General features: G+C 37.9%; 5 protein-coding genes and 1 long non-coding RNA gene across 6 annotated transcripts; 2 read left to right on the top strand and 4 right to left on the bottom strand.

Moving 5' to 3' along the window:
* Window positions 1–21,513: 21,513 nt before the first annotated feature.
* On the bottom strand, window positions 21,514–48,790 carry LOC140139259 (voltage-gated purine nucleotide uniporter SLC17A9-like). Its single transcript, XM_072161040.1, has 9 exons — window positions 48,379–48,790; window positions 44,086–44,212; window positions 42,316–42,535; window positions 41,978–42,077; window positions 40,997–41,132; window positions 34,993–35,142; window positions 27,073–27,195; window positions 24,515–24,686; window positions 21,514–23,287 (listed from the first exon to the last, which is right to left on the bottom strand). The coding sequence occupies exons 1-9, from the start codon at window positions 48,618–48,620 to the stop codon at window positions 23,118–23,120; spliced, it is 1,440 nt and encodes a 479-aa protein (XP_072017141.1). The 5' UTR covers window positions 48,621–48,790; the 3' UTR covers window positions 21,514–23,117.
* A 67-nt stretch (window positions 48,791–48,857) lies between these two features.
* LOC140138860 (cytochrome c oxidase subunit 6C-2-like) lies at window positions 48,858–59,697 on the top strand. The gene is made up of 4 exons (XM_072160639.1): window positions 48,858–49,007; window positions 52,725–52,860; window positions 54,429–54,585; window positions 57,854–59,697. The coding sequence occupies exons 1-4, from the start codon at window positions 49,005–49,007 to the stop codon at window positions 57,855–57,857; spliced, it is 300 nt and encodes a 99-aa protein (XP_072016740.1). The 5' UTR covers window positions 48,858–49,004; the 3' UTR covers window positions 57,858–59,697.
* Window positions 59,698–61,127: 1,430 nt separating this feature from the next.
* LOC140138859 (uncharacterized) lies at window positions 61,128–70,288 on the bottom strand. Its single transcript, XM_072160638.1, has 4 exons — window positions 68,723–70,288; window positions 65,333–66,321; window positions 64,319–64,407; window positions 61,128–63,147 (listed from the first exon to the last, which is right to left on the bottom strand). Exons 1-4 carry the CDS (start codon window positions 69,155–69,157, stop codon window positions 62,864–62,866), a joined length of 1,797 nt encoding a protein of 598 aa, XP_072016739.1. The 5' UTR covers window positions 69,158–70,288; the 3' UTR covers window positions 61,128–62,863.
* An 11,478-nt stretch (window positions 70,289–81,766) lies between these two features.
* Window positions 81,767–100,965, bottom strand: LOC140138861 (uncharacterized). Its single transcript, XM_072160640.1, has 4 exons — window positions 99,738–100,965; window positions 84,770–85,809; window positions 84,145–84,209; window positions 81,767–83,915 (listed from the first exon to the last, which is right to left on the bottom strand). Exons 1-4 carry the CDS (start codon window positions 100,854–100,856, stop codon window positions 83,626–83,628), a joined length of 2,514 nt encoding a protein of 837 aa, XP_072016741.1. The 5' UTR covers window positions 100,857–100,965; the 3' UTR covers window positions 81,767–83,625.
* LOC140139531 (uncharacterized) lies at window positions 87,865–92,037 on the top strand. The gene is made up of 4 exons (XR_011857155.1): window positions 87,865–88,106; window positions 89,621–89,752; window positions 90,560–90,687; window positions 91,680–92,037. It is a non-coding gene; the product is annotated as an uncharacterized lncRNA (long non-coding RNA).
* An 18,460-nt stretch (window positions 100,966–119,425) lies between the features above and the next one.
* LOC140138862 (uncharacterized) lies at window positions 119,426–130,238 on the bottom strand. Its single transcript, XM_072160641.1, has 5 exons — window positions 129,007–130,238; window positions 127,559–128,610; window positions 124,857–125,113; window positions 123,927–124,175; window positions 119,426–122,406 (listed from the first exon to the last, which is right to left on the bottom strand). The coding sequence occupies exons 1-5, from the start codon at window positions 130,006–130,008 to the stop codon at window positions 122,111–122,113; spliced, it is 2,856 nt and encodes a 951-aa protein (XP_072016742.1). The 5' UTR covers window positions 130,009–130,238; the 3' UTR covers window positions 119,426–122,110.
* Window positions 130,239–136,167: the final 5,929 nt, after the last annotated feature.

Genomic DNA, 136,167 nt, shown 5'->3' on the forward strand with positions numbered 1-136,167 from the left:
GCTGTGTATCGTCGGCGTACATGTGAACTTGTAATCCATGATTGCGGGCGATGTTCGCTATTGGAGACGAGTAAATGGTGAAGAATTGAGGTCCTAATACAGATCCTTGGGGGACACCGAAAAGGAGTGGAATGAATGATGACAAACAACCATTGATGTTGACAGCCTGCAATCTGTCGGTCAAATAAGAACGGATCCATTCAAGTGCACTACCTCTAATACCAAAAGAGGAGAGACGCGACAGAAGGACACCATGGTCTATGGTGTCGAAGGCAGCAGATAGATCAAGTAATACCAAAAATACACCACGTTTTTTATCCAAATTACATAATATGTCATTTTGAACACGAAGTAATGCTGTTTCAGTTCCGTGATGTTTTCTATACGCTGATTGGAAGCGCTCATATAGGTTGTTCACAGTAAGATGATCAGCTATACGAGATGAAACAACTTTTTCAATTATTTTTGAGATGAAAGCCAAGTTTGATACCGGCCGGTAATTTTTCAAGATTTCAGAGTCAAGCGATGGCTTTTTAAGAAGAGGTGTGACGAGGGCAGTTTTGAAACAAGATGTTTTAAGAAGCTTTAATAGTCCTAATTTAGAACTGGGTATTAACAATGAGCATTATCTGACATTTTTTATAAATTTGATTAAAGCTTTCAGTTGTGATGTACGATAATGGCTTAAAAGGTGATCTAGTTGGTAATTTTTCGCGAAATCCTCTTGGACTCAGATTGTCTCTGTAATAGGTGTCTTCATCTGACCCGGGCATCTGACCTTCAATTTAAAATAAAATGTAAGTTTTGAATTGATGTGAAGCTCTCATGTCAAGCAAGTAGCGATTGAGAACGACCCTGCATTTAATCAAAGAGAGACAGAACAATGCTGTTCTGAATAGCTCCAGTTCACTGCATGCCGGCCCGTATGCCGTACCGTTACGCGTCTTTTATGTAGGCTAACCATACTTATAATGTAGAGCACGGTGGCTCAGTGGTTACGGCCTTGGACTCATAATAGAGAGATTGCGATGTTCCAAACGCAGCACCTGGAACGTACGTTTTTACGTACGTTAATACGGTGTTAAATATTGCTAGTCTCGGTTCCAAACTGGATTGTGCTCATTCGTCACGAAGGAGAACAAGTCAGCTGGAATAAAGACTATAATATTTGATCTAATCTAATCTAGGTCGATAGAGGGCATAGTGATTGAAAAATTAACAGTAAGCTGAGTCTCTGCCTAATTCAAACACTCAGGCCGCTTTTGATTTTGACTTAACATGCTGATTAAACTTAATTGTTTTTTTGTGCTCCCCAAATATTATAGTTGCCCCAAAACATATATTTTGGTAGATTAAAGATCACTACCTCCATACATCATGACTTTACTTTCAAAATGAGACCTTTTCGTCCTGAAAATTGGGCGCGTTGCATGGACTTAGACACAAGGTAAAATCAGCATATTTCAACGTATATAGCATCTGCGTTTTATTCTACGTTGGAATCCAAAATGGGAAATCGCAATGTCATTTTTTTTTTTTTTTTTATCACACACATTTCAATGGGCAATCTCTGCGTATGAATATTGCGTTTAAATTTAGTCCATTTTTAACACATCGCTGTACCTTTATTATAATGATTTGTTACAAACAAAAAGGATCATAATAATAATTAGACTTTCCTTCGTATGTTCATTATCTTTGACTATCTTTAACATATTGTGAAATGGACAAATTTTGTGCATTTTCAACGATGCATCTACGTCGATTTCGCACGTGGAATATCTTCAAAAATAGCTAAGGGCTGTGCAATAATTATGAGTTGCCCGGGGGTAAAATTTCAAACGGCTCGCCAAAATCGGTTGCCCCCCTCTCGGCCTGCCAAAATCGCTTGCCCCCCTCTCGGCCCGCCAAAAATTCTTTGCCCCCCCCTTGCGCATGTCAAATTTTGGGATCCCAATTTACAAACCTTAAATGGTCTATATACCTGTTGCGAGCGCAGCGAGCAGGAAAATTTGCATATTTAAGCGTTTCCGTACTGTTTTCCTAAGCCTTTTAGAGCGTTTTATTAAAAAGGCGCCCCATTCATTATGTGTGCCAAAATCGCTTGCCCCCCCTCTCAGCTTGCCAAAATTGCTTGCCCCTCTTTTGGCTCGCCAAAATTTCTTGCCCCCCAATTTTACCCTCCCCCCAGGGCTCATAATTATTGCACAGCCCCTAAATACGTGGAGAGTGGTTTTGAATAGATCAACGTACGTTTGGAAATCGCAATGTCTCTAATCTGAGAGCTTGCTCGACGTGCGTGGGTTCGATTCCCCGTCCCACCACCGTGTTGCGCCCTTGGGCAAGGCGCTTTGTCTCGCTTGCCTCACCCCACCCAGGTGCAATGGGAAGCTGTTAGGGGTAGTCACAGTCGTTGTACTGATGGACCCTGCGCCACTTGTAGGCTGCAAACGTGGTTCCGACATATTCTAATCGGCCTCAACTCAACACAAAAGTTGGTAACCATGAGAGTTACCAAATAGCGCGGAAAAGGGGTAATTTTTTTTAGCGAGGACCGCGAAATTGCACTGTGCGCGAAATTGGACTGTGAAATTAGCAAAATAGGGGGTATTTAATTTGCACTGTCCGCGAAATTAGGATAAAAGGGGTACTTGGGAAAATTCGGTAATTTTATGTCAATATTTATTGTCATTGAAAAGTGTGTTTGTTTGAAAATCTAGTCATTGAAAAACACACAGAAAACGGGGTTGTTTTTGGTCAAGTTTTGTCCTTGCTTTCATTTTGCATGAAAAAAGGGGGTAAATTTGATGAAAATTCATTGCAAAGGGGGTCTTTGAAAGATTTGATAACTCTCGTCTTTGAGAGATTTAATAACTTTCATGATTACCAACTTTTGTGTTGAGTTGGGGGCCGGGAAGTCGTGTGGTACTAGCGAGTTTAATATATTTGTAGGCCTATATGTGAATGTGGAGGTTCAGGGTGTTGGTGTGTGGGGTGGGCCCCGGCCGGTGGGTGTGCGGGTGGTGTGTGTTTATCCGCCTGTCTCTTGAGCTGCCTGATTGCCGATTTGCCAGTAAACACACAAATGTTTTTAAATCGTTTATAACGTGCTTTTGGTTAACACGTTTTAGTATAGCATTTAAATGTCAAGTTATATTATGCCTTTAGGTAATGAAAACGTTAAAAAAACAAAACAAAAAACAACAACAAAACAAAAAAACCTATTAAATAATAGCTAATAATGTCGTCAAAATGATATTAGTATGCAAAATATTTTGTCAACACTTAGAAAACATTATATATGCCTATGTTAATCTGTTTTCCCCCAGTCAAAAATGTTTTTAGTGTTATTAAAACGTCTTACGCCCTAACGTTTGTAAAACATTGTGTACCCAGCAAACACAAAAACGTTTTAAAAACATTTTAAATCAGTTATATTTTGGCTTTTGGTTTAGGTAAAAACGTTTAATAACATTAAAATGTCGGGTTATATAAAGGTCATGATAACGTTTTAAAACGTTTTGTATGAAAACACACTATATACAGCAATATTTTTAAATGTTTTCAAAAAATGTTATTGTAAACTATTTTTGCAAACATTTTTGCCAAATATTGTGTCAATACTTAAATAACATTATGTTAATATATTTGAACCCAGCAAACACAGAAATGTTTTTAAAATATTTTTTCAAAACCTTTTAATAACATTTAAATGTCGGGTTATATAAAGGTCATGAAAACGTTTTAAAACGTTATTGAAAATATTTTGGGCAAACATTTTTCGCAAAATATTTTTTCAACTCCAAAATAACATTCTGTTTAGAATGTTTTGTATCAAGTTTTCAAGAATGTTTTTGGAATGTTATTAAAACGTTTTTATACCCTTTATATAACCCGACAATCAAACGTTTTCTGTAAAACATTTTTGTTTGCTGAGAAGTAGATTATCAAAAAATGTTTTTTAAGGTTATGAAAACGTTTAATACTCTTAATACGGTATACCCTTTATATAACCCGACATTTAAACGTTTTGTGACAACCTTTTATAACCTTTTGCAAATGATGTCGAAAACGTTTTGTGTTTGCTGGGTACCGACCCGGGTGTACCGAATACAGACCTATGTATAGCCTATACTATGCGATGGGCCTATATCTTACCTCCATAGTTGGGGCGTAAACGCTTGTCGTAATTTTCGAGAAGTTCTTCTAGTAATTTAGTGTAATTGTGTGAACAAGGCGGTTCCGCATGTTGTCTGTAATTACAAGAAAATGCACATTAAAAAAGATAATAAAATGCGTAAAAGAGTTAGACTTTTAAATCAACAATGGCGATGGGTCAGACCCCTCTCCCTATTAAGCCCGTCTCACTTCTCCCCCTCCCCAATAAAATACTGGTGCTGCAAAAGCTTCCAAATAGTCAACAATACTCATCTTTCATTATACCACAAGATTGGGTCCGAAGAATTGGACATCTTCATGCACTATTCAAATTTGACAAGTATGACTATTCCGACGGTCATTTTTTTTCGAACGGTCTTTATTCAGACAGTTCTTTAAAAAAAAAAATCCGAATGGTTGTTTCTTCAAAAATATCATTCAGAAGGGTTATAGTTTTTGGAGTGATAACCCGTATACCATTTTCGGACTAATAAATATACATTTCGAAGTAATGACCATCAAGCCTATAATAGATCTCATACCTCGTCGAAATGCCTTTCGGAGTAACGAACTTTTGGGAAAATAATCTTTCGGAGTGGCCGACATTTTCGGAGAAAAGACCATTCGGAGCAAAAAAATCGTTCGCAACTATATAAAACACTTACGGAAATCGGCCTGTTCGCACGTTTTATCTGTCTGGAAATCATCACTTATTGTGCAATGTTATGTAAGCTTGTATATTTGTAATTTGCAATTATTTTAGACTTGAATTTTACAGGAAATTCGTACTGATGTTTCTTCCTTTCTGCTTGTTTATTGGTGGGCAATGTCAAGAAATAAAGAAAAGGAAGAAAGGAATAAATAAATAAATAAATAAATAAATAAATAAATAAATAAATAAATAAATAAATAAATAAATAAATAAATAAATAAATAAATAAATAAATAAATAAATAAATAAATAAATAAATAAATAAATATATAAATAAATAAATAAATGGAGAAATAAATAAATGAATAAATAATAATAATAATAATAATAATAATAATTATAATAATAATAAATAAATAAATAAATAAATAAATACAGAAATATATAGAACGAAATATAGAACGAAAGAAGGAAGTATAGAACATAGAACAAAAGAAAGAAATATATAACGAAAGAAAGAAAGAAAGAAAGAAAAAAAGAAAGAAAGAAAGAAAGAAAGAAAGAAAGAAGGAAGAAAAAAAAACCAGAACGAAATTCCGAAATTTGTAAAGGGAGTGTTTTTGTAGGCCTATTGCTTAAAACAGTATGAAACGCGTTAATGAAACTATCATACTCACTCAAATGGCGCGAAAGCTGATTGAGAGTTTGGTACGTCTGGTTCCTCCAGCGATGGCGGAGCTGGTAGCGATCTACCCAGAACTAATGTAAAGGAACATGCCAAAATCAAAGTGGCTGCGACGATTCCGTTCCAAAAGTTAGCCATATACAAATCACATGTTATAAATATTATTCCTAACTAGTGCAATTCAATTGGTATTATCACCCTTAGGATGTCTCCACAACTAAAATCAATGTTAAGTATGACTCAACGCAGCGAGCGAAAGTGTGATCCGTGCACCACTTTCGTCAAATCATAAGAGACTAGTCTGTCTATCTGGTTGTTGCTGGGTAAAGCAGAAAGACCTTTTCATAGTCGATTTATAGTGAACGATATATCAGTCGCTGGCGCATGGCGATAGTGACAAATTAGCCAATCAGTCGTGAGAATACGATAGGACTTTTCTGCAAATGAGCAAAACAAAATATCGGTGAATTGGGCACCCTTAAATTGCGGCTGTATGTTGTTATTCTGAAATCCGTTGAATTTTGACGGAATATACCCGTGAATTAACCGTATCCAGATATAATGTGCCTCAATTGAAATGTTGCAGGGTTCCATAAAGAACTATAGGTTTTCCCCCATCATCTATCATAGCTTATCATGAACGTTGCAGTATTAAAATACTGGGGCCTAAATTTGGCTCACGGTCAGGTAGACTTTCTGTCAAAATGCCGATTTTTGGCACAGGACACCGCGCCGGTAATGCCGCTATTTCGGCAAATGCCGAAATAAGGCAACCGTTTCCTAAAATGCCGATATTTCGGCACTCTGGCATGAAATACAAGACTTAATATTATCTGGCGTGCTTTTGATGCACTAAACAGGGCTTGAATAAACTAAAGGTAAACAGTCGCTTCTCGATAGCGTATAAACCAAACCTTATCTCCATTGCGTTTGAGTCAGATGGTTCGATACACATTGCCTAATATGAACTTTAAACTTTGTTCTACTGAAGTCCAGCATTTTATTGTTTTGAGACACACGTGGGGACACACATGCATTATCGCTTTTAAGTGTTAAGGGTCCTCGCATTATCTTCTTCATTAGTCTAATCATAAAGCCTGTTTGGTTAATGTCGCATATCAATAAAATAAATTGTTGTCTTGTCTTTTAGGATCAAAACAAATACAGCATCTCGGACTGACCAACTGACCCCTGTAAACATGGTAAATGACCAAGTAAAACTAAAAGCGTTTCTGGTTGACCATGGCTTCATATAGCCTGGTAGCGTGTGATAACATCACAGTGATTGTCAAAACTCTGTAACTCCTATAATAGGCGTAGATCCGGGGTGGGGGATAAATCCCCCTCAATATTTTGCAAGGGGGATGTGGTATATGGTTTTTGACCAAATTAACCTCATATTTGCTCATTTTAGCCCCAAAAGGGCAAATTTTCGCGCGCTTTGCGCGCATTTATTCCACTTTTGCACCATATTTTATTACCTACAAAATAGCAAAATTTTCCGAGAGCTTCGCGCGCATTTGTACCATAAACTTAACCTGCCGCCAAAAAGAGCTGGGTTCACTATACTTCAAAACATTTTTCATACCCCATCCCCCCAATGTCAAAAAGAAATCTACGCCACTGTTTAATTCCACGTAAAAATCTTTTCTGTCAAGTTCATCGTAAATCCATCATAGTAGAATTCCGCCAATTAGTTAGGCCCATGGAAATCTTGAATTATTTGGAGACCCGTAGGCCTACATAGACCTATAATACACTTTGACTTTGACGAAGTAGGTCTACTCTGAAATGATCGAGCTTCGCCCGCAGAGGGTAGTGGGTGCGCACGAGGATTTGCTAGTTTTCTTTTTGTGAGGTCTCTCTGAGATACATGTATGTTGTTACTTGGGTTTTAACTTTAAGTTATATTAGCAGGGTATGGAAAATAAATGGCAAGGAGGTGTGCGCTGGGAGAGGCTTTGGACAACCATTCAACGTTCAATGTCAGCCGATTCAAAGACGTGTGTACCAGCACGTGCGTTTAGGACCGAGCAAACATTGGGCCTATGTAGACCTTAAACATTGTTACATATTAAGCAGGGCCTACGCTAAACAACCAAGTCATTTCGGTCAAATGCTCACGCATGTACTGTAGGCCTATAAAGCAATTAATGTGCGGCGTGAGCGGAAAGGCTGATGGGCCCATAATAGAGCCACGCATCGTAGAAGTTTTGTCGCGTTACTTGCGTTCGTTTGCAAGTCCCCGTAAAAGACAACATGTTCCGAAATTGAACAGTATTGCCTCCCCCGGGATTAAACATACCAGACTTAGAGATAAGATATTTAATGTTGCTGTCTGGATTGCAACATTATCTTCCAACGAACTTTTAAAACAATTAACATTGGCAAACATTAATTATCTGTCAAATCAAATAGGCAAATGAAGGTAACAAAACAATTATTTTATTTGACAGCGTCCACTGCACTGTAACTAAATAGTCAAAATATTAATGATCAAAACAATTTAACAATAGTTATAACTGATCAAATAAGTAGGCCCATTCAGTGATTTGCTCATCCGGACGATCATAAAAATCATCAAAATTCAGATTTTGGTACCTTTGTCATTGTCATAGATGTGCTAATATGTGACGTGTCATGTCAAAAGCCGGGTCAAAAGGAGACACTTATGGGCAGGATCGTAAATGGAGAAATAGCCAAAAATCTGCCCGGGGTGATTTTTTCACAATTTGGGTTTGTTGCGAATTTGTGATGTTATTAATGTTAAAAATATTGTCTGATAGTTTCAAACCGGAATATAACTGGCATCTTTTATTTTTTGAGACATTTTCAAGGTAATTCCTATTCTCAACATGGTCAATAATATTTTTAAAGGCCGATATCTCAATTTCCAAGTTTATGATACCATAACTTACGAACTCAATATCTTCGCTTAGGAATGTCCGATTTCATTGGGGAAAACGGCGTTGTGGAGCAAAATATCTCTTTATTTAAGGGGGTACTACACCCCTGGCCAATTTTGTGCCTATTTTTGCATTTTTCTCAAAAATTATAGCGCATTGGTGACAGGCAAGATATGTATATTATAGGGGCAAAGACTACAACTACTGCACTGAAAATTCAGCAACTCAAGGCAAGCAGTTATTGATTTATTGATCAAATATTGGTTTTCCCTCATTTTTGACTGTAACTCCACAACTATTGTCTGTGCTGAAATAAAATTTCCAGTGCAGTAGTTGTAGTCCTTGCCCCTATAATATACATATCTTACTTGTCATCAATGCGCTATAATTTTTGAGAAAAATGCAAAAATAGGCACAAAATTGGGCAGGGGTGTAGTACCCCTTAAGATATGTAAAACCTCAAAATTGATAACCTGCCCAAAAGTGTCTCCTTTTGACATGACACGTCACAAATAGCCGTGTATTTAAGAGAAAATAAGGCATTACATGTAATCTGTAATTTATATACTGTCAGTATATAAATTAGCTACATGTATTTGAATGGGGCTTCAACTTCGTCAATAGGCCTACTGATGTTTCCTTTGTTTTGTTTTGTTTTTGGCAAATTGTTCATTTCAAAAATATCAAATGACAATTTATGACTTATCCTTCACTTTTCAGCAATTTATAAACAATTTTAATTTTTTACACTTGCGCTGGGATCACTGAATGTGGCTTTAAAGTCCGGGTTCTAAGTGTCATCGTTCGAAGAGTCATCGTTCGAATAAATAAATCATTACAGGGCCTATGCCTAGCGTTTTGTTTATACAAGTCTCAATATTTTTTTAAACAATATCAATAACATGTTATTAGGCCTACTTGTATGCAGACAATTATCATATTCATCATCCCCATATGCTTCCAAATCAAATTGAGTTTAAGGGGGTACTACACCCATTGCATTTTTTGTTTGTTTTGCATTTTGTGAAGAAATGAGAAAAAAATCGGACAAAGTGGTACCGGTACGCAAAATGAAGGGGCAAATCCCCGGGGCAAATCTTCTCGTTCTATGGGTGGCATCGGTATCAATGTAGCTACATTTGTAAGTAGAAGCCAAAAAGTGGTAGCAAAATGCAAAAAAAAAAATGCAATGGGCGTAGTATCCCCTTAAGATGCCAAGTATGGTATTATTGGCCCAAATGGAAGGGTTAGAAGAATGGACTAAAACAGTACTTTATCATTTTCAAAACCCTAACAAACCATATATTTTTGGAAAGCTAAGATATAAAGCTAATCAAAAAGGTAACATTTGATGACCTTTGACCTTGAATATGCTAATTAGCTCAATTGTCCCCAAAACGAGGGAAAAACAAGACTTTTAATCCAGTTCATTCAAAATCTATCTCCTCCTACATCTTTTGAGGTATAGAATTCTACCTATCTAAATATTTAGTATAAACCTTCCTTATTTTGAGAAAATCAACATTTTAGTTAAAAATGCATAATTTTGCATAATTAAATAATTAGAATAGGAAATATTACATTTTTAAGTATTGCTCTAGAAGTAACTTTAATTTTAGAAAGTATCTACAAAAATAAAAACTTTCAAATGAGTACATATCCCATTTCAAGAAATTCAAGTAATTTTGTAAATTTTTAAAAATCACTGGGTGAAAAACAATAGAAAACAAAAGAAATTCATTTCTTATGTATTATATTGTTTTTCTCACGGAATTTGTATCACATTTGAAACAAAATTGATGATAACTTCTGAACCAAACATGCTAATTGAATGGGGTAAAAACCAATTTAGAGAGCAGGAAATTCTCCTTTTATTAAGGGATAATCTCAAATTTGATGAGAAAAAACAATAATACCATACTTGGCACCTTAAGCATAACTGCTGACGCAATACATGTTTTCATGAGCACACAAACACACACTTTTTTTTATAACTTTCCTTCCATGGTATACATACTACAATACTTGAAAAGGTGATTTTAAAGCCTCCCCCATTTTCGACGGGCTTGGAGGAAAACAGAATGGATCAAAATGTGGAATCACACTTTATAATAATTAATATGTCTTCGCTGATAATACGGTCCCCCTGTTGTAACACAAAGTGGACAAGGAATTAGTACAGAATAACGAAATATTTATCAGGACTTTAAAGGTAAATCCCGATTAATATTATCATGGACAAAGTTCGTATGTCCTTTTGCCAGTTAACGCAGTCGGGTATGCAGCACAATCAGGCAAGGACGCGCCCTTGCCCTGCTTTAATTAAGGCAAAAAACCTCTTGTATTGCGGAGGAAAATCAGGCATCGACACCAAAGTGATGGCAATTTTAATTTTAATAAAATTCCCTTTAAAAGGAAAGCCAGCCTCAATGTAGAAGAGGTCTTGTAATTAGTTTTGGTCAATGTGAAAGGCATTTTTAAGATCACGCTTACATCTACATGACAGTCCACCAAACCATCAACGATGAGGACATGCACACTGAAACAGCAGCAAACATTAATTCCTAATCTCATGTCAACTCTTTTAATTCATTACTCCAAATTGTTCTGGTCTGTTTTGTTGTTGTTGTTGTTGTTGATTTTTTTTTGTCTTTTCAGCTTTTTACCCACAATATCTCAATTTCCAATTTTGTAATACCAGAACTTACGAACTCAATATCTTCGCTTAGGAATGTCCGATTTCACTGCTTTCGATATACCACTTCACAAATACACTGCCGGTTTGAGTTAACTTACATGCACATTTTATTTTAAAATAACTTAAGGGCTGGGGTATGAACGTTTGGACAGTATTTATTTTGGGACATTAGAGCACATCAGACATATCGAATTGCATTCTGAATACGAAGAATGTCATTCTGATATCAAATAATTTTGGTTTTTGAAATTCGCAATTTAATACACATTTTATGGCAAATCATTAAAATTGATATTTTTGATATTTAACAGTACTCGAAGTAAACTTTATAAATCTGATGATTTATACTTAACGTGTATGTAGGTGGGATGAAATGCCGACGATCAATTGAAAATTTTGACCTTTCGTATTGAAGATATGGATTTTTTTCCCAAAACACCAAAAAAAATTAGGTCTTTTTGGGAAAAAAATCTATATCTTCAATATGAAAGGTCAAAATTTTCAATTGACCGTCGGCTTTTCCTCCCTGCTACATACACTTTAAGAATATATCATTAGATTTATATAATTTACTTCGAGGACTGTTATATATCAAAAACTTGAAAAATATCAAATTTGTATAATTTGTCATAAAATTTGTATTATATTGTGATTTTCAAAAATGAAAATTATTTGATATCAGAAAGACATGCTTCGTATTCAGAATGCAATTCGATAGGTCTGAGGTGCTCTCATGTCCCACAAAAATACTGTCGAAACGCAATAAACGCTCATTTTAGATCCCTTAATTAATTCGCAATTTCCAATTTTGTAATACCAGAACTTACGAACTCAATATCTTCGCTTAGGAATGTCCGATTTCACTGCTTTCGATATACCACTTCACAAATACACTGCCGGTTTGAGTTAACTTACATGCACATTTTATTTTAAAATAACTTAATTAATTCGCAATGTGTAGTTTAAGCCTACTATATTATAATAGATAGTGGCCAGCACATTTATAAAGGACTGGTTACTCACTACAATCTTCACTCTTAAACTGTGTTTTTCTGAATGTGCTGATCATGTTGATTGCTAGTCGGAAACTCCTGCGAAGCTATGGACATGGCATCTTACATACTCCATTCTATAACAGTCTGCCTAGTGCCTTGTGTGTTTTCTCTTCAATCATTTTGTTGAATGTAATTTTATGAATCAAATAGTTATGTGTCATTTTATTTATAATAAAGAAGTTATTAAATTAATAAAGTATACAATTTATTTATCTATAAGTGCATGTCAAATGGGGTACATTGTTCAATACTATAGGCCTACATGCATAAATTATGCCCATATTATAGCTAGGCCCTAAAAACTTTATTTTGCATCGGATTTTTCCCGTTGAAAAGACAAAACTGATGTTTATGATAGCAACCATTTCATCAATAACATTTTGAGTCATTTTTATCCATAAAACGACACAGGATATGATAGATAACTACTTTCACATCAATATGGTCCATATGATCACAGATTGTTGAGAATCTGGGATATGATCCGGGGATATGATGAAGATTTTGATTCTATAGATCTGTTATCAACATGATATCACGCTGTTCAGTGGTCAAGGAGTAAGGACCCCGGTCAAGGACACTGATATGACATCATAGGTGATGTCAGATTTTCTTCTGCTGACCATATGATGCTATATATTAACTATTATTGTTACATTTAGGCCTATACCTAGAACTTTTAAAGTCATAATTAGTTCAAACATAACTTTGGTAATACTCAATCGTTTTCGTTCGTTGAAACGGCAAAACATACTTACTTTTCCTTACAAATCGAATTAAAATATTTAAAAAAAAATTCAACCACAAAAAGTTTTAAACAAAAGTCATTCCAATACCAATAAAAATTAATCTCTTGAGCAAACTGACCCCATCCCAGAAATAGGTACCAGCCCGATGGGCTGGCGAAAAGGCAATAAAATGCCTCTTTTTCAAAACCAAAATTGATGGATTCTTGTTCCCTGAGACGACATTGGGCTGGCTTCGCACCTGCATCCACCCTAAGGGGCTGATGTACTATGTGGTACCACGGCCTTGGGAGGGGGTCCATCGGGGGGGGGGGGGGCTTTTGAAAATGTCTGTAAGAAATCATTTTCGCCCCTGTCAGCTTGTCACAGCCACCTCCCCCTCTCGACGTGTTCAAAAACTTGCCGTCCTTTGCCCTTTTGCCAATACTATAATTATGCAGTTGTTTAGAACGCAAATTTCAAACCGTTATGATGTACTTTTCTGCAAGCACGGTGCGCAGGAATCTTGTAACAGATGTCCCAGAGTTGTGCCAAAATGTGCTCTCCTCCTTTATCCCAGGGTTAAAATTGTGCTCATTACTGTTACAGGACAATTGTTTGAAGGGTAATATAATTAGTCTGAAACCCAATAACTTGGTTATAAACCCTAATCGTTACCCTAAAATAACCCTAAACCTAACTCCAATTCTAATCGTACCTCTTAACTTAACCTTATAGCCTAACCCTAATCAAAAAAAAAATGCCCTAAACCCAACTTTAACCATTTTCAGACTTAATAATAACCCTTCGGACCAATGGGTTGTTCCCATCATTACAATGTCTGAAAGTCAACTCTCAAGATAATGTTATATTCAATATTTAGAATAAGTATAAAATACCTACTGTAACACTTACCCTAACTCATAATAACCCTATCAAAGTATTGATTAATAAACAGACTTGTGAATCTTTAAAATTGGGCACAACTCAAGTTAATGCTATGCCGTAAAACTTCGTCTACAAGCATATAGTGTTTTTATGATGAAAGCTTCATTAAGGGGGTACTACACCCCGGGTCAATTTTGTGCCTATTTTTGCATTTTTCTCAAACATTATAGTGCATTGGTGACAAGTAAGATATGTATATTATAGGGGCAAGGACTACAACTACTGCACTGAAAATTTAGCCTTGATTCAAGGCTTCTGCCTTTTTCCTCTTCTTTCTTCCTTTTTAAAAAATTACTTTACTTTTGCTCGAAATTGAACATGAAACATTACCTAATTGCTCATAGATCAATGTTTTTTCTGAAGTTTTTCCATGTCATTCTTGGATGTCATTCTATCCATGCATTGAGCATGCTGGTTTTGGCCACAGAGGGGCCTGAGGGTTCATGTGTCTGACCATAGTCTGACCAGGCAGGGTTTCACTTCCCTGATCTAACCTAGGAACCCATGCTGGCTGCTTAATACAATAGCATCAAGCCCAAGAGACATGGTATTCTCACACTAAGGACATTCCCTTCAGTTTTAGCAGATTGGCAGAGGCATGGCTGGATGATGTTCTATGTATGTTGTGTGGCCATGGTTTTAAATAGGTCTATATACCAATGGATATAAATGAACAATTGATAGAAAAAATGCATCCGTCTTTAGAAAGCCTGAGGACTTGGACCAAGTTTATGAAAATTTAGCCTTGATTCAAGGCTTCTGCCTTTTTCCTCTTCTTTCTTCCTTTTTTAAAAATTACTTTACTTTTGCTCGAAATTGAACATGAAACATTACCTAATTGCTCATAGATCAATGTTTTTCTGAAGTTTTTCCATGTCATTCTTGGATGTCATTCTATCCATGCATTGAGCATGCTGGTTTTGGCCACTAGAGGGGCCTGAGGGTTCATGTGTCTGACCATAGTCTGACCAGGCAGGGTTTCACTTCCCTGATCTAACCTAGCAACCCATGCTGGCTGCTTAATACAATAGCATCAAGCACACTGTATACAAGAGACATGGTATTCTCACACTAAGGACATTCCCTTCAGTTTTAGCACACTCTTGGCAGAGGCATGGCTGGATGATGTTCTATGTATGTTGTGTGGCCATGGTTTTAAATATAGGTCTATATACCAATGGATATAAATGAACAATTGATAGAAAAAATGCATCCGTCTTTAGAAAGCCTGAGGACTTGGAGCAAGTCTATGAAAATTCAGCAACTCAAGGCAAGTAGTTATTAATTTATTGATCAAATATTGGTTTTCCCTCATTTGTGACTGTAACTCCACAACTGTTGTCTGTGCTGAAATAAAATTTCCAGTGCAGTAGTTGTAGGCCTTGCCCCTATAATATACATATTTTACTTGTCACCAATGCGCTATAATTTTTGAGAAAAATGCAAAAATAGGCACAAAATTGGTCAGGGGTGTAGTACCCCCTTATACACAAAACAGACCTAAATATGACAATACAACAGGTTGGTCTTCCAATAGTACTTATTAATTTTGTATTTTGCTTATATCAGTAATATTATTTGCTCAAACTATATAATGTTATCCTTTTGATGATGAATTAATTTTGCTTTCATCAAAAGCATTCTATATGCTTATAGACGAGGTTTTACGGTCTATTAAGGGGTGGGGTATGAACGTTTGGACAGTATTTATTTTGGGACATTAGAGCACATCAGACATATCGAATTGCATTCTGAATACGAAGAATGTCATTCTGATATCAAATAATTTTGATTTTTTGAAATTCGCAATTTAATACACATTTTATGGCAAATCATTAAAATTGATATTTTTGATATTTAACAGTACTTGAAGTAAACTTTATAAATCTGATGATTTATACTTAAAGTGTATGTAGCTGGGATGAAAAGCCGACGATCAATTGAAAATTTTGTCCTTTCAGATTGAAGATATGGATTTTTTCCCCAAAACACCAAAAAAAATTAAGTCTTTTTGGGAAAAAAATCCATATCTTCAATATGAAAGGTCAAAATTGTCAATTGACCGTCGGCTTTTCCTCCCTGCTACATACACTTTAAGAATATATCATTAGATTTAAATAATTTACTTGAGGACTGTTATATATCAAAATTTGAAAAATATCAAATTTTTATAATTTGTCATAAAATTTGTATTATATTGTGGTTTTCAAAAAATGAAAATTATTTGATATCAGAAAGACATGCTTTGTATTCAGAATGCAATTCGATAGGTCTGAGATGTTCTCATGTCCCACAAAAAATACTGTTGAAACGCAATAAACGCTCATTTTAGATCCCTTAAGTATGCCCTAAAAAGGTTTGTGAGCTGTCCTGTATGAAGAACCTCAACTGGTTCTACAAAGAACTCAAAAGGGTTATGGAAAGGCCAGAAAGAAGTTAAGAACCATTGCAGACATAAACAAGATTCTGTGAAGGCTAGAAAGCATAGCTTGCGGCTCTTTCAATTTTCAAGAACCCATTAGGTGGAGGCACTGTATTTAACATTAGCTTTGGACATTAATTATTTTCTTTATTTTCCAGCCGACTTACCAGGTGAAAAATAAAGAAAATAATTAAATATCCAAAGCTAACGCTAAATATGGTGCCCCGCCTGTTTTCTCCTGAGGATTCTATATATTCGCTGGCGTAGTGCACATTAGAATATGAACGTTGCTAGGTCAACTGGCTCACGCTTTCTTTGTTACGTACCACTGACCGAAATTATAACAACACAAAGCCTATGGCATATCATAATTAACAGGTGTATGAGCCCAGGCTCGAACCAGTAACCAATGGTTACTAATGTACACTATGGCAGCAAATTATACAGGACAGCGAACCTCATTTGATAAAAGTGAGAGTTTACACTTTATCCCTTTAATCTTTCTGTAATAACCATTACAATTAAAGAAATATTCAGCAACATTACAACAACATCATGAACAGTTATCAATAGTTCTGGGTTTCCCAATATAAACCACAATTTATTTTCTCACTAAAAAATAACTGAATACAAGGCACAGAATTTATATAATAAGGATAAAATTATTGAATTGTTCAAATTTTGCATAAAGCATAAATATATTTCAGGCTTATAATGCAAAAAATACAGGAAGCATAAATGTTCAATACATTTTGATTGGGAAGATTTCATGATCTGGGATAAGGGAAAAACAACAAAAGGACAAGAAAAATATTAAAAGAGTCATTGACATTTACAATGATAATAAAAACTATAAAGACATCAATTTATAGCACACTTCAGATGTGACTGCATGAACAGCAGAACCCATTGTTTGGAAATGGAGTCATATGACATATTTTTTAGTTGTTATTGCTTTGTCTAAAACAACAATGACCACTGATTTACCCCAAGAAGCAAAAATTCTACAAAATTTTTTCATTACATGTACACCAATCAAATTACTTTTCCATACTGAAATGCAATATTTCGTATGTTAGTCCTCATCATTTTTGCCCCACCCCCCCCCCACCCCGGACAAAAATTGGCCATGCCACTAAATTATATTAAATTTCATTCATTTTGCCCCATCCCAACTGGAGCAGACTTGGACAAGCCAATGATGGACGACCATGTAGCTATATACACTGGCTCATGACAATTCATGTTCTATATGACAGAGGATCAATTATATCTGCTTGCAGGTTACAAAGGGCCAAGCACATTTCAAAGATCTCTGTTTGAGGACCAATTACACCTTGATTTGCTATTACTGAGATCTGATAAGCTGAACAAAGTATACCTGAAGTACAAGTATGTCACATCACAGGGTTACATCTACTTTTTGATGATTTCGTCTAGATCAGCAAATGATTGATTATATCTTTGACATGACGAATAAAACAGTTTTAACTGTTAAAAAGCTTAAAAGCTTGAATCTTTGTAATAATGCTACTCACAAATGCATGCATAATAATGTTCCAAATTCTTTGCCATAACAGCATGCCTTACACCTAACAAGTTCTTCAGTAATGCATTACCATTTTTGGTTTTAATTTATGGCACTTTTTCATGATCTTACATTGATCATACAAACATACAATATACTGACAAACACCTATATACAATAACCATGCAACTATAACAACACAAACAAGGTTTAATTTTGTACCATTTCAACAATTATCACCACTATTTTGAAACATTTGTATGGATTTTTAAAAATATAAATATACAGCCAATTTGGGATTTTCCTTCATAAGTAAACACAAGATTAGCCTATTGTCAAGTCTTCTGTGAGGGATTAGACAGCTTTATTCTGTTAGCTGTATAATCCCTGTCTTGATACTAGGCTAACTATGAGTATGCATGCATGAAGGTAATAATCAAATTTGAAACAAATTCAGGTTTTTAATGACAATTTTTGATTTTGATTCAAAATCTGGTCAAATGTTAATTTTGTACTTTTTGTTTGTTTCCTTGTTTTAAAATTCTTGTACATGTATTACCCATACAAATGTCATGCTTACTCAGCCTCATTATATTATGTACATTGTCCTCAGTTTGCTTGAATGAGCTATTCCAGTTGTCCTTACACCCCATGGCAGGCATGACTTTAATCACCCACATGTGGGGTGTTGATTTTCAAATGGAATCACACATTCAGTAATCCCATTTAAAATTCACACTCCCTGTGTGGGAGATTAAGGTCATGTTTCCATTGTCTCGGTCCCAGCCAGTTTGTTTGTTTTAAACGGTCACTTGTGTTCCTCCGTCATTAAACAAACCGTCTGGCGACAACCCCAAAATCGCTGATTGGTTAATGAATTTCCAAACAAAACTGTTTTCAATTGGCTATAGGACGTGACTTGTGTAAGTGACACCAAACATCTTAGGCCCCTCACTATTTGTAGATACCGCAAACGCAAAATATACGCTAGCTTAGCAGCCACTGAGGCGCCAATCGTCTGATATCGCCTTTCATGTCAGCGAATCACAGCACATACTCACGTATGTTGTGTGGATTTATGTAACCGCATAGCTGTCACTCAACCGCTGCAAACGTTGACGCCCATCACTGATTGACAGCCAATTCTCAATCGGAACATTTTCTTATGACGATGATTGGCCAATCAGAAAAGATGTACTATGAGGTTTTTGCCAGACGATTTGTTTAGTGAGGAAGGAGCACAAATCGGCTGGGACCGAGAATAATGTTTCCATAGTGTCTTGGATTTCAACTGGTATAGCCCAAATGAGTCACATTTTTATATCAATTACGGTACTTCTTTAGATTTTTATTTACTCTAAAATCTCTAAAAGACCTGCTAGACAACAAAGTCTCAGTACTCTGCTACCTTTCCTGTAAGATTATGACTATCTTTTTTATCAAAATTAGTATGGATAATAAGAAAATAGAAAACAGTTGTTTAAGTACTAAAGTGCAGCATAACCATAAGTCTGATTGCACGCTTGAAGTACACACAAAACACATAAGGAATGTATATATCTGAGCTCACCAAAGAGCTTATCTGCAAAGAGTACTGACTCAAAATTGGCCTGTATGTAATGCTATGGTAAATCCACCATAGAGATTATACCCAAAGAGTACTGACTCAAAATTGGCCTGTGTGTAATGCTATGGTAAATCCACCATAGAGATTATACCCAAAGAGTACTGACTTAAAATTGCCCAGTGTGTAATGCTATGGTAAATCCACCATAGAGATTATACCCAAAGAGTACTGACTCAAAATTGCCCTGTATGTAATGCTATGGTAAATTCACCATAGAGATTATACCCAAAGAGTACGGACTCAAAATTGGCCTGTGTGTAATGCTATGGTAAATCCACCATAGAGATTATACCCAAAGAGTACCGACTCAAAATTACCCTGTGTGTAATGCTATGGTAAATCCACCATAGAGATTATACCCAAAGAGTACTGACTCAAAATTGCCAAGTGCGTAACGCTATGGTAAATCCACCATAGAGATTATACTCAAAGAGTACAGACTCAAAATTGCCCAGTGTGTAATGCTATGGTAAATCCACCATAGAGATTATACCCAAAGAGTACCGACTCAAAATTACCCTGTGTGTAATGCTATGGTAAATCCACCATAGAGATTATACCCAAAGAGTACTGACTCAAAATTGCCCTGTGTGTAATGCTATGGTAAATCCACCATAGAGATTATACCCAAAGAGTACTGACTCAAAATTGGCCAGTGTGTAATGCTATGGTAAATTCACCATAGAGATTATACCCAAAGAGTACTGACTCAAAATTGGCCAGTGTGTAATGCTATGGTAAATCCACCATAGAGATTATACCCAAAGAGTACCAACTCAAATTGGCCTGTGTGTAATGCTATGGTAAATCCACCATAGAGATTATACCCAAAGAGTACCGACTCAAAATTGGCCTGTGTGAAATGCTATGGTAAATCCATCATAGAGATTATACCCAAAGTACCAACTCAAAATTACCATATGTAACACTATGGTAAATTCACCATTTTGGTTTGTCACTCATGGAAGGCAATATAGTGCATGTACAAACGCTAATTTGCATCTTTAAGCTTCAGCGCTACAAAGGTTTGCACACAATCTTGGTACAACGCATTACAAGCAGAATGCAAACAACAACACACTCTGAATCAAAGTTTGCAGGGCGCAGTGTGAAATTATCCAGATATCCAGATACTATTTGCCCTCCATTTCCACTGGATAAAATTTGTAATAGATTTCACCAAAGTTGCAATCAACTTAATTTGTATTATAAGTGTAAACAGGTAGTCGTAAACAGGTAGTCACAATACAAAAGCCATAATTCCAATGATGACTTGGGTCACCATTCATTTGAAGTGAAGTCAACATTGTCATTAATAAATACAACTTTTTTGCTAATGTTGAATTTGTGTTTATTTAGTAAGCCATGGATGTTGCACTCCTGGCTATCACCAGGCAAATGAATTCGGTATCAAATTCATTGTAAATGCCCACCACTGTAATTCATTTATGTTATCCTTGCACGTCATTCAAAACACAACTTAAATCGATAACGACTTTTGCCCAATGTAAATGCGGTATTAGATAGGGCAACGTATGACAAGATATTTGAATACATGATAAATTTAAAGCCATAATGTACGATCTTATAATATGATATTGGTTAATCTTTTTCAAACCTGATTTTAGGCATATTTGTAATGTTTAAACATGTCCCAACTTGCACCTAAATGGACTCAGCCAAATTTGTTGTGTTTGTAGGTCAACAAAGCAATGTTTGACAAAGTCCTCCTGTAGAACTGCATGCTAAACAGCCAAAATAACCAGTAGGGTTTCTTTCACTTTACTTTGTTATTTCAGCTCAAAATGGACAGACACCCTTCCCAAAACTTATTACTAGTATTATTTCAACTTTTTGAGTATAGAATAACAAATTTAAAATTGGAAGGAAATCGTACATTATGGCTTTAATCCTGACCAGTTCAACTTAAAGGAGTATTTCGTGATCCTAGCATCTTCTTTTTATGTCATTTTTCAGTAGATATCCACGAAAAAAGCGTATTCCCAAAATTTCAGTTGATTCCGATTTTGCGTTTCCGAGTTATGCATGATTATGTGTATTACACTGCTCCATAGACAATGTGTTGTAATTTCCTCCTGGTGCACCAGAATGAAATTCAAATTTCACGATATCTTTGCTAAACGAATTAATCTGCAAGAAATTTTTTGTACATAAACATTATGTAGCCAGAGGTTTACAGTGATATAAAAATCTCAACTTTTTTTGAGAAAAGTGGGGGACGAGGCTGTGGATCACGAAATGCCCTTTTAAATTAACATGGCTTTACAGAATACATCAATGTATGAACTGTTCTGACTTTCCAAGATAGTATATGAAAATCTAAACCAATTTGATTCATGATTTCAAAATAGCTCTCTCTACTACTCTTGTACAACATATAATATCAAATATCAAATGGCAAGAGATGAGGTAAACTGAAGGTCGGAAAACATTCATAATATTGCAAAAAGTTATTATCACTTCACTTTACATTCAGACATTCAAAATAATTGTTCTTAGACACAAAACACTTCACAGAACAATATATGATATAAGAGGATCCATTGAATATGCAAAGAACTGGAATTCTTTGCAGATTCTCTTGCAAAGGCTCAAATTTTACAACCAGACACCTGGGCAAGTGATATTTGTGTTACAACTTGCCTTCAAACATCAAAGGCATCTTTAACATTAGATACCTGCAACAGCTAGACAAGTATTAAACAGCTGTGTTACAAGTAATATGAAAGGCACCTTTAACCTTTATGTATGCCAAGAGTTCTATACAGCTTATTATTACATTTTGCTGTGCATTTCAGCTGTACTTTCAAAGTATTTCAGGTAACAGCTACAGCAGCATGCAAACCACAGGCATGCATGAGGAGCCTATGGGGCTTAATACCCAGGTTTATGCAAAAAAATCGAAAATTCAGCCTCTTATTTTCACATTTTAGCCACTCTGGTGAGCAAACACACAGACCACTATGGGTTGAAGGTTTCTGGCCACACCCCTGCAGACATATCAGAGACAATGAGCTCATCTTCTCTCATCATATTGTACATATGTGGCTCAATTAATGCAATGGTGGAACTGGAATCTTGTTGTAAATATCTGACCGTCCACCACAAATGTAGGCATTTTCAATTTTTGAGATATGAACAAATTCTACTCAAAATAAGCTTTACAATGATATACAACATGTCCCTGTTGTAAAATCAGTAAAAGAGTTGAGAAATCCTTAGTTTTCTATTGTTTTTTCAGAAGTTTTACGAACCATATTTCAAAACAAGCTCTGCCAACATTTCAACTCATTTGTGGTGGATGGTCAGTCACCCTGCTACGATAATTGCCTATCTCATTTTTTGTATGTGACTTTTAGTGACTTTGGTCTGTGACTTACAGCAAAATCTTCAGATAAACAGCTGAGTTAGGCATAAATTCTGTTGTTAAAATTCCTAACTCGCCATTTGTCACCTGTACAAATTGCCTAACTCACCCCAAAATCTTGTTTATGATTGGTCAGTGTCAATGGCATTATTACAGCAGGTGCACATGCTAATAGAGACATGATTTAGGCAAAAAGCTCAATTCGGTGAAAAACTTAAGTTATCATAGCAGGGTGACGATATGTCTGTTCCATTTTAACTTAATAAGGTTTAAGCTACAGTTGTAGCAAGCCAAGCCTACAATCTACAGGCATGTACATTCACAATCATAATATTGGTTTTCCTGATCCAAAAAGCACAAATACTATCCATCCAAATGCTAACACAGTTGATGTTGAACAGAACACAGTAGCCCAGCTCTCAGTAAGATGTAGTATGTACCCTGTGATATAGGATCCAATGAAGCCTTGAAGTGCACCCACTGTATTTAGTATACCTGAAAAGAACAAGAAATAAACACCAACATTCAAACATGTAAATGCTAATGGTGCTACTTTAGAATTTGTTATACACCCTCTGATTATTTTTGAGAATCATGCATACTGACAGAATAAAGCACAGCTCATAGATGACATACCATATTGACCTTTTCGGTAAATCCCATACCGTTAACGTTCGCCTAATGGCGCCATGGGCTCCCTTGACATAACTGAATTTTTAGATACAAACCTAAAAGTGCCCTCCCATAAAAATCCCACCAGCAAATAAGGGCACATATCCTTAATTCTTGTTGGGATTTTTAGAGGGAATAGCTCTCTATTTGTTCATGAAATTTACCCCAAGGCAAAGGAGCCCAGGGCGCCATTAGGCGAACGTTTACGGTAGTTCCTTGCGGATAGACCCGAGATGTCATCATTTGACGTCACGCCGATGTGCACATCGTTTAGCGAAAATCGTCACTGCGCATTGCACATCGGCGTGACATCAAATGGCGACATCTCAGGTCTAACCGCAAGGAATTATGGGATTTACCGAAAAGGTAATTGTAAAACCTAGCCATGCAAATTCTCCAGTCATAAGGAAAAATAGAAAGAAAGGAAGAAAATGCAAAAGAAAGGAATGAGAAGAGGAAAAAAAGGAGACAAAAGAGAAGGAAAATGAACAGAGAAAGAAAAAGGCAAGAAAGAAAGTGGAAAGAAATGGTAGGAAAGAATGAAAAATACCCGGCCCCCCAACTCAACACAAAAGTTGGCAACCATGAGAGTTACCAAATCTTTCAAACACCCCCTTTTGCAATGATTTTTCATCAAATTTACCCCCTTTTTCATACAAAATTGAGGATAAAATTGGCCCAAAAACAACACCTTTTTTGTGGTTTTCAATGACTAGAATTTCCAATACCCATTTTAAATGACTAGAATTTCAAACACCCCTTTTTCAATGACACTAAATATTGCCAAAAAATTATTAGATTTTCTCAAGTACCCCTTTTTTTTCTTTTTTTCTCGGACAGTGCAAATTAAATACCCTCTATTTTGCTGATTTCACAGTCAAATCTCATGGACAGTCCAACTTAAATACCCCTATTTTGCCAATGTCGCGGTCCTTGCTACTGGTAAAAAAATTACCCCTTTTCCGTGCTTTTTGGTAACTCTCATGGTTGCCAACTTTTGTGTTGAGTTGGGGGGGCCGGGGAAAAACAAAGGCAAAAATTTGAACTTACCATAAACAGCTCCTGCCTGATTGGGCGCTATATCTTGTATATTAACTGGCAAAGCACCATTACTAAATGCTGACCAGCCTATAGCGCTAACCATAAGGAATAGAGCCGTACTGTAAGTGGATGTAAGGCTAACGGCTACTAAGGAAGTCACCATTCCAGAGGCACATATAGTCTGCAAAAGAGAAAATATGCAAAATCAGTGAATTGCTTTTAGTTCTCTTAATTTATTTTGCAATTTTATTACCAATTGTTACTCCATATACATGTAAAGAGTAAGGCTGTTGTCATGTAGGCCCATGTACACTCATGATGTAGGGCCAGTGCTGAGTACACTCATTTTCAAGATTTGCTTTGTATTAGTGAACATCACGCTACCTCAATTCATCAAACCCAAAACAAAGACCAGGAAGAGGGCAGCACCAACTGAGATACCACCATCAGCAGGCCAACCTTATATTTATAGATCACATGCACTTTGTTGGCAGGGACAGCAGCTACTGCTTATAATGACAGTCAACTATCAAGTATCAAGATGTGTATAAATCAATGGGGCCTGCTTTGATAATCATTAATTGACGGAGGTGAAAAGTAACCGTTTTTGAACATGTACCTTCCATTGGCTTCAGTTTTATATACCTTGGTGATTTCTGCATCATTTTCCAGCACTGATAAGTCTCAAACTAAAAGAGTATCCTTGTGCACATTTTGGGTACATTGAATTTGGAAATATACTGTACTCCCACTTTATGCCATGTTCAAAAAACTGGTACTTTATTTATTATGCTGACTGTATAGAAACCCTTGACAACACAGCAGCCTATCATCGCTGTAATGACAATAAACCCACAGTCACCCTATTTTCAAAATTGAAGTGACAAAACCTTGTATAGACAAATCTCATTTCATGCATTCCTACACCTCAATGGCAGCCATAGCTGGGTCCCAGTCGGATATTTTCCACCTAAAATATGAAATGATGCTCCTTGGCGGGGATTTTAATCCGCATTTCATCACCCGTGTTACAAATAGACAATAGAATGATGAAAGTTTACAAAACAATACAACATAACATCGATTTTTAAGTGGCTTTAATCCACCCAATTGGGCAGTCACAACACCGGTTTGGTGCGCCGGGACCCAGTCATGGCCGACTAAATTCTAACCAATAGTAACCATCACTTGGCTTGTGAGATTCGTCAATAAGATAAGATACAAAGCTATACAATACATAGTTATGAGGTTTTGTCATTACACATTCCAGCCAATAGCAAAAGGAATGTTATAATGTCAAAAGATAAAAAAAAAAAAGGAATGTTATTAAAAGTACTGTGCAAAAACCTTGGATCTCCAAAAATCAAAAACATGAAACTCCATTTTGATGTCTTTCTTTGTGTTTGGAGTTATCATAGTCATGATTGTAGCAAAGCACATGCAAAATATCATTTCTTGACAAAGGAAGGCAGTCATTGGTGCTAAAATGTCAAGACAGCAATGGTTTTATTCCTCCTGAACATTTCACTGTAAATAAAATAAATTGAAGAGTAGAATTGCAAAACTGCTTAGGGACCATTGAGTTTTTGATGTTTAAAAGTTATAGTGCTGATAAAATACACATTTTGGTGCTTGTTTGACTTTCATACCACCTTCCGTTCCTGAGATATCGTAAATTTTCCCTTTCGGAAATCTTCGGGAATTTCCGGAAATTCAGACTTATAACGGCTATAAAATCTCCGAAAATTAATGTTGTTTTACTTTTTTTGATGTTTTACGATAGCATACAATGGTCTTTAACTTTCAAAACGAAAATTAACTGTTTTTGAGTCACCATATTTGAAAAAAATTATTTTGATTAACAAAAGATGTTTCTTCGGAAATACTAAAAAAATGGCCGAAAATGGCATTTTGACGAATTTAATTAAAAAATCATAATTAAAGAAGTAAATGAGATATTTTAATTTTTCTTTTTGATTTTGAAAGCATTAATCAAGATACATAATACCATACCAACAGATGGACTCAACTCTGATTTTAAAGATGTTTTTTAGAAATAGGGTAAATGAGTTTCATTGCAAAACTGCTTACATCCATAAAAGGCATGATATAAAAGTAATAATAAAATAAATGAGAAGGCAAAAAATTTGTACCAAACTTATTCTTTCAGTTTCTTTCTATCAACACTTTGTTCAAAACCAAAATGAATCAAATCGAACAAGTAATTATTGCACGGTTAAAAAAATGTGTTTTTCTCAAAAAGTCAAAAATGGATGCAAGCAGTTTTGCAATTCAACTCTTCTGTACAAGGTTTTGTCATCGCAGAAGCTTATGTCAAATTCACTCCTTAACCCCATGAGAACTACCTGCCGATTGGCCAAAAAGAAGTTTTCATTATTGATTAGACTAATCAGCAACACTGTTAGAATTATTGGGGTGAATTATTTGCAAAGCTCCAATGTGATTGGTGATTAAAGTGACGATATCACATAATTGACCAATCAGAGGCAATGTTAGATCGGCAGGTAGTGCTCAGGGGGTTAATTAACACAATATATCATACTTACATAAACAATCTTTCTAGCTACACCAGTTTCATATCCTCTATCTGTAAGTTTGCCTGCCAGGATTCCTGAAGCTATACTAGTGGGAATTTGTACTAACCATGGCAGAACATTGAATACCCAACCCTGCAGGTAAAAAGCAATATGTTGTCACATTTTAGTGGATCCAATACATTATAACAATGAATAAAACAAGAATAAGTTTTCCTCTTTAGTTTTTTAAGCCTGTGATTTTTATGAAATTTACCATTTCTCAAACTTTTTGCAATTTTGCCCAAATTGGTACATTTGAAAATGTCTCACAAATCCTGCCCAGCTGTTTTCTTTGGTATGTTAAAGATGAGACTTGAAACATACCTGGAAGCTAAGGCACTAGTGTAGAATTTATGCAAACATAAGCAATGATTTCATTGATGTTGGCATTATCAAAAACCATAGAATTATGTTTTGCCTATTATGTGCCAGAGAAGTATAATAGTTGCAACCTCAATTCTCTGCAGCCTATGATATTTAGCACCTTTGTCTCCCCCCCCCCCAAAAAAAAACAACCCAGCCCAAAACACTTAAAAATATTATCACCGAAGTATGCAAAAGTGTCATAATGGTGGAAATCTACCATTATTAGATTAGATTGTCATATATCATCCAAGTTTGTATGGTTCATTACATCTAGGTGAAAATAATGGCATTGACCACAGTATAATAAGGAAAATGATCAGTTCTCAAAACAAACAAACATACTAATTAGACACATAAACACACTAAAACATGCAGTTATGATGAATCTTTCTTCCCATTAGTCATTCGCATGATTTTCCATATTTGATACAGCAAAAAAATAACACCATACATACAGCTGTTGATTGGGCTCCACAGTGTCCCTGGTGCTTTTACATGTGTCTGGAAGGTTTATTGAACAAAACAATAATCGTGCAATACAAAATAATAGAATAAGTCTGGCAAAACCTCAATGAAAACAAAGATAAAACTCAAATTAATCCCCCTGTGATATGAATTACATTGGTAAAATGTGCACTTTTTGATTCTGATGGTAAAAAGTTCAGTATATATATGAGACACCTTTGTAAAGTTAAGAAGTCTATAGAGGCTGTAATTAGGCCAAATAAGGTAATGCAATGGACTATTCCATTTAAAATCCACACTACCCCTGTGGAAGATTTTGGAAGTATCTTCCACAGGGGGAGTATGACTTTCAAATGGAATTAGCACATTTCTATTTGAAACTTGCCATTCTGTGGAAGAATCATGTTGAATCTTTCACAGAGGAGACCTGTATGAAATTCAAATGGAACTGCCTATGTGCCATTCCATTTGAAATTCATACTCCCCCTGTAGAGGATATTTCCAAAATCTTCCACAGGGGTAGTGTGGATTTTAAATGGAATAGCCCAATGTTGGAGCATGATAAAATGAATGAGTTCTTGTATGTAATGCCCTCCACCGACGAGTCAAAATCACGAAAATCAAGGCCCGTTTTTTTAAAAATAATTAAAAAAAAAAAATATATATAATTTTTTTAAAGAAAAAGAAACACAATTTCTACAATGTAGGCATCATAGAACTGAAAAGACACCCTTCATACAGCTCTACGATAGGCATGGAATGTGTGCCTGATCGGCCGTCATGAATATGCGAGAATTCTCAGCATATCAAGCACAGGGACTTTGTCTGTTGGTGCGCTGTCTATAGTTTATTTGTCTATGGAAAACACATAACTTCAGCTGGCTAAAAATGATTTGGGCAACACACTCACCAATTGTTAGTAAATACGTACACCTTATTAATGACACAGAGGTTCATCCAGACAGCCATGCTGTTTATTACTAGTCAAAGTTCTTCATATCAAGACCAATATTGATAGGGATATATGAGGGTGTCTATATTTAAGTAATATGCAGGTGATAATGATAATTTAAGAGGGGGGGGGGGTTAAATTGTAAGTTTGATTTGACTGCGCTCATATTTGGGAGACATCAACCTGAGGAGGAGGGAAACATCCAAACATGTTAAGGTCATAGGTCATCTATGGGTTAACATGAACTATTGCTTTGATAAAGTTTGCAATTATTGCCCCTATCAAGTAAAACAAGTAGAAAAAGGTTGTTGGGATCTGAAATGCCACTGGAAACTACTTGAGAATGGATTGGGAGCAGAAATATCACCCGCAAATTGGTGCTAATGGTTAAATACCACTAATTATGTATTACACGGGTTTCAATGGGGAAAATGCCTAATTTCGGGTGGAATTTTCTCATATTCAGAACTCTCACAGTTCAATGCCACCAATATCAGGTGAAACTATATGATTTAGATGCCAAATGATCAAAAATTCAACATAGGTTGACCTGAGACTTTTCTTGTTTTAACGCACTGAACCGTAAACACCTTAAAATGACAGTGCGCCCTCGAAGCTGAAAGTTACAATATGATAAGGCGACTATTTACTAAAAACCGAAGCTGTGCGTATGAATTTTGGTACTATTACATCAAAAATGTCATATAATGAGAGAAAATGTACCATTTTGAAGCATCAAACTCTAAAAAGTACTTTTTGGCTATATAACTTGATCAATTTCAGCGATTTTAATGCAGTCTTTTCAATGCCATGAAAACAAATAGTTCCTCATCGTATTTCAATGTATCGCCCAGGCCTATTAGTGGTCTTTAACCTAATTGAGCATGAAAGGTAAACATTTTAAATGTTTAGCACAACAGAGAATTATTGGTCATCAAGAGCACATACCTGGGTCACAAAAGTCAATGGGAGATAAATGTATTCTTTCTCAACGTGGCAAGATTTCACACAAATTTAAGCCTGCACAGCATATTTATAATATATCATAATTGGCATTCCATGCTACATGTACAAGGCTCCACAACAGATGAAAAGTGACTTTCACATAATAATAGAGGCCCTGCATGAAATTATCGATTGGCTCCAAACAAAGGATTTGAGCCGGCGTCCTTCACCGTAGTTATGGCGGAGTGCAGTCCATTCAATCAAATGTTGTCATCAACCTATTTAATCGTAGTGCAGGGTTATGTGTGTGAGACGAACTGTCACGGTAGATTGCAATCATGCTTTTGTTGAATGCATTTGAGTAGTCTGCCATATTTACGGGATGATACGTCACATGCAAGGCCTCTATACACTTTGCGTATTTGTTTGAAGCATGCACCAAAACAGCAACTAGGATCACCTAGGTGCCATCAACAAAGAGATTAATAGACAAACAGAGCTCATCAAACTCCTCCAAGTTTGTGTGAATGAAGCCCACGGATATATATGTTTTGCAGAGTCCTCACATGTACGCGCGCTCCATCAAACGTGCGCAAAGGACCTTGTGGAAAATAATACGCAATGGTCAGTTGGTAGTATGCTAAATTTGTAAAAGGAATTAGGCAAAACATTATTACCGACTGATTGTTTCACCATGCATGTGGCAAAATTTGATTTCAACTCCTTGCTTGCTTGCGACCTCCGATCTGTTTGGAATGCTCTTTGTCAATTTCGAGCACTGTGCACTGCCCATGCAAACCATCTAATGCTCATACTGAAAGACACCAATTATTTTGGTCACCCTGTGAGGCAATCCAATATGGCACATTGCCATAGTTGGAAAAACAAAACAAAAAACACACAAGCTATAAGGTGATAAATAAATGTTAGTGGAAAATTGAGCAGACAGCCAATTATTATATTTTTGTTGTGTTGACATGCACAGACACACCATACTTGTGTTACCTTGTGACCTGGAAAGACTTCAGTGAAAAAAGTTGGAAGCCAGTTAAGAAGCGTCAAGTTGTAATAGCCATTGCATACGTAGGCTACAAATAAACCCCTGGGAAGAAAATCATTATTGGATGTATAGAGTTGACAAATGTATTAAAAAAGCAACATTATTAACTGTGTTTCTATTAAAATGCTGCGTTAATTGCTGCAGATGAATGCTACAATCATAAAACCCTGCAAAGAGCAAAAAATATTGTTATGCAGATGATAGCAGATGACATGTAATGTAAAAGTTGAAAATTCAGCAGACAGCCAATTAATGTTTTTGGTCATCTCGTGCAAAGAGCGTTGCACATATACACTATTGTTACCTTGTGACTGGGATAGACTTACAGCAAAAAGTTGGAAGCTAGTTAAGAAGCATATAACGTAATAGCAATTGCACCTGTAGGCTATAAACAAACCCTGCAAAATATTTTGATCGCATGTAGAGAATCAGTAAATTTAGTCATTAGACTTTGATCAGCTCGTAATCGGCGGGCCTTATAACAGCGCGGATTAATATCAAAATATTTTATTTTGAGAATTGTCTTGTGACATCTTGTCAGAAGCATCACACATTATCAACTGAAGTCCTGTACTTATTCTACTTTCTGTAACACACAAAATAAAGGCCAGACAGGTCAACTAACAGCATTCTTGACGTGGGTCTACTTTTTGGTGTAGTGGCAAAAGCCTAACATTTCCCGCCTATTAAGAGCTGATCAAACTATAGACTACTAAAAGCAACCTTATTAACAATGTGTCTATTAAAATGCCATGTTATACTACCTGCTGTAGATGATTGCTACAAACATAAAACCCTGCAAAGAGCAAAGAAATATGGTTATGGAGATGACAGCAGACGATATGTAATGTTAGTTGAAATATCAGCAGACAGCCAATTTCAGTTGGTTTTTCTTTTTTTTGGGGGGGGGGGTCTTCACATGCAAAGAACTTTGCACATGCACTATTGTTACCTTGTGACCTGGATATACATCCATGAAAAAAGTTGGAAGCCAGTTAAGAAGCATCAAAACGTAATAGAAGTTGCACCCGTAGGCTATAAATAAACCCCTGCAAAAAAAATTATCGCATGTAGAGAGTGGGTAAATATATTCATTAGAAAAAGCAACCTTATTACCTTGCGTCTATTAAAATGTTGTTTTATAATACTTGCTGCAGATGATTGCTACAAACATAAAACCCTGCAAAGAGCAAAGAAATATGTTATGGAGATGACAGAAAACGATGTAATGTTAGTTGAAATATCACCAGACAGCCAATTATTTGTGTTTTTAGATAAAGCACTTTGCACATACGTTACTGTTACCTTGTGACCAGGATGGACTTCCATGAAAAAAGTCAAAAGCCTTTAAAAAGCATCAAACAGTAATAGCCATTGCACCCATATGCTATGTCAAGTGAATGCCTGCAATGAAAATTGTTATTGAATGTAGAGAGTCAGTAAATAGACTACTAAATGCCACCTTCATATGTTTGTGTCTATTAAAACTACTACAAACATAAAACCTTGCCAGTTAAAAGAAATATTATTATGCAGATGTCATGTAATGTTAGTTAACAATTCACCAGACAGTCAATTATTGGTGTTTTTAATTCCCATGCCAAGAACTTTGAACAGATGCTACTGTTACCTTGTAACCGGGATATACTTCCATGAAAAAAGTCGGGAACCAGTTTAAGGAGCATCAAATTGTAATAGACCTTGCACCCATAGGCTATAAACAAACCTCTGCAAAGAAAATTGTTATTGGATGTAGAGAGTAGGTAAATATATTAATAATACTACAAGCTACCTTATTAATTAACCTTGTGTTATTTAAAATGCTGTATATGTATTATAATAATTGCTGTAAACATAAAACCACAGAACTTTGCACATATTGTTACCTTGTGACCTGGATAGACTTTAGTGAAAAAAGTTGGAAGCCAGTTAAGAAGCGTCAAATTGTAATAGCTATTGCAACCGTAGGCTGTAAACAAACCCCTGCAAAAAAAATTGTTTCGAATGTAGAGTGGGTAAACATATTCTGAATTAGACTACTGACGGTAACCTTAATAACCTTATGTCTATCAAAATGTTTGTAAAAATGACTGCTGTCGACCAGTGTGCTACAAACATAAAACCCTGTAGAAGTGATGCAAAGATAATTGGTTAAGAATGTGACATATAATTTGCCGATCGCACGGTCACCTCAAAACGAGTGTGTGATGTGTGTGTACGCCTGTCAAACGCATGATTTAATTACCGTGTATACATTGCAAAAGCCTTCTGGTGCGTTGCTAGAAAAGCGTGAGAAACAAAAATGCACATTTTTCGCATGCGTTTGCAAGGAGAACATCGTTTTGGTAGGAAGATCAAAAATGGCGGATCCGTGCAAAGGGCGAATACTGCTTAATATACACATGCATGAGATATGCAGTATCTATCAATAAACAACATATCAGGTACTGCCTTCTACCTTGGGAGGCATGTGTTTTTGACCCAGTCTGCTTCAAAAGTAAAAATACAGAGATGAGTTGACCTGTGATGTCACCTGTTATCTGCTAAGACCAACAGAAGCAGTACACAGCAATACAGCATCATCATCCCTATATCTTTGTATCAAAAATTGATGTGATAATAGTGCTAATCACTAGGTCTTCAACAGCTACGCATTGTGATTTTGTTCGAGAAGCACATCACCTGAAAGATATGAGATACCACTAGTGTTTCCATTCATTAGCTGAAATGACACATTTTTACACAATGACACGATCTGCGCATGCTCATTACCCTATTTGACGTTTCCAACACAAGAAAATTTAATTTGTTGTCAGTTTTTTGTTTTCAATTAACTCACTGGAATTCCAATTAAATAAAACTAAAATACGCAATTCCACCGAAAGGTTTTTAAATTGACCGATAATAATGTGATGTATTCAACTGTTTGAGAATGTAATCATATCAAAAGAATCTACCCCAGCTTACACCATCAGTCTATTTTCATTACAACTAGGAACAAATCAATTTTATCTCAATTATGAAAGATAGGAATGTGATCTTATTGTCCCTGAGTTTACACACACCATAACCAATGACCTTTATTAAAATTTGATAAAGTATCTCCAGACTACATCCACAGTGCATAGGCGTGCACGCATCGTGTCAAGTTAATAGCGAGACATCAACATACACCACTGAGCAAAGTTGAATCCATTTCTTGCATGATTTCTATATTATATTTGTTCACTTTATAAAATATCAAATCAGAGAATAAAATTTTTACTTCATTTACTGTATAAAACATATACTCAGTACACCTATATTTATAGCGTTATAGACCCCTTTCCTTCCTTTAGAATCACGCAAACAATGAACAAGCTGACATGTTTTTGACCGTCTAAATTGCCAAAAGTATGTGCATTACGGCCCACAAATATTGTTCAAATTCACTACTTTCATTTTATTTCCGACCAAATGCGTTTCTAGTTTTGATGAGCACGACAGTCAAAGTTTATGGTATTGAAATAAAAACTTTGGTTTATTAATGGTATAAATCTAAATTTCTTGATTGAAAACAGTCAAAAATCTAGTTTTTAGTGTACAAAATATGCCGTATAAAAAACATTGTATCTCGCTTATTATTAGGTCGATTTGATTGGGATTTTTTGCCCATTTTTTTAAAATTATTTATTTGACTCTAAAATAAAATTTAGAACACAAACTAGCCTTGTAGTCTTATTACCTAACAGAACAACCTGTATTTTGTATCAATCCCGAGTCGGATGACATCATCATTAGATGGACGCGACTAGTTGGCGAACTAGCGTTGCATGATGGGTAATTTCTGTTGTTTACATGCTTCAGTGAACAGGAAAAAGACTGCACACACAGTGTCAACGGCGATCGGCCCTCGTGTGGTGGGATTAAAAAAGTTATCCTGTTTTGCCAAATGAAATAAATAATAATCCATTTAGCAAGAAAAGTCAAATTTTAATATTTGACCAATTTTTGGACACAAGGGCCCAAAACATGCATTTACAAATACCGTAATAAACAAAATGAATACTGTATTTTATTTGGGAAGGTAGATATTGTTAAAATGGTTTGCAAACTTAAGTACCTTGTGGCCTGGAAAGCATTCTGTGAAAAATGTCGGCAACCAATTAAATAACACCAAAAACACGTACGAGTGGAGCAGGTAGGCTAGCAGCAGTCCCCTGTAACACAATGCCATGGTTAATCCTGTGAGCACTACCTGCCGATCTAACTGATTGGTCAATTACATGATATCTTCACTTTAATCACCAATCAGAATGGAGCTTTGTAAACAATTCACCCCAATTTTTTTGCATGGTGAAATTATTCTGACAATGTTGCTGATTGGGCCAATTGATAATGAAAATTTCTTTTTGGCCAATCGGCAGGTAGTTCTCATGGGGTAAAATCATTGTAACACTTGACGGGATTAGTTTTCTGCATATGGATTCAGTACATAGACTGCATGAACATGTGACATCATTACAATGAACCTCACCATTAAGGTCCGTTTATACTACACCGCAATTGCAGTGCGATGTTGTGCGTTGCCAATATATTGATTATTGTTTGCCACAACTCAACGCAACTCATCGTATTTCCAAGTTAAAATGTATTCAACTTTATTACGATACCGCAATGCTGTACTCTGTGGCATCGCATCGCATCGCAATTGCGGCGTAGCATGCACGGACCTTTAAGCTTTATATTTTGCAGAATTGTCTGTCAGACCGGAGTACCATATGCTTACTCTCTCCTCGTGGGTGTTGACTCACCCGACTGCAGACGACAAGTTTCAATTTTTTTTTTAATTCAATAATTTTAGAATTGTAAATTTTCATGACCATATTTGGAATCATCATGAAAAATTGGTTCAGTGTTTTTTGAGATAGCTCTTGATATTTTGAGAAATATCTGAAAACTTGGACTTTTATGTTGAAGCCTATGACCAGCATGCAGAGTATTAATACTGCGATGGTTTATCACATCTGGCTATACGTGTTACATAAAATTATAATGAAGCCACGCAACATGTTCATGTACCATATCCATGTACGAAATACTAATTGTGTTAAATGTTAAGGAATGGATCTTGTTTTGGATTGAGAGTTCACAATTTGCTCAAAAAAATGACGTATACTGTATAACAGCTAATTATTTTCGTGGGGTTAATTTTTCATGATTGGGACTGTTCACAACAGTTTTGTGGTTTCATCTATTCACAGTTTCAAACAGCTCCATATTGAAGCTCATACTGAAGCCCATGAGTTACAAATATTTTTTGCTGGGTTTTAAATTCATGGTGGCCTGTTTAACCACGAAATGAACAAAAATTAAACCCCCTCAAAATGTCCTATTATATATTACATGCAACTCAAAACTAATGAATAGTTTTGTAGTTACTTATAACTTTAATTTCATGTGAAGTTTTTGTAAACTAAACCAAAAGACTAACTGACAATAATAAAGTTTGAGCATATTGCACTAACTGTAACAAAACAGTCCATTCATTATCTCTGTATTCAAGAACACATCAGGAAAAACCTCCACAAAATAGGCAGGAAGATAGTTGAGTATCATAACCAGCAGGCACCAGCGAAGTGAGCTGTAGCTAAAGCCCTGAAAATAAGACAAGTTTGTAATAAATAAATTGGGTGAACTTATAGAAGAACCTTAAAGGCATTACGAAATGGGGTCATGGTAGGAGCGTCCGAAACCAATAGTTCACGCGGCCCTGGATAACCAACCAATCCTGCCACCACCAAGCGCAACTTATCATCTAGCAGCTTTCCATCATGCCCAGAATCGCCAAAGGAAGTCCAAGCAGACTTTTTCTAAGGCCTGCTTTGACAGTTAATTCAACGATTCTGCTCGTCACTGCGTCAGCTATTGGCTTGGGCGCATTTGACCCTGCACTTGGACACGCTAAGAAGAAGAAGAGTGTCCCAGAAAAAGCCTCCGTAAAATAGGTACAAAGCCAGTTGATTAAAACATATAAATATAACACGCCACAGTAGTGAGCAGTAGCAAAAAGTATAAGACAAGTTTAAAAGTGACAGAAATTTGAAATCAATAAATTGGTCAAACATTAATATAGAAAAACTTTAAAAAGTCAACATTGTGTCAAAGAACAACCTCCCTACCAGGTAGGAAGAAAGTTGTATAATGTATGACCATAATAGGCTAGAGTTGAACTGTTGTCAAAGCCCTAAAAATGAGAAAAGTAAAAAACAAATGAAAAAAGGAATGGTGGTCCCAAAGACATCCACAGATATAGGTACTGCAGTTAAGTGTACTGTAATCAGCTCTCTAAAATGAGTGAAGTTTGAGGGGTAAAGAAGAAGTGTGTCATGATTATAACAAACATAAAAGTAAGCTTTTCCCTGAAACATGCAGAAATTATGATCTCAAACATGAACCAGAGTTCAAATGCTTGCCATTTGCTACACGTACAAACACTTACAATTTTGACATTAGGGGCATACAAAATTGCAATAGCATAAAGCTATCTTATGTTTTAACATAACTTTCAAATTTTCACTTCAGAACAAATTAAAAAAATTAGTATCATATAAGAACCTTGAGTGTGCTAAATGAAATATGTTTGTAAATGTAAGCAAAATACAACCAACCCCAACAGCTGAATACAAGAAGGTTGCAAGTGCTTTGTTATTATTATGCAGTTACAACCATCTTACATCCAGAACAACGGCATAGTGTGGCCATTGCCGAGTAGAGTGACCCACTTGAAAAGTTGCATACAAGAAGGTTGTAAATGCATTGTTATTATCATGCAGTTACAACCATCTTACATTGCAAATAATGATGACTTGGTGTGGCCATTCCCAAATATAGGTATTTATACCCGCATGCGAAGCATGGACGGGTATATTGTTATCCTGTGGTTTCTTCTCCTTCTTCTTCTCCTCCTTCTCCATCAAACACATCATTCTGTCAAGGCTAGCGCTAAAACTACAAAGGCCCTGGGGCCCATATGTGGTACACTTATGGGCCCTACCCATCAGAAGTGCCTTTTGCCCATCTTGGCCCCAGAGGTCAAGGTCACGGGCCCCAGGGGCCCAAATGTGAAAATACAAAGCACGCCGTTTCTCATCAAATGAAGCAGCCTCAGGGCCCTGAGTTGGTATACTGATAGCCCTTGGGGCACTCTATATTTACAAATATACAAGAGCCCCATATGTTATATATTATGGGCCCCAGGGGCCCAAATGTTAAAATATGGTGCAACAGATTGACAAGCCTAGCTCTATAAGTATAAGATGACTAGGGCTCATATGTGGCATATGTATGGGAACTAAGTTGTAGATGTGCCTTTTGCCCATTTTGGCCCCATATGTATAAGGCTAGGGGCCCCAGGGGCCTAAATGTTAAAACAAAGGGCCGGCCGTTTCTCAGCAAATAAAGTAGCTACAGGGTTCAGATTTGGTACATAGATAGGTCTTTAGTATTATATTGTCATATGTATATATACCAACCAAATGTCTCATAATATGGGCCCCAGGGCCCCAAAAGCTAAAACATAGGGCAGGCCGTTACTCAGTAAATAAAGCAGCTACAATGCCCAGCTTGAGTTTTCTGATAGTACTTGAGAATTATACTTCAACATATGTACATGAGCCCCATAAGTCAAATATTATGGGCCCCAGGGCCCCAAATGTTAAAACAAAGGGCCGGCCGTTTCTTATCAAATAAAGCAGCTTCAGGGTTCAGAGTTTGTACACAGATTGCACCTGAGAATTATGTAGTTATATGTACATATGAGCCCCATATGTCACATAATATGGGTCCAGGGCCCAAAACGCTAAAACAGGGCCGGCAGTAAATAAAGCAGCTACATTATTGGAAATACCAGCGGAAGCGTTAAGGCTGTTCCAGTTAAATTACATACCCATTGGCTGTTCCATTTAATTTACATACTCCCTCTGAAATGTCCCCCAAAAGGCTGTTCCGTTTAAATTACATACTCCCTCTGAAATGGCTGTTCCATTTAATTTACATACTCCCTCTGGAATAGTTTCCCCTGAATCGTATTGCATAGCCTCACTGTGAGTAAGAGAGACTGACAACAGCAACCTATGGAGAGTAAGAGAGACGACTCCCCTGGGTGGGGACTTTTACAATTTCTTTATTTTAAGTGCTACGACAGTGCAACCTACATTCAATTAAAGCTTGTGACTTGGACTTTCACTTTTACACGTTTTCTGCCCGATTGGCGACTTTTTACAATTGAATATATGAATACAAAAACCACCTAAGTCCATACTTTGGCCAAATTGAGTTAAGCATGGGAAATTGTTGCTATACATAGGCCTGTCATATGCATGAAAGAACAACTCAAATTCATTCTCTGTGTCTATTGGGCATGTGAAAAATAGCATGTATGAAAGAATCACCCAATTCCATGATTTGAGTCTTGTAACACATTGATTGAAATCCAGTATGTATAAAAGTCCACTTGTAACACATTCATTGCTAGAGAATGACTTTTGAACAAAAATGGGTTTAATAAAGGAAAGTGTGTGGTTTATATTACATGGCAGAATGCTTATCAACATTATACATACCTGTGTGCTTTATTTTGTATTATCTTACTAGTGGTAATCTCATTCTAACATTGTTGTCTTTGTATATGATTCAAAAACCACCTAAGTCCAAAATTTAAAATGAACCCCACGAAGTCCCTGAAATGCTAATCGTCATACCTAATACAGGTTAATCCACTCATTTGCACGTAAAACTTACCATATTGACCAGGTAAATCTAACTGAAGGAATTAAAATGATACACGGGTTTTTCTCTCAAAATAACTTCGCATGGACTTAGGTGGCTTTTGTATTCATGTATTCAATTTCTTTATTTTACGTCCTCAGCAAATAAGGACTTTAAGTTTGGGTACACCGATAACATGCGGGTATAGCCGTATTTGTGTACAAATATATAGCCTTCTAGTTCAAGTAATTCTTGGCCAAGTTGGAACACGCGGCATGCTTGTAGCCTCACAATAAACAACGGGTGTATAACACGGTCCAGAAGACTGTTCTACATGTACGCTATAATAGATGATCCACCATGGCCAAGAATTACTTAAATTAACTGTAGAGTACAGTAACCCACTTCTTGCATACAAGAAGGTTCTATGCATGTTGAAAAATTTCATGCAATTGCAACCTTACATTGAAAATAATGACCGTCCTAGTGTGGTCGTTCCTAACTATAGCTCATCCTTAAAGGTGTGTGCCCCAAATGACAGCCTCATCCCCACACTTTACACCACTAAAATGCAGATTTTGATATCAGACCAGCTGGTATTTACGACCCAGTGAAATTTTAGGCCTGAAATGTGTTTTGCTTAGGCGATTTGAACAAATAACACGGTAGTTTGGTGGTTACCATCCAGAAGTTGTGTACTGTTCTATGGGTCACTGTGATACACATTATCTGTTTCTAGCATCTAAACTGCTGGAGCAATGTATCTCATAAGTTGGAATGAGAATGTTTGGGTGATGGGCCCAATGAGAGGTTGCAAACATGATGAATTACAATTGGAACACTCACCTTTAATTGATCAACTTGCCCATTAGCCGGAATTGTACCAGTTACATTAAACCCCATGGGCACTACTGACAGAGCCCCTGATTGGTTAATTACATGATACTATCATCTGAGGAACCAATCAAAATTGAGCTTTTAGGTATCTAAGCAATTTTAAGCTTAAACCCCTTCACTCCAATTCACAATGCTTTCTGATATTCTCAATACATGATACAGTCCGCTTTGTAACTAATCAAAATAGTTCTTAGAGCTTGAAAATTTGGCCAGTAGTGCCAATGGGGTTAATACCAACAGTCAAGTGCGGGGGAAGGTGTCAATCTCAAGGTCTGGTGCATAACCAGCTGCAGGTACTTACACATGTTACTTACCAAAATGGGACTTTATTACAAAGTTGGCAAACTGGAAACTTCTTCTTCACCTGCACAACATCATCATCTTGATCACCATCCATATCTTTTAATGATGATGATGAGGAGGATGCTATAAGTTTCTCATTCACTTCACTGGTATTTTTAATTCTCTGTGTTCTTCTGCTGACTATTCAGTAGACATACTGCCCACATGAAGGCAATTGCACCAAAGACATAGAAGAGGGTACTCCAGTGGAACTCGCCGAGTAGTATGGAGCCGATGCCACCACTAAATACAGAGCTAGATCAAAATAGACATGTAAGATATTAAACCTCTAGTTGTTGAGATTAGAGAAATTGTTTTAGTTTGTCCTAACGGTTGAGTGTTAATATGTTTACTACATCTGTTGAGAGTGGTATTTTTTGCTTTATTTTATATCTTATGTTCCTCATATTATAATATCATTCTGCTGCACCTCAACTTTGGAACTCTCATCTGATCTTTGTCACTCCACACCTCCACACCCATTGGACATTTTATAAAAGAACTCAAGACTTTCTTCATTATTGCTTACCATATACTGTAAAGATTCGCCTAATGGTGCACTTGGGCTCCTTTGCCTTGAGGGAAATATCATGTGCAAATAGGGAGCTCCCTCCTCTGAAATCCCAACAAGAATTAAGGTTCCATGCCCTCATTTGCTGGAGGGAATTTTACAGGAGGGCACTTTTAGATTGTGCCCTTTTAGGTTGTGCCTAAAATTCCACTTATGTCAAGGGAGCCCATAGCGCCATTAGGCGAACCTTTATGGTATGCTTATCTATAAGATATAAGATCTAGTAAGTAAAATAAAATAGATGGACCACTTTTAACAAATTGCAGGGACATTCAGATAGCCATCAATCCCAAACTACACTATTCCGCACACGCGTCAGTTTTGTTGCACTTGTAGTTGTAGAATGTGATGGCTTGACAAGACTTGAAATGAGACTAGTGAGTGAGTGGAAGGGAGATGAAGAGAAAACCTTACCCTACAGAACTAGCTGTAAAACTTATGGTGAGTACTAGTGCTTTCTGTGATGGCTTGACAAGACTTGATATAAGACTAGTGAGTGAGTGGAAGGGAGATGAAGAGAAAACCTTACCCTACAGAACTAGCTGTAAAGCTTATGGTGAGTACTAGTGCTTTCTGCGATGGCTTGACACGGCTTGATATAAGACTAGTGAGTGACGGGAAGTGAACACCTAACGATAGAGAAATGTGCAAAGAAACAACAGAGTCATGTAATTAACAGCAAATTATACACTCTTAGTTTTTCTTACACTTTGTTTAAATCGTGTCTTTATCTAGTTCCCCCACATCAAGTTGGTATACCTGGCTCGAATCTTTCTAGTTGAATATATGTCAATGGAGGCGCATGATCAGTGCTTTTCATATGTCCTCATGATTAGGTCTACGTCAGATTAAACCCCTGGTACATACCTTGAGTAAGCCCCATCAGAAACCTGAGCAATGCCATCATATACACGGTAGCTGCCTTAGACTGGTACACATATGCTGCATAGGGTGTTATCATACATATACTACTCCAAACAAAAGCTGCCCTATAGAGGACCTGATCCCCTCCGATTCTGTCGCTGATATGACCTCCCATGATTTGGAAGACGGGGTAACCCCAGAAGAAGCACCCTAATACAAGGCCCTGGAAAAAAATATGATGATTAGAAGAAAATGAAGACATGCATTACATTTTATTAAAAGGGGCCCCAAATTGTTTGAAACTGAAAGACCTGTATGGTTGATTTGAATAAGGGGTCTTAATGCGAATATCAAAGGTAAAATATGGATGACACTGATGCATACATGTACAGCAGCAGGCTTTTGAAAATTGCAACTTTAATTCAATATATGATTGGATCCACTTTGTTAAACGAAGGTTTTGAAAAAGCCTAAACAAGGGCTGACAGGGCTTGTCCATTTTATAAATTATCTGTAAAAGACACATACATGTGCGTGCTACACATTGAAAATACAAAGTTCATTGAAGTTTCAATTTTGTTATCTGCCCACATTTGAATAAACCTATTGGATATGACTGTTTATATGGTTTTAAGAAGCTCAGGGTTGTAGCTAAATTTTTGTTTTAAATGATTTTCTCATAATAAAAATTCCTTTAAAAAAAGGAATGGGGCGCTCAATGGGAGCTTTGATGTGATGTGCTGAAATCCGGAGTGGGGGGGGGGGGGCACTCCCACTTTGGAGGTGGCGTATGTAGGGCTGTTAAGGCGGCCCTTTTCACCATCGCTGTCACTCAAAGACCCCATTACCAGCACATGCTGTCACCCAAAGACCCCATATTTTTCCTTTAGATCTGTCACCCAAAGACTAGACCCTTACATTTCCATCTGAATAGCAACAAGTTGTCTATCACTGATTTTGCTAATTCTTTTGAAATAACAAAGCCATTTGAAGCCATTTAGAACTAGAAATTCAATTTTTGAGGCTTCTTTTGGCTCTCACCCAAAGACCCCATTAAAAAAAGTCATATTCTCACCCAATGCCCCCCCCCCAATTTAGATCCAAACGGTCCCTCTCTCACCCAATGACCCCATATTTTGTACATTTTGCTCTCACCGAATGCCAAAAATCATGCTCTCACCCTTGCAATTGCCCCATATTTAGTAAGCATAGTAAGCAAAGAAAGTTTAGGAATTTATGTAAAGCATATTTATTGCAGTGAGATAGGTGTAAAATTATTGTACTGCACGGGATGAAAGAGGGTTGGTTTCAAATAAAAAGGAATATTTAAGATCTTACCATTTCAGTTACTAAATTGTTAGGAAATCATGTTGTGAAGGGTTGTTGGAGCAGAATTATTTTATTTCGAATATAGGTTTGCATATATTAAATTCTTAACTTGTTTTTCAAGTGGGCATATTATGATATAACAGTAATACCTGACAATATTGCATGACTGGTTATTGATTTTTTTTTAAAAGCGCAGTGGAAAGTCGCCACGGATAAGATTTAATGGAAAGTCGCCGCGGATATCAGGTTTTAAGAGCATTTGAACTTGTTTAACATGTTTAAGCGCCACAAAAGTCAAGGTGTATTGGGTGTTTTTATTAACCCACACCCAATAATTTTGTATTTCAAACAAAGATGACAAGCCTATACGCACAGGATTTTAAGGCCAATAATCCATGAAGTGTCACTGGAATTGGAAAAGATATACTGGGTACTAGTACTAACCATATCAGTTTTATCCCAGCCAAATTCATCTGCCACAGTCACAGCACACAGTGGTAGGATGGTCCTTGTTGCATAGGCCATGGTAGTACCAACAAATAGTAGTGCTATCCATTGCTTCTGCTCGTCACTGAAAGTATTCATTAAAATGCATGTTTGAATTTTGATGTTCAAATTGTAAGCAATCGGGAAATCTTGAGGAGAGGATCAGACTACACACACAATTACACAGAAATTATACAGTACAACAGAGCTTTGGTCTGGTTGACTGGTTAACAATATTGTTACCCCAGTACATCAGGCCTTGTCTTTTGAGGTGAGTGAGAGTGATCACTCACCATCACACGCCTAAAATGAAGCTGAGGAGAGCTTTTTATCACTCGCCTACATTTGGTGTAATAATAATACAAGTGATTAAAATTATTTGCCTACAGCTCACCTGACAAGTTTTGGGGAGAGTGATTTGTCACTCGCAAGCAATTTTCAAAAGACAAGGCCTGAGTACGGTACATCAAAATACAGAGCATAGGCAATCAAAAACATTTTCCAAGTATTACACATATATGGTCACTCCATGCCAAATCAACCAATGCTCAAACTTCATGGAAGATCTCTTTCTTCAAATTTATGCTCAACAGTCTGACAATTTATATTTCTCCCCTGCAACAATAACATACCATTGACACCTTTTAAATAATGGCTTGGACCCACAGTTTGCTTCACAGAATGAAATCCTAAAAACACTGCCCCTTCCAGTTGACCTTTAATCCCACATCTATGAATTCTGACAAACTTGAAACTTACACCATGAATCCTTAAACAATTGTTCTACATCTGTACCAACTACCAATCACATCATCCAGCAGAAATGTCAAATTGTTTATTACGTCACCGGTTTTTAAATCCACTGTCATCAAATTAATCAAATACGGTACTGTAAACTACTTTTTTATGAAAAGAAGAAATTTGATACTACATGTAAATAGCTTAGTTTCAATGATGCTTACAGATCAAGTCACCTTGATGGTAGGCCTATATTTCCTATCATTTTGCAACACTTTTGAAAAATATTTCCAAGACCCTGCGTGGCCCAGTATTAAAACTGCATACAAATTTAACTTGATTGGTCATCCAAGCCAGTTCACCTGAGTGACCACATGGTATTCCGAATGAATGGAATATTGTCATCGGGTTTCATATCAGTGTCAGAACAAGGATTGTTGTAGCTTGTAAACAAATGGTTTTGCCAGCAGCCAGCACGTTTCGAGAAGGTAAATTTCATGATCTTTTGAGAATTAGTTAGGATCGTGTTATTTTAACCTCTGGCATTAGAGATAGAGAATGTGCGTCAAATATATTAGCAAATTAACTCTTGAGTTCTCATTTTGCAACTAAAATAGGCTTCTCATGAAAAATCAGTGATCTGATGCTAGTGATCTGATGCTAGGGAGGGCGAGTTAGCGCAGCGGTAATTCCCTCGCTTTGCACCACTGAGGTCCCGGGTTCAAGCCCTGGCGCGGCCCAAGGACTCGTGTGCACTTGGTTTATCCCGATTCCATGCTCGCTCTCACAGGTTTTCTCCGGGATCTCCTGTTTCCTCCTGTATCTGAAAAATCGGTGATTAGTTGTTTGATTATCAAAAACGTCCTTCACCCAATGGAATTTGGGGAGCTGCACAGATAATTGGGGGATGTTACAATCTAAATGCGGATAGGTGTGCGCCGTTCGGCAGCAACCTAGTTGATGCGATCTGATTGTGATGATTCACCATTGCAGCGAAATTACAGCACTTTGAGTCCTGTAAGATCTGGAGAAAGGCGCTTTATAAATCCAAAACTTATTTATTATATTTATTTAGCCAATCCATCTTATAATGATGTGGGGGACACTGGACAGTGTTTGATTTTACCAGAAAAAAATGCAAGTAACATAGAAAATGTACCAGTGGTGTAGGGCACCGGGGGTGGGGGGTCGGGAGCTGGGCGGCCACGTGCCCCCCCCCCCAATCGAAATTTTTTAAAATCCCATAGAAAACATGCCGGAAAATGGCTTGTGCCCCCCCCAATCAGATCCGGCCCCACAATCATGGTTTGTGCCCCCCCATGTGATGACCCACGCTACGCCACTGGAAACTTCACACCCTTTCAATTTCGGACCCGTGCACTTTTGCCCCCTTTCTATTTCGCACCCATGCACTTTCGCCCCTTTTTATACCGCGGGTAATGTGCTGCTGTGGATCGATGCACGATCGATCGCTTCAACTCCTGGTGGTGCAGTGCGGTGTATGTGTATAGTATTGGTTGAATGTTGACTGTCTGTGTTTGCAGTGCAGTGACGAGCCCAGCATCTTACTATAAATAGGGGAATGTTGTATGTATCTATCTATATGTATGTGTATAAAGGCTCTGTCAGTTTCGATCCAAATGTCGCCAAATTCATACGGGAGATTGAGGAATACACCGAGACGGTATAATGTGAAAATTTGGTTGGAAACGGTCAAGAACTGGCTGCAAAAACAGTGAAAATGTGGGTAAAAAAGACGAGAAGTCATCCTCCGAATGAATATTCAGTCCCAGAGCAAAATGTTCGTACTTCCCGACATGATCGTGTTCTGAGTTGCTCATTTATTTTTGTCCTCAAAAATATTTTAGTTGTAAGAGGGAAGTTAGCCCGACACATCATGGCCCTAGTGGTTCCTTCCTCATAAGGCCATGACCTCCATACTATTGCACAAACCGGGGCACATGGAGGCAGTCGCACTGAAGAGATCGAGATGGAGTGGAGATCGCAGTGACAGAGCAGAGGTGTGAGTACCTCGCTCGGGCTAGGGGGAAGTTAGTGCTGTACTATTACGCTGACTTTCATATTCGCCAAGGACAATTTCGACCTCCTCGTTTGTTTACAAATAGAGAGGTAGACAAAAGGCCTGTCAAAACTGTTCCGCTTGTCCAAATACTCAGTCATTGTCTAGGTATGCTAGGTGAATTCAAATTTGCCATCAAACTGCATCATTTTACATATCAAATTAAAGCCCTTGAGTAAAGAAATCCAAAACTGAAAACATTTTTGTCATAGCACTTTCCGTAACAAAGTTACATCTTGTCGAAGATTGACTTTCATCAAAAAGATTCTGCTAGCAAAATTCCCCAAAACAGCATTTAGGGGTGTTTCTAGATCTTAGTCTCATGGCGATAGCAGCTTTTTTTAATGGAACTGCTATCAAAATCCCTCTAAAATTCCATGTGCGACTTGATTATCCCCATAAAAAATCATATATTTGGGTCAAGTGAAGTATAGAAAACATATTTACATGTATGTAGGTTTCCTTCACCGACCTACCCTGAGTAAAGATAGTCACTTGTGCTGAGCATCAAATTGGTCACTTATCGTTCACTGTTCAAAATGTGACATCTACACCAATTACAGTCCCCGAAACTGTCTACTTTTTAGCCGACCTCAATTCCGAAACATTTAGTGATAGTTAAAAATGCGATCCCCAACCCTTTGGTTACCTTTGGACGAATTTATCGAAATCTCCGCGAGTCTCCGTGTCTGAAATTCCCGGTACAAACATCGAAAATGTCGCAATTCTCAGTTCCGGTGATGCTACTATATCCGCATCGCTGTTTTCATACATGAATATATGCATATCTCTGACCCCTGTAAGGTCAAAAACGTGGCGTTGATTTCAACCAATCCGATCCACCGTTTAATAAGCAGCTTGATACTGACGTCATATCTGAGGTGACCAGGAGGCAGGAGCTACCATTTTGGTAAACTGAACTCGACTCGTGCGTACTTTTGGTTGACATAAATCGAACATAATAGTATGATTTCAATTTTTTATTAATGAAGTTACTTGTAGTTTTGAGGAATGACAAAGTTGTTTTTGGAAACTTAGATGTTTGTTTCAACTGATGATGTAGGATCGCAAGGTGAGTGAATTCGTGAAGAGATTTGCTTGTTTGAGTGATAGTAGGATACGGGATGTAGGCTAGTCCTCTGTGTTTGACCGGCTCCGACGTCTCAATTCACGACGTCTCAATTCGTACCTGCTTACCAGACAGCAATACTGCGTATTGCTGTATGGAACCAGATATATCACCGACCTGTTCTTGAAAAAAATTCAAATTTCTATCATCTGTAAATATGCATTGTGTTTGGGCCCCGGTCTAGGCGAATTTCGCTGACTAGCAAATGTGTTAACTAAGGTTTGCCTGGGATACCTACATTGTCAGTTCTCGATGTCATGAAATCAGAAATGTCAAATCAGGAAATGAAAATTGAAATACTTACGAATTCCAATAAATAGGCTCAGCTTCTTTTGACGGACTTGACTGTGGCTGTAAGCATATTCCATCCTTTACAACTTTAGGAACTAGTTCATAATGTAGCAATGGTACTTTCGTTTCGTCTTCATGATCTACTTTATCTTCATGATTCAAATCTTCGGCGCCGCTCTCGCTGGCAGTTTCCACAGCTCCAGCTGGCACAGCGGTAGTAAGCTTAATATTTCCCCCGTTGCTAGAAAGCGACATGTTTAATTATCTGAGTTAAATATTGGATCCATCAATGCATAGTAATTACCAACAACACCTTGTATGTCAAACGCTGCACGGTGGTATTTGTAACGACTGTTTTTGCCTGCTTTTTTGCTGCATCGTTTCCACTGGTTCTACACTTTTCGTGGCATTTATTTTGATCATGACCTGTGTGACCCGTGACACCAAAATAGATTCCAACCTTTGACCCCTATTGACCCAACTAATCTCTATCACAGATACAGCGAATCTATCTGAATAGTCTCCACTACAGAGCAGTAAGCGGAAGTGGCCTGTTTGGGAAAGAGATTTCTCGATTGAACGCCATTTTGGAACCGGCGAGACGTGATCATAAGAAGTTGCTCTACACAAGTTACTAAAATGGTATGATTGCTGTTATTTTAATAATAAATTCTATTGCTGTTTACTTACGTAGCTGTAGTAGAAAGTTTCTTAAATATTTTCCACAGCTTTCAGTGTGAAAGATGTTCAAATTCGTACCTAACATAAGCTTACAAGTTGAACATGTTGAAGTGATGTGTGTACGACGTGCAGCACTATACAAGGCGATCCCGATTTTCACATAGAATAGATACAAAATGACTAAATTTTTACTTTTCTATCAAGGTTTAGTTTTGCATCAGGGTTAAACAGTTGCCAAACACTTTGCAGTCAAGGTTTAATGTATTGGTAGCAGCGCAGGGTTACTATAAATGAGGGAAATTATGGGTAAAAAATAAGGTCAAAACAACTATTTAAATTTTCATGATTTAAAATTTTAATTTGAAAAAAAGTCAAAATGAGTTAATTAAATGTCTCGAAAAACAATTAAATAACACCGGAAAAACAAGAAACGTTAATCAGCATCACTTCCCTCACATGAAAATATTATCAGAAGAGTGTAAAGGGGCAGAGAATTTGAGAAATGAGCCTAGGTCATAATAGGAGTGAATTTTCTCAGAAAAATGCATCACATTTTTCGAGAAATTCACCATCTTAAATAAATGCAATATTGCATCACGCAATGAAAAGATGTCAAACGTGCTTGAAAATGCATGATACGCTATAGCCAAAATAACAATTTCTCGATCATGAGAGGGTGTACCTTCTGCGTCAGCGTATTTTTCATAGAATAACACGATCGCGCGACCTGCATGACTGAGCCTTGACCTTGCCTAGCAACGACCGTGTGATTGGTCAATTCTCAAAGCAGTGTTTGCGCCGTATAAGCGCCGGTATTTGCGTAGTACGCTCGGCGCAAATAACTGTGGGTACCCAAGTTGGCTCTCATGATCGAGAATTTAATATTATGTGTAAATTACCCTCAAAATGAGCGTACACGTACATGTATCAAGCGCAGTGTCAGTACGGGCATAACGGTGAATTCAACGAGGTTGGTCTATTCAGCGATATTGGTGGATGCATCGAACAATGTCGGTGAATACACCGATAGTACCAGCATCACGCTTCCAACTGAGACCACACAAAGGCATTTTATACAACACACTTTTGTCCTTGATTAAATTGTAGGCCTACCTTAGTAAATATTCTTAAATTTCATCGATGCAAAAAAATATTTAATGTTGCGTTTTTATGGTGCATGATGAAAAAAATGATGATTTTCAAGTGCAAAACTTGGGATTGATGATTTTGTTTGTCTGCTATATCGTAATTTTCAGGCTCCATCTTGGAAAAATGTGGGGTCAAAGGTGTAAAGGTTGCAATGCATATGTTAATTAATTAATTTTAGCCTCATCACTTTCGGATGCAAATGGATAATCATGGAAAAAGTTGTCATGACCTTTTTGAAATCGGCCATTTTGCCGATGACCCGCACATGAATATTAAAATGTAGTGCCGCCGCACATGCGCAGAGGCGATGAAAAACAATAAAACAAAATGGCAAATCGCACACCGATTCTGCCACGACAATTAACGCGACATTTAAGATCAATTTTCTTCACTTAAAATCAGTATTTGCAAAAAACAACATCCAAAATAATAAAATAAATTTATTTTGTACTGAATTCTGAAATTTTGTTGCCCGACTCAATGTCATCATGAACGGTGAATCCACCGATGTCGGTGGATCCATCGATCGTTGAATTCACCGTTATGCCTGTGCTGGTGTTGTTAATTTACCGGTAAATTAAAAATGGCGGTAAATTACTGGTAAGTAAATTAAGCTAATTATAAAAAAAGAGTTAAAATGAACGATAAAAAATTCAATTCTTTTCATATTAAGAGCTACATAGATACTGGAACACAGTCCTGTTTAGTTAAATATACCTTTCCAGATGAAAATAAGCTTCATGAATAAAGCTGAAGTTGTAAGAAATGAAACAAAAGTCATGTTAACTCATGTAGTATTTGTAAAACGTACATTTTTAGAAAGTGTTTCAAAGTTTTCTCTAAATAACAATACATGGATACAGAGCCTGTCTAGCCACTCGGCACTGGACTATACCACCTGAGAAAACTAGACATTTAGGGATTCAATCATGTTTCACCGTTGTTCATCACCGCTTAACAACGATGCGGCCGCGTCGTCTGCGTGGTTTACTTAGCTGCCCTCGCGAAGTAAACCATGCAGACGCGCCGGACGCGAACAGTTGTTAAACGGTGATGAACAACGGTGAAACATGATTGAATCCTTTCAACAACGAAAAGAAGCTAAATATCGTATAATTCACGATTATTTTACGAGGAATGTCAGTTAATCATTGCCACTCAGCCTTACAAACAGTGTCCGAAATAAGGAAAATCTGGAGGTTATCCCGAGGATAACTAAAGCATAAATTCTGCTTGTCCTCAATACATTTTTGTTGTCCCCATAATGTGTCATACTTTTGGAGGTAAAATATAGTGATTGTCCAGGGGATAAGTTCATAGCTCAATATGGTTGTCCCCAGTGATTTTTGGACAAGAGGACAAGAGGATAAGTACTTATTTCGAACACTGCTTACAAAAACTTCGATGATTTCTCTTTTGATATCAGCAATAAAACTACAGAATAAAACGGCAATGTTTAGCCGCTACATGAAAAATACTGAGATCAACTTGTAAGCTGGCATACGCACAAAGGTTCCAGGCATGACAAATTTTACGCACTCTCGCGTAACGCGTAGTCTCGCTCGCGTTCGCGTATACGCTACAGTAAAAGTGCGGGTTCATCACGGTTTAACAATGGTTGGCTCCTGTACTAAGGTATAGGAAGAGTTGTTGAATCAGTATTTATACAATCACATGTATGTTTTCATCATTTTCTTGGTAGAACATTAATACTAGGAATTTCAATTGAATGAACACAGCTTTCTAAAGCTTGTATTCGATCCAACCGGATCGTATTTTTATGATTTTCGGCAATCTTTTCCTTTAGACCACCCTCGCTATAATAAAGGGACTAAATTATTACTTTTGCATCAAGGTTTACTTTTGCATCAAGGTTAAACAGTTGTCAAACACTTTGAAGTCAAGGTTTAATGTATTGGAAGGCGGGCAGGGCTTGGATAAATGAGCTAAATTATGGGGTAGAAAACAAGGTTAAAATAATTTTTTGAAAACAAGTGAAAACAGTTTTCTGGGTTTTCAATGTTGGCAGGTATGCATATGAAATGAGCTGTGTTACAAGTAAGCATATGCTACATGTGCAGTGCAAGGTGTGAGTGACTTGATTCATTTAAACTGTGTAGGGCCACAGCGCATAGAAATCTTGGCTCTACAAATAATTGGAAATCGCACGTTTGAAAATAAAAAGTTATTTAATCCATGAACATGATCCCTAATCCCCAACCCAAAAGAGATGCGACCATGGTTGTAGGAACAAATTTGGTTGTATTATAATACCGCTATTGGGATTACAGATGACTGAATATTCTCTGCTGGAAGTGCAAACAAGAAATAAAGATGGAAACATAAATTAATTTCTAAAGAAGAAATTGTAAGTGACAAGTAAGTCACCAGACCGTCTTAACCAAGATGTAAGTGGTATCTCACCAAGTACTTTTGGTAGCCACAGTAGTGTATTGACTTTGTTTTGGGGATGATATTTATAAACCTTGACTAACACTACAGAAACTTTTTGCTGTCTTTCATGTACAGAGTTCCTCAACACCAGCAGAGACGACCAAATTGCCCAGGCCTGTGCTACGGAGTCTGCTACAGAACCATCTCAGGAAACATCTACTGATTGGCTTTGGCTTAGCTATTGTAGGAGCTGCTGCATGGAAATTGGCAGGTTAGTTTTTGTGGTTACACCCTGCTATGTTCAGAAGATTAGCTGCGTTAAAATGTCCGCTATGTTGAAGGCCCGCTTGATGTCAAATGAAATCGGGTTCGCTATGTCGAATATCCGCTATGTTGAAGGCCCGCTAGATGTCAAATACAAAATCGGGTTCGCTATGTTGAAGGTCTGCTTTGTCGAATATGTATTTAAGCAGGCTTCATGTTAAGGCTTAAAAATGTGTATCTGTGTAGATGTAAGTTTGCCGACAAGCAAGGGTGAAAATAAGGATGTCTCAGCCAGGAACTACATGTATGTATGTACCCAAAGTGACTCCTGGTTCACAGGGATCTCATGTGATCTAGGTGCCACTTCAGGCCCACAAGGAGTCTGTCCAATTCAAACTTCTATTACATGTTACCAAAAGTGGCACACACCATTTTACTTTTGCTTACTTGAATGAAAACTGAAAAGGGCATCATGGCAACTTTTGAAAATTTGAGAAGGGCACCAAGGCAATTACTCAAAAAGTGGAGGAAACTCATCACACAAGCAGAAATGTTCCTGTCAACATGACTGGTGAATGTCAACAACACATCAACATGAATTTTAAGGTCTACATTGTATGAGGGCCAACAGTGACGAATTCTGCAACCGTGAAAAAGCTGACCTGCACGCACGATGCAGAATTCATGCTACAGCATTCCCCCCTTTTTTTTTTGCCTTAAATGAATTGAACATCTCCTTAATGCAATTCTTGTTGAAAAGTCCCATCATTTCTCTGTTGGAATCATCTATCATTAGTGTGAAGTAACATCCTTGTTCAAATGAACCTAGTCAGGCTTTGAGTTTAAAAAAATTGAGGTGTGTGATAAAAAGCACACCTCGAACTTGTGAGGAGTGCTATTTTGTGAATGATGAGTGTGATTTTCATACTAGTGTGAGTGTAAGCTTAAATGATCATTTAAGGAATGTGGAGGAGTGTGATCGCACTCATACTCCTTAAAACTCAAAGCCTGCCTAGTCTTAGTCCAAGCCTGTATCCACCCAAAGCCACATGCTGCATGTTTACACATACGGGTACTGTATGTGAATCATGAATTCTTTACAGGGGGTTAAGATTACCTAATATAGAAAATAATGAGATGCCATTAGCTAAACATGAATATTTATGACAGGTCATCCAATCATGTACAAAGATAATAAAGCTGTTCACTTGTTTGTCATACTGTGTAGTTTTTTTTGTTTATAATCCATGTATTTCATCAGTTACATATGAATGAACTATAAGTTTTGGGTAAAGCAGTTTGTCTAAGTTCTTGAGCGATCAGATTGAGTACATTTAGATGGAATGTGACTAAGAAATAAACAGGTCGCTGCAGTTTGTAAATTGACAGCGGTCCCGGTCGTACAACAGTTTGTATGCAGTAGGCATATGCAATGCTGTCTGTGGTAATCGGCTGGCTGTAGTATAAGACAGTGCCTTGAACAAGACTCTAGAGTCAAAACCTTCAGTTGAGTATATTTCTAATTGTGGCCCTTGCTATTCTAACATGTTACAACTTTCTTATTACTTTCTGCAGTTGTTGACCCAAGGAAACGCAAGTTCAGAGCATTCTGGGAATCATACGATGCAGAGAAAGATTTTCAGAGGATGAAACAACTAGGAGTATTTCACTCAGCAAGACCAGATGCCGGATTTGAGGGCATGGACCTTAGCTCAATTGATCTCAAGAAGAAGTAAGAAACCATTCACTATTAGGTTGTACTAGATGTAGCACACATGCTATCTCCTGAAGATCGTACACATGCTATCTACTAAAGACAGCACACTACTGAAGATAACACACATGCTATCTACTGAAGATAGTGCACATGCTATCTACTAAAGACAGCACACATGCTATCTACTGAAGATAACACACATGCTATCTACTAAAGACAGCACACATGCTATCTACTAAAGACAGCACACATGCTATCTACTGAAGATAGTGCACATGCTATCTACTAAAGACAGCACACATGCTATCTACTGAAGATAACACACATGCTATCTACTAAAGACAGCACACATGCTATCTACTGAAGATAACACACATGCTATCTACTAAAGACAGCACACATGCTATCTACTGAAGATAACACACATGCTATCTACTGAAGATAGCACACATGCTATCTACTGAAGATAGCGCACATGCTATCTAATGGAGGTAGCACACAAGATATCTACTGAAGATAGTACACATGCTATCTACTGAAGATAGCACATGCTATCTAATGGAGGTAGCATGCATGCTATCTACTGAAGATAACACACATACTATCTACAGAAGGTAGCATACATGTTGTCTTCTGTACTGAAGACTATCTACTGAAAGTAACACATGTATACTATCATCTGAATATGTTAACATGCTATCTACTTAGGATAGCACACATGCTATCTACTGAGGATAGCACACATGCTATCTACTGAGGATAGCACACATGCTATCTACTGAGGATAGCACACATGCTATCTAATGGATGTAGCACACATGCTATCTACTGAGGATAGCACATATGCTATCTACTGAGGATAGCACACATGCTATCTACTGAGGATAGCACACATGCTATCTACTGAGGATAGCACACATGCTATCTACTGAGGATAGCACACATGCTATCTACTGAGGATAGCACACATGCTATCTACTGAGGATAGCACACATGCTATCTACTGAGGATAGCACACATGCTATTTAATGGAAGTAGCACATGCTATCTACTAAAGACAGCACACATGCTCTCTACTGAAGACAGCACACATGCTATCTACTGAAGATAACACACATGCTATCTACTAAAGACAGCACACATGCTATCTACTGAAGATAACACACATGCTATCTACTAAAGACAGCACACATGCTATCTACTGAAGATAACACACATGCTATCTACTGAAGATAGCACACATGCTATCTACTGAAGATAGCGCACATGCTATCTAATGGAGGTAGCACACAAGATATCTACTGAAGATAGTACACATGCTATCTACTGAAGATAGCACATGCTATCTAATGGAGGTAGCATGCATGCTATCTACTGAAGATAACACACATACTATCTACAGAAGGTAGCATACATGTTGTCTTCTGTACTGAAGACTATCTACTGAAAGTAACACATGTATACTATCATCTGAATATGTTAACATGCTATCTACTTAGGATAGCACACATGCTATCTACTGAGGATAGCACACATGCTATCTACTGAGGATAGCACACATGCTATCTACTGAGGATAGCACACATGCTATCCAATGGATGTAGCACACATGCTATCTACTGAGGATAGCACATATGCTATCTACTGAGGATAGCACACATGCTATCTACTGAGGATAGCACACATGCTATCTACTGAGGATAGCACACATGCTATCTACTGAGGATAGCACACATGCTATCTACTGAGGATAGCACACATGCTATCTACTGAGGATAGCACACATGCTATTTAATGGAAGTAGCACATGCTATCTACTAAAGACAGCACACATGCTCTCTACTGAAGACAGCACACATGCTATCTACTGAAGATAGCACACATGCTATCTAGACTATAGTGTGTTTTGTCTTAAGTTGATAGTAATGCCATATTGGATTTCACACTTGGCAATTCAAATTGCACGCTAACCTAATCCCGCAGGGCATATACATGTGCGTAGAAGGGCAATTTGTCCGTACGCTGGTGAAGCATCCGCACTGATTCAAATATCCCACTGCAAAATCCAACATGGCGTTACTCTCAACTTGAGACAAGACATGCACTATAGTTGGTACGTGTGCTGTCTAATGAAGATATTGCACATGATATCTACTACTATAACAACATGATTTTTTTCTAGTGCCTTTTTCTTTCATGGCAAGTTTCTTTGAGATGTGAATCAGAAATCAATAATAATCTTAATGACCAGCCATCCCCCTATATAGTATTTGGGACAATGGTCGAGGTCCAATGCCCTTTAACCTTTTCTAATCGCTCCATTGTGATATGGAATTTATTATAAAGATGGCATGTTATCTAGATAGTATGTGTGCTATCGCCTGATAGAATTTTTTACTATGTATTTTATTATCTTTTGCAGATACAAATATTAGAAAGAAATATAAGCCCTATTGTATGGTAACATGTTATGGTTGGTCTTAACCCTGGAATTATGGAACCTTTGGGCCTCATAACTACTAAATTGTTGGTCTAAAGTATATAAAAGCATACATTATTTAGAATGGCAAAGACTTCATTAATCCAGTTTTGAGGTCAATTATTGGCAAAAATGCTTTTGAGAATCCCCCCGGGTGTTTTTTACGTTAATTTTTTCGGGCAACATTGTTATGCAAAAAAAAAAAAATTAATTTTAAAACTAGGTAAAAATATCAAGGATTTGTTTTTTCACATTTTTTGGATTTCGACTGACTTCACCAAAAATGGTTGAAAATGCTTACTTTTGCAAAAAAATCATAAAAAAGTTTAAATTTCACCCAAATTTCAACAATTTTTGGTGAAGTTGGAAATCACGCATTTGAAAAATAGTAAATTAAATCCACGTAGCCTAAAATCTATTTTAAGATCATTTTTGAAATTTAATATAAAAAAAAAATACTGAAGAATTTTGTTGTTATGTGGCCCAACAAAATGTTCTCCAAAACTGAGCATTTTTGGTCAAATTTGACCGCACATATGGATTTGTCAAGTCTTTGCCATTCTAAATATGTATACTTTTTATATACTTTGGACCAACAATTTAGCAGTTATGAGGCCGATAATTTTCCACAACTCCATGGTTAAGACCAAATTTAAATGACAAGGTCAAAGGTCATGCATGGGGAAAAAGATTGTATTTTGTTCATTAAAGGTACACCTTTTTATTGGTATCATGTAATTTGATCAATATTCATATTATTTAATGTAATAATAATATTTTGTTCTTGTTTTTCTCTCTTTTCAGATAATGTGTGTGCATGCGCCCAGTGTGCAGTTTGTATAGCAATCCACTTAGTGAAACACATTGAACTGAACTTTTATTAGAATGGAATGAGTAAAGTATAAATGCAACAATTAATATTTGTTTGCTGTTCTGGAATATAAAATGTACCTGAGTTTACGTTTGCTGTCGGACACACTTCATTTGCTGTGGCTTGGACGACCTCACGGGAGCCTCACATCATAAAGGAAATCTTGGATATTTTTGTTTTAATTGTTTAGGGGGAGGGGAAATAAATTGTTGAATTTAAGAAGATTGTTGTAAGTGCATTATAATAAGAAACCATATCAACTTTTTTGCTTTCAATTGTCATAGTTATTTTTCACAAGGATTTTACTTTCATGAATGGCGTGCAGACGTGAAAAATAAAACATGCAAAAAATCATTGTGTATATAAGGTTAAAATATACTTGACATAAATTCTGTCAAATATACAACTCTCACAAATTCAAAAAACCTCAAAATGGCAAAAAAATCTTGAGGTGAAAATAATGGCGTATGCAGTATTACTGAACTTGTGAACATCAGGAGGCAAATTCTCAAAACCTTATTACACATCCTTTTGGGTGGTAAGGTTGCATTTAATTGATATGTCTTAACAGTTTAAGAATCTGACTCCTGATTGATAAGTGCATGAAATAAAATATGTTGGTGTTGAACATTACATCAGGTTTTAGCTTAAAGTGAAGTTGGTATGCATCGTGCTGCAACGTTACTTTGTAATATGATATATGGCAACTTTGCCAGTGCAACATGTTATAAGAGATATTTCTTTATGCCAATGTCAATGTAAATTACATATTGGAATTCTGTGCATAACCATTTTAGTCCTCCATGTGCTCACAAGAAGATAAACCCTTTATTGTTTTTAAATTATTATTTGAAACATTGTATGCAGTGAATTGAAAACAACAAATTATTTGTGCTTACAATTTACTTGCAACAGCTGAGTAGGATTTACAAATCTAACATCAACTATCACAGACCATGAAAGTAGCATATCTGACATGGCCATGAGAATTGAGTGTAATTCAGTGTTCATTCACACTGTGACATTTCTTATATCTAGCCATATCCACAATAATTGTTACATTGAGGAAGTAGCACGCTTTCAATGTATATGGTCCAAACCAAATGAACTGTTTGCAATTTATTAAAACTAGCCATATCCACAATAATTGTTACATTGAGGAAGTAGCACGTTTTCAACCCACTAGACCAATATTAAATAGTATGCCATTTGCTTGAAGTATGAGGATATACAATGGGACCCTATTTTACAGTTGTGATTTGTTGTTACTACTCACGCAATGGTGCAAAGTCTTTTGAAAGTCACTCACACAAGACTGACTGCCTGATTTGATCAATTGTATTATTATTAGACAAGAAACCACAAACTTATGTCATCAAATGCTACCTACCTTTACATACAGGGAAGTTAAAACTTAACACAATTAATTTAAGCTTTAAAAAAAGAAACCGCATCACATCTCTTTATGGCATTGTTCAATAATGTATATTTACAATTGAAATATCAACAATTTGATCTTGTGGTATAGGGAATGAGTTTTGATTCCTAGTACCCACAGGGTCACACCATGTATGTATAAACATCAAGATAACTTGAACCATGCCCTGAGGAGATGATGTTATAATTGTAGTCCTACATACCTAAGGCAGATGGACCGTATGCTATGCACTTGTTCAGGGTTCTGTGTTGTGAGTTCCATCATATACATGCAAAACTGTTGTGATGAGTTATTTGTTGTTGTGAATTAAACCTAAACTTGGAAGAAAACAAAAATGGATGTTATAGTTTCTTGTTTTGACTTTTATGAATTTTGGAGCTAAAATGCAAACATTTAATTATGCAGTGTATCATCTGTGTCAGAAAATGGTTAGTTTTGTTGAATTTGCTTTTCTTGGACAAAAAAACAGAAGGATATTGGAGAAAAGAACATACCATTGTATGTGTTTTTTTTTCCAATGGGAAAGGTATGTTCTTTTCTCCAATAGTCTTGAGTTTTTTTTTGTAAAATCACATTCTAGATAATAAGGGAAAAGTTGCATTGGTAAAGATTTCAAAAAGTATTTGAAGTTGACTTACATGGGTATCAAGTATGTGTTTTTGGTTGAATGTTCTCTGGGCAACCAACCAGTACAAGGAAGTGAAAGTAATCTCATGATTGGCTGGTAAGCATGTGTCTCTCAAGAAAAAGTCTGCGTAAAGCCATCTGTTTATAAATTTAGTTGTTTTGTTTCCAAATTCTTTTTTTTTGGGGGGGGGGATATTTGAAATTTTTCCCAAATGTGCAAACTTACACTTAATGTTTTTAGGACAATAGCAATTTTGAATAAGACATTAAATCCCCCATAGAGCTCCACAGTTAAGCGGCCAAGATAGGTAGATTTTCTTTAAAATGACCAAAAAACGGCTAATATTTAACCGACGGATGCCGAGTCACAAATCAAAATGCTGTATCTGCTGTTTACTTGATTCAAAATCATCATTTGCAAGTGTAGGCACACCGAAAACAAATTGCAACAATCATAGTCAGTGATGCTCATTTTGTTTTCAGTATGTTTTGTAAGTTTTTTTTTCACACCCTATATATGCCCGGTATAGTATTAGTAGGTCAACTCAAGCAAAAAGTATATAATTACATACCGTGGGTGTGAGGCCCATGAAAACACTTATTAATGCATTTTATTTCCTCTTTATTTTGCTGGCTCGTTTAACTCTGAAAACTATACACGTTCATTAACTGGCACACAAGAGGTTTCTTGTTTTCTTGACAACTTTACCAAGCTTTTTACAAAAAAAATGTAAAATACAATTATACAAATGCATCCTAGAACCCAGTGAGGTCAATAGATCTTGACTACACTTGCCTGTCCTATAACAAATACCCCGACCAGCTATCTATGGAGCTCTATGGCGAAAAGTGTGGGGGAGGGGCATTTGGCTTGAAAAAAGTGTGGGGGTGGGCAGTGGCCCTACCCATGCGTGTCCACCCCCACCCACGATTGACGCTCGTGCTAGGACCACCTAAACACGTTTCAAATTGATAAGGGGTCGGTCACCCACCTTTGCACAGTATTTTTGTGAGGCCCGAGTGCACATCAGACATATCGATTTGCATTCTGAATACGAGGAAATAAAATGTCCTATTGATATCAAGTAATTTTGATTTTTGCGATATAAAACACATTTTTGTGGCAAATTATAAAAAAAAAATTTAGTTTTCATTTTTATTATTGATGTTTTTTATTTATCAAAAATATCAATTTTTAAAAATTTGCCATAAAATTTTGTATTATATCGCGAATTTCAAAATATCAAAATTATTTGATATCAGAATGCAATTTGATAATCTGATGTACTCTCAGGCCCCACCAAAAATACTGTGCAAAGGTAGGTGACCGACCCCTTAATATATTACAACATCAACATATTTTGGAATGTCATTTTAGCGATATTTTTAAAGTTGACAACGGCTAAAAACTACAACAACTGGTGTCAGACATAATTATTGTGGAGCTTGTTTAAAACACTTTATAGATCCATATCCCCCTCTTTGAATCGGTGCAACACACAAATCATACACCCAGCAAACACTAAGCGTTTAAAGGATCTAAAATGTTGAGTCTAGGAAAGCTAAGAAATTAGAATAACTGATCAAAAAAGGATAAAACAATATCTAAAAGTTAATATCGTAAAATATTTTCTGCCAAACATGAATAAAAAATGGTTTCTCAAATTTCAAAATAACATTATGAACAACATTTTCTGAAACCATTTTCAAAGCAGTGTAAAAATGTTGCGAACCCTTTAATAACGTTACAATATGGAAACTTAAGGTTTTTGTGTTTACTATGCCTCCAAAGTACGGGCCAAAGAATCGGGCACTATAACTTTGAAAGTGATGTGCGGACAAATCTAGGGTTCTTTCCTCGTTCTATGAGAGATTTGACACCAAGAAGGATCATAGATTGCAATGGCTTACAAAGGTCGCTCAGTGAGACTTGCGAAATCTTGGGATCATAATGCCGAAATAAAAAAATTGGCAATGTTTGGATATGAAAATATATCAAATACTCTAAATAATTACTTAAAATAATTACTTAAACAGATAATGGAAAACTCTGGGTATATGAAAACACGTAGCGGTAGTTTTGAATAAAAAATATCAACAAGAGCAATGACCCAAATGAAGTTAATAATCTGAGCGGAAAATTGCAGCCGAGGACCGCAAATCGCCGCGGTGAACCAAAAATTGTAACGGTGAACCAAAAATCGCAGCGGTGAACCAAAAATTGCAGAGGTGAACCAAAATCGCAGCGGTGAACCAAAAATCGCAGTGGTAAAGCGATTCGCAGCGGTGAACCGAAAATCGCAATAGTAACACGAAAATTCTTTTTTGGGTCTTAATTTATACTGCCTAGCAGAATGTTGGATGTGCCGCCACGTGTTGTAAATCTCTCCCATAATATATTAGGCCTATAACTTCGTGATCCACAGCCTCATCCTCCACTTACTCCAAAAAGTGGATATTTTTACACCAGCAAAAACCTAGGACTTCACAATGTTTGTGTTCATATATAACCTTTCATGAAGATTAGGTCGTTTGACAAAGACATCCAATGTATTTTCCGCCTGTGGACAGCCCGAAATTATAACACCAAAAGGCCCCAAAATGGGCTGAAAATTAAAAAAAAAAAACACGGGAATTTGAACTCACCATGCTCACAAAAAAAATCTGAATTCAGGCTAAAACCTGAAAAGTGGCATCTCTAAACACTGGCCTACACGCAATACCTTCAGCATGTTCAGTGATGTAAACTCTTAGTTCAATGTCCGAATCACCTGAAATTTGGGAAATATTTTTTTCGTGGATATCTATATACCAAAAAGCGGATGCTAGAATTACGAAATACCCCTTTAAGTACACATTCACAACAAGTGAGTCCAAATTACCGAAAAACCGATTTTTGTATAAAATGTCTGATTGTGTATAATTGCATATCATTATCAAGTTTTAATTCTTCCTTCAACTTGTCATCTGTGCGAGTATCCATCAAACAGAGCTTTCCTCCATCAATCTCCTCTGTCAAGCAATGCTCCACGACTTTGTCTGAGAACTTTAAATGACGCATGAGACCAGCGAGTTGTTCGACATTGAAATAGGCTATGTCCCCATCGCTCGGTGGCTTCACTGTGAACACGTCTTTGGCTTTAGTCCGTGTAGACTTTCCCTCTGTAAAAGAAATCGAAAGTTAACTTTAGACGCGTAAATTATACTTATATGATTGTTTCAAGTTCAGGCGCCTTAACGCAGATAACGCTAACAAAACTTCGGCCAAGCACAATTGACCTGGTGAAGGGTGCGGGGGGGTCGTCATAGAGCTCCATAGATAGCTGGTCGGGGTATTTTTTTTATAGGACAGGCAAGTGTAGCCAATAATCAGGCTTATTACCCTGTTCGAAACCGACTGTAACGAGATCTTTTATCATGGGTCATCTGCCCCACCTTTACCACATGAGCCACGGGAAAAGCAGAATTAGATTTTTTGGTCCTACTGGGAATTGAACCCGGGACCTCTCGCACCAAAGGCAAAGACATTAACCAGTGTGCCACGCTGCTCCCTTGTACATCTTATGTGACACCATCTTCCGAAAGAAAACTTTGGGATCTCTTGAAGTTCCCCGATTGTTCCCTCCCGGCTGTTCTCTCGTTGACTATTCTAGTCGATTGGCCCTAAAATTAAATTGCCCACGCCAATCATCACACTTGGCGACATGTACGTGCGCAGGATACAAGCTGGAGAATATTCGCTGTCGTAGTGCACGTTAGAATATGACCGTTGCTAGGTCAACTGGATCACGCTTTCTTTGTAACGAACCACTGATCGAAATGATCACAACACAAATCCTATGGCATATCAAAATTCGGAACAGGTGTACGAGCCCATGCTTGGAGCAGTAACCAATGGTTACTAACGTGCACTACGACAGCGAATTAGAGGACTCCCAAGGTCTCTATCCTCGACTGGTAGCCCAAATCCCGGGGCCCAAATAGCCATAAACTAATTGGCGAACAAGAAAATGTATGTGTAATACTGCAATAATGTCTGTCACTATCTCAAATTGTAGTAAAGTTGGTGCCATCCAAACTATTAGTTCTTTGAACAACTTTAGAAGGGGTTTAATTTATACCTATAGTGATCAAGAAAATGGCAAAAACTTCTAGCCAAGGACTGTTTCGTCGAATACGGGACGAGCTTCTCCGTATTCTGGGTCGGTAAGCATGCCGTGTTTGACGAATGAAACTGGCCAAGGTTCTTTCCACAGTTTTAGGCATACCAATACCCCGGACCAATACGAGATTTGTTTGAACATTGTTATTGAACATATTACAATGTACCTACCTGGAAATGTGGGCATTTTGCGAGATCGAGGCGACCTCGCGAAAGACCTCGTCAGTGTATGGAACCCTTTCTGGATCGTTGCAGCACCCCTGTATAAAGAATAAGAATGTATAAACACTAGTCTTACATACCTGTCATTCAAAACGTCATTACGGCCACGTTCACACGATTGACACGAAGCAGAAAACGTAGGGTCCAAGTTGACAGTCGAGATTTCTGACCGTGTGACGCAAATGCACTTGACGTTGTCCTACAAAATTCGAGGTTTAGCTGAGCAGGCGACGATTCACGTGTCCAGGACCGGCGCCCGGACCGGCGCGGTGTCCACTGCAGTAAACTTTGAGTTTCAGCTGGCCCTTTACGTCGCCTATATACGAGCTCTATACGGTACTAACACCTCGAAAAAGGAGCGAGAGAGACGGCATCCAGGTGCAGCGTACACATGATCAGAAAAATCCGAATGACACCTTGAATTATTCGACATCCAAATTAATTTTCAGCCGATCCCTAAATGCGTTATGTGGACACGAAGAACTATTTGCTACAAAGGGCAGGCCCTCAACGCATTTGGACCCGCATTTCCCTTAGAATTTGTTTGGGGATCCAAACCCGCACCTATAATTATCATTATTATGAGCAAATTGTGATAATTGTTCCAGAAAGGGTGCCAAATATTCAACAAATGGCAGCACAATTTGAGTAAACCAGTGATGCTCAAAGGCATTAGATCCATTCAAAATTAATCGTGATACCTATTTCGTAGCCTGTATTTTCTCCTATTTGTTCGTTCCAGAAGATTTACAGTCAACCCAGGAACCAAACACTGTCTCTTAGAAATAAGAAGAACTGGAAAGCATTCTTTCAAATCTCCGAGAGCGATTATTTTATGTAGAAGGAGGAAATGTTGTTATCACGAAAAAGCAAGAATACTTGATACAATATCTTTTGCTCTCATCTCACTCACACGCTGAACAAACAAAAAAAGAAGGAATAAAAGAAACACTTTGATCCTACCTGACATTCTGCATGCGAAGTTGAAGTGACTGTTTCCTATTCAGCTTCTTACGAGCTGTCGTCTTTGTAGCACTCTCGTCCACAGATTGGCTTCTTGTTGCCGTCTTTATCCCTTGCGAATCCTGCCCACCATTCGTCGACACAGTTACCCCTCTTTCCTTAACTTTCTGCCCATCATTAGCTGCCTTTTTATTCCCAGAATCTGGCGATGGCGGAGGAGTGGGGAACTTCAGGCGATGACCAATAGGTAACTCTACTTTTGGTTTCGGTTTCGGTGATATCTTCGGTTTGGGGATCTCAACATCTTCGTAGGGTTTTTCATTGTTTGGTTTGACGATTGTTGCCAGACGTTCAAACCTTTGCGCGGGAAGTTTGGTTATCGATGTACGCGGTGCTGTTATTTCAATATTCCCCATCACGGATGGTTCTGTCAGAAGCTGTCGCGCTTGGACCTCTACAAATTCTGGTATCTCTCTTGTCATTCCCGTCTCTCTGGTTTCTGTATCATACTCGATGACATAAGTAACAGAATAGCGATAAAGTCCCAAAATTTGAAAAGGGGAGTCTTTAACAAGTAAGACGTCTTCTTCTGTCAGTGCATTGTTGGGTGGCTGGCTGTAGGATGCTTTAAATTCCGCCCAACCGTTCTGTAGAATCTCGAACATAGTGTGATGTTGGATTGACGGCGTAGACGCGACTAGGTGTGCTTCTACGTCACCAGGTACAGATATCAATCCAGGGTGTCCTTTCGTGCTCATTGTTCGCATAAGCTCTACTATTTCAACCGTGTCCTCCGTACGAGTCATAAGAAGGCTTTGCAGATCGTCAGTATTGCCTGAAACTGCTTCAAGTATGTCAAATTCGTAGATAGACTCCAGTTGATATTCCTGGAGCTCATCTGATACTTCGCAGGTGTTGGTGGCGCGGGTTTTGCCTTTGAAGCCAGCTTTGATGAGGTCATAAGGTGTGCAGAATGTATCTGCAAGGATCTGTGAGAATGCAATCAAGAAGAAGAATAAATTGTATCTTCTCGGCTGAGGTTCATGAGGGAAGGTGGCTAGGGATTTGGGGCAGAGAAGGGCCAAGCTCACAGGCATACCGATGCGTCGGTCGCGACGGGTCGCGAAAGTGCAGATTAATGCTAACATCAAGTAACAATTACAAATAATGACAACTACCATGATTACGAATGTGTTATCAACACGGTCACCTTAAAATCAAATATGACAGTATTGCGCATAGATTGTATTTTTTAAGCTAGACCGTCGTGTCAGTGCTAAAACGTCTTTTAAAAATGTCACTTAAAAGTGACATTTTTGGCGAAGTTGAGTTATTATTAAAAAGAGCACTTCTTGTTCCATCGCTCCACCCCTCCTTACTCAGTATAAGTTGAGATCTTTATACCACCAGAAACCTATGACTAAATAATGTTTGTATTTCTAACCTTTCTTGCAGATTCAGTCGTTTGACAAAGATATCGTCCTGTATTCTTGGGTTGTCGACAGACAGAAATTACAACACAGTGACCTATGGAGCACTGTACTATATAATGCAATCATACGTAACTCACAAATTCAATATCCGAATTAACATAATCAACTTAAATTCTGGAAATAAGGTTTTTTCGTAAGTATCTATTAAACCATATCCTAAAAAGAGGTTGTTATAGAATCAAGCAATACCCCTTTAGGGAACAAACCAAAAGATCGATGACGTCCTATAAACGTAACTAGTTTCGTTTCTCAGCCGACCCCCTCCCTCCCGGCCAGAAACGTAATAATGAAATGTTGAAAATTTTGACAGTTAATTATAATGACACATTCTTCAGACCGATGTTTTTGTACAAACGTAATCGAGTATTTTTACCCCCTCCCCCCTAAACGAAACTAGTTTCGTTTATAGGACGTCATCGATCTTTTGGTTTGTTCCCTTAATGGACTATGAAAGTATAGGTAAATGCACACATTTTAAGCTATTTTTCTTAGTTTTTTTTTAAAGGTCTGTATGCCTAACCCAGCAAACACAAAACATTTTCGACATAATTCGCAAAAGGCTATAAAAGGTCAGAAAACGTTTAAATGTCGGGTTATATAAAGGGTACATTAATGGTATAAAACGTTTTCATAACATTGAATAAGATTTGTTGGTAATTTACTGCACAACAAACACAAATGTTTTACAGAAAACATTTAAATGTTTGGTTATATAAGGGTATAAAAACGTATTAATAACATTCCAAAAACATTTTTGAAAACTTGGTACAAATCATTCTGAACAGAATGTTATTTTGGAGTTGAAAAATATTTTGCAAAAAATGTTTGCCCAAAATATTTACAATAACGTTTTTAAAATGTTTTCACGACCTTATATAACCCGACATTTAAATGTTATTAAAACGTTTTGTAAAAAACATTTTAAGAACATTTCTATGTTTGCTGGGTGCAAATATTTTAACATAATGTTATTTAGGTGTTGACAAAATATTTGGCCAAAAACATTTGCAAAAATAGTTTACAATAACATTTCGAAAACATTTTAAAAATATTGTTGTAGAGTGGTTTCATACAAAACGTTTTAAAACGATTTCATGATCTTTATATAACCCGACATTTTAATGTTATTAAAACGTTTTTACCTAAACCAAAACGTTTTTGTGTTTGCTGGGAATATACGTATTATCTGGGTAATGAGATCCACACCATCTACCAAAATGCAATCGACACTCTTATTATATCTCAAATGCCACAATCTCAACACACAGACCAAATAAATACGGGGAAAGAGGGTCCCCTTGCCTGCATCCACATTACTATTATAACATTTTAGATTCATGTAAATACCACATTAACAATTTCTAGAAGATATTATTGAAGGCTAGTTTTGAAGAAAAATTACGTCATGTTTTACCTTCTAGAATCATATTATTACTATTATTGTTGGAGGTACATTATATCCATATGAATTGTTTTTGAGTAACCCCGGGGGGGGGGGGGGGTCTTCCTGGTTGAAGGTATACGGGGATGTGCCACGGTTTTGGGGTACCTTTTCAGCGATTTTGGTATATCGATGGGTGGGTTTTCAGTGGAGACCAATGCGCCCAATTGGGCGCATTTTGTCAAAAGTGCCCTTAAAGCGCCCAATTATGGCAATTTTGGGTGCTTTTTCTTGAAAATTGGTATACTGAAGGGTAGCAAAAACAGCAAAAAGTAGGTATAGAGAAAGTCAGCATCCGAAAGTCTGCGTGGCACACCCCCGTACAACATTTTTCGAAGACACCCCCCCGGTGAGTAACAGTAATTATCATGGTTTATTGTAACAGTTGTAAATATTTTTGAAATCTGATAAAAAGGTTTTCCCAACGAAATCTTACATTTTGTCGATGAAATTTACCTTAAATTCTCCCCGAAACTCTGTCGGTACCAAGAATCCATTCCTCAGTCCTTTCACCAAGATGGCTTCCTTGGATGCCGCAGAATGTACCACAACCACAGCACCAGGCTTTAGACCATACTCTTCCAAATCTGTATCTGTAGCTTTTGAACTCTCCGTCAAGGACGTGAACATGGTGAAGACTGGTTTACCAGGAAGGACTTTCTTTGCGATATCATGGATGCTGGTATTAGCGCCATACTTTTGAGGTTGGTTTTTGTGTGGATCGTAAGGTACCACAGAAATATTCATTGTAGAAGGAATTTCGACCTTTTTCTCGGAACCATCCTGGAGCTCAACTTCAACGATCTTTGTTTGGGTTAGTATCAGCTCGCCATCGTAATCGTCCGCTATTCCCGGTATATGTAAATCCAAACCGCGGATTTTTACGCTCATATCAGATATTTTGCGGACTCGAACCGGGAACCTTTTCACAAGTTCGTGTGCCTGATACGTCAACGTATCTTCCTTTTTTTAACTTGAAGATTCATATCTAACGGGAGTGAGAGAATTGTGTCAGTTTTGACGTGTTTACATTCAATCCAATGTCGTTCTCCATTTGTGCCTTTACAGAGCAATTTTAACCTGTCTCCGGGACTGATCGCCACGTTTAGCTCCTTAATCTCAAGTTCTTCGTTGACAAGAACATATTGTGGAAAATCTTCTGCTAACTGCGCGACGGTTTCGAACTTGTGTCCATCCGGGTACACAGATGATATTTCAAATGTGCCCGGGTATCCATCTGGAAGATACGCGTGTGTTCTCAATTCAGTAGGAGTCTCGTACTCGGGTTCTTCTTCAATAGTTTGAACTTGGATTCGATCCCGGGTACCAATGAAGCGAAGTTTATCAGCATTGGAAAATTCGAAATTGGTGAAAGCGTGTTTGTTGCCATATACGTTACCGAGCATAGGAAACGTGTCTTGCTCGATGAAATCTATGAGCTGTATTTGTTGATCTGTGATTGTAACATCTGCATAATTAGGTACATTATCGGGAAATGTATGGTTATGATTATCAATGGAAGCCATTTTGCACTAGTAGTGTTGATCACATAATTTGCACATGTAAACTGCGATAGATATCAAGTTGTAGTTTCCTTATACTGCACGCTCATGAAATCAAGCATAAATGTATACCAATTGGGCTCAGACATTGTCACGTAAAACCGAGTTAATTGGGCGCAATGTCATGACTGAACACCACCCATTTGCTACAATATTGTCAATATGCTTAATTTATATTCAAACAATGTAAGTCAAACACATTAGATTTTCTAGCTATTTAGTTTGTCCAATAGAGCATCAAACGCACCTTTACTGCTTAAGTTATTTTGTCTTTCCAAATTTACCTGTATTTAGTATTTCCTTGTTGTACTTGGCAACGGAACAAAATAAGAGAATTTGACGGTTGAAAAACCCTGCTGTTAAATAGCCATAACGAGCGGATTGTATAGCTGAGCAATAATTACATGTAGGCATATGCACCAAAACTGTCTGATTGATAATTAGGTCTCATAAGAGCGTATAGAGTTAGCATGACATTTTTTGCACTTATGTGCATATTAGAATTAGTTAAAACCGCTTCTACCAAAACACACCATCATTGCGTGCCGAGGTGCCAACCTGCCAAACAGGGTTGGTCCTGTTTTGGTCTGCCAAAATTTTCTTGCTCGCCCTCACCGGGTTGTGTTCGACCATTAGTTTGTTTTTGGATGTAACCCTTTTCATGGCTGGCAGTTTTTCTGTATGCATAGATCTTATCCATGTAGGGCCCACATAGGCACACGACAATTTAGCTACAATCCACACCACAATTGTCATGTTAACGCACCTGGGTCCTTCTTGACGGACTACACATAGTTGGTAAGGTCAGCACGCCCCCCTCCCGCTTTTGTCTTCCTATTCCCTGTTCTTTAATTTGTTGCCATTCGGTAAGCCGTTTTGTCAGCATTTGCCCATCTGTTTGTTTGTTGTCTTCTTGAGTGCAAGTTGTACCGCCCATCATCTCCATTTGGCTTCTTTGATTTTCACCATAATGTCTTTGACTTGAGTTTGCTGTCTTGTTTCACATGTTTATATGTTCTTAATTTGAGCTCTATAAGGTGATGTGCAGCATTTCCCTTTCCATTGCTCTTTGGAATAATATTAGTTTATGTTCCCGGTACTTGGTTGTTGTCCATTGTTTCGGCCCTTATGTCATATTTGGCAATTCCCACTGGCTATATACATTCTTCTTCTCAGACACATTGGTAACTTGTGATCACAGGTAATGTCCTTGAATCTACCAAAGTAACTTCAACCTTTATCATGTTTATCCTGATCAAGCCTTCTACTCTGGTGTTGTCCTCCATCTTCATTGTTTGGCCAAGATATTTATAGGAATATATTACAATGGAGTCCTCTGACTGGTGTTCTGCCAACGATATGATAATGCTCCCACCCAATTTAGTTCACATCCTTTCATTCTTCCCAAATGCAAAGTAAGGGAAACACATACCATTTTGAACATAATACCCTGTATATTGTTTTAAAGTATTTTTAAGTCTGGCTCAACTTTGTAGGCCAATAATATGGAGTGTACCTTTAAATCATAGTGTGTAAATTATGCTGTTTACACACTATGATTTAACATGGTGTTTTGTATTAAAACACCGTGTATGTACCCAGGGCTTCCCAAAATCTTTCTCATGTGGTCCAAATTTTAGAAGAAAATCATGGCGCGACCTACAGCATAACACAAAAGCTGAACCGGATACTGGGGGTACAACTTCCAAGTCGTCCCGCTGACCATGAAGGTAGTGCGTGCGTTGCCCGGCTCGCAAAATGATTTCACTGGGACAAATACGTGCGAAAATGTGCAATTTTAATACTAAAATGGGTCAATAGGTAATCATGGTAATGGGGCTATAAGTACTCTGCACATGAATGTATAAACACAATTTGGAAAGCTTACTTGCTGCAAAAGGAAACTGAATATTTTTATTTATTTATTTTTTTAATATTTATAACATTCGGCCGAAGCCAGGCTAATTAATCCCAATAGTGCTCAGAGGCTACTAAATTTAAGGGACGCCATCCGGATATGATGGGACAGGGATATGGGAAGAGGTCCGATTTTAGATGCAGGATGAAAACCGCTTTAATTTTTAATTTTACTGAATTACTGAACTCCTCACTCAATGACCCCTATTTTTTCTTTTCCTGTCACAAAAAGACCTCCCTTTGTAAAGAATTTTTGACAAATTTCTCACCGTTGTTTCTCAAAAAAACAACTTTTATATTTTGACCCAAGTTTTGTCCCAGTCTCACTGAAAGAACCCCCTTTTGAGGCCTCCTTACTGAATGACCCCCTTGGTTATATGGCGTCGAAGCTCTCACCAAAAGACCCCTATAGCATGTATAGTTTCAAACTGGTGTCCCATGTCCGCACATCCCCGTCACTTCGAAAGTCGAGTGCCCCTCTACAGGCCTTAGGCCCTATCACTATGCAGACAAACAGCGGGCACATTGTGTAGGCCCTTATATTACTCATCCCCCTCAATGATCCCCCTCCTTTCTTCTCTTTTCCTTTCTTTCTCCTATGTCTGCCTACCAAATGCCCATATCGGCCCTAGCCTCATTCCGCAGCCGCAATGAAATACCAATATTCCATTGACAGCCAGCCCAATATTTTGCTGTTGGCTTAAAATTTAAAAAGTTTTATCGCATCTAGAGTATTGGCCTTTTGCTGTGTTTACTTTCTAGAGAATTGATTCAAAAGGCCATTTGTAGGTGATCATGGTGATGCCGCGACGGTGTACTAGTGGCCGGCCTATAATAGCTTAGTGCCAGGGCCTATACCTTAAGTCCTAGGGCCTATGTCTTAAGATACTCCTTCCCCATTCTCTCCCCTTTTCTTCTATTTTCCCTTTCTTTCTCCTCTTTTCTTTTCCTTTTTCTTTCTCCTTTCTTTTCCTTTTTCTTTCTTTTTCTCTTCTTTTTGAGCAACCGGCCCTGAGCGGCCCAGAACCAAGCGGCCCATGTGGCGATTGCCACAACGCCACAGTGGCCAGTCCGCCCCTGGTAGCTTGCGTCTTGAGTCAAAAACTGACAATAATTCGGGCAATAATTCTGATTTATATGTGCCGAATTATATAGCGCAGTGAGTCTGAAAGGATATGACCTATGGCATCCATGCTCGACTGGACTGACACACAGCGAGGTCAGTCACCGAGCTAATCAGGGCTATTGTCAGTAGCCTTAGTCAGATGTCCTTCGGCCTATTATGCGACTATGAACTATTAAACAGGTCGATACAAAATGGCCATGCGTGGAGGTGGATTCAACCTACCATGGCAATTTCTGCCATGAAGATATCGGGGCGAAGACACTGTGCCAGGGATCTAGAGGAAGGGATAAGCATCCTAGTCTGCTGCCCTCATTCGAAATATGTATCCTAGGTCTAGACAATAGGCGGATTAGCGGCCATTTTGTCTTCGACATGATTTTATTCACGTGTCCTTATACTTTAGTACACAAATATATAAGTTAACAGGTTTACAATATTAAAATTATATTTTGAATATGCAATATATTCTGTAGTAAATCGATCAAATGACGGTGATTGTTCAGGTATTATATGCTTGATAAAATTAAACTGTCTGACCAGCTAGTATTCTCCTCCGCCGTCAGTGTGATTCCAGACACTCCACGTACCGTCTTGCGAAGGTGGAGGAGACTAAAGCTGTATTGACGAACACGCATGCGTTAAAAAATATGTAGCCTAGGTCGAACAATAGCGTGACGTAGTTTCCGGCATTGTTCCTATGCACTTTCACCCTCCTGACTGTGCCCCGTCAACCATGGGCGAGACTAGACTGATTTTGCATATGATGTAGATTTAACATCTGGAATGTAATGCAAATGGTGTCGTTGCTGCTCTTCTAAATTCATTTATAAAATGTCCGCCCAGACCAAGGTGAACAGTTCACAATAGGGCTTCCAGGAATTACATGCAGGACGTGTAGAATTCTAGGATTTGCATGAACCCCAAAATGGTTCTTTCTGGCATTTGCAGAACCTATTTAGTTTTTTGTAGAACCGTTAAAGGTTCTACATCCTTGAACCTGGTTTTTCTAGGGACTGGAAATGCCATTGTCCACAACAACAATAATAATGGGGCCATTACCTTATCTTGGCAACAATATTATGCAAGGGGTTCAGCGACCTATACCAATAAACACACAAAAGGACAACGACTGGTGCCGGTGAATGACATACAGCAAGCACAATAAAATTGGTACCAGGTTTTGAACATGATCTCATCGCCAAAGTGAGCATGGTGAGGATAGATTTCGAAAATTAAGGTGACCACAATGTGTACAAGGATGCTCTCATTTATTGAGACATCAATTACGGCAAATGATGCAGAAAGTTACGAAACGAAAATCGATGGAAGGTACAAATTCAAAAATTTCCCTTCTGTCAACGTTTACCGTTGAAGGGCCCCATTGATTTGTATACACATCAGACATGTCAGGAGTGCAAATGACAGTGGGCATACACAGAGGATGATTTAAGCACTTCCCACCACGCCCCTGTGTTGACTTGCGGTTAGCACAGCTGTGTGAGTGAACATGACACGACTGCTCGCACATAGCATTGACGGCCATGGTTAAATTTGAATTTGGACTGATATATTTACAATAAAACGCATTCACAATGCTGGTCGATTTCACATTTTATGTTACCTACAGAAGGTGTGAATTATCCTTCATGCATACATCACTTTAGATCTGAAATCGACCAACTAATAATGACACACGCACAATTCTTAAACAACATCTTTTGCACAGAGTTCAATGGGATTTGAAAAGTAAAGTGGCAGTTGAAACTCTGGTGATAACACGTTTGCAGTGCATGATGGGGCTTCCTTAAATCATCCTCTGGGGCATACATAACAAGAACCTTACAGTTCTGCAATCATCTGCATGCGATACCATGCCTCAAGTCGAGTGGTGTCCTCGACCTGTCTTGCACCGCTGTCTGAGTGTCAGGAGACGCCAGTCCAGGTTCTTGCCTCAGAATGTCAATATAATCATGATAATGCTATAGGACATGTCTTCCTGGTTTTCTACTCCCATGCTCTGGTATCCAAAATCAGAATTGTTTCCATATCTGTGCCAATCTTTCTGGACTTCTTTCTCTGATCTTGTCCGTATATATATAGCTCACTATTTCTCACTCTGCTGAGAGTTTCCAGTGGATGTTGCGCATTAAACTCAGCAGTCTGATAGCAGCATCTAACTCTTTCGACAAATTGGGGTAACTGTCCATGCCTCGCCCCGATAGAGTAGTATAGTAGCAATGAAGTCCAGATCTTGGTCATCCTATTACATGCTGTCCGGGATGATGCTTTTTAAATTTTTACTCCATCTTTTCCGAGCTCTGCATGTACCTTCCCGAGTTTTGCTACCATGCCCGAAGTATTTTACACCACTGAGCTGTGGTCCATTCTTTTTCTTGATGGACAGACATTTGTTGTGGTTAAACAGGAACTTAGTTTTGTGAGCATTCGTTCTCAGTCCGAATTTTTCTACTGATGTCTCCACTCCGCCTAAATTCATGTGCTTGCTCTATCTCCTCTCTAGTAATGCAACATCATCGGCAAAATCAAAGTTAATGACAACTTCTGGACCAATAATACGCCTGCTTTTTCTTCTCTCCAGACGGAATCCAAGTTCCTCTTCCTTTTAATGCGATTCTCAGGTATAGTTCAAGAGCGACCACTGCAAATAATTATGGAGCTGGAGTTTCATCCTACAGAACGCCAGGAAGTATTTCACTTTTGTTATTGTATCTGCGTACTTATTGCCAATGACATTAGCAAGTTGCTCAAAACACCGGAATGTTTTCAGACTTTTCAGCATTTTGCCTCGGTGAATGGTATCAAAAGCCTTTCGAAAGTCGGGGTATATCCTGTTGAAGATCATCCTGTTGATGTAACTTCCTGTAATTTCCCGTTTGGCTAAGATCTCCAGACTTGGGTATATTGGTACTGAGTTCAGGATGCACCCCTGATCTCTCCTTCGATCAGTGCTTGGTTTCAGAAGTGCAGGATGAAATCATCTAAGTTGCCCTCTGCTATAGTCTGTCCACATAGAAGTACAAAGTAAATAGACCTCGGAAACTGGAGGTATGAGAATAATTATTTCAGTGCAATGCTTCTTTGGCGCGCCAACTGCTGCGCGATTTGTGCACCACGCTCTTTACGCGTCGCGTCGCGCTCGCGTGTGACGCAATGCATCGACCCCCGATGCCACAGATTTGGTTTGTACAGACTGTAGTGACGCTTTTGCCTTTTGTTCCTGTTTTGGGTTATTCCTTCATGTAATTTTACACGAAATTAGGGTTAGAGTTCAAGTTAGGGTTAGTTTAGGGTTAGGATTAGGGTTAGGGTTAGGATTAGGGTTATGATTAGGATTAGGCTTAGGGTTAGGATTAGGGTTAGAGTTAGGATTAGATTACACGAAATAATTACATGAAGGATCGAACTTATTGATATTGAATTCTACCAAGTCTGTTGGTATATCATCATCAATGTCATGAGCCCTTCCTACCAGGTTCATAAAGTGGTCAGCAACATTTTTCTCAACAGGTTCAACTGCATCCATTTTGAAAACAAGGATCTGCTAAACTAAACAATGACGGAAGCGAAAAGTGCAATTATTGGTTTATAATGTGATTTCTGTATCATTTGCCGTTACTGATATCTCACATTGCGCACATTACCTTAATTTTCAAATCTTCCCTCATTTTAGCAGCGGGGTCCTGTTAAAAACCCGGTACCTTATTTATTGTGCATATTGTAATGTAGTTTATTTGACCGTGAACAAAATATATTTTGAAATACATACATTCATCAAAGTCCCAGGGTATAAAGCATTTGTTCTTTCACGATTTCATTATATTCATTAAAAATATATATTTAGACTGAACTGTGTGTCGCATTTACTTGAACCAACCCCAGTATAATAGTTAGATCCATTCAAGCGGGACTTATCATGATTATACCGTGGGTGTACTAGTGGCTCATGTGATCATATTATTGTTTACTACTGTTTACTATAATTGTTCTCATGTTTTCACTAAACTGCTGATGTCAGTACAACAGTATGACATTATTATTCTATTTTGCCAGATTAAACAGGTCAAACACATAGTCCTTTAATTTTAGATTTAGAATTTCATATTCAATCAATACTTTAAAATAATAAAGAGCCAAAGAATCTTATTTTGAATGTTTTGTAACAATAACAGCCACTAATTTAAACTCAGACAAATTCAGACATGGCACAAGTTGAAGCATAAAAGGCTGAAATATAGACGAAGTGTAAAGGAGAACATGAAACACCTTCGTAAGAAATTAGAATGCATAGACTGAAATCAGTGTATAGACTACATAGGTCTTTATTTTTCTTCAAAAATAGATTTGATAGTTTGATTCCCTGCAGATTGAGCATGATATAATTTGAGCAATATATCTCAAGCTATCGCATGCAACAGAATGTTCCAATATCCTCATCAAGTTGGTAACACATTAACAAATCGACTGCTCAATGTCAGAAGTGGACAATCTCAATAGCTGCCATATGTAGCTGTTGTGTAGATAAGTGTGAGTGGAGAAACTTCACCAGAAAAATCACGAATACTCAGATATGAGTAAATCGACGTCGACGACGACGAAATTGCCAAATGTTCACAGGGCAGCTATCGCACTAACCCACTTCTGGCACTGAGCAGTCGAAATAAGCACAAAATTTGACAAAGTAGGAACAAGATTTCGTGCTCTTAAAGATCCAGTTCAATTCTGTTCCTTTCCAAAATATATACATTCATTATACTTGCCTTTGTTAACTGAAAGATGTAGTGAATATCGATTGCTTGGAGCACAACAGGTTTAAGTACTTTTTCAAATCAGTGACTTGTACCCCGGGACAGTAACACTTTTAGTATTATAAAGAAGAAAAGCGCATTGAAAATTTCAATATGTAGTGCTGTTTGCTATTAAAATATCTGATCGCAGTATACAAAATCTGGTCAAACCTTTCAGAAATGTTTAATACCTTTGAGTTTGCACAATTAAAATGGTCGCAGTCCAGTGACTGACTTGAAAACAATAATAATAATAATAATAATAACAACAACAACAACAACAACAACAACAACAACAACAACAACAACAACAACAACAACAACAGTAATAATAATAATAATAATAATAATAATAATAATAATAATAATAATAATAATAATAATAATAATAAAAAAGCATTTATATAGCGCATTGTGAATCACAGATTCCTCAATGCGCTTTACAGTAAAAACGAAATAATCACAAAATAAGAGATAATTATAATGAAATCAGTATAGAATTCCTTTAAAAAGCCTTAAAATACTACACCTATACATCAACAAGCATAATATTATATATATTTTAAAAACCAGACCAGCTGTGAATACAATTATTAATTACAGAATTAAATACAAAACAAAACAAAACAAAAAACAAAACAAACAAAAAACAAACACACACACACAAAAAAACCAGACAGTTTTGCGTTCCAAACAGACGATATAATAAAGTCAGAAATTAATTTCCCGCTAAACGGGATTTGATAAACGTGGTTCAGTGAACTATCTGAAACCAGGGTTGAAATTTGGCTTATTTAGCCCGGGAAAATCAGTGAACCAGAATAATTTAGATATACCTGTTCAGTTCAAGGGTGGGTCATGTTTGTTTACACCCTGGTGTTTATAATCATCTGATCAAAGTTTGAGAAAATGTCAATAAAAATTCCTTTAAAAAAGGAATGGGGCGCCCAATGTGAGCTTGGACGTGATATGGTGAATTTCATGGTGTGTAGATTTGGTATTATAATGATTTTTCTAGGGAAGAGTAGAAGATGATCAAATGCAAGAGAAATGTGTTTGATTGGGGAAGGTGTTCTGACAATCCAAATATAAACTTAGTCTACCTCAAATGACCTGGAACAATTTGTGATTGACATTGCTTAATTCACCTCGGATGACTTTGATCTGACATTCAACATTTTCGCGCTTACACCAATCATATCCATAACAATTTAACTCTTACTTCCTGTCAACTCTCTAATTTAAAACTCTACATTTCTGTCTGTTTGCCTTTTCTGTCTTGTACCATTTAGTACACTAGAGTTTTTTTACAATTATTAAGATAAGCAAACATTGCTGGGTAGATAACAGAATTTAGTTATTTACTTAATCCAATCATGGAGGTAGTAGCTAGTACTACCTCCATGATCCAATCTTGCATTTTCTGAATGAATTGAATTGTCAAATAATGTCGTAACAAGTGCATGGTCAATGCATGACTTCGTAAATAGGCCAATTAGGACATTCCTTTTTGACCTCAGGTAACATCCTTTTGTATGTATTATCTGAACATGTGAAGTTCACATGCACGCGAGCCAAAATGTATTGGAACATAATTGCCATAAAATTAAGCCCATTCTAGCATCACTACATAAATGACGAAAGCAAATCAATGTGATTACAACTCAACTAAACACATTATGCAGTTCCAATGGCATTTACGTCAATTTTGGTCTTCAGTGTTTTAAAATACAACAATGTAGAACATGTATAATTAGTATGCCGTGTTGTTTGCATACAGTTTGCCGCCCAATTGTGCCACCATATTGCAACTTTGGCAATAACCGCTATATAGATTTTGTGGTAATTAGCAAACAAAAGCCATCAGTTTAAGAGGCCTCGTTAATTGATCTTATCACTATGGACCACAAGAGTCTCATCCCAATGGCACATCCCAATAACCTCAATTACATAATCATAGTGCAAAATGTGACCTCAAGTTGCAGAGTATGAGTTTGTGTACCCAAATCTTCAAAGGATGAATGTACACATGTATTAGGGTTTAAGAACTGTTCTCATGATAGATGAGCATGTTGTGGATCCTAGTGTATGGTCAAATGTCACCGTCTATCGGGTTCTAAGACACAGGGTAAACTGGTTGAACGCATACAAAGGTCAGGATTTATTTGGTGTTTTTATAAGTCCTAATTTTGTATTTTAAACAAAGAATATACGCACACCATTTTATCCCGTGCATATCAGAAAACAATAATAAAATAAAATCCAAGCATATTGTGGTTTTATTTCTGAGCAAGGGCATAATTTTAGCAAAACAATTGCGGAGTAAATCTAGCAAGAGTGAAATTAGAATCTTTTCACAAAGTCATGCCTATATGGTGCACCCTCCGTAGAGGGCGCCCCAAAAAAATTCCATAAAAATTGTTCAAAATTTCAAAAAACTTGACCGCAAGATAGGACAAATTAGTGAAATTTGGCATGTTTGGAGTCAGTTTTATAGACAATTGCACAAGTGAGGATATGTGAATAATTGAGTCGAACGGTTTGACACCTCAAAACGCTCGCTAGGTAAAGGCAGTGTTTTAAAGTCAAAGTCATCAAGGGCCATTTGGGCACTTGGGTTTGAAATCTGCGAGCCTTAATTAAGGGGTACTACACCCTGCCCATTTTGTGCCTATTTTTGCATTTTTCTCACAATTTAGCGCATTGGGGACAAGTAAGATATGTATATTATAGGGGCAAGGACTACAACTACTGTACTGAAAATTCAGCAACTCAAAGCAAGTAGTTATTGATTTATTGATCAAATATTGGTTTTCCCTCATTTCTGACTGTTACTCCACAACTGTTGTCTGTGCTGAAATAAAATTTCCAGTGCAGTAGTTGTAGTCCTTGCCCCTATAATATACATATATCTTACTTGTCCCCAATGCGCTATAATTTTTGAGAAAAATGCAAAAATAGGCACAAAAGTGGGCAGGGGTGTAGTACCCCCTTAACAGGCCCAAACTCATATTGTACACTCATATCAATTACAATGTTAGCAGCGATACTGGACTCTGTAGCTTGCTACATCATCACAGCGTCTTCATTCGACGTAGTGTTTACAATCATCCGGTCACATGACCACCCGACGGGTGGCTAAGTGTCAGCAGATCATCATAGATGGCGGGCAGATCCGGTTAGATCATCACACGATCTGCCCACTATCGATCGTGACCATCTACGATGATCTGTTGACACTTGACCACTCGTTATGACCGGAGGATTGTAAAGACTACGTTGAATCATGGAAATAAGAGAATATTTTTATCTTATTTCCATGGCTGAATGAAGATGCCGCGAGGGTGTCGCAAGCAATGTCGCTGCTAACCAAGTCTCTGAAAAAGGTAACGTTTTACGCAAATTTAAAATGTTATTTATCAATAATATGTTAAGAATTATGACCCTTTAAACTATAGTTTGGTCTTTCGTTTTGTGCGGTAAGTATCATGATATTACATAAATATACATGGATTGTGCGCAAAAGATTATTAAGTAGTGCAGTGTTTGTACAATATTGTTGTTATATATACAGGCTGTATCAAAATGATTGGTATCGATCAATTTTGATGCTTATTGAAACACCTGCCATTCTAAATGCAACATTGGATACTTATGAAATGTCTAGAATGATTTGGATCTTATGTAGGAATTGTGTTAGACTCATTCATTATCGATGAAAACTGATGGTTACCAATGATATATACAGTACAAGACTTAGGGGCTGTGCAATAATTATGAGCCCTGGGGAGGGTAAAATTGGGGGGGTTGATTTTGGCGAGCCAAAGGGGGGGGCAAGCAATTTTGGCAAGCCGAGGGGAGGGGGTGGCAAGTGATTTTTGGCACACATTCATGGGGCGTCTTTTAAATACAACGCGCTAAAAAGGCTTAGGAAAACAGTACGGAAACGCTTAAATATGCAAATTTTCCTGTTCGCTGCGCTCGCAACAGGCATATAGACCATTTAAGGTTAGTAAATTGGGATCCCAAAAATTTGGCATGCGCAAGGGGGGGGCAAATAATTTTGGCGGGCCGAGAGGAGGGGGGGCAAGCGATTTTGGCGAGCTGTTTAGAAATTGCACAGCCCCTTATCAAACTTGGCATTCAAGCTTCGAACACCCTAAAATGGACCCATATGGGACACATCGTGTATCGTATATCTTATCTGCAATCCTTTTCGCCGTAGACGTAGTGACGTAATAGGTTTGCATAGCGATGGGTCTACATAATTTCCTAATGTTTTTCCCTGCACTAGGCGTTATTGTTCCTCTGCATAGATTATCAAAGAACAGGGATAAAGACCTTATCGTAATTCTATAATTGAAATTTCTATTCACATTATGTCGAGTCCGTGTGAAGGCTCTGCTCATGCCGTGTGTTTCACTCGCACCTGTAAGATTAGTGTCTTTGAAAAGAGCTGTATTAAATTTTATATTCAATCTATGATTGCACACATAGACAGGTGATGAGTGCAGCGTGCCAATAGTGAGGGCAATACCAAGGATCATTAAATCAGGATGTGACAATTGCTCATTAGCATGTATCCAATTCTCATTTGAATAGCATATTGTTATCAAAGTGATGCTGTGACCTTGCTAGAGGGTGCTAATAATATCTGCAGACAGAGCTTGACTCGATTTCTATGTTTGGTTAATGCGCAAAAAATAGCTGGTAAATGATCGGCTTTCCATTAGTATACAATTTCGTTATAAAATAAATGTAACTGTTCAATTTCAACTTGTGTGTAAATTAAAGTTTGTACGTGATTTTTTAGCATTTATAGTGCCGAGTTCGGGTGAAATCTAGCTAAATCTGGTGATGTCAAATTCGACTGCATCACCCTCCTCTGCATGATATAATTCGTAAATGAAATATAAGCATTTATAAGAGATGTTAATTGATTAAGATAAACAATCGAGTGTACAAATGACAATTAACTATATGTAAACCAGCCACGAATCTAAAAGGAAGTGTACGGCAATCACAACATTATGTCTTATATGTTAGAAAAATAATTTTCAAGCACGAATCACATGGTTTTATTTTATTGTCGTCAGCTTTCATTGTAATATTGGGTCGTCACTGCTCCAGACAATTTCGGCGCGGGAATTTTGAATATCGCGTCTTGAGAGCCGGCTGTTTTTATTCGTTTTTATGGACAATATGAGTTTGTTTAAAATAAAACCACGTGATTCGTGATTTTTCTGGCAACATCACTGCAAGCTGTGACCTTAGTCAGACTTGCCCAAAAAATTGGCTCACTGTTACTTTATTCTGACACCGTAGTCAACAGCCTTTGATTTTTTTTGATTGATATTTATTTCACACGAAGACACGAACACACAGACAAATACGACTCCATGCTGGAAGGTCACGTGAGGTGTCAAAGGTTTTCGTGACTTTTATACTATACCCGTCTCGCATTTCCTTCGAGGTATTAGCTGGTATTGACATTAAGTCCTACTTTCGACCTATGACAAAAAGTCATTCCCTTTAATATCCAATTAGAAGACTTTCTTGGAAAAACAAATCACTGCTACCTCATGTAATCATTGTAGTTGACCTATTTCCGGAAGGCGTGACCTTGCTAGAGGGCGTGTTTGTCTCTCTTCAACAGGTTCAATTCGCTAAACTCACGACATCTTTATTTGATGGCCTCAATCAAATGGGCCGAGTAAGATTTAACGTGACATAATTCATAACCGATCGATACCTTGCCTCACTTTGTTGAGAGCAAACCAACAAAATTGCTGATACCTTGCTGATACAAAAACTGTGAATTTAGCCCCTGGCAATACATTAATAATAGTGTAGATTCATCGCTATGGTAATTAATCCTGTTACATCACTACTTCAACAGCGAATTGCTTGCCAATAGGTAAGTAGACACTCGAAACAATCGAGTTCACTTTACCGGTCAACCGACTTTTCAATATAATATCTAATCGTGATCAATTGCGTAGGCGTATTGTCCGTCAGTTGTAATTCCTTCGTCAATATCTCATCTGCATGCGAACTCATCTGACAAAGCGTTGCACCATCTATCTTCTTTGTCAAGCAGTGGTCCACGGTTTGGTCAGAAAACTTCAAATAGCGCATGAGACCAGCGAGTGCATCAACAGTAAAATTTAATACGTTCCCGTCGCTCGGTGGCTCCACTATGGGCACATCTTTCGCTTTTGTAGGTGTAGTCTTTCCTTCTGCAAAATAAAATAATGCAAAATTAAGATTCAAAATTGTGCTCGGGTGATGAACGTTTTAGCTCGGGTTCACATACCATGCACATTAAAGGTCCCATTTTTTTGCGAAGAAACGCGATTTGACAGAATATAATTTTGTCTCAATTTGAATAGGCCAACTGCTGCCATTACAACAGACACATAGGTTACATTAACTTATACGCTATTTACCCCCTGGTTATTTACCCACCTGTTATATCGGGTCGCTCACGCCTTTTGAAGGATAAAGACCTTGTCAGTTGCTGGAACCTTTGCCTATAAAGAAATTAAAGGGGACCAAAGACAAGTTACTGTTTTATTGAAAATATAACATGTATGAAAATATTTTTATATTGTTTTTTAAACAGTTTGTTTACACCAACAGCAAATTTATGAAATGTATTTCATTGCAACAGTTCAAAACGAGGCTCAACGAGTTAGCTGTTGGAGAACTATTATAGAAGTATTATGTAAAGTGTGAAGCTCACACAACCTAGTCTCCCTATTAAAAGGATCGTATTAATCTTTCTACAACTTGTCTTAAAATGATCACTTGAATCATTTAAGTGCTAAAACAAAGCAAAAATGCAAAATGAAAAGAAATAGTTTAGAATTTGAACTTAATTTGACCAATTTTGAATTTTGTATTCTGTGTAAACTTTGAACCCAGATTACTCCAAATTTAAGACCGTCAAGTTCTTGATCTACACACTTGAAACTATCATTTAATAAAGCAAAGATATGATAGTTATATCCAACTTTTTGCTTAAGGGGATATTTTACGGTATATATCTATTATACTAGACTAAAGAAGAACGAAAAGAAACCGATCCTACCTGCCACTCTGCATGTTAACTTGAAATGACGTTGTCCGGTTCAAAGGCTTTTTAGGGAAAAGGTTGAGTTCCGATTTTAGCATCGCGCCCTCGTCAACAGATGTGCTTCGAACTCTATTCTTCATCCCTCGACCTTGCCCAACTCTGGTCGACGTAGTTCGCGATGGCGGCGGAGGTGGGACACTCATCGCACCCTGGTCTACAGATATGCTTCTTTGTTTAATCCCTGACGGATCCTGCTCAAAACTAGTTGTCGCAGTTAACCCTCCTTTCTTAGATTTTGGTTTTGGTTTTGGTTTCGGTGCAATCTTCGGTTTCACCGGTCGCTTTTTGGCCTTTTCCCAATTTTCATAGCCATGGTTAGGATCACTGTTTGCTTGGACGATTGTTGCCAGCTTGTCAAAACTGTCCGTCGAAAGTTTGGTTATCGATGTCTGCGGTGCCATCAGGTCAATACCCCCCTTCACAGATGGTTGTGTCAAAAGCTGTCGCGCTTGGGCCTCTACAAATTCTGGTATCTCTCGCGTTATTCCCGCCTCTATTGTCTTAGAGTTATACTCTGTTATATTAGTAGCAGAATATCGACAAAGCCCTACAATTTGAAAAGGGGAGTCTTCGACAAGTAAGTCTTCTTTTGTGAGTGGGTTACGATTGTTGGGTAGCTGACGGAAGGATGCTTTCTGGCCTGTCCCATTGTCCTGTAGAATCTCGAACAAAGTTTGGTGTCTATCTGATGGACTACTCATGAGTAGGCTTGCCTCCATGTGACCAGGTACAGAGATAAATCCAAGGTGCCCCTTCAGGCTTATTGTTCGCTTAAGCTCCACGATATCAATCATATCCTTCGAACGATTAACAGCAATGCGTCGCAGATCGTCAGTATTGTTGGAGACTGCTTCAAGTATGTCAAACTCGTAGAGAGGGTCCAGATGGTACTCCTGGAGGTTATCTGGTACTTCACAGGTGTTGGTGGCGCGGACTTTGCCTTTGAAGCCAGATTGGATGAGGTCGTAAGGTGTGTGGAATCTATCTGCAAGGATCTGTGTAATGGTGCAATTAAAAAGAAGAATAAACTAACTTAATAAAATTGCACAACCTATTTTGATTCTTTTGACAAATTGGCAAAGATATTAATGATAAAATGTCAGAAAACTCATTTGCTATCTTTAATAGCTGCTTAACTTTGCTGTTCTATGGGGGATTTAAAGTCATAATTATAATTTTAATTAAAATGTGCTCTGTTGTCCTAAAACGCAATGAATTTGCTGAATCTAATTTAAGTGTAAGTTGGGACATGTGTAATTATAACAAATATTCCAAAAAATCAAATTACCAAACTCATTTTAAAAGATCGTACTTCAGATCGTACATTATCGTTTTAAACTTCAAGACACCATCAGGGTTAATCAGAAAAAAGAAATCAGTGTCATATATTTATATTGAATCACACTGGACGCAATTTTGAGACACATTTTGTTCAAAAACGATAGGAAGCTCAGCAGATGTGGAGTGGCACCGGGAAGTGTTCTCGAGTCAAACGTACTCATTATTGATTAAAAGTATTCTAAATTCGAGAATCGGAATGACTATATAGCCAAAATTCTCCACGCAGAAATTTCGAGGATAAAATAAAACATAATTAGGCATCGAAAATTTCGAATGATTTCCATGGGGATTTTCGACACGCGTATTGTAATAAATTATGATTTGGGTTTATGGCCACGCGTTTTAAAAAAAACGCCGAGCGCATGTTTTTTAATCATGTTGATCAAACAACTCGACGGTTCAAGAATCTGTAAAACAAGTCATGAATTATCTGGGATAAATTATTACAACTATAGTATATGCCGGAGTATCTGAGACCCATGATTCTAAAGCTACCAGATACATACTGGAGTATAAGAGACCCATGAAGCTAAGCTACCAGAGACATACTGGAGTATATGAGACCCATGAATCTAAGCTACCAGAGACTTACTGGAGTATATGAGACCCATGAATCTAAGCTACCAGAGACATACTGGAGTATATGAGACCCATGAATCTAAGCTACCAGAGACATGCTGGAGTATATGAGACCCATGAATCTAAGCTACCAGAGACATGCTGGAGTATATGAGACCCATGAATCTAAGCTACCAGAGACATACTGGAGTATATGAGACCCATGAATCTAAGCTACCAGAGACATGCTGGAGTATATGAGACCCATGAATCTAAGCTACCAAAGACATGCTGGAGTACATGAGACCCATGAATCTAAGCTACCAGAGACATACTGGAGTATATGAGACCCATGAATCTAAGCTACCTGAGACATGCTGGAGTATATGAGACCCATAAAGCTAAGCTACCAGAGACATGCTGGAGTATATGAGACCCATGAATCTAAGCTACCAGAGACATGCTGGAGTATATGAGACCCATGAATCTAAGCTACCAGAGACATACTGGAGTATATGAGACCCATGAATCTAAGCTACCAGAGACATACTGGAGTATATGAGACCCATAAAGCTAAGCTACCAGAGACATGCTGGAGTATATGAGACCCATGAATCTAAGCTACCAGAGACATGCTGGAGTATATGAGACCCATGAATCTAAGCTACCAGAGACATGCTGGAGTATATGAGACCCATGAATCTAAGCTACCAAAGACATGCTGGAGTATATGAGACCCATGAATCTAAGCTACCAGAGACATAGACTGAATCCTCCAGTCCTATCAACATCTACGCACGGTCATCGGGTTGTGCTGATGGTGAGGACTGAATCGTTCAGCAATCCAATATTGGTGCAGTGAAAAATGCTAAAATATGAATATTTAGTAGATTTTGATTACGTCATTGCTTTCAGCTACTATTGTGCCCCATTCTTCGTTCATGATGCTACCATGGGAATATAAAGACAAACGGAGCCCTGATTAAAGCCCGACATTTGGCTGATTTGGGTAGCTTTTGTTCGCTACACATAAAGCGAGCTTGAAAACAAACAGCTGAGTACCGATGCAGGAATAAACCTCTTTGCCAGCAAATTTGGTAGCTGATGTTTAAAAAAAATTTCTGATGCGTCCGCCATTAGTAGTTTTTACAATTTTCCCATTTTAAAACCAAAATAATCAACTTTGCACGATTTTTAGTCATCATGGTGAAACTTTTGTGGTTTTGTAACATATTGAGTCCATTGCACACCGTCAGATCGCAATATTTAACTTGATTTTGAGAAGGAAAGATCGTCGCCACAGACCCCGCTCAGACCACAGTGACATGGATGCACTGACTATGCACAGCCTCGGCGTTCACGGTGCGGTGCAGTGGCACTGGTGGTAAACAATGTAAGTACATGTATAAAAGCTGAAGTTATTTCAATTATTTTCGCGTGTAGTGTGCATGGTTTATAAGGCCATCTTTTACACCGTAAACAAGAGCAGTGTCGTGACTCATGACTGATTCACTCTTATATTGTAGGCTAGGCCAGGCCCGGGATCAGGCCACGAAAAACATCAGTCATAAACAACCTGTATCAATGACAATTGATTTGATATGGCATGCACGCAGTTGAGCGCCAGGCATTGCTGTCTAGATTTTAAAGCCGAGTGGTTGATGGTACGCGAATGATGGTACGCGAATGGTTGAATTTTCACAATACACTTATTGGGGTATATTTCAAATAAGAGTTTCGGTTTTAAAATTCACGTTCAAATGCACGCGAAAGGCACTAATATGTGTACCTTTCTAAATCGTTTTAACACTTAATTAAGCTGGCTGATTTTGTGAGATTAGCAGCGAGTAATATTTAGTGTCCATGGCGAGTGGAAAATCGCTCACTAGAAATTGTTTGGGGTGGCGAGCGGTGGCGAACGATCGCTCACCAAAAAAAAAAGTCAAACGGCAAGGCCTGGGGTTCAATAATTATAGGTAATTATGAATGCGTATTACTTACTGCTCGAAAAATAATGCATATATGCGCTGATGCTGATGCGTCTAATGCATGAGCCCCAAAGGGGGAAGACAAAATTAGACGAATCGACATCAGCGCAAGTGCATTATTTTGCCTAATTTCTCGAGCAATAGGGCCTAAGTAATATGTGTTTATTAATCTATTTCATACAGTGGCGTAGGGCCTACCGTGGCCGCCCCAACCCGGGGCTGAAGAAAATTAAATTTTGCTGCCCCTTCCTCAACAGCCCTAAAAGGTTGACCCATTTTTTTCCGGTTGTTTGAAAAAGTGAAGAGCCCAAAAAAAAAAAAAGATTTCAGGTGCTAGCACCCTAAACCTAAAAGCAACACATTTTGATATATAGCAACATTTTTTCAAAAATTTGTATGCTTTATCAAATTTTTCTGCCTTTTTTATTTATTAATTCTTTTTGCCACCCCCTTTGTTTTTGTTTTTGCCACCCTGTTTTTGCAGCCCTTCAATTTCGCTGCCCCTGATTTTACCCTGGGGGCTGGCACCCCAAAGCCCCCAAAATAGCGCATGTCATACACGACAAGAAAAAAAACACATAATTTTAACTTTTTTTATGTAACAAATTATCACTCAAAATGTTGGAAATTAGAACAAAATATAAACCCGCCCGAAAAATGAATCAATCCTATGTGACACGAACACGCATGAAACACTGCCGTAGACTACGCAGAATGCACAATATACACAATCAATGCATGTTTCATACTTTTCTGATTGGCTGCATTGATAGGAGTGTATGAATGCTTTACGCTAGTTGTGCGTTGTGTAATGCAGGACTGGCGCATGATTATGTGAATTTACGCGAGAAGTCTAGAGGCTCCTCTTGTAAAACTTTTCTCCATTTTAAGATATTATTTCTTTAATTTCCCCAACTAGGTGATACTGATGTCAACTTGATGTGAACTGTACAGTTGCAGCAACTGCTTTCAGGAGATGGTGGCTTTTAATGAGAATGTATAGTGATGAACTCAACAGTACTACTAGTACTACTGGTGCAACAAAAAGCTGGTATGTACAATGAGTAACCAGGGACTGCCTTTTGAGGAGAGTGACATTCATGCATTTAAATTGGGATGCAGACAACCCAGGCGGACAACATGATCTTTGAGGGCACCTTAAGTTTGTTCGGTTTTTTATAAGGTGGAACAAATAAGACTTGTAACAAGAAACAACATGGTATTGATATATGTGTATGTAGAATGGCATGCATGCAGGCACTGCCATGCAGGTGGTCGCAAGCAATGCTTAAATCAAATGCTATTTGTGCGAAATTGACAATCTCCAATGTTAAGGCGTAAGGCTTTTTTGTGAAAATTTTTATCATAAAATTTACAAAGGCGGAAAAAAAGCGGAATTTGACATTTGTAAAGCGGAAAATTTTGGGCTTTTCTTTATAGTTAGTCCTGACTCCCATCTCACACATGATGATGAGCTGATCATAGTTTAGCCTTTAGGCATGAATGGGCAAAATGCCAAATTGCAATACGTGTGCTACGTACACTACGGATGCACCACCATTGATCTCCAACACAACTCGCATGCCACACAAGTCACACACAGATGCAATGATCAAATTTTTATCTAAAAGGTGCGCAGTAAATCCGCAGTTTACTTTTGTGTGCAAATAAATGGTAAAACAATTTTCATAAATATATTTTGAATTGGTACCGTACTTAGGCCTCCCATATATGTAACTCTGGGGCTTGCAGCATGGAGCAGCCCAATTTCAGAAACCTGGAGGCACAGTGAAACATGCTTGTTCTTGTAAAACGTTTCTCCATTTTAATATTTTGTTTCTTGAATTTTCCCAACTAGGTGATACCAGTGATGTCAACTTGATGTGAACTGTACAGTTACGTTGCAGCAACTGTTTTCAGGAGGTGGTGGCTTTTAATCAGAATGTATAGTGATGAACTCAACAGTACTGGTACAACAAAAAGCTGGTATGTACATGTACTATGATTAACCAGGGACTGCCTTTTGAGGAGAGTGAGAGCATTGCTCTCTACTGCTCTCCTTAAGGGGTACTACTCCCTGCCCAATTCTGTGCATATTTTTGCATTTTTCTCAAAAATTATAGTGCATTTGTGACAAGTAAGATATATGTATATTATAGGGGCAAGGACTACAACTACTGCACTGGAAATTTTATTTCAGCACAAACAACAGTTGTGGAGTTACAGTCAAAAATGAGGGAAAACCAGTATTTGATCAATAAATCAATAACTACTTGCCTTGAGTTGCTGAATTTTCAGTGCAGTACCGTAGTTGTACTCCTTGCCCCTATAATATACATATCTTACTTGTATCAAATGTGCTATAATTTTTGAGAAAAATGCAAAATTAGGCACCAAATTGGCCAGGGGTGTAGTACACCCTTAAATCTGATATAGGAGAGTGATGTTTGACATGTGAAACGGCTCTCCTTCAAGTTCCAAAAGACAGTCCATGAGTAACTGCTATATTGGTTGATGAAAGGATTAGGCCATAAGGCCTGGCTTAGTAACTCAGGCCCCAAGATAGTAACTTCAAGCCCCAAGATAGTATCTGACTTCACCGCGCTGGACTGGGCCGTCTGGCACTCACTAAATTGGGGTTTTTTAAAGTTTTTTTTCAATTTTTTTTTTTTTATATTTCCGGAAGTGGATGATGATATTTCATCATAAAAGAGGAAGAAATTTTTTTTAGGGGGTGGTACCCTCAAAGCCTATTCCCGATCCTAGCGTTCAACTAAAAAGATAGTGCGGTAGCGAGAGCTTCGCTCGCTATGCTAACCAGTACTATTTGGGTCCTGGTGACAACCCTGGTCAGGCCCGTGCTACTAATTCAGGCCCAAAGATATTTTTTCTTTCTATGTCACTTTTGGGGATCTGTAGGTTGTTCAATATTAAAATCTAAATATTTTAATTGATATTTTGGTTATTTTTCTTTACAGATGAAATATGAACTTATTGGAAGGAACCACCTGCAGCAACAAGCTTAAGCAAGAGACAGGTAAATGCTCCATAGCTTCAACGGCACTTCAACTAAAAATCAAGCGAATTTAACTTCGGGGGGAAAACTATCGACAGAAAAAGACATTGTCAACATATGGCTGTTACGGCCTACGCCTACCTATCAATTAGGTTTAGTGGACTAGCTGGCTGGTAGCCACTAGCCATCACTGTTAATTTGGAACATGTTTTACCACACAGTGGAACTCATAATATATAATTATGATAATGTGGACTACAATTAAGTCAACAAATACTGGACACAGTGGTAACTAGGCGAGTTAAAAAAAGGCGAGTTAAAAAAAGTTAAAAAAGGCAAGTTAAAGAAAAGGCAAGTTACCCCGAGATTAGGGTGTTTTTTTTTCAATTACCCCCACAAAGTAAGCTAAAGATGAGTTACGACAAAGCCATCAAAGTCCCACCAGCGAGTTACGGCAAAGCCATCAAGTCCAAATGGCGATTTACGACAACACGATCAAATCGGCGAGCTACCAACGCTATCAAGTCTGTAAGAGAGTTACAGGAATGCCGTAATGATGAATGGAAAATGGCTTTCACTATAGAAAAATTATCAAATTTGTGTACATCGTGGAACATACTCTTTGCGTGGCTGTGCGTAGTAAGCAGTTGTACGCAGATAGCCTCGCTAATATGGACGCGTAGAGTAGCATTGTATGCGCGTGTAGTTAGCATGATTAGTTGCGGAGTAACAAGCGTAGTTGAATGTTCCACGATGTACACAAATTTAATATTTTTCTATAGTTGAGGTTCATGATGATGAGAAAAAAATCCATTTTACCCTAAATCAAATTGTAATCTTAACTTGCTGATAAGACTTGCCATAACTTGCTGATGGGACTTGCCGTAAATTTTAACTCATCGATGGGACTTGTCGTAACTCGTCTGCCAAAAAATCTTAACTCAATGACGAGACTTCCCGTATGCTCAGCAGGGATCAATCTTTAACCTCTGCAGGGACCAGGGGATATTAAACTTATCTGACTTGCCATTTTCTCTCGCTCTTACTCGCCCATTTTTAACTTGCCAATAACTGTCCCCTTACCCTGTTAAGCTACGTATGACTTTTGTACATGTATGTACCCATTTTACAGACTATGAATTATAGTAATAAATAAATAATAAATAACCTAGAAGAGAGGGATGTGGTGTAGGTTATACATGTACCTGTATGTATTAAACAGTGGACAATAATTAGATAATGTTAATTTTCAATTTTAGTGATCCTAGCATCCTATTTTTATATCATTTTTAGGTAGATATCCCCCAAAAAAGGTTATTCCCAAAATTGCAGTTGATTCCGATTTTGCATTTGCGAGGTATGCATGATTATTTGTTGTAATTTTGTTCTGGTGTACCAGAACATAATTCAAATTTCATGATATTTCTGCTGAACAAATTAATCTGCAAGAAATTCTTTGTACATAAACATAATGTTGCCAGAGGTTTCCAGTGGTATAAAAATCTTTTTTTGAGAAAGGTGGGGGGGGGGGGTATGATGCTGTGGATCACAATCACAAAATGCCTTACTTCCAAAAGCAGTAATTTCAACTGCACTGACTATACGGAGCCCCCAAAGTGACATGGAAGAAAAAAATCGAGGTCCGGCTTAGTAACTTGGGTCCAAGATAGTAACTCGGGTCCAAGAGTAACTCGGGTCCGAGATAGTAAATTGGGGCCCTGACTAGTAGTTTGGGGACCCCGAGTTACTATTTCGGGGCACGACACCGCACGAGTTACTATCTTGGGCACGAGTTACTAAGTTGGGCCCCAAGTTACTATCTTAGACCCCGAGTTACTAAGTCGGACCTCAATTACTATCTTGGACCCCGAGTTACTATCTCAAGGCTATCTCAGACCCGTTTTTTTCTTCCATGTCACTTGAGGGCTCTGTATAAATCAGCACAGTCGAAACCTAGATTTCGCCTTGGTTTGCAAGAATCAAAATCCATCCTAGTCACTGCACTTACTGTATGATACAAAGAGAGATTTTGATTCTCGCACCGAATCTTACAAGAATCATTACGAGAATCGATTCTGTGATGCTCGTTGAAATCTAGGCCCTGACAGTGATGAGTGATGTACAATTTCATGAAAAGGTGTTCCGAATTGGCTAGGCCTCTTTGGTCATAGTTTATTAGGGTTGCAGATTGGACAAAAGTTGGGGATGTGGCAACTTTCAAAAATAAGTAAACTGAGTAATCTGGATATCAGGTACTTCATGTTAAAAGCAGTTTTATTTCCTCCAATTTTTTATTGATTTTTTATTAATGCAACTTTTCTTAGTGTATTTTTCAATTAAAATAAATTGATGTTTGTTTAAACATTATTGACCATATCAAGTTATTATCCTTTTGTATCAGTCATGTGTTAGAAAAATAAAATGAAAAGAAATATAACATGTGCGGTATCTGTGTGTTTTCAGGACTAATCAATATTTGATGTATTCGGTGATACGTTTTCCAGTAAAAAACACAAACTTGTAAATGTTAGAATTTATAAAATGAAACACAATTTTTCATTAAAAGAATTAAAATGTGCATGCCTTCTGGTACATCTTACCCCGGACTTTTACCCTCAATTTTGTTACCCCGGCCTCCGCTATTAAGGACTGGTTTTATTCCCCGGCTTTTAGAACCCAATATTTTTTGATCCCCCACATTTTCCGCCCCCACCGAAGAAGTCATGAACACTCCCTAAGAACATAAGGTCATGAAGACGTGTTTACATGAAAAACTCTGCCAAAAAAGAAAAACATTTTTAAATGTCAAAATATTTTTTTTTTTTTAAAGTTCAAAGTTGAATTTATTTATTAAAACGTTGAATGCCCTTTATATAAACCCGATTTTTTTGCGGTTGCTTTTGAGAAATCTTAATGAAGGCATAGGGCAAAATTCTGCAATCAGTTTTGTTGAAATATTTAGAGACTGATATGAAACAACATCCCTGGACCCTGGTTGAAAGTAGTAGGACTACAGCGTGATTTTTTTTCTGGGTTTTGGGGAATCAGTTAAAGTGAAAGTCGAGAGAACGGCATTTTGTGATTGGTTTTCTTTTTAACCAAAAAGTAAAAAATTAATTTTGCAAAAGTATAAAAAGAAAGTCCCCAAATATCACAATTTGTGAGCGTAACAAGCCAAAATTCAAGTTTTTAACTTTTGGTCTAAATAAGAAGGTCCAAATCCGGGGTCCTAATTTTAGGAAGAAAGTCCACTTTTCACAACCCCCCCTTGGAAAAAGGTCTACTAATAATGGTAATAAGAAGAATATTAAAGAATAAGAATGATAATGATTTGTGGCAATGAAAGTAAATTGAAAACAAAATATTAAACTTAAAACTTAAACTGTTGCTTTTCCAAAAATCCCCGCAAAAATCAATTAATGCTGTCTATACACCGCTGGCTGCAGTTATGATTGTCCAGATTTCGACAATATGCAAGCTATGACGCAAACTCATTACTTATTCATGACATAGTCTCCTCAACCCGGGCCTCAGCTGCAATGGTTTGAGCGGAACAAAACTGGCGGTGTTGGAGACTATGAGAAAAAGTTTCCTACTGCGCATGCTCGTGGAGCCAGAATTCTGGCTCCAGACGAAAAAAGTGCACCAAAATTTTTCATGTTACGAATTCAGGCCCTGAATAAGGCAACGTGAAGGATTGTGGGTAATATAAAGACGCCGCAATTCTGGGCCTGGAAGGATTCAGGCTACCAGAGACATACTGGAGTATATGAGACCCATGAATCTAAGCTACCACAGACATCCCGGAGTACATGAGACCCATGAATCTAAGCTACCAGAGACATGCTGGAGTATATGAGACCCATGAATCTAAGCTACCAGAGACATGCTGGAGTATATGAGACCCATGAATCTAAGCTACCAGAGACATGCTGGAGTATATGAGACCCATGAATCTAAGCTACCACAGACATCCCGGAGTACATGAGACCCATGAATCTAAGCTACCAGAGACATACTGGAGTATATGAGACCCATGAATCTAAGCTACCAGAGACATGCTGGAGTATATGAGACCCATGAATCTAAGCTACCAGAGACTTACTGGAGTATATGAGACCCATGAATCTAAGCTACCAGAGACATCCCGGAGTACATGAGACCCATGAATCTAAGCTACCAGAGACATGCTGGAGTATATGAGACCCATGAATCTAAGCTACCAGAGACATGCTGGAGTATATGAGACCCATGAATCTAAGCTACCAGAGACATGCTGGAGTATATGAGACCCATGAATCTAAGCTACCAGAGACATACTGGAGTATATGAGACCCATGAATCTAAGCTACCAGAGACATACTGGAGTATATGAGACCCATGAATCTAAGCTACCAGAGACATGCTGGAGTATATGAGACCCATGAATCTAAGCTACCAAAGACATGCTGGAGTACATGAGACCCATGAATCTAAGCTACCAGAGACATGCTGGAGTATATGAGACCCATGAATCTAAGCTACCAGAGACATACTGGAGTATATGAGACCCATGAATCTAAGCTACCAGAGACATGCTGGAGTATATGAGACCCATGAATCTAAGCTACCAGAGACATACTGGAGTATATGAGACCCATGAATCTAAGCTACCAGAGACATCCCGGAGTACATGAGACCCATGAATCTAAGCTACCAGAGACATGCTGGAGTATATGAGACCCATGAATCTAAGCTACCAGAGACATACTGGAGTATATGAGACCCATGAATCTAAGCTACCAGAGACATACTGGAGTATATGAGACCCATGAATCTAAGCTACCACAGACATCCCGGAGTACATGAGACCCATGAATCTAAGCTACCAGAGACATGCTGGAGTATATGAGACCCATGAATCTAAGCTACCAGAGACATGCTGGAGTATATGAGACCCATGAATCTAAGCTACCAGAGACATACTGGAGTATATGAGACCTATGAATCTAAGCTACCAGAGACATACTGGAGTATATGAGACCCATGAATCTAAGCTACCTGAGACATGCTGGAGTATATGAGACCCATGAAGCTAAGCTACCAGAGACATGCTGGAGTATATGAGACCCATGAATCTAAGCTACCAGAGACATGCTGGAGTATATGAGACCCATGAATCTAAGCTACCAGAGACATGCTTTAGTGGTTGAAAAAGACTACTTTGAAATTTTAGCGAGATCATTTCCCGCCAAAAATTTCCAGTCGCGTCGCCTTAACGCCAATTTTGTAAGCTTTTGTGGCAGTGTGAAACTGAATAGGATGGGACATACATTCGGAATTTTAAATAGACAAGATGTAATGTAAGGTTCCAGGTCAATTCGGACATTTATTTAGGAAGTAATAAATGCGGCTATTGCTGTGGAACTTAACTGGTGTGGTATATCATTGCGTGGGTTACAATGGCTGCATGGGTTAGATTTCTTATGGGTTACCGTAGGTACGACCCATAAACTAAATATATTAATTATTATTAGTTTATGGTACGACCATTGCCTCAAGAAATGAATGCCGGGAATGAATGCTTCATCACGTGATGCTGTATTCAGCTTCTTTGTGTAACATACCATTTGACAGAATTGATCTGTTTATCATTTCCGCCAAAACCTACAATGTATTCATTTCATTTTTATTTCATACCTCCGATTGCAGTTGGAAGTGTGTGTATTGACTGTCTATGCAGAAAGGGCGGGAAAAGGACTATGATGTACTTTAATTAGCATTGGGTTCGATGTACTTCCCTTTTAGCAATGTTGAAATTTCCAAAAATCTTTACAGGCATATCTTACCAAGACTGCAATACATGTGACGAGTCACAACGAAAGATACTTCTTGTCCTCATATGGGCTATTCCATTTCAAATCCACACTACCCTGTGGAAGATATGCGAACTGTGAATTTTAAATGGAATGAACACATTAAGCAGTTCCATTTGAATTTCATACACTCTCTTAGAGAGATTCAACCTGAATTTTCCACAGAGGGAGGGTGAATTTCAAATGAAGCTGCAAATGTGTTCATTCCATTTGAAATCCATACTCCCCCTGTGGAAGGTATTTCCAAAATCTTCCACAGGGGTAGTGTGAATTTTAAATGAAATAGCCCATTGTTAACATTGGAATGTTTGGGATGTTTCTGTAAGGTGACCCACTTTTTACTTGTTTTATGGCATAGTTTTCTGGCACATATTTTTCGCGATTGAATGACCATGCAACGTGAGAAAAGTTTTAATAAACTAGAAATGGTCTCAACTTTTCTGTGTATGAATGAAACGAAATGATTAACTGATTACGTTACATCTAAAAATACCTTAGGCTATTATCAGGAACATGATGTAATATTATTCAATTGTTGCATCGAAATTGGCGCGAAGAGTAGAAAGTATTCGCAACCGTCGTCTAAAAGTAACGTATTCACAACATGGTAAAATGCAATGATTTTGATGCCAATGAAATCACAAAATGAGGCAAAAGTTAGACCTCACAGCTACCACTGAATTGCCCGCCTTTAAGAAATCTAGTCCATAATAAACCGCAAGACATACGCAGTCACGCCGAGTCGCCGAATGTCGTATTAGACTTCGCTTGATATGGTGAGTTGCAACAAACAATCATACTTTCTTCCTTCTTGGCCTATATGTCTTTAACCCTAACACTGAACCCTGCTTTTTAATATCGGAAGTCAAAGAAGATACGAAAAAGGAGAGGAGAAGAAGAATTTTTCACTTGTCACCCCTGGGATTCAAACCTTTGACCCCCCGCATGCCAACCACACGATCACGGACCGGTAGCTACACGGGTTATCGCTGCCCGGCCAGCAATTCCGTTAGCATATAACACTCAGGGGTGATTGCGCCATCGCAGACCCTGGGATTCATGCATGCACAGAATTTTTCATTGTGGTATTTAGTGGTATTTTTGGGTGTTAGGGTTAATATTGTACCGAATCTGGTTTCTCATCTACCAGTTTCCTGTTTTCGCAACAATAAGTATGCAGCCGGCAATAACAAAACATCGAGAGAAGAAAAGAGCCCCAAAACAAAGTTAATCGTATTGACTATTTGAGAGGAAAATCGCAAACGAAGAAGCGATAATCGCAGCTGAAAACAAAAATTCGCATCGGAGAACTAAAAATCGCAATGGAGAACCGAAAATCTCGGTTGAGAACCTAAAATCGCAGCTGGAAACTGAAACGCATATCAGTGAACTGAAAATCGCAGCCGACAACCCATAATCGCAGCTGGAAACTGAAATTCGTATCAGAGAGACGATAATCGCAGCCGAGAACCGATAATAGCAGCTGGAAACGCAAATATTCTCTTCGGAGAACTGAAAATCGCAACCGAGAACCGCAGCTGGAAACTGAAACTCCTTTTTTTATATTCGGACCAGACTGATTAAAACTAGCCTCCACGTGCCAGATAAAAAATCAGTATCCGTCTATGACATGACGATGTAAACACACTCTAGGCTTATTCAGTGATCCCAGCGAAGGTGTAAAAAATAAAATTGTTTATAAATTGCCAAAGAGTGAAGGATCATTGACATTTTTGCTCTAATAATTTGGCAAAAAAAACAGGAAAACAGCAGTATTGACAAATTAGAAGCTCCATTCAAATACATTGTAGTTAATTTCTCTACTTGAGTAAATAAATTACACATTCATGTAAAATGTTTCATAATACACAGCTTTCGGTTTAACCACCAGCAGGCTATGTTAGCACATGACTCTAACAAATGTGCCAAAATCTGAATGATTTTTATGATCCTCCGGATGAGCAAATCACTGAATGGGCTTTAAATACATCTGTCTCTCAAGTAACAAAAGTAGTTTTTATATTTGCAGATAGTGCCCTTTATTTGGAGAGCAGAACCAGAAGACGCTACAGAGATATTCTTGTATTTACTATCTTATTAAATGTATAACCATAATAAAAGAAATGGTGGTTCCCAAAATGAAAAAATAATGGTAGGAGTTTTACCTCGAATTCTCCTCGAAACTCCGTCGGTATCAAGAATCTATTCTTCTGTCCTTTCACCAAGATGGCCTCCTTGGATGTCGCAGAATGAACCACAACCACTGCACCAGGCGCTAGTCCACAATCTTCCAAGCTGGTACCTGTTGCTGCTGGACACCCCGTCAATGACGCGAATACTGGTTTACCAGGAACGACATTCTTTGCGATATCATGGATACTGGTAGTGGGGCCATAGTTTTGAGGTTGCCTTTTGTGTGGGTCCAAGGGTACCACAGAGATGTTCATTGTAGAAGGAATTTCGATCTTCTTGCGTGAGCCATCCTGGAGCTCTACAACAACAACCTTAGCTCGATTAAGGATTAACTCCCCATCGTAATCGTCCGAGATTCCCGGTATGTGTAAATTTATACCGCGGATGTGTGCGCCCATATCAGGCTCTTTCCGGACTCGAACCGGGAACCTTTCCACAAGTTCGTGTGCCTGATAGGTACTTTTATTACCTTTCTTGAGAAGTTTTAGATTCATATCAAACGGGAGGGAGAGGATTGCGTCAGTTCTGACATGTTTACATTCAAGCCAGTGTTGTTCTCCATTCGTTCCTTTACAGATCAATTTCAATCTGTCTCCGGGACAGATCGTTACATTCAACTCAGGAATCACGAGCTCCTCAATGACAAGGAAATATTCCGGCAAATCCTTTGCTAACTCTGCGACAGTGTTGAACATGTGGCCATCAGGGTATTGAGATGATAACTCGAAAAAACCCGCATAATCATCCGGCAGTAACGCGTGTGGTCTTAATTCGTGAGGTGCTTCGTAGACTTCTGTTTCAATGGTGTCAACTTGGATTCTATCGCGTGTGCCAAGGAAGCGAAGTTTATTACCATTTGAAAAGTTGAAATGGGTGAAAGCATGTTTGTTGCCATATACATTGCCAAAGATAGGAAACTTATCTTGGTACTTCTCGATGCAATCTATGAGGTGTATTTGTTGATTTTCAGCGGTAACATCATCATATTGGGGTTCACGAGCGGGAATCAAATTTCTTAACGGTATTTGTTGATCTCCGTCGGTAATCTCATCATAATGGGGTTCATGAGCGGGAATGCTATCCTCAGCCATGTTCACAAGTAATATTAATCACATATTATTTACGCATACAAATCCAGACCCATATATCGCAGTACCATGTCATAATATTGCATGCAACACCAATGAAAGCAAGCAAGAATGTTCATTTTATATAGTCAAACTTGACTACAATTCAACACAACTATAGAATAATAATGTGAACTCAGGTATGACGAGTAAAGTATGACACGACACAGGCGTTGTAAAATGTCTATCGCGCACGTACATTTTCAGTTGCTGGGTGCTCACATCGAGTTCGTGCATGTAACGCACGTGTCGAGTTCATGACGATAAACGTCGAGTTTGTTATGTAACGCTCACGTCGAATTTGTAGCACCCCGTCGAGTTTTTACCACGCCGAGTTTCACACCCGGGGGGGGGGGGCACTCCAACTTTGGAGGTGACGCGCCTGTAGGGCTGTTAAGACCCCCTTTTTCAGCATCGCTGTTACCCAAAAGACCCCATATTTTTTTACAAACACATGCTCTGTCACCCAAAGACCACATATTTTTCCATTTGTTCTGTCACCCAAAGACCCTAAGTTCAATTTGAACAGCAACTTCCATTTATCGCTGATTTTGTTGCTTATTTTGAAAAAACAAATAATTTTGAAGCCATTTAGAACTAGAAATTCAATTTTCGAGGTCTCTGTGGCGCTGTTTCGGCTCTCACCCAAAGATTCTATTTAAAGAAGGTCATGTTCTCACCCAATGACCCCATATTTTTTTACATTTTGCTCTCACCGAATGCCAAAAATCATGCTCTCACCCAATGACCCCACATTTTTACATTTTGCTCTCACCGAATGCCCCTTGGTGTGAAAATGCCAGCCCTACACCTATATCCATTTCATATTGAAGTGCCGCCCCGGGTTTCACACTGTCCAGTTTTGCCGCGCCGAGAAACGTCACCAAACGTATCCGTTATATTAGGCTGCGATGACATAGACTGAAGTATATAATACGGTATCCGGTATTCGCTATTCGCTATACGAAATACGCTCATCCGATCAGGTTGAGTTCACATAGGAGTATACTACTATGTGAACTCAGCCTGATCGAATGAGCGTTTTTCGTGTAGCGAAAAGCGAATACCGTATACCGTATACTTCAGTCTATGTCATCGCAGCCTTAGGCCATCCTTACTGTATTGATCGAAACTCTTCATTCAGCTTAAGGGGGTTCGAAACGATGTTTCTGGAAAACAGAAACTGAATTTAGAACCATTTGAATAGATTGAATAAGTTAAGCTAAATACACTGAGCAAAATAGTTTTTGTTTGAAGGAAATCGGACATACGGTTGTCAAGATATACATGTTTTTAGTTTCTTTGGCATAATGTACTCATGAATATTCATGTTTGCCAATATTATACCAATATCTTATGAATAAACCTTCGTACTACTTTTATTTTATATGATTTTGACATGAAACTTTGCCAATGTGTTTCTATGGCCTAAAACATTAACATGTGATTTTCCCGCCCATCTAATTTGCATATTTGCATAATTAATTAGCATCATACTTAAAGCTAATTAATTATGCAAATATGCAAATTAGATGGGCGGAAAATCACATGTTAAAGGTTTAGGTCATAGAGACACATTGGCAAAGTTTCAGGTCAAAATTTTAAAGGTAAAAGTAGTATGAAGGTTTATTCATAAAATATTGGGAAAATATTGGCAAAATTAATATTAATGAGCACATTTTGCCAATTTTCCTCATTAACTTCATCAATATATTGGCAAAAACAATAGAATACAAAGAATCTTTCAACAGCAATATCTCTAAAACCGTTTGTCCGATTTGGCTCAAATTTTGGAATTAAGATTATTTTGCATATCTCTCTGCAACAAGTCTATTTTAATCTCAATCAGAGCAACTTGATTTTGCCTTTCGTACCACCTTAAGATTGAATGTACTCATGTTAATGTTTATTTAGAGTCGTGTTAAGGTAATACTACACCCCTTGATAAATTTGTGACTATTTTTGCATTTTTCTCAAAAGAATAATAACACACTGGTAACCAAAGTTATGTATATTATAGGGGCAAGGAATTCAGTTTAATACTACACTGGAATTTCAGTGACTCAAGACAAGCGATACGTTATTTATGATAAGAAAAGAGGTACCGCTAGAATGTACCTCATTTCTTAACATACATAATGAACAGCTTGTCTTGAACCACTGACATTTCAGTGAAGTAATTGGATTCCTTGCCCCTATAATATACATAACTTTTGTTACCAGTGTGTAGTTATTTTCTGAGAAAAATTAAAAATTAGTCACAAAATTTATCAGGAAGTATAGTACCACCTTAATTTATTTCATAAAAGTAAACCGGTTGTCGTTTTACGACGCTTGTGGCTTGCCATATAGTAAACTATTCTGTCAACTTCAAACTATGGATTCAGTCGAGATGCATGGTTAAACATCATTTACCTACTTAATATAATAATATCTGTGTGAAAATGAATGCGTTATGCACCATAGATCAAGTTCTAACTTGAGCTTCTTTTGGTATATATCAAACCATATTTTAAAACAAACGTGACGTAATCTGATACAATAGGCCAAACAGATTGTGAAATTAAAGGACCAAAACCAATACTGACAAACTGAAATCATAGTGCAGTGCCATTGCCAATATGATGCAACCAGGTCAAAGGAGTCAATTGAGAAATTGAGAGAACAATAACATTATGAAATACATGCAGTGACGCTGTAGACTGATGCAACAATACCAAAGGCTACCAAATGACTGACGATATCAACATTGGCAAACTAGGCCCGGTAGAATGCGATCGTATTATGTTAGACATGTCATTCCACTGGTAACTTTGTATAGGAACTTATATATATATTAGGCCCTGGGTGGACACTTCAAAATGGATATAGGTGTAAGGCTGGCACTAAGGGGCATTCGGTGAGAGCAAAATGTAAAAATATGGGGTCATTGGGTGAGAGCATGATTTTTGGGCATTCAGTGAGAGCAAAATGTAAAAAATATGGGGTAATTGGGCGAGAACATGACCTTTTTTTCAAATGGAATCTTTGGGTGAGAACCAAAACAGCGCCACAGAAACCTCGAAAATCGAATTTCTAGTTCTAAAAGCTTCTAAATGGCTTCAAATTTCTTCTGAAAAAGGGGGTCTTAACAGCCCTACATACGCGTCACCTCCAAAGTTGGAGTGCCCCCCGGGATATTAGGAAAGCATCCAAGCACAGCGTCCTCGCACCTCATTTGTACAAAGATATCACCATGATTGTGACCGCTTCTCTAATTGAATACATGAATACAAAAGCCACCTAAGTCCATGCGAAGTTATTTTGAGAGAAAAACCCGTGTATCATTTTGATTCCTTCAGTTAGATTTACCTGGTCAATATGGTAAGTTTTACGTGCAAATGAGTGGATTAACCTGTATTAGGTATGACGATTAGCATTTCAGGGACTTCGTGGGGTTCATTTTAAATTTTGGACTTAGGTGGTTTTTGAATCATATACAAAGACAACAATGTTAGAATGAGATTACCACTAGTAAGAAGATAATACAAAATAAAGCACACAGGTATGTATAATGTTGATAAGCATTCTGCCATGTAATATAAACCACACACTTTCCTTTATTAAACCCATTTTTTGTTCAAAAGTCATTCTCTAGCAATGAATGTGTTACAAGTGGACTTTTATCATACTGGATTTCAATCAATGTGTTACAAGACTCAAATCATGGAATTGGGTGATTCTTTCATACATGCTATTTTTCACATGCCCAATAGACACAGAGAATGAATTTGAGTTGTTCTTTCATGCATATGACAGGCCTATGTATAGCAACAATTTCCCATGCTTAACTCAATTTGGCCAAAGTATGGACTTAGGTGGCTTTTGTATTCATATATTCAATTGTGTACCCTTTGTGGACCCTAATACCAAGGGCGTAGCCAGACCCTTTACGTGAATAAATTTGTTAACATGTAAAAAGTCGGGTTAATTTGACTGCGGTATAACATGAAAAAGTGCCCAATTTGTTATTTTCTTCTTTAAAATTAGGATCTTCTTCAGTACATTCACCTTTTGTCAGTGTTGGAGGACTCGGGACTCGGACTAGGACTCGAGTCCTTTTTTCAAGGACTCGGACTCGGACTTGGACTCGGAAGCTAAGAACTTGGACTCGGACTCGGACTCGGACCCCAAGGACTCGGGGACTCGGCTTCGAGTCCTCCTCGAGTCCGGCAAAATAGGGTCTTTTTAGGTCTTTTTATTTTCGTTCATTGTAAACTTCTTCTTATGCTTGATCAATGATCACATCACATGATTAATTTAAGTAATTTTACATGCAAATAAATTCAGTTTATAAATAAAAGTACAACCAAGAGGCAAGATTGCTATAGGGCCTATCTTTAATTGGTTAAATGGATTTTAATCATAATCGTTTGTTTTGTACGGAAAGTCCAATCTACGGAAAGCCCAATCGGACATTGTAACAGCATGACTGCTTGGTTAGGCCCAAGTCTACAAAATAGGGGCTTGATGAACTGAAATTTCAATATTTTTGTGGAGGTCTGTGAACTAAAATTGGGCCATATTATAGGCTTTAAAGCTAACAAATTCAAAATGTTTCCAAATTTGAGCCAAAGAGCTACAATTTCCAGAGTGTTAGGCTCAATGAACTGGAGCATGATGCAAATGTGGGTCTCAAGGAACTGCCAGAGAGCATGAAAAAGGGACCCTTGACCGCCGCACAAAGCCTACCCGTCACCACCTTTACGTGTGAGTGACCCCCCCCCCACTCCCGGAATAACACTGCATAGGCCTACGGCCAGATCCAACACCCTTTCGTTTGGCACCTGAAGTTTGGTAGTGACATCATAATTATTTTGATTGTCATATTGCACCTTTTGCCTCTTTAAAACACAAGCCTAATAAGTTGGGGTGGGGGGAGTCTGTGATTATACTCTGTTATGAGCATTGGGGGAAGGTAAAATTAGGGGCAAGATTTTTTGGCCGAGTGAAAGGGAGGGTGGAAGCAATTTTTGGCAAGCCGAGAGGGGGGAACAAGCAATTTTGACACATGAGGCACCTTTCAAATAAAACGCTGTAAATTGCTTTGAAAACAGTACGGAAACGCTTACATATTATGCAAATTTGCCTGCTCGCTGCGCACGCAACATATATCCAAGGCAAGGTTTGTAAATTGGGATCCCCAAACAAAATTTTGGCAGGCCGGGAGTGGGGGGGGGGGCAAGTGATTTTGGCAGGCCAGGAGGGGATATAGTAGGTCCAGAATGGAAGTCCCGTTCTCGGTTTGAGTACAAGAAGTTTTGAAGGTGTTTTTTTTATAGATTTGAGGACGCTGAATAAAATGAGAGGGGTCTGACCCATCGAAAAATGTGGGGAACTCTCGGTAGAGGACGTTTTTCAAAATGGCCGCCAAAATCCCTTAAAAAGCATCTCAGGCTTGCAATTTGACACCTCCCCGGGCTCCGCATAATTATTGCACAGCCCCAAAACTATACTAGGCATGCAAGGTGGGACTAACAAATTATGTATTTAAAAGAAAATAATATAGAACTAAAATTCTGGTTAAATATAGGCCTACGTTAATAAAGTATTGGTGAAAACCCCAGGGCTTGAATTTGATACATAAGGACTCGGACTCGGACTCGGACTCGAACATTGAGGACTCGGACTCGGACTCGGACATCAGAAATTGGCAAGGACTCGGACTCGGACTTGGACTCGGACACCAAGGACTCGGACTCGGACTCGGACTCGGATGACGAGGACTCGACTACAACACTGCCTTTTGTACGCAAGAAGTAACCCTAACCATATACTTTGACCCTAACCCATTGACAACATGTTACACAAATATATTCCTTCAACATGTTTTCATTCTATTATTATGCTCCGGACGCTTTACGGTATAAATGCCAAGAATACACCACTTACACAGGAGCACTACATGGATGAGCACGTGTGGCCGAGTGGATAAGGCGCCCGACTCATAATCCATAGGTTGCGAGTTCGAGCCCCGCTCGTGCCAACGTTTTGTGTCCTTGGGCAAGGCACTTTATCCTCATTGCCTGGGGGTGGGTTGGATTGGAAGTTTGTAAGTTGTTTGTTTCAATGTTGCAATATTGGCGCTGATTAAGCTGCTGCCTGCAAATTGCATTGTGTCTGTTTAGGTGTGTTTAATGTTCAATTCTAGCAATTTGACCTGCGGGTCACCATTAGAGTTTGGAAAAAAAAAACCTTCCTTTATGAGATATCTCAAATAATTTGATTTTGTACGCGTGCCTAGTGCTTAGCGCCCTTGAAGCATGTGTTGATGAGGTAATGGGTTATTTTGGGGTAGCTTTCTTTACTAAAATCATAAAACAATATGTAACCACGGTAACAGATTGAGCATTGTAAACACAAGAACAGCACAGAAGTCATTTCAAGTCTTAAAGTTAAGTTATCAGCCGATTTCACATACCGGTTCATGCATATCAAGAACACTGAACAAACGATACATATCAGTAACCACACACAAAAATATTAACAGGGTCCCTGGCTATACACAGACAAGTAAATAATACAAAAATATGAGTCATAGGCTACTGTCAGTTCATTCACTCATTCATACTTTAATTCATAATATTGACAAGCTCCGAACTAAAAGGACAGTAAACCGTGATAATATAAAAGGTTTACTGTCCTTTTATGAATTGACGCAATCAGTCTAAGTCATATATACCACCCCACCCCCCCCCACCCCCACCCCCCCACCCCCCGTGGCTAACGGTCGGACTGGGTTCGAATCCCGGGGGTACCAAATGACTTCTTTGTTAATTTTTCTCCTTTTTCGTTTCCCTTCTGATAGCAAAAAAAAACATGTGCTCGGTAAGGGCTATATGTGATGCGATCAAGCCAAATCAGTCGGAACTCGGAAATATTGATTTTGAGTTATAGCCAAACAAAGGAAATTTTTCCTTTTGTTTCCTCTTGTTTTGGAAACTCTTAAATTGCACATATCTTTGGAACGGGTTGTTCAATTTTAATGGGATTTTCTGCAAAATCCAGCTTTATAAATGCTTTTTACCATTCTATAGGAAACTGAAAATTTATTATTGCCGAGTTCCGACTGATTTTGCTTGATCGCATCACATATGTTTTTCTGTAATTTGAATATGACATCTACGTAATTACGACAAGTAATTCTGCATAATATTCTATTATTTACACATCGTAAATACTAATAGTATAATATAATTGAGCAAAGTGTTCGTTCAAGAACAATTCCTCGAGCTTACCCATAATTTTCGTTATGTGTTTAGAATGAGTGTTTCCTATAAGCATTTTTCCCATTTTCAGCCGGATTTGAAAGTAAGGCAAATGTCTTCCATAGGGTCCATCTGGAATGGGAGCATTTTTTCCCATTCCAGCCGGAATTCACATAAATGCCAATGTCTTCCATAGGGTTCTTGGTACTATAATTTAGGAGCTGCTGGAATTAGAGCTATTTTGTTCATCTTCCAGTCGGAATTTACAAAATGTCAATGTCTTCCATAAGGTCTTTATAGACTTCTCATTTTATTGATTTGTTATCTGCTTTATGCATAATTTAGACCAGCCGGAATTGTACCAAATGTCCATACATCCTGCCGAAATCTATGCTTAAAATGCCAGCTGGAATTTGAGGTTCTCCCATATTCCAACTGGAATTGCACTTTTTCAAATGTCTTCCATAGGGGGGGGGTGCGGAATTCAACTGGAACAGCCCATTATCACTCCAAGATATATAACTGAAAACCAAAATAAAAAGACTAGTTTGCGTATGACGTCCTGTCAACCTGACCAAAAATTCTGTACTGCGCAGGTCAGTAACCAATCACGTCGCGCCTTTGCCCTGACGTCAGACACAAACTAGTCTTTTTAATTTGGTCTTCAATTATAATGGTATGTACCTTTGCAAATGGTAGAAGCCAGTATAATATTAATCATTTTCATAACTTTATGCCACCTGAAGCCACTATTTGGGAGAAAAACGTTGAAAAAACCCCTCCCTAACAACAACGTTTAATTAAAGGCCCATTCAGTGATTTGCTCATCCGGACGATCGTAAAAATCATCAAAATTCAGATTTTGGTACCTTTGTCATTGTCATAGATGTGCTAACATAGCCTGCGAGTGGTTCAGCCGAAAGCCGTGTATAAGACAAAATAAGACATTTTACACGAATCTGTAATTTAGATACTGACAGTATCTAAATTAGTTACATGTATTTGAATGGGGCTTCAACTTCGTCACTACTGCTGTTTTCTTCGTTGTTTGCCAAATTTGTCTTTTCAAAAATACCAAATGACAATTTGAGTGACTTATCCTTCACTTTTAAGCAATTTATAAACAATTTTAATTTTTGTACACTTGCGCTGGGATCACTGAATGGGTCTTTAAGTATGCGTCGAGCGATAGCATGAAAATCATTTCGGACTTTTTATTCCCACTGCTATTTTCCAGATGACTTACTGCAAGGTGTAGCTGTATAATACTCACATCTTGAGCCAAGTATCATTCAACCGCACATGTGGGTAAACTTAGATGCTTTAGTATGTATCATGATAATGTTGTAAACATTTATAGTCGATGAAATAATCTCACCAATCCTAGAATAATTCCAAAAGAGTTGTATTATTAATAATTGTTTTGTTAATTAGTTAATACGATTTGAAAATACCGCACGAAGAAGAATTTTCGGGAAATGAATCCCCCTTTTCAGCATCGCTGTCATCCAAAGACCCCATATTTTTTTAACGAACCCAAAGACCCTTACAAGTTCAATTTGAACAGCAACTTTCATTTATCACTGATTTTGTTACTTATTTTGAAAAAACAAAGAAATTTGAACCCATTTAGAACTAGAAATTCGATTTTCGAGGTTTCTGTGGTGCTGTTTCGGCTCTCACCCAAAGATTCCATTCGAATGCCAAAAATCAGGCTCTCACCCAATGACCCCATATTTTTTACATTTTTTACTCACCGAATGCCCTTACTGCGAAAGTGCCAGCCCTACACCTATATCCATTTCATATTGAAGTTCCCCCCGGCTACTAACCTAGTCATGTATGCTAGTATTTTACCACACCCCCATTTTTATGAAAACACCCCCCTTGATGCCCTTTGACACCTTAGGAGAACAATGCTATTGCTAGTGTATTGGAAGGTCAACTCAGGTTAAATAAGAATTAAATAAATAAATGCCCATAGAATACTGTGTGCATGTGACTAACTAATGGGTAAGCTAACGACTTAATTTTTTTTTTGTCATTTTGGTGCTAGAACACAATAGAACGTGTCGCTTTTTTCGTGTGATATGAAATCGACCATATAAGTACACTGCTGGAAATAGCATAATAGAAAAACCACACGCATTGTCATGAAAAACCTAAGAACTGTTAAAGATCCAAATCCATGCATATTTAATAAAAGATACTTTCAAATTGAACTCCAACAACTTGCCGCAAACTAGACCCTCCCTCGGGTCCATGGAGAACGACTGGTAATGTAGATTATATAGCATTAAATAAACCCGATACATGGACCCTTCCAATCTGTAGGCAAATTGACTTCCAGTTCCCAGCATTTTATGGGAATTCACTTTTACATCATGGGTCAGACGAGTTTTCTATATATATCACGTCCGTGGTCTCACTGTCTTGCCGTTTGTGTAAGACTTGTGTAAGCGGCTACTCAGCCTGACCAATCAATGTAGAGCTCAGCAAGCAAGGCGATATTTGAAATGAGTTTTCATTGATAGTCTGTTGATCATAACCAACGCGCGCGCAAAATGACAATACATGTAGAACTGGGTCATGCATGTTATGTGCCTACCATATTTGAATTAACAATGGGGCGGGGCTATCATAATTGACGCCACAGTCACGTTACATGGCTTGATAATTATTTGGAAGTCAGTTTACTATCAAAGCGGAACAGTCTCGGATTAGGAGAGCTATTATAAAAAAATAAACGAGTTGGTTTGTAGATTAATTGAGTTTTCGTCGACGCACAGTGCTCCAGGAGCACTATAACTTTGTTGCCATTAGTTAGGGCTTAGTGGTGTGCTGGTTTTAATCTTTGGAGTGAAGGAGAAGGTGGTTTTAGCTCTAATTAATAATAAATAATAATAATAAATAATTAAAATAATAATTATTTACCCAGAGATGGAACCGAGACTGTGGGACAGTCTAGCCGCAAATCACACATTTATAATCAAATGACATCTGTACATAGTCACACTATTAAGGGATCTGGAATGAGCGTTTCGACAGTATTTTTTGTGGGATATGAGAGAACATCAGACATATCGAATTGCATTCTGAATACGAAGAATGTCTTTCTGATATCAAATAATTTTCATTTTTTGAAATTTACGATATAATACAAATTTTATGACAAATTATTTTAAAAATTTGATATTTTTCACATTTTGATATATAACAGTCCTCGAAGTAAATTTTATAAATCTAATGATATATTCTTAAAGTGTATGTAGCTGGGAGGAAAAGCCGACGATCAATTGAAAATTTTGACCTTTCATATTGAAGATATGGATTTTTCTGGTGTTTTGGGAAAAAAATCCATATCTTCAATACGAAAGGTCAAAATTTTCAATTGATCGTCGGCTTTTCATCCCACCTACATACACTTTAAGTATAAATCATCAGATTTATAAAGTTTACTTCGAGTACTGTTAAATATCAAAAATAACAATTTTTAATCATTTGCCATAAAATGTGTATTACATTGTGAATTTCAAAAAATCAAAACTATTTGATATCAGAAGGACATTCTTCGTATTCAGAATGCAATTCGATATGTCCGATGTGCTCCAATGTCCCACAATAAATACTGTCCAAACGTTCATACCGCATCCCTTAATGAATTTTGTAATTTATTGTTACCATCCATAATGATGTCAATGATAGCCGTGGTCAGATGATCTTAGGTAACGGTGAGTAAGCTTATTATAATAGTTAGCTACCTTCGAAGGTAGTTTCGTGTTAGGGGCCGTAGACATATTTCTTGTATAGCTACTCCGGGAGATACATGCATACGAGTAACCTACCCTACGACGACTGAGTTGCTCCCCCCCCCCGACAAAAATATGAAAGAGAAAAGTGCCCCCCTCACAAAAAAATGAAAGAGAAAATGGGGAAGGTAAAGGAAAAGATAAAGGGCAAGGAGCCAAGTTTCCACCAAAATTTACCCCGATCATGGGCCAAAATACATGTAGTGTAAAATACCATAGCCCGCACATTGTCACAATAAAGCTCTTTTCATTGTCACAATACAGCCCTTTTCATCCCGATCATGGGCCAAAATTATGTAAAATGCAAAATTTTGTCACAACAAAGCCTTTTTTTTACACGTACATTCAAATTAACGGTATATGTATTATATATCTCACCGATAATACCGGGTCAAAGTAATGCAACTGGGAAATTTTGTTGTCAGTGCCCCCAAAATGTTTATTTCGCCCGCCCCCTCCCCGACCAAGAAAGCTGCCTACGCCTGATGGTAATGTGGCTATATAGCTCTATATGGGTTTTGAAGTGTTGAAAAGTTTCTTGTCCTATATGTAGATTTATTTGTCTAAACAAGGTTAATAGTACGAATAATTAGGGCTATTTGTGATGGCCGAATTGTTACAAATTTATCTCGTCATTGCTGAACAACCTTACCATTGCTGAAACAATGAAGAAAAAAATCACACTTTCCCAGAATAGCAATGACCTTCATTCCCCCAAACATGCCAATAGGCAGGTAAATAGCACTTTTCAACTGCGTGGGCAACAACAATAGAGCTGCCCACCCAGATGAAAAGAATTTCATTATTTACCTCCTGTCCCCCAACCTATTATATAGATGCTATCTCACCAACTATTGATAAAAAAATGAATTTGACGGAATATGTGTGATATAACAAAATAATATACTTAACTCACTTTAGACACGTGGTGTTGTTATTATCGGACCATTCTCCACCTTAAGTTGTCATTTACGGTATAATATCACGTTTTACACGTACGCCTTCTGCGATAGTCGAGCCATGGGCTAAGTTAGAATTATCTTCCTCTCCCAAAATGTTCCTAAAAGGTCTGGAATCCTGCAATTATGTTCAGTTACCATGGTTACTTGAGTGGTTAGCTTATCGCAGTTTATAATTTCTTTCCGAATTTCTTCAATCCCTTGTTTTGATATCTTTACAATCACCTTCTCTATTACAAGGACATTGCCCTCGACGTCCTAACTGATGTATCCTTATATGTAATTTGTAATAACGTAGAAGTAGAAGTAGTCTATGTATTTGTAGTAGGCATACCTACCAATGAATTAAAGTATATGTTGACGGTTCAGGCATTGACCTATAATTCAGCGTCTTGAGCGCGTTTTCCATTGTATGTACGAAAGACACTGCAACCAATTTGCGTTTTCACCGTTACGTAATGGGCGACACGGCTTCCGTATAAAATCTTGTTACAATAAAAAAAAATTGGTGTTCAGTTTCAGCACCATTCCTTTACTTGCTGAAGGAGTGCACAGTGGTCCTTCACGGACAAGTGAGATACCCAGAAGGCTTCAGTACAGTATTGCCCCCACATGGTTTGTCAGATTGGACTAAGGTATCCACTATGTTCACAAAACTGTAACAAGGGGAAATTTGATCAGACGTGGTGGTCAACAAATTAAGAGAAGACAGAAATATAAGAGTTGAGTTGAGACGGAGGAGATTCATCTGAAATGATCAGGTCACATGACTTTGAATCACATCATGTCATCATGGGCATTTCTTATTATCAATGGCGCGGTAGCCACGTGACCTCATTGGTATAATCGCTACAGTCTGTCAATCCTTGGACTTCTGTCTTCTTCACCATGTTCATTGTGATTCTCTTCCGACCATTGCTTCTGTGCAACTTTCTTTTGTCGCCATTTTCTGGATACCTTAATATCCCTTAGGAAACAGATCGATAAGTTCGATGACGTCCTATTAACGAATGTTCGTTAGTACTAAGATGACTCCTCCGTCCCTGAAACGTGTGAAATGTTGAAAATTCAAATGAATTCCAAACTAAATACCCTTCCGCTTTAATAGCTAATCTTAGCTTTTTTTGCAAAGAATCTTTCGTTTTGAACGAATATCTCTATTTCATGGATTTTGCAGAAGCCGGGCTATAGTTTGATGTCTTTGTGGCTGACGTCCGTTGCGGTTTTCCGTATTTAGTTGCCTGCATCGTCTGTCGGTTCTCTGCCTTCAATTTGGTGGACTTTATTATGATTTGTTCTCCTCAACGTTTATTGCAGTGTTAGATGATCAGATGATGTGGCAAATTTTAGCCAATGCGGAAGAATTAGCTGCTACAAGATTGCAACTATATAACACAGCTTTTATCATGTGTATGATAGTTTGCATATACCATTATGAAGTGGAATTCTTTTCTCAAAATAATCTTTACTATTATTTAGCGCTTAAAAAACTCGTAATATAATTATAATATTTATGATATTGATGTTATAATTTATGTTTTAAATCTTTAAGTTATTTAGTAGTTGGTGTGAGACAAGGATGCCTCCTTGACCAAGCCTATTCAACATTTACCCCGAATGTGTATTCGAAAAGCTCCAATTTATAGTCCTTGTAATTTATAATTTCTAGCCCTTTCCAGATAATTTTCACATCGATTGTATTTTGACATAATCTGCAAGTCAGACTTGTGTGAACTTGTGAAGGCATGCATGCGTGGAAAAGCTCTAATTTATTGTAGCATGTAGGAGCCTACTAAAGTGACTGACATATTTGCTTAGCATGCGTAAATTTACAGATAGTAGCATATTATTACACAAAATTCCTTAATTTATCAAATCATGTGATCATACCATGCAGTTCAATATGTGAACTTTAAACTTACAAGTATAGGTTTAAAAGAAGAGTTCGTTTCTATAAGTCAGTTATTAGTAGCTCGATGGTAAACTTTAGACATGACTCTGGTGTTTAGATTTGGATTACTGAAGTATCATTGGAAGAAGTATTATGAGAGCAATAATAAGCTCAATGAAAAAATTAAAATATATCATGATATAGTATAAGATCATTGCGCTTTACAGAAATCGCTGACCATCGTTATCCTTCGGCTGCGGAGCAGGTGTCTAATGTTCTGCTTGAATGGCTTCATTAGACCTTAGCACATGTTGAATGTAGCGGGGGACGTACAGTCTTCTTTTGGAACGTGCATCTTAATATTTAGCATCATTCGGCGACGCAGTCCTATACATGCGCGAACCTTACCCAGCAAACACAAAACGTTTTCAAAACGTTTTAAATTGGTTTTAGTTTGGTTTCGGTTTTGTGAAACGTTTATAAAACGTTTTAAAAACGCTGCCATGTGACATGATGTAACAGTTCAATTATTGATTGCTGAATGTTTGCACCAAAACGTTTTAATAACGAAATAATAACGTATACAACGGCTCTTAAGACAATCATGATGGAACGCAATCATAGCGTTTATAAAACGTTCTAATATAACCAATTAGTATAAAGCATATAAAGCATAAGTATGTCATCATTAAATCGTGTGTCGTCTTCTTTAACATCATCTTCTTCATATCAATGTCATCATCATCATGCATCATTATCAGCATCATCATTCCATCATATCAAAGAACACATTTTCATAACATGTTTTATAAAAGTTCGGGGAAATGGTTCATGTTAAAATTAATTTCTGATGATATTTTTGGTAATTTGTAAAAATGTACAATTGAAAGTTATTTCCTCAACCACTATTTTTTAATGTTGCGTAAATATTTACATCACATGTAGGCCTATCTTGAAAAGACTTTCTTTTTAGCTCCTTTTATTAGGAAAACATACTGCATTATATTGTACTCCATGCAAAATGAACTTTTGAACCTTTGGCCGTAAACGAACATAAATTTGAAATATTCAGCCTCATACCATGTTGCTTTGACCTCTGCCTATGACTGCGCAGTGCAAGGTGATACTATAGTATGCAGACAGTTAGCGTACTGGAAATGAGACTGCGTACTTGACCTGTGGTATGCCAGGGCAGTTATTATTTTAACGGTCATTATACATCATGTACATGTTTTTGCCGAGCCGGACAATGTTGATTTTAGTATTAATACATGAATATAGCATTTTTAAAATCAACAAGCCACCAATCCAATGCAGGTATATGGAGAAATGACTATGCAGACCTACACCATGGGACCTACACATCGGCCAAGTATATCGTTTTGGAAGATAATTTATGTATACACTCTCATGACTGTAGGATAGCTGTTGGGATATTACTTCAATATTTTCCAAAAGGTGACATTTGCGGTTGAGTTTTCTTCCATCGGTAATTTGCTATAGGATTATATTGAACGGTGTCTTTACAAAATGCGAGTGTATGGATATGGATAGTATTCTATGCGGTCGCATAATCCAAACAGGTAGGCCTAGATGTTTGATACTGCAGCCAGTAAGAAGAAACATGGAAACTAACACAACGGCTAAAAGCTATATTTTGGTTGATCCGAATCATTCCTGCCGGCAAGAAGAACTGTCAAGAGCATGAAGCATGGAAGCCTTTGAGATATGCATTATCTCATGATGTGAGCTTAATCAATCATAGTTAATGTATCTCTTTATCGGCCATGTCTAGTACTACACAAGAGATCGAGAAGTTTTAACGCAATAATGATTCTATGGAAACGTTATTAAAACGGTTACGAAACGGTTTATGAAGGTGAGAAAAACGTTATGATAACGTTTTTAAAACGTTTCATGCAAACGTTATTTAAGCGTAATCAAAACTCCACACAATTGCGTTTTTTAAACGTAATAGTGAAACGTTTTTAAAACAAAACTGAAACGTATTATTAACGTTAAAAAAACGTGAAATGGCTAGCTGGGTAGTCATCATACATATGATAACCATCGCAGCCAGAATCAGCTCCCCGAGTTCCGTACGGATAGACCAGGACAATTTTCCTTGCCCAAGGGAATTATAAGCTATAATAGCTCAATTTTCCAAAAGCCCCCACGCACCAGAGTTTTTACACACTAATAGTGCTAAAATGGTCCAACAAATCGCTTCAATTGAGTCTTCATTTTGCAAAAGTTTCTAACTTCTGAGGGGGGCACATCCACCCTCAGACACCCCCCTGCGTCGCGCAAGCACGACGCGATGGCCGCTTCATTGTTTCTGTGTCATATTGGGTCCGTCTATTGGGCGCCCCACCTTTACACGCCTTGCTACGCGCCTGTAGGGCCTTACAGTTTGATTTAGCTGATATGTATAAAGCCATATTATGTGAAAGGTAGTTTCTCAGGGACATACTTTGACCTTTCTGTGACTCTTCATAAACTCAAAATTGGCAATCATTAACAACACTGTGACATTTATATGACATGTACACACTACACAATATTCGCAGTTTATTGTGACCTATTTCCGAGAGGTAGCAGGTAATTGTGCTATTGAAAACGATTGTTGCTGACAACAATGTCAAGGAAATTCATGAAACTACCATGCAAATCCCAAACGTCGACATTAATTGGTATGAGGAGATAAATGTATTTATTTTGTTCACCGTAGCATTTGACACCCATTATTATTACATAATTATTTCTGCCATTTTCCATCTCACGTTTTACACGTAGGCTCTACAGATTTCACGAAAGAACCGTATAGAATGCCAGGATGGATACAAATGCGAGATTTAACATAGTCCATAGAGCCACAGAGGATGATTTAAGGAAGCCCCATCATGCACTGCAAACGTGTTATCACCAGAGTTTCAACTGCCACTTTACTTTTCAAATCCCATTGAATTCTGTGCAAAAGACGTTGTTTAAGAATTGTGCGTGTGTCATTATTAGTTGGTCGATTTCAGATCTAAAGTGATGTATGCATGAAGGATAATTCACACCTTCTGTAGGTAACATAAAATGTGAAATCGACCAGCATTGTGAATGCGTTTTTATTGTAAATATCAGTCCAAATTCAAATTTAACCATGGCCGCCAATGCAGTGTGCGAACAGTCGTGTCATGTTCACTCACACAGCTGTGCTAACCGCAAGTCAACACAGTGGCGTGGTGGGAAGTGCTTAAATCATCCTCTGATAGAGCCATAAGTTTTTCCGTTTTCTACTAATCCGTATTTGGATTGCGCGCTACCATATTTGCACATATTGTGATACGCACTTCTGTTATTGGCCGTTCTGTTTTAGCCTGATCGATTTTTAAAAAGGCAAAACGTAAAAATTGTTTATTTTTGAGGAAAATTGTGTGATATTTTGAAAAGTGAAGAGATGAAAGTTACGGTTATGAATGAGGTTAATAACTTTGCATCGGTAATTATGTCCGGCATTGTGAAAAATCTAAACATTTTGCCTTTGAACATTGGGATATTCCTCGGTTCCAAAGGCAAAATATTTAGATTTTTCACAATGCCCTCCAAATAACCGATGCGCAGTTATTAACCTCGAAATAGTCTATTCTAGTAACCAGGTGAGCCGATTCTCCACATTTCCGTTGAAATACAGCACGAGTAGATGTGCTTTGGCAGCGATGTGGAGGTTGGTAGGTAAGTTGGTATATTTTGGTTCATCTCAAGTTTGGTAGTGACGTATGTGCGTATTTCTCGTGCCGCAGTATCAAATCGCGCGCGTAAAGATAAACGCCCTATGTGTACGCGTACATGAGCGTTTTGTTGGCACGCTTGCAGCGCAACCGCGAAGAAGCATTGACGTCACTACCAAACTTGAGGTGAACCAAATTATAGGGGTATTATTTATTTATTAACCTCATTCATAACCGTCACTTTAATCCTTAGATTATTAATACACAGATTGGAATTTTCCATGCCTGTGCCCTCTAAGTGTACTCGAATTCAGCTGACGCCGGTACAGCGTACAGACCTGGCGACATCGCTTATCTTACGCGCGAAGTTTCTTTTGTGTACGCTAGCGCTGTTTGCGCTATTTTTGAGTGTGCTCACGCGGTACCTGACTTAGCGTCGATCCCCTGAGGCAACATGCCATGTTTCCGCGGTATGCTTTAATCTCTTCACCTTACAAAATAACACAAAATTTTGCTCAAAAGTTTATTAAAATAGATGATTTTTACATCTTCCCTTTCCAAAAAACGATCAGGCTAAAACAGGACGGCCAATTACAAAAGTGCGTATCACAATCTGTGCAAATATGGTAGTGCGCAATCCAAATACGGCAGCCAGCGCGCGCGCAGTTTGTTCGACGCACAACAACACGCAAACCCCGGTCAATTGTGTGCGACATTGGAACAATTACGCATTTTGCGGTCAATTGTAAGATATTAATGACCTCGATTTGCGTTCGCGTTTTCACAAATAACTAAATGCAATTGGATCGCACGTATCGCGTTTATTAATGAGGTTATGAATACACTTTTTACACGTTTATTTTATTGAAAACAACAAGAGACACACATTTTTAGATTTTTTATCTGTATTTAATTCACTTTTTTTATTAACATGCAAAATATAGATCAGACAGGTCAATTATATCACTCTTAACGTGGGTCTACTTTTCGGCGTAGTGATAAAAGCATAACAATTCCCGCCGATTACAAGTTGATCAAACTATAACATTGCATTTTCAACTTGTTGACAAAATAAACAATGCAATAGGAAATAATGAGGCCACTATTGGGGTGTATCTAGATTTATCTAAAGCTTTTGATTCTTGTACATCAATGATATAACAAAATACCTTTATATTTTATACTCTAGTGATAACATTGTAAGCCGAATATCGTTGATAAATATTAGAGGAACTATCTGAAGCAAATGGTTTAAAGCAGAAAACTTTCTGTAATTATTAATGTAAGATTAATTACATGTCGTTACCCACAACAAAATTAATACGATCGACAAAAATAATGATTGCACAGCACATGGAAATATGTTAAAGTATTGTTTTGTTTAACACAAACTTACAAAATGTAACTAAGACCAAGTGTAGCAATGTATGGAAAAATTGTATCGATGGAATATCAACAACAATTTCAAGGAATATTGGCATGATTACCAAACTATTGATCTTTTCAGAATACCTCCCTCACCAATACTAGAGAGTAGCATTGATCTAGAGGGCGTAATTAAACGAGTATGATATTGATATCTTTGCCCACTCAGTTTTACTTTATCAAAATGATTGTTAGGGTATCCGTCAAATTTGATGCTCCAAATACGACAATGAATCCTCTTGAAATTGTTTGATGACTTTTACAACATACAAATTCTTATTATTTCCATCACCCTCAGTTCTGTACAATGATTTTATAAAGTCGATAATATAATTATTATCGACTTACATCACATGGGCGCAGCCATTTGCAGTTGGCGCCAGGATGTCTGGCATGTGGCTCGAACCTCTGCGGGTGGTCTTCCTGTAGTTTTCAATGGCAAGATAGTAACTGTGGTCGTTTTTCTGCTTAGAAAATTGCATTTTTTGCTCATTTAAAATACAATTTTACAGAAAATCCTCTTTTTAAATCTCTCGACAAAGTTTTTACAAATATTGTTTTGTGCATTGTATGTGAAACTTATAATCGCCCAATACTCAGAATTTTTACAGTAAGCGGATTTTTAAAAAGTCATGATTCAATTTCAGAATTCTCCTATTCATTCTCCCATCCAATGGGTGGTCTGCTAATGGCCGCCTCCATGAGCTCTACTCGATAATATATTATCGACTTTATAAAATCATTTTATCACGGCCCATTATTAAAAATCACGCACAGTGAATTGTTCAAAGGCGTTACGTTAAGGGAACTGTATTTGAAATAATGTACTCTGATTGCGTATGGAACGCAATATATAAAGCGTGCACACTCTACGCATGAGCAATACGTGAGCTAACGCGTACAAATTTCCCGCGATACGCGCCGTCAATTGCGCTGTGTATACGCGTATTCGCTTTACCTTGATGTAAGCATTATTTAAAATAGAAAAAAGTAATATCTTCTCTTTAAATTGTTCTATATATCGTAATTCTATAAACCTCATCATGCTCATGACCCATTTATGTAAAATCGCGAACTGTAGTTTGTTAAAACACATCACGTGAGAGCCGTTTATTTGCAATAATGGGTCAAGCGCCATAACACATTCTACGCATAGCATTACGCTTGGTAATGCGTGCAATATACCCGCGATACGCGTTGTCACTTAACGTGTATGGCAAGCCAAAAGCCCCATTACGTATTGCGACAACGTGTTGCTTTCGCCAAAGCAACGCGTTGCTTTCGAAAGCAACGCGTTGCAAAGCCAGCCAATGGAAATAGAGCTTTTAGCAACGCGTTGCTTTCCCAAAGCAACGCGTTGCTTACATACTCAATTCAGGGGCGCCCAAGTCGAGTTTTTGATTAGCCAATCATATCGGCGCTTTGAAGAGCTGTTGGTTATGTACATCCTGCCTTAGTGGTACTAGCTGTTACATGTAACAGCATGTTTTGCGTGTATCACACTATTGTACACTCAATTATTGTAGACCTAAATTGCTCAGTCTAGTCTGAGAAATTCCTTGAGCAACAATATTAATTTGTTCATATCGTAAAGCGAAATCCATTTCAGGCGTAAAATTTCACAGATATATGCTTGTGTGTATCCTGTAAGAGTCGCTGTGATTGGTTGTCGCCACAAGACGTAAAAAATGACAACAACGTGTTGTTTGTGAAAGCAACGCGTTGCTTTGGGGAAAGCAACGCGTTGTCGCAATACGTAATGGGCCTTTTGGCTTGCCATAAACGTGTACTCGCTCCACCTTGAAGTAAACAACTCAGAATATTTGGACAAAAAAGTGTGACATTTTCTCTTCAATTCGCACTATTCTGTGGTAATAGAATAGAAATAAAGGATGTAGCATAATACATCCAAATATTGTGTCCTCGGCATCACCCATTATTTACGTTTTTATTGCATTTGGGTGTAAAGGATACAGCATTACCCGTTATTTCTTAAATTTGTACGCGGCAATCTTATCCAGAATTCCTGGCCCGAATCAATGAAACCTGATAATGCCTGCCGATCATATTGATACAGCCTTTAGTCAAATCCTGCGCTCCTACGTGACCAGTAGGCTAACGACTGAAAGAACACCCCATTCTTCACCGGGATTGAATTGACTCTCCTACTAGTTATTGTTAATTTCCACCATTGACACTGAAATGCAGTATTTCAGAGCGAAGAATTGGTGAGCAGGCGCTGTGTCGATTTTAAGTTCTTTTTTCAACGCATCGTCATCGTCGCTCATCTTGGACGCCATATCACATAGCCTCTTGCCATCTACTTTTTCCATCAAACAGTTGGACACCGCTTGGTCTGTGAATTCAAAATGTTTCAAAAGACCAGCGATTTGTTGGACGTCGAAATTGAGAATTTTGCCGTCTTTGGGAGGTGGAACCTTTCGAACATTCCGAACATCTGCAGCTGTGAAAGATGAAACAAAGAAAAACAATGATTAAAACAATTCAAACTACAACCAGCCAACGTAAGGAAGCTTATGGGTGAACATTTTGGAGAGACAGAACACTCCTTAAGCGCGAATTCAGGAACATGTGAGATTCGAAGTCTCCAACCGCATCCATATTGAATTCGTTGGTCATTCTGTGGACAGAAACCACAGTTGCATGACTTTAAAAGGAATTTTAACTGCTTATTATGCTTATGGTTTGGATTTCACCTGTTTTCAATCAGATTTGAAAATATAAGAGCATGTCTCTAGGTTAAAGCAATTGGTGGTCATCGACCGGCCACATTGAAGAAAGTTGAAATCATCGAATTAAGACTTCCACCGTATCGTCGTCTTACCAAACGTCAAGACAACGTATCCACAAATGTTTGATACCATGAGGTGTTATGATAGACCCTCTAGATCACTGCTAGAGGGGTAGTGGACTCAAATTGTAGGGTACGTTTTTTGCTAGTGGTCACGAAAGGTCATACAGGTGTAAACAATTGAAAATGCTTCGATCTTGTTGACAGATATATCATATTACTCGACTGATGACAAGGATTACAAATGTATAGTTTGTGCTATCTACGACCTATCGTTATTGAGTTATTCTATTAAAAAAAACCGTCATTTTTAGGCAAAATTACATGTTTTTGGTTGTACTGGAGTCAAAATTTCAACTCATTCTGATTTGGGCAAAAATGGTGGCAAATTGCTCATCAAGAATCAAGAAACGGTACAGAACGTTGAACAGTGGCCTATGGCCACCCAATGGCCTTTGACCTTGTTTGCACTCTATCTCAGTAAGTGAACACAGTAGATAGGCAAAACTATACTTGTCTGATTCTATTCAGCTACACAAACAATTTGCTACCAATTTTGCCCAAATCAGGGAAAGTTGAAATTTTGATCCATGTACAATCAAAAACGTTGTCATTTAGCCTAATGATGAGGTTTTTGTAGGATAATTCAATAACGATAGATCGTTGAAAGCACAAACTATACATTTTTCCTATATAAGATTCCTAAGCTTTAAAATTAGTTATAGCTTATAGATACTGCTTTCTTTGATTTGTGTGGCGCCAAATTGACACCACGCGTTCACGTACAGCGTTCACTTATAAATGGAGAATTTGGAAATATGCAATTTACTTCACTGTCTAGATGAGTATCTAATCAACACCGCACTTACTACCGTGAAACCCCTACAGTGAATGAACAATGAATGAAGCTGACGTAGAAGTCAACTGGGATTGAATTTACCGAGAATTTACTGTCCCACTAGTTGCTAATTTCCACCATTGACACTGAAATGCAGTATTTCAGAGCGAGGAATTGGTGAATTCTTTTGTCAACGCACCGTCGCTCATCTTGGACTCCAGATCTTGTCATCAACGTTTGTCATCAAACAGCTGGACACATTGAATGAAGTTGATCGTTATATATCGCAAACATTACTCTCCATTGATGTCTTATATCTTTAACATATACGTACCGATTTTAGACTTTGACACAAAATGTTTGATTGCATAAAAACGGCTATCATTTGTCACACCCAACTTCTGTTTTAACTGTTCATCCGTCATCTCGCATAGTTTAGCTCCGTCAACTTGTTTCTGAATACATTTCCGGACTGTATCTATGCCGAAATCAAGATGGCGTAACATCCCGGCTAGTTGGAGGGTGTCGAATTCTGATATGTTCCCGTCGGAAGGTGGTGGATGTTTTGGTATCAATTCTTGATCTGAGGGATAAAGGAAAAATCTAGTTAACCTTTTTTTATTGGTTTTGTAAAGATATAATAAGTAAACGGATAAACACGGGGCGACCAAGATTGACTAAATTTTGACATCGTTATTGATTTGGCACGTGAACACAAAATGTGACAGACTGCGGAACTCAGCCTTCAGTAGTCCACCATTTTTCTGTTGGTCATTTAAAATGTGCACATATAATTATAAAGTATGCATTATGTTATGAAACAAAAACCTTTGAAGCTGGCGAGTCTACTCCACTCTAAGGAGTTTAAGGACCGTTTATGAATGTTTTGTATGAATACTTAAAATAAAATTGCCAGGTTGGCCCGGTGGTATGATTCTCGCTTGGTATGCGAGAGGTCACGGATCGAATGGCGGCAACAGCGTCTTTTTGTAAGTGTGCATACTGCTCTGGGAAATTGTGTGCCTTTGTTTCCTGTATGGGTGCGAATAAGGGCCACAAATGTACTTTGAAGTATTGCCTTCAACCTGCCGGCACTGTGAGTGGGCAGAAATAACTCGTCTGAGCCAGGATACGCTGCTATGTTGGTACTCAGCTCATAAAAGGTTGCCGACCATTGGTCATGTTGGTTTAGACCATCCCTTATATTGAAAGGAAATGGTGTGTTGACACACCTTTCATTATTTTGGCCCATTTTAAATATTACCTGGTGAGGCTGTGTTCGTTGTCGGTTCTTCATACCCAGAGTGTGACGAATGACTTATCTTTGGTATTGTCGATGTTTTATCTGAATGTGGTGTCAAAGACTTTAGTCTAGATCGGATCTGTGAACTCAAGTCGAAGGCTTCACCGAGGCCAGATGCGGTTAGTTCAGAGACCGGCCTCAGATGAATGTACTGACGGTCTTTATTCTCTGCTTGTGGGCCTTGCTGCTGGTCGGGTTGTATTGGTTTTTTTGTTGGTCTATAAAAACATCAAATTCACATCAGTTACTTATCAAAATAATTTGGGTCACACTCAGTCTTTGTGAACATCGTGATCAGTCCTGGAAAGTGGCAAATATGGACATAGGTATGAGTAGGCTATTATACTGATAACCTCCTATAATGTTTACATCGCATTAGGCCCGTACGCATCATGTTTTTTACGCTTTTTTTGGTCAAGAAAGGTCCAAATTTGGGAAGAAAGTCCACTTTTCACAAAATCGCCCCCCCCCTTGAAAAAAAGTCCACTTTTTCAAAATCAGCACCCCCCCAAAAAAAAAATATCCTGCGTACGGGCCTGCATCGCATTAATATCATTATCTCCCATGTGGTCAGTCATGACAGACCAAGGAAGACACAAGGTCAATCAAGATATGCACATATAAGATTAAGCCATGATGCTCCTTATCCTTCACTGTGCGAGAGAACTTTATAATTTGTTAAATTTTGAAAGGCAACGGTTAATATTATAATGCTTAATCTAAATCCAAGATAAGAATCATCTCTAGTCATTTATGTGGATCCTAATTATATCGGCAGTTGCCTTTCTTCATGTGTACCTTTAAATCTCCGATAGTGGATGTTCTGCGCCCGAGCGCAGAAATGATCCACCGTTATTATAATACGAAAATCTATTATTTTGCTTCCGAGCGCAGCAACTCCGACAGTGGATTCTCTGCGCCCGAGCGCAGCAATGATCCACCGTTACATATAAGGGACTGCGCCCGGGCGCATGAACTCCGACAGTGGATGTTCTGCGCCCGAGCGCAGAAATGATCCACCGTTATTATAATACGAAAATCTATTATTTTACTTCCGAGCGCAGTAACTCCGACAGTGGATGTTCTGCGCCCGAGCGCAGCAATGATCCACCGTTACATATAAGGGACTGCGCCCGGGCGCATCAACTCCGATAGTGGATGTTCTGCGCCCGAGGGCAGAAATGATCCACCGTTATTATAATACGAAAATCTATTATTTTGCTTCCGAGCGCAGCAACTCCGACAGTGGATTCTCTGCGCCCCCGAGCGCAGAACATCCACTACCGGAAGTTCTGCGGAGGGGCGCAGGAGCTCCACTGGTGGATGACGTACATACATGAACTTCAGGCAGATGGTATGCGCCGTGCATTCTCTAAATTCAGTAAATTTCCATCGTCAACCGTGTAATTGAATGGGATTATTTTGAAATTTTAAAACGCTTGAAATATCACAAACAAATAGGCCTATGTTAATAAATAAAATACAAGCTAAAACCGTTGGGGTTCGATAATGAACCCCACAAAACTATCATGCCACTCGCCGGGTATATTTAAATACATAGCGCCCTCAATTTACACAAAATCTAAAATCTATGGACGAGGCTGAAACTACAAAATTACAAACTAAAAAACAACATACTTATAGTGCGGTACTTCGTTGAACCCCAATGAATTTAGAATAACATAATTTTGCTTTAGCAACACATTACATATTTATAAATGTATTATGTGAACATTTCATGATTACGTGAAATCCAATGCCGGGATCCAATGACGACGTCTCTCTTTTTGGTATAAATTTTTTCAGAAAATAAACATACCTCAAAAGTTTCAGTTTCGATGAATGCAATAATTGTAATGCATCATTACACATGACTAAACTTGATAAATGGTTTTTTTTAAAATAATAAATGTACTGAACCACCAAGGAGCGGTGAATGTTTCAAAACCAAATGTACACATCATAATTATGTGTGGTATTCTAAAATTATGAAATGTTTAATATATACAATTTCTACAATGCTCATAATTATGCTATTATTTAATATTATAATTATAAAGATGAGTTGATTGTTTCACACAATAAAATAAGACAGCAGTGTCTAAACTATGGCAGACCACATAAAATCTTTTCAAAACCCATCTTTCAAAACCTTTCTTGTTTTAATGTTGCAATATTATGTAGCTTGTAGCAAGTTAATGCAAAGAAATTATCTTCCCCATAAAGGTACTTTCCGTCTTTCGCCCTGCAGTGATTTACTTAAAATATCAGACCAACAGAGGGCGTACCAAGTGTTTAGGTGGTGCGGAACATGACAAACAGACGACAATAATGCTCATTGTATTTTGCACACAAAATAGTCAGGTGCCTAAGCCAAAAACCTTAATGTATTATTGTGTTTTTTATATCTCTAGAGACCTACCGATTCAGAATCTGGCGGGTGCCACCAACAACGACCCCATAATATCACAAAAATCTGATCACAAACCAATTATTATTTCTATACAGTATTACTAATATTACTTATTAACTTACGTAACCTTTTGTGATATCCCCCTGTAAAATAAATTACCTAGTCTACAACAGAAAATCACGGTATCTAGCACATCATCTGCCAAATTTATGTTAACCTATATAAACGGAGATTGGACTCAAACACTTACATTGGCACCATTGGCTTGGACTTCCGCCGCGTCGTACCATCAGCAGATCTTTCTGACAGGATCACAGGCCTAGATTTTGGCAAAACAGACGGCTTGTTTGTTTTTTCAGCAACAGAAGGGAGAACAGGATCGCGAAGAGGGACCTGTACTTCAGCATGAGATCTAGAGAGGTGATGAGGTTCTACATTTGATCTCGATCTGTGAAGTATTTTGAGCGGAGTTTTGTTGCCGTGGTGAGATAAATCAGGGGGGAATCTGGGCCCGTGTTTTGTTTCTAAGGCGGGTGATCTTGGAGGAAGAGGTGGGTCTTGGCCTCTATGGAGCCCTTTCTCTGGTATACAATCGTAGTCATGCTTGTCTTCTTCAACGTCTTCTTCTGTTGATTCATACAACTCACTGTACTGCTTCAAAGTCAAATAAAATACTTGTGGAGTCGGTTTCTTGAAATACACAATGTCTCCCTTCACAGGAAATTTCTCGCGAATCGGCCGAACCTGTATTCGAAGAAAATGTGGGATTTCCCGTGCTTCTTGGATGTCATTAGATACACAGTGTGGATCGAATAGCGTCACGTAGGCTACCGAGTATTCGCATTCTGTTTCTATGGTCAATGGACCCTCATTCAGCAAGTTATTGTCATCTTTCGTCATTGATGCACCCCTGGTAATAGTCGAAAGCTCTACCCTCATTGGTAGTTTACCATACTTAGTGACATCACCAAGAGTGTGTTCCCCGAGACTCGGCGGTGCCTCCCGTAAGTGTACCGTAAGGTAACTTGGAACATATATAGACCCAAGCGTCGTGGATGTAGTCGAGAGTATCCTCTCCAGATGTACCACATCCATTTCTTCCGAATCGCCGTCGCTGCCGACAAGTTTCGGTAACTCTTCCCGCTGCGTAGGTTTGCTTGACAGACGCACTTCATCGTTCTTGTAGATAGAGCGCGCTTCTGGAAAGCCTTCCGGTGCTTTGCAGGATACAGCTGCTTTCACTGGACCCATAAATTTTGATTTCCACAGGTCATATGGGGTTATGTACTCATTCCCCAGGATCTGAAACGAATGTTTAAGCATGGTAAGTAAAAAGTAGTTACGTTTTGCGCAGTAGCGTAGCCAGGGGGGAGGGGTAGACTGCCCCGGACACCTAAAATCGGGCATAAAATGGGGACGGAGAAGCGAAAAATTGGAGACGAGAAGAAAGGGAGAAAGAAGGGGGAAGGAGAGGGAAAAATAGGGACGACAATACTGGCTACGCGCCTGGTTTTGCGTCGCCTTTCTATATATTGAAAATTGATGATGGGTTGTCAGCATTGTAGCTTAGAAGTGCACAAAACGAATAAAACATTTCAGGTGCGAATTTGTAAGTTTATACTAAGCAAACTGTCCGCATTGTGTTGAGGGAGTCTTATCTTTACAAGATATTTAGATAACGCATCGAGAGTTACATACCTTAAAACGTGTCGTATTTTTGTAATCATTCGGAACCAGGAATCGAGATGATCTTCCATTGATGAGGAACCCCTTCTTGGTTTCAATCCTATGTATCATGAGCACAACATCGCGTGCCAGATTAAGATAATCTAGCCCTTTTTGTCCGGAACTTAAAACAGCAAAGACCGGATGTCGTTGTGGGATACATTCCCTAGCAATGGCAAAGAGATCTTCCGAGGATCCATATGGGGCTACGATGCCATCCGCGTGAATCACAGTAATGTCGAAGTCGATTGGAAGCTGCATCTTCCGTTTTGTGTTGATGTCGTAGATACCTAAGCTCCCTGGATCATCCCAATGATCAATCGTTACCATTGTTTTATTAGTAAGAAGCATTGTCCCAAAGAAGTCATCAGGAACACCGGGAATCACATGAGAATTGACATCCCTGATGCGACGACCGACGTTGCTTTCTCTTTTCACCAAAACAGGCATTCTATTCTCAAGTTCTTCTATCGTATAAATCCCATCATCGCGTCTAGGCGAAAATCGACCTCTTGTGCTATATGGTACAAGTAGTGACACTTTAGTCTGGACGTGGGTGCAGTGTAAACAATTTCCCTCCGTAGTTTTCTGAACATGTTCTAACTTGAGACCTTCCCCACGTTTTACAACCATACCCTGTATCTCAACGTCTTCTAATACCCGTACGGACTGGGGAAAATCTCGAGCAATCTCGGCCACTGTGCGGTAAACATGATTCGGACCATGCCGTAAGACGGTTTCAAAGCCTCCCGTGTAATGTAAAGGGATTTTTACCTTAACCTTTTCTCCTGTATCAGGGTGGTTGAACTCGACAAATACTCTATCATCGACAGCAAGTACTCGCATTATATCGCCATTTGAGATTTCATGTTCGCTATTATAGAATCCTTCCGTAGCTTGAATTGTAATTGGGAGTTTCTTTCTATATGCACGTACCACTGCGTTGAATTTTTCTTCCGTCTTGTGCGCCGCCATCTTGATGAGATTTGTCTGCTCAAAGTGCGGTAAACTTGCCTAGTTTTAACTAAGTCACTTCGTAAATCCAATTTGCGTTCTTTCAGGATCTCTATCTGTCTCTTCTAAATGGAAGGTTTATCAATGTGGCTCGAATGTCATTTTGGCCCGACCCAACCTGACGTTAAAAATGTTCAGTTGGGGAGCCTACACCAGGAACAACATTGTACACATAATAAATTAAAGAATTTTTCTGCTCGTGCAGAACTTGTAATGGGTATAATTTTGACTTAAGTTGATCGCTGAGTATCAAGTGGTTGGTTTTGACCAATCAGGTAGAGCGATTTTTGCTGTTTTGGAAACCGATTGGCTAAAGACTAGTCGCATGTCGCTTGGCGACTAAGTTTAAAGTCAGGTTTACAATGACAAGTGTGCATTGACCCGATTGCAAACTCCATGGTTCTGGTTCAATCGTATTCATGTATAAACGCCAAACTAATGATAATATTAATAATAAATAACATACCAGATCCAGGTAACAAGAATAAACATTACTTATATGTGATGCGATCAAGCAAAATCAGTCGGAACTCGGATCTATTTAATTTTCAGTTTCTTATAGGATAGTAAAAAGCATTTACAAAGCCTCATTTTGCAGAATACCCAGTTGAAATTGAACAACCAGTTCCAAAGATATGAGTAATTAAAGAGTTTCCAAAACAGCAGGAACAAAAGGAAATATTTCCTTTGTTTGGCTATATCTCAAAATCAATATTTCCGAGTTCCGACTGATTTTGCTTAATCGCATTAATCGTATGAAACTTTCCTCTACAATGGGGATTAAATAACAGTTATATATGTTACTTAGGTCTAAAGTACGAGTTAATTGTAGCTTTATAGTTACTCTTATTTGTAAATCATTTGTCAGTTTTTCCAATGTAGTAAAATTGAAAGGAAACATAGATAAACAATAATAGAAGGTTGCATTAGTAGGATTCGAACCCACGACACATATTCCAAGACCAGTCTCCTACCCACTGTGCCATTGAGGGAGCTGTAGCTGTCTATGGTTAAATAGCAGAAAATAATGGTCAATCCCATGTTAAGAATTGTCGGTACCATGTCAGCATCAGACATACTGCAGTTACTGTCCGTTTTCCTATACACAATACACAGTGCTCTCACCATTGAGCTGTGACCTCTACAAATCGTGCCACGTTAAAAGGATAGGCATTTGCCTAGTTAACGTCAATGTGTGAAAAATAACCGGCCAATATTAAAAGTACTCTCAAAACTTCTAGCAAATATATTTCTCTAACATGACCTAAAATTACAGCTAGGTTAGATGTTCAGAAATATTCGTACTTTGGTAAAACAGTGAGTGAGGGCAAGGCATAGCTAGCCAAATCCCGTGTTAATTGAATGGAGATTTGACCGAAAATTTTGGTAAACGGACCGCTCACTTCTGAAGAATGCCACACGAAAACGGTACAAGCTACATTTAAAGTACTCTCTGTTCGATCATCATGATGAGTTTTTAAATAGTATGCCGAAATTTGGTACTGTAGGTAATTGACAAAGGGTCGTACTTCGCTGATGAGTAAGTGACAGTGAACATGAAAATCAGGGCCCATAACCCAAGTTAGTAGCTAGTTAGTGGAGGCCGTCACGGGACTGATTATTGATTATTGAAGTGCCTTATTAATAGATACGCACGATTAAAAAAAAAAAAAAAAAACCGGGACACTTTTGGAGACATCATCATCATCATCATCATCATCATCATCATCATCATCATCATCGACATCATCATCATCATCACTTTCTACATTTTTTCTAAACAACATAGGGCCTACCGTTTTAATAAGATTTTTTTCTTGAAATGCATGTAACTATAATTATTGTTTAGAGCGTGATGAAATAAAACATCACGATTTTCATCACAAAACAAATATAATGCATAAGAAATCGTTTGTTTTAGAGCGTGATGATGAAATAAAACATCACGGTTTTCATCACGAAACAAAGTAATACATAAGAAATCGTTTGATTTAAAGCGTGATGAAATAAAACATCACGATTTTCATCACAAAACAAAGTAATAGGCCTACAAAAGAAATACATTTTTCGAGAGTGATTAAATAAAACATCACGATTTTCATCACGGAACAAAGTAATACATAAGACATCGTTTGTTTGATTGCAATCAACCGCGACAGTTCGTCTCACACACATAACAATGCACTGCGATCAAATAGGTTGATGACAACATTTGATTGAATGGACTGCACTGCGCCATGATTACGTGCACCGGTTCAAATCCTTTGTTTGGAGCCAATCAATAATTTCACGTACAGCCTCTATGCAAATTAGAGTTTACACACGCTGCAGCTGGGGTAATCGACCGAAGCTGGTTGCCGTTAGTGATCGAATGCATGAGCTTATTTGCTTTATTGAATCGATTTACTGGATTAATTTCCTGTTAACTGGGTTTAATGCCACAAAGGTCGAATCGGGCTTGCAATGGACCATAAGTGCATCATGAGCTGTTAATATGTCATTATCAGCTATCGTTAGTCCACTGCTGGAAGAACGCCTCACCATGTCAACGCCTAGGCTCTGTCTCTAACCTTTGGTATTGGTATGTCGTCTCTCTGTCTTTTGCATTGTCTTCCCCGGTTCCTGTTGCCCACCATATAATAGGTCTCCATGCAGTACTTGCAGTTCCATTTCCTATGTTTAGCTGCCTATTTCCATGATAACTCGAGTCTTCTCTCTCTCCCATCTGTTTGTCTTCCAGTCTTTCTTTATAAGTGATCCCTAATATGTTTCACTCGATTGCCGATTCCTCTCCAATTTTGCTGTAAGCGTTTGCGACTCAGCCCCATGTGTTATAGTTGAAATTATACATTGGTTGATCAATTTCCTTTTCAAACAAATTGGTAAATCTCCTCTAATTAAGTTTGCCATATTGCCTATATCCAAACTCGATTCTTGTTTTTATTTTCCGCTGACCCATTATATAATCATTGACTTTTTCTAAGTTGCATCCATTGTGACTATTCTTTGCTCTACGAGGGGCCTGTTATCAATTTAATCTTCTACATGTTCATCTTGAGGCCACATTCCTTACTAGCTTCAGCGAGCTCCCTGAGCAGGGTTTCACTTTCTTCCAGGATCTAGCTCTGTTATGATGATTATATCATCCGCAAATCTATATAAAATGGTTGAACTTCTCTCCATTGATATTGACAACCGTTTTGTGATCGGAATATGCATTTCAGGAGCTTTCAGGCATGCTGTAAATAACATTGGCGAGATTTTATCTCCCTGTCTCACTCCATTTTTTGACGCTGGTCTGTAAAAGTTCTTCGTAACGAGTTACTGTACTTGTGTAATTTGCCCAATTTGTGTATTTCGCAGTAGATTTATATACTTGCTTTATACGGCTTGGTGATGTAATGCATCCCACACAGGAGGTGTTTCAACGGAATCAAATGCTTTTTCAAAGTCTATAAAGGCCATGCTCGTGACATTATTTTTCCTTCAGTTGATTGATGATATGTATTATGGTTCATGATGGAATATCCAATTCTGCTCGCTCTCTGTCTAGAGCGACTTCTAGTCTGTTGGCTAGGATTCTTGTGTAAAGCTTGTACACATTTGAAAGAAAACTGATGGGTCAGATTTTGGTCAGTAGTGTTTGAGGTCTCGTTTATCTCCTGTCTTGAGGACAATAATCATATTGGCCTCGTGCCACCGTTTGGGTACTTGTCCCTTCCGTATACAAGTGTGAACAACTTGACAAGCTCTCCTTGTGGGGTCTATTCCTTCCACGATTGTATCATTTATCAATATCACATTGTCTGTTCATGATTGCTTTCCTCTTTTCATTCACTTCCCAAGTTGTGCCTTCTTGAATCTCTTCATTAGTTTTAGCTGCAACTCTTGGCACTGTGAAGAGCTGTTAGAATCATTCTATTCGTTGATTATGACGTCTTGGTTCCTTATTTCCTGTCCGTGTTTGTCTAACAGGTTTATTATCTTCTGTTTGACATTAGATAACTTATATTTGTTTTTTCATTAGGCTCTTCGATTTTTTCCTTAATCTTCTGAGTAATGTACTTCCGATGACTAGCTCCCCTTATCTTCTTTTGGATTCTTTCTTAATTCCCGTTTAGTCTATATTCAATTGGTCTATTACCAGAAAGACTAATTGCCACTTAGTCTAATAATCATATAGTCTAATGTCCATTTAGTCTAATATTGTTTGGTCTAATAACCGATATGTCTACTAACCAAATAGTCTAATAACCATTTGGTCTAATATTTTTGTAATAACCATTTGGTCTAATAACCGTTTAGTCTAATAACCGTTAGGTCTAATACTCGTATGGTCTAATAACCAGTTAGTCTAATACCATTTCGTCCATTTATTAATAAACTAAATGCTTGTAAGACTAAATGGTGTGTAGACCAAATGGGTATTAGACCAAATGGGTATTAGACCTATTGGTTATAGACCAAATGAGTATTAGACTAAATGGTTGTTAGACTAAATGGTTTTAGACTTATTGGTTATTAGACTAAATGGTTATCGGACCAAATGGTTATCGGACCAAATGATTAAAGGACCAAATGATTATTGGACGTAGTGGATATAGACCTAATGGGTTTAGACGAAATGGATGTAGACGAAATGGATATTAGACCAAATGGCAAATCCCCGGTAGAATTTCCAAAATATGGACTTTATTCAAAATAAATGTGCTTAATTACATTCATGTCAAAAGTGGACTTGACTAACCTGAAAACGGCCTCTCTGTGAATTTGGCTTTTATAATAATTTTCCTTTGTACATTATTTTAACATTTTCCCCTGAAAACTGGATTTTTTTGGGTGTGGTCGTCGATGCTTTACATCAATATAGAAAGTAAACGTTTACTTTATCAATTAATACAAAGTTACAAACTATTAGACGTCTACCAAGACTCGCAAAATGGATTCTATGGCCGAAGTCATCCGCGACTTTGCCAAAAAAGGACAAGAAGTACCACAGTTATTAAAATCAAAACTATTATTATTTCATGTACACACTTAGCACTGCTGGACGTTTCACAACCAATGTAAAATCACGCTAAATATACCGCGGAACAAACAATTAAAACCGATATGTTTGTTTATTCACGGATCACTTCACGTGCCTTGGTGCCTGGCGCGGGTCACATGACCTTAGATTTCGGGGATTCCCCAATTGTTAATCCGCTGTGCTTGATTTAACCCACACAGACTGCCTCCAAGCTGAACACGTTCACTATGCGGTACTTACACTATGTGAAGGTAACTTGACAGCGCGCATGAGCAACATTACACGTATTCCACAACGGCGATGAAGATGGCAATCGATACATCAATACCATTGATATAGTTAACTTATGCAGTGATTGATTTTCCTGACAAGCCACTGAACTGACAGCGTTTTAATTTAAGATATTTTCCCTAATGTTCAATGCAGCAATTAATTACCTATTGTTTTATTATATCTGATGCACTCGAAAATTGTATGCCGGATAATTACTTCGCAAAAATGCATTACTCAAGATAATCGCACTTGACCGTGGAGTTATTGCATTTACTCATAACGGCTCCCGAGCTAAATACAATAACTCACGGTCTCGTGCGATTATCTTGACTAATGTACTTTGCTCAGTGAATTATCCTTATCAATGTTATAGTTCCAGGTGTGTTGGTTCGTTTTTGAAGAGCCAGTCCGTCACGGTTTGGTCTCAAAATTATATTCGGATGTTTTATTAATTAAAAAGGTCCATTCCACGTTATAGTCTAAAAGGGGGCATTCCGTCATATCTTGGTCTAAATGGAGGTATTGCTTTATTTATTTACATTTATTAATTAATTTTTTATTTATATTTAAAAATTATTTATTTATTTATTTATTTATTTATTTATTTATTTATTTATTTATTTATTTATTTATTTATTTATTGATTGATTGATTGATTGATTGATTGATTGATTGATTGATTGATTTATTGATTGATTGATTGATTGATTGATTGATTGATTGATTAACTCAATGCTTTTACAAATCGTAAAAGCCATGGTTCAAGCCCTATGGTCCAGCTTTGTGTCGGGGCTTTGTGGTTCAAGAACCACCCTTGT

Source organism: Amphiura filiformis, chromosome 18, assembly GCF_039555335.1.
Source record: "Amphiura filiformis chromosome 18, Afil_fr2py, whole genome shotgun sequence".
Taxonomy (NCBI): Eukaryota; Metazoa; Echinodermata; class Ophiuroidea; order Amphilepidida; family Amphiuridae; genus Amphiura; species Amphiura filiformis.

What these genes read in the sequence shown, in the direction of transcription:
- LOC140139259 (XM_072161040.1), bottom strand. Translation starts at nt 48,620, where the DNA reads ATGTCGCTTTCTAGCAACGGGGGAAATATTAAGCTTACTACCGCTGTG. An exon ending in TCTGATGGGGCTTACTCAAG is followed by an intron (nt 42,078 to 42,315) that starts GTATGTACCAGG and finishes CTCTATCGTTAG; the next exon opens with GTGTTCACTTCCCGTCACTC. An exon ending in AGCAGAAGAACACAGAGAAT is followed by an intron (nt 35,143 to 40,996) that starts TAAAAATACCAG and finishes TAATTGACCAAT; the next exon opens with CAGTTAGATCGGCAGGTAGT.
- LOC140138860 (XM_072160639.1), top strand. An exon ending in TGCTGCATGGAAATTGGCAG is followed by an intron (nt 52,861 to 54,428) that starts GTTAGTTTTTGT and finishes TACTTTCTGCAG; the next exon opens with TTGTTGACCCAAGGAAACGC.
- LOC140138859 (XM_072160638.1), bottom strand. Translation starts at nt 69,157, where the DNA reads ATGAGCGTAAAAATCCGCGGTTTGGATTTACATATACCGGGAATAGCG. An exon ending in CTTCGCATGCAGAATGTCAG is followed by an intron (nt 64,408 to 65,332) that starts GTAGGATCAAAG and finishes TTCTTTATACAG; the next exon opens with GGGTGCTGCAACGATCCAGA. An exon ending in CAAAATGCCCACATTTCCAG is followed by an intron (nt 63,148 to 64,318) that starts GTAGGTACATTG and finishes TTTCTTTTACAG; the next exon opens with AGGGAAAGTCTACACGGACT.
- LOC140138861 (XM_072160640.1), bottom strand. Translation starts at nt 100,856, where the DNA reads ATGGCTGAGGATAGCATTCCCGCTCATGAACCCCATTATGATGAGATT. An exon ending in AGTTTCGAGGAGAATTCGAG is followed by an intron (nt 85,810 to 99,737) that starts GTAAAACTCCTA and finishes ACCATTACACAG; the next exon opens with ATCCTTGCAGATAGATTCCA. An exon ending in GTTAACATGCAGAGTGGCAG is followed by an intron (nt 84,210 to 84,769) that starts GTAGGATCGGTT and finishes ATTTCTTTATAG; the next exon opens with GCAAAGGTTCCAGCAACTGA.
- LOC140138862 (XM_072160641.1), bottom strand. Translation starts at nt 130,008, where the DNA reads ATGGCGGCGCACAAGACGGAAGAAAAATTCAACGCAGTGGTACGTGCA. An exon ending in TCCAAGCCAATGGTGCCAAT is followed by an intron (nt 125,114 to 127,558) that starts GTAAGTGTTTGA and finishes ATGTTTTTATAG; the next exon opens with ACCAACAAAAAAACCAATAC. An exon ending in AACGAACACAGCCTCACCAG is followed by an intron (nt 124,176 to 124,856) that starts GTAATATTTAAA and finishes TTTATCCCTCAG; the next exon opens with ATCAAGAATTGATACCAAAA.